The 144,179-nt window shown below is 39.1% G+C and overlaps 4 protein-coding genes across 12 annotated transcripts; 2 read left to right on the top strand and 2 right to left on the bottom strand.

The window, feature by feature from the left end:
• Nucleotides 1–985: 985 nt before the first annotated feature.
• Nucleotides 986–43,365, top strand: LOC148835919 (nectin-1-like). 6 transcript variants are annotated; one of them, XM_088913005.1, is made up of 7 exons: nt 986–1,190; nt 17,218–17,311; nt 30,261–30,593; nt 32,998–33,297; nt 36,451–36,559; nt 37,632–37,780; nt 41,110–43,365. In XM_088913005.1, the coding sequence occupies exons 2-7, from the start codon at nt 17,260–17,262 to the stop codon at nt 41,226–41,228; spliced, it is 1,062 nt and encodes a 353-aa protein (XP_088769131.1). In that variant the 5' UTR covers nt 986–1,190; nt 17,218–17,259; the 3' UTR covers nt 41,229–43,365. The 6 variants fall into 6 exon arrangements, with proteins under 6 accessions (XP_088769131.1, XP_088769134.1, XP_088769135.1 ...); XM_088913008.1 differs by having other exon boundaries at nt 37,632–37,707; XM_088913004.1 differs by lacking the exon at nt 986–1,190 and adding an exon at nt 10,415–10,640.
• A 2,617-nt stretch (nt 43,366–45,982) lies between these two features.
• On the top strand, nt 45,983–74,725 carry LOC148835920 (nectin-1-like). 4 transcript variants are annotated; one of them, XM_088912999.1, is made up of 7 exons: nt 45,983–47,374; nt 51,769–51,862; nt 67,659–67,985; nt 69,827–70,126; nt 70,478–70,580; nt 71,140–71,285; nt 72,433–74,725. In XM_088912999.1, exons 2-7 carry the CDS (start codon nt 51,802–51,804, stop codon nt 72,582–72,584), a joined length of 1,089 nt encoding a protein of 362 aa, XP_088769125.1. In that variant the 5' UTR covers nt 45,983–47,374; nt 51,769–51,801; the 3' UTR covers nt 72,585–74,725. The 4 variants fall into 4 exon arrangements, with proteins under 4 accessions (XP_088769125.1, XP_088769126.1, XP_088769129.1 ...); XM_088913000.1 differs by having other exon boundaries at nt 51,773–51,862; XM_088913003.1 differs by having other exon boundaries at nt 51,773–51,862; nt 72,871–74,725.
• Nucleotides 74,726–81,091: 6,366 nt separating this feature from the next.
• LOC148835921 (uncharacterized) lies at nt 81,092–90,802 on the bottom strand. Its single transcript, XM_088913018.1, has 6 exons — nt 90,424–90,802; nt 89,869–89,944; nt 88,954–89,262; nt 83,953–84,064; nt 83,273–83,318; nt 81,092–82,208 (listed from the first exon to the last, which is right to left on the bottom strand). Exons 1-6 carry the CDS (start codon nt 90,427–90,429, stop codon nt 82,104–82,106), a joined length of 654 nt encoding a protein of 217 aa, XP_088769144.1. The 5' UTR covers nt 90,430–90,802; the 3' UTR covers nt 81,092–82,103.
• A 43,088-nt stretch (nt 90,803–133,890) lies between these two features.
• Nucleotides 133,891–134,997, bottom strand: LOC148835922 (gap junction alpha-8 protein-like). The gene has a single exon (XM_088913017.1). The coding sequence runs from the start codon at nt 134,995–134,997 to the stop codon at nt 133,891–133,893; it is 1,107 nt and encodes a 368-aa protein (XP_088769143.1).
• Nucleotides 134,998–144,179: the final 9,182 nt, after the last annotated feature.

The following is a 144,179-nucleotide window of genomic DNA, read 5'->3' on the forward strand; positions in this document are numbered from 1 at the left end:
GGAGAGTAACCCCAGGACCACAAGTAATAAAGCGAATCACTCTCTGTAGAGAAATGTGCTGATAAAATTACAAAATAAATCAAAAACTGGTATATTGCTGCACATAATCTCACACAAATTACATATAGACTACTAGACGCAAAACACTGCGGAATCCTTCGGTATGGGAAACAATTCTTGATGCGATTAAACACTCACTGGCGGTGAGAAGGAAAGGTACAGTACTGAAAAATAGTACAGCAATGTTACGGCACAAAAGATGATGGTTAAAAAGTTTATACCATATTGTAGCAATACCTAGCAGGCGAATTTGCTCTCGGATGATTGATCTGGTTAAATAAAAGCTTATTATTAGAAATGTAACAGACACAACTTCACTCACGAGACTTCTTTCCCCCTCCAGGGACTTTTTTAAAAAATTTTTATTAAACGTATAGAATTTACAAATACAAATACAAATACAAGAGGATCAGAATCATGTACAAGAGAAAAAAAACGCAACAGAAAAAAGCATTTAACTACCAGAGGTAATTAAGTAATTATGTGATCAAATTGTATTTTTTACATATATCATGTTTTCCTTGATTTAATATTTCTCAATTATTTATATAATTTAGTTTTTCAACATGCATGCGTTTCCTGTAAAAAATTAAACTCAGCACTCAGTTTTTTACAAAACATTTTTACAACATTTCGAGTACCTCTGGCATTTATGAAAAAGACATACACAATAGCAAATAACTAACTAAATAACTAAGATTGTCTAAATTATTGAGTTTTTCCAAAGAACCAGAACTGTAACAGTCCTTAATACATAACTACACAATTCCAAACTAACACTAAATAAACACTAGTATATACTGCTATAACAAATAAAACCAAACATAATCATTAACTGAGCAGTCACTGGGAGCGAAATCTCCTTCCCGTCCACAAAGGGACTTTTTTAAACCTTGTTTAGGTTGTCGAGTGACGTCAGGGGTCCAGCCCAGTTGAGGCCGTGGATGTTGTAAACAGGGGGACGTACTTTTGGGCAATGGAACCGCTAGCAGATTAGTAAACGAACGGTAAAAAATACGGATTCAAAGATGTTTCTCCGGGATTTTTTTGTTTACTCCCTCTACCTTGGAATGAAACGAGGAATCCGTCTATTTTTGTTCAAGCATAAAAAAACTGCAGAGGTTGAAACGGTGAGTGGTTCTAAGCGTAAGAGCGATGCTGCTGCTGTGCGTGGTGGTTAATTTCGTTGGCTCTGCGAGTTGTTAAATAGTATCATTAAGAGTATCTGCTGGAGAGCCTCGGCCGGTTTTTTAATTTTCTTTAATAAATTCACAACACGAGAACACTGCACACGCATTTTGCGTTATTAATCTAGATTGTGCCGCGTTTTAAATGGGATTTTTTGGGGGATTGGGGTGGGGGTTCCCCAGTGTACATTTAATAATCTAGTAGTTCAGGTGGGTAGCTGCGTCAGCATGCGTAGGCTGCAAAGGAACAAGTAATAGGTTTATTCCATGCTGAAAAAAGGGAGAAATAAAACAACGTTTCGGCCGTGAAGCCTTCTAGCTCACACCTGAAGAAGGCTTGTTTTATGTTTATGAAAATAAAGCCATAGCACAAATTGGCCTTATTTTCATAAGCAAGCCAACCAAATCATGAGTACCTGGTGGTATCTTACCTGAAAAACACACTCTTCCTCTGCTGAGCTGGGTGTCTCCTCCCGCCACAAGAGTGATCAGAGGACAGTGAAAACTACTGTTTGTTCAGTTTTGCATTAATAATCCATCCCTCCAACAAAAGAGACTTTGTTCTGGAAGTCTTATAAATGAGGCTTGTCGCTTCACCCTTGTATTCTGCTGTTGTCTGATGTCTTAATTTCTGGTATTTATAGTTCTATACTTCACTGTCCTCATGTTTCCAGAACAAGGATGAGCCTTTGTGAGACTGGATGGATGGAGTCTCCCCCTAACGTTCTTAAAGAACCCATTGTTATCTATATGAAGTTCATTTCGGTGTTCCTTAAAAAATAAAATTTAAGGCTGGTATGACATAGTTATAAATTAGATTAAATCAATTCTTTGCCACAGTGGTCGTCAGTTTAAATTTTGAAGATTCAAGCAAGTTGCTTTGCTTTAGACTATAATAATATCTACAGTCTTTCCATTAGCTGATTGAGAAATCTCTTTCATCAAGGAGAGATGCTGCTTCCTCTCTAAAGAATCCAATGCTGATCAAAAACAAAATTCAAAAATGTGTGTACAGCTGAGCTAGATGCACTGAATGGCTTCATCTTGCTTGTGACTGTTCTCACGGTCTTAAAACCAACATAAAACAACAACGCAATTAAAAAAGGTTTGGAATTTTACCATGTTCTTCATATTTAGATTCATTGATGGGTTAGTAAGGAATCTGGGTCTTTGTTGGCTTAGCTCCATTTTTTTTCATATTCACAATTTGCCAGGTAGGCCTCTGGCGAGTTTAAAGATTTTTGTACGTTCCTGTCTTTTTCACTGTCTAGGTATTCAGGTATTACTTAATGTGTGGAGTAACCAAAAACAACAATGTACAGAGTACGTTACAAAATGATAAATAATGACAGCCAGACCCAACCATCATGCAGTGCAGAGAGCAGTGGTGTTTTGTGTTCTGAGGAATTATGCAGTTACTGGAGCTGTTAATGATGTGCTCTGCTGTAGAGTAGAAGGTATTGTTAAGCCTAGTGATTCGTGCTTTAGTGTTGCGGTACCACTTGCACACAGTGGAGTATAGAACAGTTTGTGGCCGGGATGGTTGAGATCCTGCATAATGGTTTGGGCTTGATCATGACCGCGAATGGTGTGGATCTTGTTGATTTATGGTAAGTCTATGAATTGGCTTCATTACTCTGCTCTCCTACCCACTGAGAGCTGATGTGTAGTGAGCGTTCTGGCGCACTATGGCTGCCGTCGCATCATCCAGGTGGGGCTGCACATTGGTGGTGGTGGAGGGGAGTCTCCATTACCTGTAAAGCGCTTTGAGTGGAGTGTCCAGAAAAGCGCTATATAAATGTAAACAATTATTATTATTAAGTCACGTTCTATAATCCTCGGTGCTTTTGCTACAACCCTTTGTTGTAGAACGTCTTTGACTTATAAGAAGTATTACCATACTATACAGTGATGCAACTAGTCTGTGGTGCTGCGGTAGAAGTTCACGAGTTAACTGCTTCCCCATACCGCTTTTCTAGAGGCACCACAGAAAATAGAGACGCCGTTGTGCCTTTTTCAGACTGGCTTCCTTGAGACTAATCCAGATTGTCGTAGAACTGCAGTCTAAAGCAGTGGTTCTCAAACTTTTTGGACCAAGTACCACCCTTAATCCAACCAAAGCATCCAAGTACCACCTACAAGTCATCATCTCATAGGAACCCCAGAAATTCTCAGTGACCAACATGAGCGCGCGTGCACACACTCACACATACATATAATAAATATTATAATAATAAACTTTATTTGATATAGCGCCTTTAAAGGTGGCTTCTCAAAGTGTTTTACAGAAAAACAACATTAACAACAACTAATAAAAAAGCACCATTTCAGTGAGAGGGGTGAGCCTGTTTAGTTGAGCAAAGCAGATGTGAATTAATTTTTCGAGCCTTGATACAATTCACAACAGAGTCTAACAGATATTAAATCGTCAGGCATTTTCTTGACGGCAAAGGTCTCGCGGTGGATGTTGTAATGCGTACATTAATTTCTGGAGCAACCTCTCTAATTCGTGCAACTACACCGTTATGTCGGCTTGTCATTGCTCTAGCGCCGTCTGTACAAACTCAGACGCATTTTATCCAGTCGAGGCCATTCTCTCGATTAAATTCATTCAGAAGCTGAAATATGTGCTCTCCTGTAGTTCCTGTTGGTAGCAGCTTACAGAACAGAAAGTCCTCACGGGACATACCCTCAAACTCGTATCTAACGTAAACGAGCAAATTGGCCAAATCGACTACAGATTCATCTAATTGCAGTTAAAAACATCTGCTCATTTTAACGCGCTCTGTCAGCGTACTTTTGATATAATCCTTCATTTCAATAATTCTATGAATGACTGTGTCTTTCAGGGGGAGGGGGGCAGCAGGTCGAGCTGTTTAGCAGCTTTTTCTCTACACATAATACAGTATGTGTCAGCTCTTTTGCCAACGGTAAATAAGGTTCTTCAAAAATAGTGTAGCTTACTTGCTTTAGCAATCCGCAAGCTTGCATTTTTCCGCGTTTCTGTTTTTATTTCCGTATTTATTTAAAGTTTTTATTTCATGCGCATGGGAGCGAAACACAGAGACGCTCAGTGTATTTTTCTCAAATTAGAACAGTTCTTAAATATTTTTCTGTTATCACGCTTTCGTGTGCTCACAAGATAACCTGCGTTCGTAGCACGTATTTCTATGCATTCCTGTGTTCTCCCTATTTGCTGGAGATACAGTAGCTTTTTTAAATACAATTGGTCACTTGCATCCGTAGCACGCATTCCTATAGAGTGGTATAGAATTACAGAGTATCTCTTGTGTCCACTGAAGTATTAGCGCGTACTGTATCGTAGTACGTAGGCTGCGTATTCGACACGTTTAAAATACAAAATATGAAAACCCATCCCGATTTTTCAGCGCACACGACACAGTTCCAGGGTCATTTGGCGTACCACCTGGCGGCACTCCACGTACCACTGCCGGTACGCGTACCACAGTTTGAGAACCACTGGTCTAAAGAATTTGAAGCAGCTGACAGTTTCCATTGTTGTGCTTTCAATACTGATTGGCATGTGACTCCCTCAGGGTCTCCTGAAGTCTACAATGAGTTCTTGTTTTGTTGACATTCAGGGGCTAGCTTGTTGTCAGATGTTCTACCACGCTCCTATATCTCATCACTGTTGCTGATCAGCCCAATAACCGTGGCGTCAACAGCAAACTTAATAATGTGGTTCCTGCTATAAGTGACTGTACAGTTGTAGGTGAACAAACAGCACAGCCTAGGGCTGAGACAGCTTTGGGAAGCTCCAGTATTTAGGGTTACTGTAGAGGAGATATTGCCAATTTTCACCACCTGTGGTCTGTCTGCCCATCAGGAAATCCAGTAGTCCTGTAATATATAAATAGCATCCTAACATTGGTGCCCCTGCCTGTCTAAATGTTTGAGGACAGCATGTAGATGTATTTGAGCAGTATGCTAACTGAAGAGGGTTGAAGGAGTCTGAGATAGTGGAGTTTATACTGTATATGGCAATATATGAGAGCCACTAAGCGGTAATCATTCAAACATATTATTTTGATCTTCTTGGGCAGTGGCACAATTGTGGATTTTTGGAAGCATTCTGATATGACTGACAGATACAGAGATTAAAAATACCTGTAAACACAGGAAATAACTGACCTGCGCAGGTTTTAAAGACATGAGAGAAAACACTGTCTGGGCCAGCTGATTTTATGGTTTGTTGGGAGCCTTGATGTCGGACTTGGTGTTCTGTATACCTTCTACACCCACTTTGAGGCTCAGGTCATCTGTTAGATATTTCCAGTGGAGGAAATTTTGTTAACATTGCCTTTATAGTTCATGATAGTCTGCAACCTTTGCCACATGCAGCTTGAGTTGGTGCCCCCAAACTGTTTTTCTTATCTGTCCTTGTAATCCCGTTTTGCTAGCTTGATGGCTCTCTCCAGGTCATACCTTGAATTTTGTACAGTTCTGTGTCTCCTGATTGAAAGTTGATTGTGAATGTCTTTGTTCATCCATGATTTTGGGATATATCTGGATCTTCCTGGTAGGACTACATCTGTCCACACAGTAATTGATGTAGGATGTGACCACCTCTGTATACTTAAGGTCAGTGGAGGAATCTTGGAGTACACACCAATCAGTCATTTCAAAGCAGTCTGTGAGTTCCTGCTTGTTATCATCTTTACCTCAGGTGGTGCACTCTTTAGCTTCTGTTTGTAAACAGGAAGAAAAAGCACGGTGACGTGGTCAGACTTTCCAAAGCGTGGATGTGAGATGGAGTGGTATTCTCCTCTAAAGGTAGCGTAGCAGTGATCTGGTGTGTTATTGCAGCTTGTGGGAACAGAGATGTGCTGAAAGAACTTTAATTGTACTTTTTAAAGATTACAGTGCCTTGCCAAGATAGAGACAGCTTCTGTATGCATGTTTTCATATTTTCTGCTGATGCTGTACAGCTCACTTCAGCATTGGCAATCATACGAATATAATCAGCAGTCAGGGTGACATTTGATAGTGAGGTGTTCCGGATTAGAAGATTTGAGAATCTCTATATCAGTGCACCAAACCTATTAATCATAAAGCACCTCCTTTTTCCTCGCTGGTAATATCAGGTGTGTGATCCATTCTGTAAAGCGTGAATCCAGTGGCTTGTACAGCAGCACTGGTGATTTTGCTTCGGACAAGTTTCATTGAAACAGAAGACGCAGCAGTCTCTCGCGTCACAGGGTCACCTTGACCCAGAGCCTAACCCTGCATGCACTAGGCACAAGGCAGGAGCCACGCCCTGGACAGGACACCAGTCCATCACGGAGCACATGCACAAATCTTGCAGATGATGCCTGTCCATCATAGGGCACAAGGCAGGATGCACCCTTGCACAGAACATCAGTCCATCACAAGCTACAAGGTAGAATACTCAATGGACAGGACGTCAGTCCATTACAGGGCAGATGCATGCATCCTCTCAAACATGCATACGATTTGCAGAGCAATAAGGAAACCCAGTTAATGTGGACAGCATGTGTTTGTACTTTGGGGAGAAACAGAGAAGTACACAGAGACAACGCAAATAGTCTGGGGAAAAACATGCAAATTCCCCACACAAGACCTACAGTTCAGAATCAAAAGCTGGGACCAAGAGTTGTGAGGCAGCAGGTCTGATGACCACAAGTTAGATTTCAGAAGTTTCTGCTTTAGATAACTACTTTTGAATTCTAGTAAAGAGAAGTTCTTTTGTTGAACAACCTAGTTTCAAAATTCTTATTCCAAAAAAGAATGTAAAACAAGGCAAATTACTTTTTTTTAGACTAGGAAACTGCTGACCACTCCAGGAGTGTGGTTATACTAAGCTACACAAAGTTAACTTATTATCGTTCCATGCTTTCATATTTTAAAAGAGTCTGGCTGACAGTATTGTTGGTTATAGAGTGTTCATGGTGTGTTTAAGGAACGCAAAGTATTATACGCTTCTAATGAATAATTTAAACTAAATTATATTTAACAAATGTTAAATGTTATTTAAAGTATCACAAGTCCTGTATGCACAGTAGCAGTCTTTCAGTGAGGTCCTGGTTCTTTGCCCTTCAGTTCATTGATCGGTTTTATAACGGAAGATTACACATACATGTGGCAGTTAGTAAATAATGGATCTAGTTATCTCATCCAGCCATTTCTTGAAAGAAGTTAGGGTTCAGTTTTATCAGCATGATTGGAGTTCCTATTCCCTATTCCCATAATAGCAATAAGGATGGGGTGTGAATCAATAATAATAATTTAATAATAATTGCTTACACTTACTGTATAGACTACTAGACGCAAAACACTGCGGAATCCTTCGGTATGGGAAACAATTCTTGATGCGATTAAACACTCACTGGCGGTGAGAAGGAAAGGTACAGTACTGAAAAATAGTACAGCAATGTTACGGCACAAAAGATGATGGTTAAAAAGTTTATACCATATTGTAGCAATACCTAGCAGGCGAATTTGCTCTCGGATGATTGATCTGGTTAAATAAAAGCTTATTATTAGAAATGTAACAGACACAACTTCACTCACGAGACTTCTTTCCCCCTCCAGGGACTTTTTTTTAATTTTTATTAAACGTATAGAATTTACAAATACAAATACAACAAGAGGATCAGAATCATGTACAAGAGAAAAAAAAACGCAACAGAAAAAAGCATTTAACTACCAGAGGTAATTAAGTAATTATGTGATCAAATTGTGTTTTTTACATATATCATGTTTTCAACCTGGGGCCACAGCTGGTTCCTGGTGCTCCTGTCCGCGGCGGACAGGTCCTCTGCAAACCTCAGTTTGTTTTCATTCAAATACTCATTCCCCCTCGCCACTCGCCACAGCATGTCCCTCGCCATCCTCGCGGTGAACTGTATTATAATCGATCTGGGACGCACTTGCCCAGACATGTTCGCTCTCCCGAGCCTGTGAACAGAGTCAATAGCTGATATCACGTCCTCCTGGTCCGGCAGGGTCCTTTTACAGATACCCTTCACTGTTGCAACAATGTCCTAATTGCGTTCCTCCTTAACTCCAAGTAATTTTAAATTCCATCGTCGACGGTATCTTTCTGCATCGTTCACTTTCAATTCAATTTCTTAATTTCATTCTCTCTGACCTGATATTGTTTTAAACTAGAAGGACTGTAGAGCACAACCTCTGATTATAACATACATTTTCTTTATTATTACCACACTTTCTCACTGATATGCAATATCCTATGATTACCACTGATGCATTAGCAGCATTATGCATCTTGTTAAACATCAAGACAGCCCCAATGACTATATGCGACTGCTGTTTGTTGATTTCAGCTCTGCTTTTAATACACTGCAGCCACATCTTTTTATTAACAAGCTGAAGTAGATGTGTGTTAATCCTAATATCATTTCTAACAAACTGTACACTGTATGTCATAGTCAATACTCTCTCTGAGTTACGATTTCTTAGTGCGGGTGCCCCTCAGGGCTGTGTGAATTTACAAATTCTATTCACACTACATGCAAATGAATGTACTGTACAAGTAGTAGTCAAGACAACTATAATTTTTGCACCTACTTTTCAGCATTTACATGTTTCCGCTTGGTCAGCTTTTAAAATCACATGGCCTCAGCTATCTCCAGTATGTTCACAATTCGGCGGACAGAATTTTGACCAGGTCTAGTGAAAGTGATCACATTACTCCTATCCTGGAGTCCTTGCACTGGCTTCCTGTCACGTTTCGTGTTGACTTAAAAATCTTCGTGCTCATCTATAAGGCTCTCCATGGCTTGTCACCTCAGTACCTGTCTCTACTACTATTATCCTACTCCCCACCTCACAACCTTTGCTCTTCTAATTCTGGTCTCCTTTCTGTCCCCCAAGTCTGTCTACACTGTATGGTCTTCTCCTGTTATGCCCCAGAGCTCTGGAACTCTCTGCCCAAGGATATCAGAGAGTCACCTTCTCTAAACTCCTTCAAATCCAGACTCAAAACCTTCTTCTTTAGAAGAGCCTTTACTTAACTGGCTCCATTCTTTACTCCTCTGCTCAGTACCCCATTGTGTATTCTAGTTGTGAATGTTGTTTTTTTCATTGTTGTTGTTATCATTCTGTAATGATACTTTGAGAAGCCACCTTTAAAGGTGCTATATAAAATAAGTTAATTATTATTAAATATTCATTAGATAATATGATTCCTACTATATGGACACTAGAGTATTTTAAATAAAATATTAAGTGGAAGTGGTCTACAGTTTCTGTGGTCATTTCTTTCTAAATGCAATGAAACACAGGGTGAGCATGTCAGCTTGTGGCTCAAAGTGTTGGGTTGATTTAAAATTTAATTTCACAAACACCTCATTGAAAAGATGGAAACATATGAAGCACACTGTTTCTTTATTATTTAACCTGTAACTCCGAACCCGTTAGCTCCTACTTTCACCATGGCCTGTTACCCTGAGCAACTCTTATTCCCGTTTAGCCCTCCACCAATCAACATGCAGTTTCACAGCTGATGCATACAAATATTTACAATAAGTACAGGAAGGGAGTGGGTGTTATGCTAGAGAACTTGAAAGCATTTTATTTTGTGGAAACAAAAAGTGTTTGTTCGAGTGTCACATCGTCGTCCTGGGTTGTTAATTTCTACACTATACGTGTACAAGAAACAAGACACTTATCAGTACAGGAGATCAGTACTGGAAGACGGATGGATGAATTAATTCAATATTTGCTGAGTATCACTGTGACAGAGGGCTCCCTGTCACCGGCCACGGGCAGTGCTTTACATAGTACAGGCGTTGAAACAACACGATAATCATTCTGTTAACCTGAACTACCGCTATAACCTATAACCTGCCTAACACTAACAGCTGACTAGTCGCCAGGGTGCACACACGGCAAAAATCCCCTTTCTGTTGCCTCTCTGGTCTGTGGCTGTTTATCGTGACTGCAACCATGTATCGGTGTTTTTCCAGCCATTGGCTCACATTTAATAATACTATACATTAAATGTTTTTTTTTATCTTAGTCTCTATCTACAGCAGAGTAAGCAGCACTTTCATTGAAGAGGAACAAGTAATAGGTTTACCCCTACGCTAAAAAAACAGAAGCGAGAAAACGCTTCGGCTGTGAAGCCTTCTTCAGCCAATAGGAAACCACTTCGTATGTTTACAGTGTTACTCGCTTCACGCAGCTGTGCGGCCGTCATGTTGTATTGCGTAGGTATCTTGTGAGTGCCTAATCGAATTGCTGTAAGATTAGAAAGCGAATTGTGTAAAATAAGAAGGATTCAAAGATGTTTTTCCGGGAATTTTTGTTTAGTCATTCCACTTTGAAATGAAACGAAGAATAAGCTTCCTTCTGTTCTGGCGTCCAAAGACTGCAGAGAGAGAAGGGGTGAGTGCTCGAGAGCGTGCTGACTGGCTCTGCGAGTTGTTATAATATAAAACGGGCGTCACTAGGAGTAAATGCTGGAGAGCCTCGTCCTGTTTTTAATGAACATGAATAATTTTCCAGCATGAGAATTCAAAATGTATATGCAATGCGTATTTTTCACTGTTAACCTAGATTAGACAACGTAGGCAACGACTGTGACCCGTTTTAAATGGGATTTTTTGGGGGGGATTTCTTCCATGCACATTTAATCCAAATATTTAATCCAAATCCAAATATGTAGGTACATCACTTGTTTGAAAGAACGCATCGTGTCCTCCCAGAATGTTTCTAGTGTTTATGATAGGGTTTTTCACTTCAAATGTGATTGACAAATTCCCTTCAGCAGCTCTTTCTTTTGCAGCTGTGGATTATGACCAAACGAAAGCATGAAAGCACATGAACAGTACAAAAGACTGCTCATCATTTACACGTAATCGGCATTAAAAGGCATTGTTTTCCTTCCTTTTCAAAGTTCAAGTTGATTACAACATAGCTGAGGTCGATAAATAATCAAATGTAATAAATAAGTGAAAATAATTATGATTTATAGAACTTTTTTAAATAAAAAATTTCCTTCTGCCCAGCCTTACTGATCTCTTCTCCCTTGTTATTGTGTACACTTTTTATTTCTTGATTTCATATTTATTTCTGCAATTCATTTCTACAAAGGTTTCAATATGGTAATTTGTAAATGATGATTTGCTAAAATTTGGGAGTAAAGGAGATCCTGTTTATTATTATTTATTGTTATTAATGATCATTTTTATTACTTTCAATTTTAAAATACCTTATTTTTGTTAAATGTGTAACCTGTGTTAATGTTATAATTTATTATGTGTTAAAAGCTGGTTAATAAAAGTTTTCTAGTTATATAATTAATTTCTAAGTTCTAACTAGTAAAATAAGGTTGGTGTGGGAGCTGATAATAGTAGTGTATGTGCACTCTTGTAGTTTTTGTATTATTATTGTTGTTGATTGATGTAACAATAAGGTAACTAGGGATTTTCTACTACAAAGAGTAGTTTTAAAATAAAGTTCAAGTAGGGAGCTGTGTCAGCATGTGGAGGCTGCAAAGGAACAAGTAAAGGTTTATTCCATCCTGGAAAGAGAAGAGAAGAAAAGAGACAATTTGTTGGCTGTGAAGCCCTCTTTGGGTGTGTGTTTTTTTCTTCTCTTCTCTGGCTGGAATGCAGGATGGGATAACATTTTCTCTTCTTTGGAGAACCAGCAAATCCACTTTAAATCTGCACAGTTTATCAGCACTTCTATTACACTCTCAGAGTTCATGCAGTACATGGCTAGAGAAACTTGCACCCAGTAGATGGGCAAGACTAACTGAAGCTTAAAAAATATTTAATGAGGTTTGGTAGACACTGAGATGCCCTTAAATTGTTTATTTATTCACAGAAAGATTTCTTAGGGCTTATGTTTTTATTAGTTACTATTTTTATAAAGCTTATATTTTGTTCAAAGCTGTGAGTTCGGGTACAGGTGAAAAAGTGCTTTTATTACAGTGCACAGAGCATACAAACATAAAATAAAAAAAGACATAAAAAGTCTAACTCCAGAGCAGTGACTAAACTCTTTTAGGGCCCAACCAATGAATGATCCAGGCAGCTATTCTGCTTACTGATATAAATATTGTTTACTCTCACTCCCTATAGCAGTCAGTTGGTCTTTCCAAGTCGATGTTATGCATTATACAGCATCTGTTCACACCTGGAGCACCTGGAGCCTGTCCTTCCTGATTTTTAAAAGTCACCTGGCTTGTTGTGTTTGTCTGACTGATAAGGTTGGCAGCAGGTTGTAGTTCAACACACACAGACTGTTCAAGATAAGGACCTCCATTTGCCCCTTTCATTGCCCTTCTATATGTGCTTAATTCTAAACTGAGTGGGATGAAATTGCTTCATAAGTGAAAAAAGAAATCCTCTCTGTGTGAATTGAAGCTTGTAAGTTCAGTTTTAATGTGTTTGGCTTGTTTTATGTTTATGAAAATAAAGCCATAGCACAAATTGGCCTTATTTTCATAAACAAGCCAACCAAATCATGAGTACCTGGTGGTATCTTACCTGAAAAACATACTCTTCCTCTGCTGAGCTGGGTGTCTCCTCCCACCACAAGAGTGATCAGAGGACAGTGAAGACTACTGTTTGTTCAGTTTTGCATTAATAATCCATCACTCCAACAAAAGAGACTTTGTTCTGGAAGTCTTATAAATGAGGCTTGTCGCTTCACCCTTGACATATGGGTGACATAGTTATAAATTAGATTAAATCGATTCTTTGCCACAGTGGTCCTCAGTTTAAATTTTGAGGATTCAAGCAAGTTGCTTTGCTTTAGACTATAATAATATCTGCAGTCTTTCCATTAGCTGATTGAGAAATCTCTTTCATCAAGGAGAGATGCTTCTTCCTCTCTAAAGCATCCAACACTGATCAAAAACAAAATTCCAAAATGTGTGTACAGCTGAGCTAGATGCACTGAATGGCTTCATCTTGCTTGTGACTGTTCTTATGGCCTTAAAACCAACATAAAACAACAACGCAATTAAAAAAGGTTTGGAATTTTACCATGTTCTTCATATTTAGATTCGTTGATGGGTTAGTAAGGAATCTGGATTTTTGGAAGCATTCTGATATGACTGACAGATACAGAGATTAAAAATACCTGTAAATACAGGAAATAACTGACCTGCGCAGGTTTTAAAGACATGAGAGAAAACACTGTCTGGGCCAGCTGATTTTATGGTTTGTTGGGAGCCTTGATGTCGGACTTGGTGTTCTGTATACCTTCTACACCCACTTTGAGGCTCAGGTCATCTGTTAGATATTTCCAGTGGAGGAAATTTTGTTAACATTGCCTTTATAGTTCATGATAGTCTGCAACCTTTGCAACATGCAGCTTGAGTTGGTGCCCCCAAACTGTTTTTCTTATCTGTCCTTGTAATCCTGTTTTGCTAGCTTGATGGCTCTCTCCAGGTCATACCTTGAATTTTGTACAGTTCTGTGTCTCCTGATTGAAAGTTGATTGTGAATGTCTTTGTTCATCCATGATTTTGGGATATATCTGGATCTTCCTGGTAGGACTACATCTGTCCACACAGTAATTGATGTAGGATGTGACCACCTCTGTATACTTAAGGTCAGTGGAGGAATCTTGGAGTACACACCAATCAGTCATTTCAAAGCAGTCTGTGAGTTCCTGCTTGTTATCATCTTTACCTCAGGTGGTGCACTCTTTAGCTTCTGTTTGTAAACAGGAAGAAGGAGCACGGTGACGTGGTCAGACTTTCCAAAGCGTGGATGTGAGATGGAGTGGTATTCTCCTCTAAAGGTAGCGTAGCAGTGATCTGGTGTGTTATTGCAGCTTGTGGGAACAGAGATTTGCTGAAAGAACTTTAATTGTACTTTTTAAAGATTACAGTGCCTTGCCAAGATAGAGACAGCTTCTGTGTGCATGTTTTCATATTTTCTGCTGATGCTGTACAGCTCACTTCAGCATTGGCAATCATACGAATATAATCAGCAGTCAGGGTGACATTTGATAGTGAGGTGTTCCAGATTAGAAGATTTGAGAATCTCTATATCAGTGCACCAAACCTATTAATCATAAAGCACCTCCTTTTTCCTCGCTGGTAATATCAGGTGTGTGATCCATTCTGTAAAGCGTGAATCCAGTGGCTTGTACAGCAGCACTGGTAATTTTGCTTCGGACAAGTTTCAGTGAAACAGAAGACGCAGCAGTCTCTCACGTCACAGGGTCACCTTGACCCAGAGCCTAACCCTGCATGCACTAGGCACAAGGCAGGAGCCACGCCCTGGACAGGACACCAGTCCATCATGGAGCACATGCACAAATCTTGCTTGCACCCTTGCACAGAACATCAGTCCATCACAAGCTACAAGGCAGAATACTCAATGGACAGGACGTCAGTCCATTACAGGGCAGATGTATGCATCCTCTCAAACATGCATACGATTTGCAGAGCAATTAGGAAACCCAGTTAATGTGGACAGCATGTGTTTGTACTTTGGGGAAAAACAGAGAAGTACACAGAGAACGCAAATAGTCTGGGGAAAAACATGCAAATTCCCCACACAAGACCCACAGCTCAGAATCAAAAGCTGGGACCAAGAGTTGTGAGGCAGCAGGTCTGATGACCACAAGTTAGATTTCAGAAGTTTCTGCTTTAGATAACTACTTTTGAATTCTAGTAAAGAGAAGTTCTTTTGTTGAACAAACTAGTTTCAAAATTCTTATTCCAAAAAAGAATGTAAAACAAGGCAAATTACTTTTTTTTAGACTAGGAAACTGCTGACCACTCCAGGAGTGTGGTTATACTAAGCTACACAAAGTTAACTTATTATCTTTCCATGCTTTCATATTTTAAAAGAGTCTGGCTGACAGTATTGTTGGTTATAGACTGTTCATGGTGTGTTTAAGGAACGCAAAGTATTATACGCTTCTAATGAATAATTTAAACTAAATTATATTTAACAAATGTTAAATGTTATTTAAAGTATCACAAGTCCTGTATGCACAGTAGCAGTCTTTCAGTGAGGTCCTGGTTCTTTGCCCTTCAGTTCATTGATCGGTTTTATAACGGAAGATTACACATACATGTGGCAGTTAGTAAATAATGGATCTAGTTATCTCATCCAGCCATTTCTTGAAAGAAGTTAGGGTTCAGTTTTATCAGCATGATTGGAGTTCCTATTCCCTATTCCCATAATAGCAATAAGGATGGGGTGTGAATCAATAATAATAATAATAATATAATAATAATAATAATTGCTTACACTTATATAGCGCTTTTCTGGACACTCCACTCAAAGCGCTTTACAGGTAATGGGGACTCTCCTCCACCACCACCAATGTGCAGCCCCCCCTGGATGATGCAACGGCAGCCATAGTGCGCCAGAACGCTCACCACACATCAGCTCTCAGTGGGGAGGAGAGCAGAGTAATGAAGCCAATTCATAGATGGGGATTATTAGGAAGCCATGATTAGTAAGGGCCAATGGGAAATTTGGCCAGGACGCCAGGGTTACACCCCTACTCTTTTCGAGAAACACCCTGGGATTTTTAATGACCACAGAGAGTCAGGACCTCAGTTTTATGTCTCATCAGAAGGACGGCTCCTGTTTACAGTATAGTGTCCCCATCACTATACTGGGGCATGAGGACCCACATGGACCGCAGGGTGAGCGCCCCCTGCTGGCCCCACTAACAGCTCTTCTAGCAGCAACCTTAGTTTTTCCCGGGAGGTCTCCCATCCAGGTATTGACCAGGCTCACACCTGCTTAGCTTCAGTGTTGTTCAGCCAGTTGTGAGTTGCAGGGTGATATGGCTGCTGGAATCATACTCAGGTCTTCAGCTTGGCAGGTGAGAATTCTACCACTGAACCACCAGTACAGCTGTGTTTTCCATCTCTGCTTAAATGTTCCACCATGCATGGTATTTACTTGACAAATATTATGTGGCAAAGTGGAATGAACAATCCAGACACCACCCAGACAAGGAGGATCTGCAAAGCTGTGCAATAAGATCATTATATACAAGGATGAAAGGAAATAACCACAAGCAAAGACTGTAGAGCATGAGAAAAAGTCTTGTGTGTAACACCAAAATTATTACTTGAGCAATGTTTTCTCATTTTTCTCATGTTTTCGAAATCATCACAGGCAACAGCTCTCTACTTGCCAGGCATTCTAAATTTAATTTTGCTCCATGAACTAAGACCTACATTTTCTTCTCTGATTTTAAATTGCTTGGATTGAAAAAGGGGGATCTGTGACCTGATTTCAAAATACATTGTTAAAAAGTAGCTCCAAACCTGTAAAGCATCTTCTCCTGAAAATCTGAATTTGAGCTATGGATTTTGTTCTTGCGTGAAATAAGGCATTTTTTTTTATTTCAAGCTTTGACAAGTCTTTTGCTGCATAAAACAAGGTGGCTACACTAATAAGTTTGAGTAACTGCTAACTGTAGTTCCTTATCATACTGTATGTTTTGTAACATTGCTTTACGTCTGCAGAATTTATGCTTTGCTTCTGCAGAATTTCATGACACTGTCATCTGCTTGAAAGCTATGAAACTTAGCATTTTTTACTTTTTCTTCCGGATTTCAGAACCACTCCTTGTGGGGAATTGCGGGGAAATGTGGGGAATAAGTTGTGATGTCCTCAAATCAGACAGGAGGACCCATTTTGAAACAGCTTAAAAAGCCTAAACTGCTCTTAAAATCTCTTCCCAGGTCATGGTTTATGTAATATTGCTTACTATTCCTTAAAAGCATTGTAGTTTTTCCTATACTGTGTGTGTCCACCTGAAGAAGGCTCCTCAGCCGAAACATTTGTATTTCTTTTCTTCTCTTTTCAGCATGTAATAAGCCTTTACTTGTTCCTTTGCAGCCTAAGCGTGCTAATGCAGTTACCTACTGTACTTGAACTATCTTTTTTATTAGCTTTGTTCCATCAAAGTCCTGTCAAAAAACATAGTTTTTTTTAAAAAATTGGCATTTTTTTGTCTGCAGGCATTTTCTGGAAAATGTTTGTTGTCCCAGTCTTGTTAAGCTATGGAGAGAGCCGCCTTTTGGATCTTGTTTCTACTACACATTCCCGTGGAAGGTAAGGAATTTTCATTACACAGAGGGGTGCTCTTTTCCCCTAACCATTTTGCAGAAGGGAGAAATTTAGAACATACAGTAATTATGTTGTCCTTTATTCAGACCGTGAAGCAGAAGAAAATGAATAATTGTTCATCAGGGCAATATTTCTTGTTCTTGGCCATCAATTTCCCTACGGGATTAATAAAGTATTATCTATCTATTTATCTATCTATGAATGCTGTGTTTCAGTAGAGTTTACCTGACACTGAGAGTATGACTTTCACATTGCTTGAAAAGTAATCATGAAAACGTTATCGTTTTTTGAAGTGCATATCAGTTGTCTAGATGGGAATCCGTCCTGTTTAAACTAATGTGTAGTAGGTCTTATTTAAGTCCATTTTAAAGTAGATTTATCTTGATAGGCAGAAGGAGTGACACTTTTATCCAAAAGAAAGTGTATGAAAGAATGATAGAGGCAATGTAAACTATGTTGCGAAAAGCATCTCATGTGATGTTATCTCTTTGGTGTATTGAGCTCATACAGTAAACCCTGGGAAATCCAGTCACACAGAAATAGAGAATATTAATGACTTTGAATTGCAAATTATTAAACACCCATTTTCTCTGTAAGAGAGCCAGGTGATAATTTAATTCTATATTCCAGTGGTTCTCAAACTTTTTGGACCAAGTACCACCCCTAATCCAACCAAAGCATCCAAGTACCACCTACAAGTCATCATCTCATAGGAACCCCAGAAATTCTCAATGACCAACATGAGCGCGCGTGCACACACTCACACATACATATAATAAATATTATAATAATAAACTTTATTTGATATAGCGCCTTTAAAGGTGGCTTCTCAAAGTGTTTTACAGAAAAAAAAACATTAACAACAACTAATAAAAAAGCACCATTTCAGTGAGAGGGGTGAGCCTGTTTAGTTGAGCAAAGCAGATGTGAATTAATTTTTCGAGCCTTGATACAATTCACAACAGAGTCTAACAGATATTAAATCGTCAGGCATTTTCTTGACGGCAAAGGTCTCGCGGTGGATGTTGTAATGCGTACATTAATTTCTGGAGCAACCTCTCTAATTCCTGCAACTACACCGTTATGTCGGCTTGTCATTGCTCTAGCGCCGTCTGTACAAACTCAGACGCATTTTATCCAGTCGAGGCCATTCTCTTCGATAAATTCATTCAGAAGCTGAAATATGTGCTCTCCTGTAGTTCCTGTTGGTAGCGGTTTACAGAACAGAAAGTCTTCATGGGACATGCCCTCAAACTCGTATCTAACGTAAACGAGCAAATTGGCCAAATCGACTACAGACTCATCTAATTGCAGTGAAAAACATCTGTTCATCTTAACGCGCTCTATCAGTGTACTTTTGATATAATCCTTCATATCAATAATTCTATGAATGACTGTGTCTTTCAGGGGGAGGGGGGCAGCAGGTCGAGCTGTTTAGCAGCTTTTTCTCTACACATAATACGTGTCAGCTCTTTTGCCAACGGTAAATAAGGTTCTTCAAAAATAGTGTAGCTTACTTGCTTTAGCAATCCGCAAGCTTGTATTTTTCCGCGTTTCCGTTTTTTATTTCCGTATTCATTTAAAGTTTTTATTTCATGCGCATGGGAGCGAAACACAGAGACGTTCGGTGTATTTTTCTCAAATGAGAACAGTTCTTAAATATTTTTCTGTTATCACGCTTTCCTGTGCTCACAAGATTACCTGCGTTCGTAGCACGTATTTCTATGCATTCCTGTGTTTACAACGTTGGCATTGTTCCAAAACCACGCACATTCGCCTTTCTCCGTATTTGCTGGAGATACAGTAGCTTTTTTTTAAATACAATTGGTCACTTGCATCCGTAGCACGCATTCCTATAGAGTGGTATAGAATTACAGAGTATCTCTTGTGTCCACAGAGAACCACTGCTATATTCAGTGAATATTTTAAGCTCTGTAATTTGCCGTGTAAAAAGCTGAGCTGCTGACATGAAAAGAACACATGCCGTATTACATTCGTGTAGACCAGGAATGTAATACATTCTATCTAATTAAGATGCGATAGAAAATATAGAATGGGCAAGGCTTCATTTTAAAGGACAATGTTCTTTCCTGTAAGATCTTGTGAAGTCATGTCACATAACTCATTTGTGGCCGGGATTTGATCCATCGCTTCATGCAGGTCAGGAAGTAAAATAATTCCTTGTGCCTTAAGGCCAGTCATGTGACCCAGCATGTATGCAGTGTCTTAAAGTTCCATAGGGTTACATCACTACAACAGGCCTACCCCCAGATGAGCCCTGTTAGAGCTCTATAGAGCAACAGTTACTTTGTGAGTTTTAAAGATCAGTGTGTTTGTGCTTCACAGTTTACAAGTTGAAAATCTGAACTTGCAGCCTTACAGCAGTCACAGCATGCACTTCTGCAAGCATTTAAACAGCTTACTTTTCAGTACTATATTGCACACGAAAAAATGTTCAGTATTAAAACATTTTAATATAAATATATTGTCACACTCATGTTGTGGTGTGTAGAGATACTGTGAATGTTTACTGTTCTTAGTACATCATTGAGTGTTCAGTTTCTGTTATGAATTATAATTATGTTATAATTAATAGTGTTTCAAGTGGTTGAAGCCCCATCAGGGCTTCCATTTCAGTATTTTCAGAGTTGTGTGAAAATTATTGAGAAGTCCAGATGTCTTTGGTTTTCTTACAAAGGAGGTCAAACAGATTTGCAAAGCATCTGCTTGTGTGTCCAGATAGGAGTTTCTAAACACTGGACACCAGTCCCCCATAGCAAATGTTTGACTGGTATTGCAATTGAATTCAGGGGCTGCCTGACCTAATTAATCATGGGAAGGGTTGTGTTTTCTGTGCTGCAAAAGGAACTTGTAATATAAGCTAAGTTACTAAAAAGTAATGTTGTGAGCATTTTTATAGTTCACACATTTATTTCCCTATAATGTTTAGTCATTTAGCAGTCAGAAGTCACAGTTATTTTTTTTAGAATAATAACAAAGATTTTACTGCAGTTTAGTGAACCTAACCTCCTACAGGACCAGTATTCCAAATGCATATTTTGATTTACCAGGTTCAAAAATAGACTGTTAACTAGAGCATTCAAAGAAAAAAAGGCAGAAATATTTCAAAAAGGAAAAAATAACATAAGCACTATAAAAAGGGGTTAAATGGAAGATTATTTGTCCTATTGTACCATTTTTCCACACCATTGATGACATGAAGACTGATCAGTACAGTTTCATCGCTTGTATGAATATTGAGGAGCTGCAGTGGCCTTGATGCATGTTGTTTGTCAGATTTCTGAATCTGCAATCCAAAGGGTTGTGGTGCTCCCTTTTTTTTAACCTAGGTGGCAAAATGTTGAATCTTCTTTCTCAAAAGCTACAGTTTGTATTCTATTTCTGTTTTTTTTATTCTGAGGGGCTTTTTTATCCAGTTCTTAATGTATTTTTGTTTTTTATATATATTGTGCCTTGAAATGCAGATTCTTCAATGAAATTTTGATTCCAGCTGGATATTGCTTTTTTTCAGTTTTCTTTTGCTGAGATTGTGGGGAAAAATACTTCAAGTTGAAACAACAGTTGGCAATGTGTAGTGTTTACTGCAAGATCATTTTTTTGTCATTTTTATAATCAGATCTGTTTTATTTGTAATAAGGAAATTGGGAAATTTAGTTCGGTTACTTAAGGCTGCATGGTGAAACTGTGACTAACACACTGAAAAACACTTCATGGGTTTTGGGTTGTTTTAACCAAAGAATAAATGTTGGAGTTTCCGAGTATTTTAACACTTAAATACGTGTGGTGGATATAATAAAACTGAGGATATCTCATATTTCTGCTTTGCATATTATCTCAGCTAGTGAATTAGATGTAACAGAATTTAAACCATGATTCATATAAGAAAACGTACACAGTACAAACCTAAAGATCATAGGCAATCGAGTTTTTGTATTTGCTTTGGGCCAGGCCTGGTTATCCTTATATTAAAACCACAGTAACTATTGTTGATAACTGTTTCATAGATCTGGAAGTCCCTGGTTTTCCTAGTTCTCACTAGTGGTTTTGTTTTTATTGCAAGTTATTTAAACAGTGTCATAATAGTGTAAGGGTACTGTTAGGCTGGAGGCTTATGGGCCTAACCTCAGCTGAAAGACTATATGAAAATATTACATTACACATTCATGTTCTGTGCGCCAAGGAATCCATTCATCCTCCAACTCATCAAAGACCCCAAGGGAAATAGATGTAGTACTGTATATACCTGCCATAAGTACTGGGACAAGGAAGTCAGAATAGCTTTTTGTTCAAAAATTGAATGTGAGGCAAAAGTACAGAATGGGTATTTTTGTGTATTCTGTGTATTATTTCTGTGCATATATGATAATTAAAATAAAGTGGTTAAATGGGTGACAGCCAAGAACTGAGTTTGGGTAGCTCTGTCCTATTTAATGCTTAGAAACTATCCAAGTTTGGTCTTCATCATACAAGTTAGTGGAAAATGAAAAAGATTAGTTGACAGAAATTCAAATCTATTTCAAATTCTACTCATAAAAAGTAGTTTGCTACTTGTGAGCGTCAAATTTGTTAATTTCTAAATATTCCTTCCATCTACTGCCAGAGAGTCTTCAAAGTTAAAGTATCCCTGACCACTAATAACTCTGAACAAGTCACCCTGGCAAGAGTTCCCCTAGAGCACCCTGTTAAATTATCCAGAATGTTACAAAGAATCTAATATCATCTAAGGATATCATCCAGCTGTGGCTAATGTCAGTGGTCTTGCCTCAACCATCAGGAAAAGACTGAGAGGATAGCTCATGAGAGGATAAACAACAAGAAACCATTGCTCATATAAAAAGAGCATTGCCACAGGTCTCAAGTTCATCAAAGAGCACCAGGATGATCCACAAGACTATGGTGAGAATGTTCTCTGGACAGAAAAGTAAAAAAGTTTAATCTTTTGGCCACAATGAGAAACATTTTGTGTGGTAAAAACGAAACAGTTCCTTCCAACAGAAGAGCATTATCCTGACCGTCAAGTATGCTGGTAGGAATTTTATGTTTTTTACTGATTTTTACTGTTTCAGCACCTGGGTGGCTTGTAACTATTGATGGAACCATGAAATCAGTGTTGTATCAGTATATTCTGCATAAGAATGTCAGGCCACCTATTAATAATAATAGTAAGCTGTATTAAGACAATAGTCTTGAGTATAACAAGCAGATCTATAACACAATGGCTGAAGTAAAAATAGAGCATTTTTAATTGGTCGAGTCTGGACATGTTATGGAAGACCTGTTTTTACTAACTTGAAGCAGCTCTGTAAAGTAAGGAACATCTTGAAAACTGATGACAGAGACTGATAAATGGAATGTGGTGGACCAGTGAGCAGAGTGGTTTCGTGTGACTGGTAGGGGCCTTGCAGAAAAGCTCGGGAAAGTGTAGGCTTAGGAGGCTGTGTTATAAATGCGTGGGGTGCTGGTATCTGGGACTGAAGAATGGTTGAAAATGTGGAGCCTCAAGGGAGGATAGTGGAAAAGAGTTTGGCCAGGGCAGGGAGTTAGCTGGGTGTGGCAACACCACTGGAATTCAGTTTGGAGGTGCAAGAGAGTGCAAGAGAGTAAATAGCACAGCTGAAGATGACAGGAATTGTCTCTGGCAAAAGTGGGCACTTAAGTGCCTGACACTGAGCTGAGGGAGAAGTGTGTAAAATTAAGGTTTGATCACTTCCTCAACTTTCATTTAAAACTCCACTTCTCCTTTCGGAATCTACCTCAAAGATGTACTTCAGGAAGCTTGAGTGCACATTTTCAGACTATAAAAAAATTAAAAATAACATTATTAAAAATATTCATTGATCATTCAGTACCCGAAAAGTTCTGAGCTGTGTGAGGATAATTTTTTTCTTATACCTTCACACATTAAAAAGTGTCTGCACCTGAAACTTTAGCCTTTCATTTATTAGGTTCCTTGTTAGTCATTTTTTTGTGAAACAGTGCAGCTTAATGTCCAGTCAGTGCAATAAATTTAATTGTGCTGTGGTGCTCTTTGTACCAGCATGGTTGGCTTCACGAGAGCAATGATGAGGATAAAAAAGTCCAAACAGGAAGCACTGCAGACCTTCAGCACCTGCGATCTTCCCTTCTTCCTAAACCCGTCTTTGTATGTAAACATTTTTTTTCTGTTTTGTTGTCGGCAAACAGCTGCGCAGCTGTTGGTGTTTTAATAGAGGTGTTTCAGGGAGAAAATAATGATTTGTACTGTAGGTAGCACAAAAATGGTCATGAATTCCAAATCCAGAGTCTGAGTGGGTGTTGTGCTAGGCAGAGCCAGGAAACAAAACTGATTCTGCCATTCTCACCAATTTCAGAGGCTGTTTAATTTGTTTATTTAAAACAGATAAAAAACTGTTGAAATTGGTTACAGGCACTGATGGCTTTAGGCCTAGAATTGTTAATGTCTTATGAACATCTTCAAGCAAACCATTGCTAGAATTGTCTTCAAGCACTGTTTACTACAATCTCTGTGTAGATTCCAGTCTCGGGATAAATGCTTAGTAAGTTATAATCAGAAGTGACTAAATGATAGTTTGTGTCAAATTAGAGAGTATTACAAAAACAACCCTATAGTTGTGTTTTTCTTAAATATAGCTTTCTCTATACAGGAGCCTATTCCATTGTGTGAACACAAAAATGTGATTTTCTATGCAGAGCAGAGGCCTGAATAATTTAATGTTGACACATTTTAATTTTTTTAAATTTTAATAATATATTTTAACAGTGTGTGTTTTGTAAAATATACTGATGGAAAAAAGCAATGCAACATTTTCTGGAATGAGAATACTATAGTTATAGCTTATGTACTTTCATGAAAAGTTGTCAATTTGTTTTAAGCCTCTGACCAGCAATACAGCTGGTGCAGTGAGGCATTGCAACTTGCCAATCACACGAAAGCTCGTTAGGTGCGCTTTTAACCAATGAGATCCAGATGAAACAATGCCTGATCGGGTCTCCCTTAAAAAGGCCTTAATTCAAAGCTTAGGTCTCTAAGAAAAAGGCCACACTTAGTCAGTTTTCTGTGCATAATGCCTTCTCTGTAGTACTGAATGTCACCAGAAGCAAGGGAGAGAGCCATTGGCATGCTGCAAGCAGGCATGTCATGTGCCAGTGTTGCCAGACACTATGGAGTAAGCCACTCCACTGTGTCCCGACTGCAGAGAAGGTTTCATTAGACCAGCAGGACAGATGACTGTCCAAGATCCAGTCGCTCTCAAGTGACCACACCAGAGCAGGACCGACACATCCGACTGGTCTATCTGACAGATCGTTTCAGATCTGTCACCCGTACTGCTGCTGAAACTGCTGGTAGACACAGTGCCCGCATCAGTGACGGGACTGTGAGGCTCCATGCTGCTGGCCTTAGAGCAAGGCGACCTGTCAGAGGCCCTTTCCTCACACCTCCTAGACGTCACACCCGACTGGCTTGGGCCACACAGAGGCTGCAATGGACTCGTCAGCAGTGGCATCAGGTCCTCTTCACGGATGAGTCACTCTTCAGCCTGTTCCATGCAGACAGGAGGGCCAGAGTGTGGAGGAGGAGGTGTTGCGTTTCTTTTTTCCATCAGTATATATTGCCTTCTCTGTAGTACTGAATAATTTGTTAATGAGCACTTAAGGCTTCTGTGAACCAGGTGCTGTAACCACAAAAATCTGAAAATGGACTGGAAATTTAAAAAAGGAGTACTTGTGTATAATACAAGAGAAAATATACTGAAATAGCTATAAGAACAGTTATTTTTCTAAATGGCAGTTTTTATGGAGAAAATAGATTTTTGAGTATACAGAGAAAAAAACAGCCCCCTTTTTTACTTTCTACCTTCTTGAAAAACAACCTGCTTAGTAAATAGAATTCCCTGGATGGTCATGAACCAGAGGTAAACTAGCCAGCTGAAAGGTAAGCACAAAATAAATGTTCTTACTGTGTCTCTTGCAGAAAATGCCCAGTTCTTTACACTGGTGAGGCAGGAAGGAGACTGGGAAGGATCATTTCAGAGTTGTAAGGATAAAAGATCTCTCCAAACTGATAGTTCCTCATGTCACCTCTAATGCCAAGATCGTACTGATCTGTCCACCTGTGTCCTCACAAGAGGGGTTTCAGAAAGACATCCGAAACCAAAATTATCCTGAAACTAGGATCAAACCTTCCCCCTCTCTACTGCTAAATCCTCTAGTCTATTCAATTGCAGGTTTTGACTTCATACCTCTCCTCCTGTTCTCCCTGAGTGTCAATGCTCCTTCTCCCCTGCTCCGTGCCCTTTCTTAACTACCCTGTCTTTTGTTTCCCCATGCCTTAATTATCTCCTATTTCCCCTCTCTCCCTCACACCTGAAGAAGGTTCCACAGCTGAAGTGTGTTCTCTTTTCTCTTCCTTTCAGCAAAGATTAAACCTTAACCTGTTCTTTTGCAGTCTGTGTATGGTGATACAGCTACCTACTTGAACCTCTTCACCAAAATAAAGATGTTTATTTATGAACCCATGTTAATTATTTGCGAGATATTTTCTAAGATCTTGTACAGTTTGTTCTGAATCTTATCTAGGAAGTGATCAATTTTCAGTAATCAGATTCCTACAAGCTGTACTGTACCACGCTGATTGCTCAGGTGCTTTCTGTAAGAAGTGACCTTAATTTACATATAAGCAGGCAGAAAATAATATTTTTGTTTTTCAAGTTACAAGTGGTGTATGCAGGCTGAAGAGCAGCACAAAAACACCAAAACCCACATTAGGTCTAAAAGAAAATGTTCCCAGGAATCCCGTTAAGGTCATGTATTTGATAAAAATGTCAGATGTTGTATTTGGTTGTAGTTAAAGTAAATCTTGAGCTGCACAAGTGTTTTGTGATTAAACTTAAGAAGCCAGATACAGTTTTGGATGAAAAAAGCAGGTGTGTTGTGCATGTTTAGGATTTTTTTTGTCATGAGAGGTTCTTTATCCAACATAAAAACAAGCATAATAAGAAAGGCTAACTGGATTTCAGAAGCTCTCGCTCTCTTAGTGATTTGTAATACTATTATGCTGAAATGGAAAAGGTGCGTCAGGGCCTAAATGTGCTACTTATCAAGGTGAGGTAGGCGCTCTTCCCATGGTGCTGTGGTTCATGTAGTCATGGCAACACGCCTGGCTTCCGTTTGTTTTCTATCATAGAAAGATTTCTTCCTCGCAGACGTGGGTGCCAGGCAGCTCCAGCACAGTAGATGGTAAACCACATGGAAATATACTGAGTGCCCTATCCCCTTCCTCCTCCAACCCATAATTTTTTTTGCGACCTTAGGAACAGCATATAGAGGCCATCTGTGGCAAACTGACTTTAAACGATGCCCTGTATTATTTTGTCGATCTTCAGTTTGTGCTACACAACTTCACACTCACTCCCTTCACATTCAAATTAAACTAAATAAGACCTTTCATGCTGCATGGTAAAGTCTGTGTTTGCGTGGGATAATTAAGAATTAAGAATTCAGGCTAATGTCTAGCACCACGGAAGGTGAACGGCAGTTCTGTTCAGGTTAAGTGAACATGATGTGGTGAAAAGCCCCAGCAAAACAAGATAGAACAAGAATAGTTGTCATTAGAGAAGGGCATTTGGACCACCTACAGTTGCTTGTTTGGTAATTAGTAGCAAACAGATTTGAGGGTCTCCTCCAGCCTTTTCTTGGGGAAAAAAATAGGGTATCACCAAAGACAACATGGCTTTGTGATATGTTCTACACTTCTGCATCCCTTGATATTGATCTGTCATATCCTGTCTGCGTGAGAGTATAACCTCATTCCGTTAAGAGTTTTGTTAAAGGTGCTTCTTTTTCACTTTTGTTCAATTCTCACTTTTCTGGAGTTCCGAACAACTTTCCATTCTGTATTGTGTTGCTATTATGAGTTGCAGAGAGATTATTTTCTTTCTGGGCTGTCCAAGTGTTCCCACGAGAGAGAGAATTCGATGCCTGGCAAAAAGAAATTGGAAAAGAGCTGTGGATCACGTGAAGGTCATGAAACCACAGCCCAGACGTTTCTTTTGCAGCTTTTGTTTCAGTCTTAGTCTCTCCTTTGCCTGATAAACTGGTAAGGATTTTGTTAGAGGTAATGCTGGTGTGAGGACTGCAGTAACTAAAACATTAGTTTTGCAAAAAAAAATCCGGTTTAAGAAAACATTTAAATAATTTTAGCATAGCCATCATAAATTACATTTCATGCATTTCACTAGTGAAGTTTGCACAGAGCCTGACGTGCTGTTGGGGTTCTGTGCAGTTTTGGTACTTTCCTGCGTGCTAAAAGTGTTGATTTCACTTTCCATTGCCATGTTTCTCAGTATAACAGGGGAATTTTAGTTAATGTAGGCAATTTGTGAGTTTAATGCTAGTTTTCAGAAAACATGCATCACTTATCAAAGTTCATGAATAATTTGCCTATTACCCTGTGAAGATTTTAAATGTCTTTCAATAATATAAGTATTTTTTAATTTAGTAATTTTTCTAATTACAAACAATGCAGATGTTAGAGATGTATTTGTATCTTAATTATATTGAAAACAAAACATTAAGGTTTTTAAATATTTTGTCAGTTTTTGAAGTTTCTGCAAAGCAAAGATAAGTTGGCAAAATATGCTTTATCTCCTACCCCTCCTTCCAATTAGAGCAGTACTGAGGCATTATCTGCATGGCCATTTGCTTGTGCTTAATTTTTATCTGTTAGCAGTGTGAAAGCAGAACTTTGTATATTGTATTCCATAGAAGGACTTTATTGTTTTTTAACTGCCAAAGCCACAAGATAATATTTTATGTTCCCTTGACAATTGTTACTTGACATTAACAATTCAATACATTGCCTGAAACATTGCAGAATGTCTTTCTACGCCACTGTTTTTCCCACAAACTGTGGTGTTGAGTCTCTGGACAAGAAAAAAAGTCATGGGTCATGATCCTATTGTTAATGTATAGACCCCTAAATAAAAAAAATGAAACAAAATTAAATCTTTCCACTAGTTTATTGCAAGTTACTATGAATAAAAACAGTTTCCTGACCAGCTGTGCTGTCTGCACTGGGTTGGGTGTGTTAGTTTGTGTGTGCCATCGACATACTCTTTCCAAATTATGCGCTTGTTCTCGGAATTTCATTAGATAACACTTGTGTTATACCGGATCGTTGAATATTTAACCACCTGTTCCCACCGATAATGCAGTAAATTAGTTCTACGCCAGTCTGCCCACAACAGAGATAAAATGCTCCACCACCCTCTGGATCGCAGTCCCACTACAGAGCTCTGCTTCAAAGCAGCCACAGTCCAGGTTTTTTTATAAGTCACCTGTTTGTGAAGATTATGAAGTCAATCAGGTTTGGGTCCAAAATTATATCTAATATAATTTAACAAGTCACCTGCTTAGCTGATCACCATGAAGTGGTTTCAAAGTTTTCAGAAACTAGTGACCTAGTGACCAGTAATGACCTAAAACCCTGGTGGCTGACGCTTTTCCAGGATCAGAGATGGAGACCCTTACTCTATTCTGACAAAGATGCTTACCAGAATGCCTCTCTCCTACCATCTAATTCATGTCTGGACTTTTCCCAGCATCTCAGATGTGCTCAGTTAAGCAGACCTGAATATAATTAGAACTGTAATTGTGCAGTTTGTCACAACAAGCACAGTTATGGCCATTTTGAATAACATATAATATATAATAACTTTCAGTACAACTTTTGTATAATTATGATTTTTGAGAAACCTTACAACAGTACTAGGCCAGCAAAGTGAAATGGATATTTGTGCTTCACAATCAAGCAATTTCTATTTGAGATTTTTATGAGTATGAGTCTGAGATCAGATTGGAACAAAACTAAGCAGACCTCACTAAACCTTTTGTGCAGTTATTTGAAATGCTTTATCAAGACTTTGCAGTTGCCACCTTGGAATTCTTAACTATTTTGGGGGTGTTGTGTCTCCAGTTTGTTTTAAACGTGTAAAGTGCAGTTCAGTTGGATTAATTGACTTGGCCATTCTGATATTTTCGTGATAAACTTCTTGCTTGCACTAGTCATGTGTTTAAGCTCATTTTCACACTAGATGGTTCAGTACCGCCCAATAAGTATGGAAGCATTTTCTTGGTTGTTTGCAGTTTTAGTGAAGGCTGTTTCAAGGTTTTCCTTGACTACTTTGATCATTTTGCTGTTCTTATCTGCAGATGTTTTCCTCAGTAGGTGTACCAGTGGTTTGTTTCTTCCAGATTGTTGATTTTGGGTATGCCCAATCTCTTTTGCTAAGGTTCTGCTTTTTTCTTTTCTTTCAACTTTAAAATTGCCTGCCTTTTTTTTACAGAAAGATCTTTGGTTTTCATTTTGATTTTCAAATCCACTGAGCTCTGATGTCAAAGGGTTTGAAGTTCACAGTTCTTTTATGAGCCTAATTTCCCAGACAAAAAACATCTCGCTAACAAGTAGCACTGAACCAATTTTCCAAATATGCGTGTTTCTGTAAAAAAGGATGAACACTATCATTTTTTCAATTGACTGAAGAAGGTAGAACAGGTTCTGACAAGAGGAGGCAGCAATTAATTGATTTTATTCTAAATAAAATACTTAGGAGCTAAACTTACCAGTCATGTTTTTTCTTCATGGGTAGTGTTTGATGAATTCAGCTAACATCACAGTTTAATTTGTTGGTCCCAATATTTTGGCAAAGGTATTGAAATGATCAGTTTACCTGAAATTGTCAGAGTTTAATAGGACAAATCTTTAACAGATTTGTTAAACATCCTGTTATCCTGCCAGCTTAAAGCTGTGGCCCAAGTGAGTCTAGAAAACAAAATCTCTCCGTGATCCCTAACGTGTTTTTACAAATATATAATTGTATATTTTTTACTGTATTGTACTGTTTTGTTTCCACAGGAATACAAGTCATAGATGGAGAGAAAACAGCCGCATTGGGAGAAAATGTCACTTTAACCTGTCGAATAATCGACACTGAAGAAAAACTCACACGGATATCTTGGCAGAGAAAAACAGCTTCAGATCTAATTAACTTTTTCATATACACTGACAAAGGCCCCCGTGCCATGAATGAGTTTGGAAGAAGAGTCCGGTTTGTGGGAAATTATACATTCTTGGATGGATCTATTCAGCTTTCAAATGTATCGCTTTCTGATGAAGGTATCTACATCTGCATTTTCACAATATTTCCATCTGGACCGTACAAACACGAGATTCCACTTACAGTCATGGGTAAGTCTGTAGTTTTTGTTCTTTTAATATATTTGTTTTATTTTTGTATATTACTAATCTGCTTAAGATTTGTATGAACAGGTACAATATGTTAAGTTCTATCTTAAATGATGAAAGCTTTATGGTAATATCTATGCATATATCCAAAGTATAGATCAGGGTCTATATACAGGCCAGGTGGGCTGTCTGGCACTGCTGAATTTTACTACAATGGTAGTATGTGTTCACAATTTTAGTTGGAAATTGTCATGCATTAGGGTTTTGGATCCTTTAGAACTGTGTCAGTAAGACCTAAAAAACTCAGGGTTTCCTCACAGGCAAATACTGTCCCTTGGTTACTTACCGCTTGATTTTCAAAGTGAAAAAAGACTTATTGCCTCAATATTGCAAAATAATAAACAGCGCCTCACTAGCAAAAATATTCCAATGATGTTTGTGTACGTACGGAATATCGCAAAGAGCAGCGCGTTTCAAGCACAAAGTTGTTCCACAGGCATCATCATGGGCTGCTTCTGTTTTTGATTAATCAAATCAAATGCAATGTATAATCAAATTAGTTCCTGTGGCCAAATGATGTCTTGTTCAGGATAATATTGTTCCATTATAATAAAATAATTAGTTTGCAAGCTAGTTCAGTAGTCTAGCTTATATATCTAGATGGTGGTGGTTACTACTAAGCTTCTTAGACTAAGCTTCTTCCTGCAAGAAGCCTGCCTGTATATTCCTGTGACATGGTGGACCTTAGATAAGTTTGGATCAATTTCAGTTTGCTAAACGAGCGTTCAGCACTGGCGACGGCAACTGGAATTATTCAAAACACTTGACATGCTATCACTGTGTTTGGAAAGGGTTTCTAATTGTCTTTTCTGTTCTTTGCGTTTCTCGCTACCCGACTTACATTTCTGGAACGCTTACATGTTGCACAGTAACTAACATAACTTAGCTAAATGTAAGCTTGTCTCTTGCTCAGTCTTGCAGGGGAACAGATCCAAAACACTTTTTGGAATGAACGCGCCAATGACCAATTGACCATCATTGTGTTTTATTTTAAAATATGCCAGACTAATGTTGCTATTTGATAATACACCGTGTTCCGCACCCCTGACTATGGAAGCCCGTTTCCGCCAGGGAGTAAAAAAAAACGCACTATGGTATCTCAGAATTGCGACTTAGTATCTCAGAATTCCAACTTAGTATCTCAGAATTCCGACTTTATATCTCGTAATTGCGACTTTATATCTCACATATGCGACTTCGAAATAGCCCGTATTTCATTGTCTGTCCTTTTGCTATTGTAACGGATTCGGGTTCTAGGGCTTGTGCCCTCGCCGCTCCCACCCTAGTTCGTGCCTCACTGCATTGGCTCGAACCCAGGTCTTGCCAGCTGAGCTAAAGAAGACCTTCTTTTTTAAGTAAAAAAGGACATACAATGGAAATATGTAAAAAGTATAAGTTTCAGCTTTTAGAATTGTGAATTCCTCTGGATGTGAAGTGTCTATTTCTGTATCTTATTTCATATTCTGTCTCCGTTTTTGTATTTCTGGTGTTTAAATAAAAACTTTTTTAAAAAGCCCACCATGCACTATTCCATCCGGGTTATAATTATAAAAGCTGAAACTTATACTTTTTACATATTTCCATTATATGTCCTTTTTTACTTAAAAAAGAAGGTCTTTAGCTCAGGTGGCAAGACCTGGGTTCAAGCCCTTGCAGTGAGGCACGAACTAGGGTGGGAGCGGCGGGGGCACACGCCCTAGATACCGAATCCATTACAATAGCAAAAGGACAAACAGTGAAATATGGGCTATTTCGAAGTCGCAAATGTGAGCTATAGAGCCAGAATTCTGAGTTGCTAAGTTGCAATTCTGAGATACCATAGCGCGTTTTTTTTACTTCCTGGCGGAAACGGGCTTCCATACCTGACATATGAACTCTCGTTCGTTTATTTTACGGATGGTCTTTTCTTAAAAAAAAGCTGCCATTTTAATGACATTCGCAATGGGCCCCCCTTAGATCTGGGCCCAGGTGCAGTTGAACCCATTGCACCCCCGTAGCGCCGACCCTGGGTTGCACAATACCTTTCTGTACTTCACCTGCTTCACCGTCACCAAACAGAATACATACATTTTGAGTGTAACAAGGTTCAGTGAATGAAAACTATGATCCTGTACTGTGGTATTAGTTTGTTCATGTACAGTATACAGTATGTCGTTAATACCAATATCCAGTTTCTAATTAAGACTTGAAGATACTTAGATAATGCATAAATTAGAAACTATTCTGAAAGAGGTGCATCATTCACATGGAAATAAAAATAAAACTCACTAAATATTTCTGTCAAATGAAAAAGACCGTGTTGAATGAAGTTTGGTATTTTCCTGACGTGTGTTACATACCCTGCCAGTTCCTCCTTCGGTCACCGTGTCGTCGGGGGTGGAAGAGAGCAGCGTCAGGAGCACGGTGGCGACCTGCACGGTGGCGAACGCCGAGCCGAAGAGCCAGGTGTCGTGGAGAGCCGCTTTCCCCCACGAAGGCGTCGAGGACGTGAACATCACCAAGAACAAGAACGGCACGATAACCATCAGGAGCCACCTCTGGGCTGTGCCCACCAGGTCCCTGAACCAGGAGGAGGTGCAGTGTGTCGTCAGGCACCCGGCACTGGAGACGGACTTGGTCGTCGTCTCTCACAGGCTGGACGTGCGCTGTGAGTTCTGCCCTCCTTCCTCTTCCAGGCAGACCTGTAGACTGGTCGCCCTGTGGCTGTGTGGTTTGGAAGTCCTGTACTCTGTAGCTGCTTGCAGGTTGTGTTTTTGTGTCCTAGTCCACTTGCTAAAAGATACAGACACAACCACCAAAAAGTGACTGTGTGTTCTTGTCTTCTGAGTTGGCTATCATGACGCTTTGAAAGACAACTTCATATTTAGACTCTACACAATCACTTTCTAAGGCAACCTTAAATCACTTTGGGTGCAAATGTCACAAAATCAATATATTAGTCTCTGTCTGTGGGTAATTAATTTGGTTTAACTTGACTTCTTTGACAGTAAATATCTCTCTCTCATAATTTCCTTCAAATAGTACTTCATTTTCAGCCACAACTCATTAAATGATGGTACAGACTGGCCACGAATACCAAGGAGTTTTCAAGATAAATTGGGGATGAAGTGGTTGAGAGGCACACAGCTCAGGACAAAGGTTATTTATCCTACTGAGTGCAGTGAAGTTAGTCATTAAGAAATTTGATGTGTGCCATACTACCTAGACAGGCCACTCTTGCAAAATGAGCAGAGGGGTATCAGGAAACCGGTTAGTGAAGTCAACAGTGTTTTTGAAACATTTGCAAGTTGTGTCCGAAAGGGCAGGCAATGTTCATAATTCGACAGTATCCTGGTCCCTGCACATAGCTGGTCAGTATGGATGAGAGGTGAAAAAGAAAATGCACCTTCAATCTCATAAAGGTTAGGCTGAATATATACGACAGATGGTTTTATGGTCAGGCAAGATAAAATAGCTCTAAATGCAAATCCCTAAATTGGGCTTACGCTAAAGAGACCACATCACCCAGTCAGCACCATCTCAGCTGTCAAGCTTGGAGGTGCCAGCATTATGTTGTAGGAGACAAAATTACACAAAATGTTTCTGTAAACTTCAGAAGTCCTTCTGCTGCTGCCATCATTAGTTGTGTCATCAATAGAGACGAGTGAGCCAGGCCTTGATATTCTCTCCACCAGGCCTCACAGATGAGCTGGTTCTATAGATCACGGTAGATCACATTAGATCAGGTTGCGGTTCCTTTGTTTCTCCATACTGTAACCTCTCCAGCACTTTGGTAGAGGTTTATCTTGGTCTGCGCTGCCTATAAAACTTTGTTGGCTAGGCTAGTATTTGCAGTTCCAATGCATGGTGGAGTTTATGTCATGTTCTGGGCATGCATGGTCACCTCTCTCACTTCCATGTCTTTCACTTGAGTGTGTAAAACTTTACAGAAGTATTTTGACTGAAGCAAATTAGCCTTTAGACTGTTTTTTACAGAGCATAATTTAAACATTAGCACAGTATTTCTTTTATGTAATTCAGCAATGTGTCTTATTGATTTATATCACTCTTCTATATCTAAAAGCTGTGATATCTGAAGTGTGATAAATAGTAAATTAGCTTCAATTTAAGACCTGAACCAGGCTCCTGCTATGTTCTGCTGCAGAGATATAACAAATGTTTAAGGGGGAGGAAATTCCAGGCGGACATTGGCTAAATGTGTCACTGGGAATAAGAGGTACTACAGTAGTGTTGGTTGAGTAAACCATTTGTCAACTATACTTTCCTTATGTACTATATAATTTCTAAAGTAGCAGTAGAAGTGATTAATGACTAAAATTACAGGGTTGCAGTTCTAAGCTCTGCAGTTGTACAGACCCGTATGCACTTCTCAAGGAAATGAAACCAGAAATCATCTGCCTTGTTCTTTACCGAAGCTACAGCAAACCTCATTTGAAGATGTATACTGACTATAAAAAGAAATGTATTGATTTATGTATGCAGCCAGGTTTTTAGAAAAGGTATTACATTTTTGGATATTGATTACATTTTGAGGCATTATTCTAAGTAATTAATCATTCATGAATGTGATGCACGTGAGTTATTTTATCTGTTGCATAAGCTCTAAACTATCTGAGTGAGGAAATTGTTTTGGCACAAGTGATGATTAGGTGATTTAATCTTATCAATGTCAAGCCTGGTGAAATTCAAGGAAAACACAGAATGGAACCAATGTGATCTGCTTATCAAGAGCACATTGTCTTCATGCCCTCAGTGTGTTGGAGATGGGACTTAGCTGTTGCACTGTTGTCAGCAGTCTGGGTGTTCACAACCAGCGATTTCTAACCTGATGGGATGTTGGAGCCAAACACAGTCCATCAATGATAGGCCACCATCTGGGAGGCCACAGGTCAGAGACACTTCACCCAGATCGATGGAGAGGTCCAAGTCCAAACAAGTCCCAGCATAGAGTGGTCAGTCCTGTACCCCTGGAGTGCTGGTGTTTCTGCAGGATTTCTAGGTCCCTCTAAAGCACCAGCACTCGGAGCTGGGAGAAGCTTTTAAATTGGTCCCATCAAGCCAGTAATGAGTGGATTGAGCTCAATAAGAGCTGACCTGGAATGAAAGCCTGCAGCCGTTAGATCAAGGTGGGGAAATGGGGTTTTTGGAACTGCAAATTCCTTATTCTTATAGAGCTTGACATTAGAAACTAGGACTGTTGAGTTGTTTATAAAATCAAAAGTATTTGTAGACACTTACTGGTTAGGGGGTTTCCATTTTCTAAGTGTTTATTACAGGGTGTGCTTTGTCAGAATAGAAAAGCATGTTTACAAAATCGTTTCTGTTTTTGTTTGTGGTGATGATAGGTTTGTGAATATTTTATAAGTTCCTTTTTCTATTTTGCAACTGTCAAGTGTTTTTACTTGACTTGACTTTTATCTTTCTGTAACCACAACTACAATCAGCCTAGGAGCGAAGCTATATTTGGACTGATATCATCTGGCTAATCAGATACAGTACCACTAGCTGTGAATGTGATCATGTGCTATTTTTATTTATTGGCCGAAGGTCTTCAATGTGGAGTGTTACAGCTAAATTGGGAGAAGCATGCAACAGTTAGAAGTGGGACTATAATTTTAGCAGCTCACTGCTTTGTATCTACTTAACAGAGTTTTACTTGGCTAATATTGTGAAATGTCTTTATTCGTGTCACTTTGATGAATGTGAGCACGTGAGTAGTTAGAAATATTCTTGTGAGCTTGGTATTTTCTCAGAACAATAAAGTTAGTTTCTCTGTAATTACTGTGTTTTTGTTTTTCAGACTCCCCGCAGTCAGTAAACATAATACCAGAGCAGACTTCGTCCAGCAATCCAGTCTTCCTTTGTCAGGCTGATGCTAACCCTGTCCCAACCAGCTATTCGTGGAATAGGTATGTGTCTCAATTATAGTATTTATTCCTTAATTTTTTAAAATTGGCATATTCATTCAGTCTCACTTTTATATTTAATACGGCAGTCTCTGCCTGAAATTGAATAACCACTAGAATTCAACAAGACCCCTAGGGCTCTCAAGTGGTTTTTTGGGCCCTGTAGTCTAGAAGTGGTTCACATCTGGACACTTCTGGACTTCCCAGGCGTGCAGCAGCCCCTGTGGCCTTTGTGCGGATGTGTGGACTTGCAGTGTTGTCAGTGAGAACTGCATCACTCCTCAGCCCAGCGCACTCACACTGCTGTTAGCACTGACTGAGCCCCACACCTGCATGCCCCCAGTAACTCTCATATCTGCTGGTCTAAAAGACCAGTGAGATTACCCAGCAGCCATCAGTTCCAGGGGTTGACGTCACTGTTACAGGCTCAAGTACCAAATAAGCCCTGTGACATATGTAGGTCATCTTCTCTACTAATGTGCTTGAATAAAGGCTGGATAAGTTACTGACTGCTCAAGTCAGGATGCATACTCTAGAAAAATAGCTATTAATATTAGGATAAAGCTTTTCAGAATTATCGGTCTCTTTGGGGTAGCACAGTGGCATGGAAGTCAGTGCTGCCACCTCACAGCTTGTGGGTCCTTGGGTCTTGATTCTGGCAAAGGGAAGCCTGTCTCTGTTCTCCAGGTGCTTCGGTTTCTTCCCACAGCCCAGAATCACAGATTGATGAACTGCTTTTTAACATTGTAGCACCGAGGACGGTCACTTTCTGACTGAAATGTTTGCATTTTTTCACTATGTACTTTTAAATATCTGAACATTTGTCAATTGTTAATAAACAATAATGGTTAACACTTGAGTGTTAATGTAGATTGATGCTCAGGCTGGCAGCCATTGTGAGGCTTATTTTACATTGAATACTTTAAACCTAGACTTCATTTCAGGAAACCACATGTTCACTGTGCAGACTCGATAGTTAAAACAGTTTCCTAGAATTTGTGTTTTTCTGTCTCATTTCCAGAACCGTTAACAAGGTCACACTAAGGACAGTAATGTTGTCTGTGTTTTGTTTTAGAACAACCCAGGCCTTTTCCAGTGACAAAATCACCATCAGTGGGAACAGACTGCAGTTGCTGGATGAGAGCCCCGATGTAAATGGGTTATACGTTTGTGAAGTGTCAAACCAGTATGGAAAAGCATCAGGGACACTGTATATACATATAGGTATATAATACAGAATTTACATACGGTTTTCTGTTCTCAAACGTATACTGGACATAGAAAGTAACTTCTCACTTACACCAGCAGTGATCAGTGTAGCACCATGCTGTCGCCAGTCATTAGTTGCCACCCATTACTACAAACGAGTAGACCAGACCCTTACTGTTGGACCTCCCATTGGCCTTGGTGTTGTGTCATGACCCTTGCTCCATCATTTCCAGTCTGTGTTTGTCTGAATGCTCACCCCATCCAGCATTGATAACGCACTTATTCCAGCAGACCACTTACCATCAGAGCATAAGAACAGTTACAAACGACAGACCGTTCAGCCCATCTAGCCCATGTGGTAGTGAAGTAAAGGCAGTGTTGCTGGGACATTTGTTGTACAGCAAAATGTAACAAAAACATACCAACAACAAAAAATTCCATACAGTGATGTTTCAGGAGATCAGTTATATTCTTTGCTAGTGAGAATTTGATGAAAGGTTTGCGTTAGGGGCACAGAGGGATCTTCTAGATGGGAGGAGTGTAAATTCCTCTTTCCTATTATGTAAAATAAGGAAAAAAAGTCTGTTGGCTTTTTTTCTACATGTTGTCACAACAATTGTCCCCTTAGTTTTTGTCCATGACAAGTCCTAGGTACTCATAGTCATTGACTCTGTTTCTTTGATTGTAATATATATTTAGTTGTAGCTTGGTGTTAATTGAGATTGTATCACCATAATGTAAACAGACTCCTCTCAGTGAGGTAGAAACCACCAGTCCTGGGCTGCATTCAGGAGGCGCTTTGTCCAGGGCTCTGAGGCAGGAGGTCACCATCTTTTCATGTTTTTTTGGAAACAGAACTGTTAAAGCTGTTTAAAAACAGCATGTAATTTCAGGACAATACCATTGAGTAAAATCCCTGTATTTCTTGATGTCCAGGCAGTGTTAAAATCTGCTCTGTGCCCAAGCATCTGATTGGAGAGAGTTAGTAGAGATCTGTGCACTAGCTGGTACTGTACTGTTCAAGCAGAGGCAGGTGGACCAAAGCTGGGGGCCACTTGATTCTTTCAGTAGAAAGGAAGAAGGTCTGTGGTGGAGTACTCAGCTTGACCCGAAGTGGGAAGAGGTTAGAAAGGGGAACCATGTCACGTGTGGTCAGCCTTGGAGGAACATGTTGAGGTTAAAAAAAAAGAGATACTTTGCACCGGGTGTTGAAAATTTGCTTTCTTCACACGTTTTCTTACAGCAGTGAAATTAATCTTTGCTCTTATATGCGTGTTATGTCACATTACAAAATTGGCCTCAGTGTTATTTTTTAGTTTTAAAAATTTTCAAAACTAAAAAAGGATTTATTTTTCCTTCGTTTGAATTAAAGCTGTGTGGATGATTGGATTTCATATTGAGCTGTTATGATTAGAAACAACTGCATGACAGCTTACTGGAGCCAGACATACAGTACATTAAAAATGACAGGAGGTCAGTCTACTCTTAAAAAAGTATGAGGCTGCCTTTGATTTAGGTCAGTGATGGTATTCATGGTTAGAATAGACATAACCACAAATCAGCTTAATAGTACATGAGAGAGGCGATGTTAGTTTGAGAAAAATATGCATCTGATGACCTTAGTTGCCTCTAATTTTTATCACTAATGCCAATTAGCATTGCACAATAATTGTGTAGCTATTTAATAAGAAGCTTATGGGCTGGGGAGTTCAAAATTTCAGAATCACTGTTAACTGCCCTGGAAGCTGCTGGGTTTTTGTACAATAAAACAATTCTTAATATGTAGGCTCTTTCTGCATTTGTTTCAATGCATCTTCCTATGCTCAGCTTCTCTTCAGATTTAATTTCAAAGAGCCGTATTATCATGACAGATATACATTCCTGTTCGCAGAAACAATTGACGGAACATTTACAGGCATTCAAGTTTGGTACTTTATAGCCATAACAGCTAGTTGCATGGAATTTGGTTTGGTAAGCTCAAAATACAAATAAACGACATAAAGCCGATAATAGACAGCATCCACCCAACACATCTTTCCATTCCATTCTAGTCACACACCAGTAATAAAATAAATAACGGTGAGAGAATAACATTGAGCCCTGCAAAGATTTCTAAGTTAAAGTGCAGAGTTTATGCATCTCACAGCCCCCGAGCAGGTGCTGTTACAGAACCTGGTAGTCCTTGTCTTGACAGACCTAAGCCGCTTACCAGTGGGGAGGAAAGTAATCAGGTTGTGCAGGGTGGGAAGGGTCAGTAAGGATCTTTAGATCTTTGCATTTCAGTCAAGAGAGGGAGTGTTAGCCACAGAGGGAAGGTGGCATTCTAAAGGCAGGGTGGAAGCTCTGTCTAGCTTCTTCTTGTCCTGGGCAGAAGTGTTGCCGTACCACAGAGTGAGGAAGAAGATCAAAACAGTCTCAGTGACATCTGTAAAAGAGGGTCATTCCTTCCTGTGACACTCCAAACATCTTTAAGTGTCTCAGAAAGAACAGCCTCTGGTGAGCTTTCTTGACTATAATGGATGTGTTGACCTTCCATTTTAGAGTGCTGGAAATGGTGGTGCCCAGGAACTTAAAATTCACCACCACATCTAACCTGAAGCTCCTTTGTTCCACCTTTCGTTTTGCTGACATTCAGTTCCAGGTTGTTTAGGCCCTATGAGAGTAGCATCATCAGTGAACTTGAACATTTTGACTGCATCCGAATGCGAATAATAGTCATTTCTGTACAAAGAGTAAAGGAGAGGTGATAAGACAGTGAGAATCTCCTGTGCTCAGGGCGAAGGGCTTAACAGGTGGTGTCTTTCAGCTGCTGTTTCTTACACAGTAAAAAAGAGGATTACAGCATGGGCAATGTATACTTCAAAGCAGAAACCCTCCTACTTGTTTCTGCAAGATTTATTGATACACACCCTGCTAAAGCCTGTCTCTTTGCTGTGGACAACAATGGGAACCATAGTGGGAACTTAAAAAAACAAAACAAAATCCTTGAAAAGGAAACATGTAGCAGGAATGCAAAACCTGCTTGAGGTTTCCCAACTATCCTTTGTTATGTTTCCTGACATTTGTAAAGTGTATTTCAAACTGAGAACAGGAGGTACTTCTTTACCCAAGGGGTTATGGGAGTGTGGAGCAAACTTCCCAGCCATGCTGTTGAAACTGATGCTATGGCTTCTTTCAATAAATTTCCCAATGGGGTTAATGAGCCAAGAGGCCTTCTCTGTTTTGTAATTTAGGTTCCCTCTTCTTTTTTCTTATGTTAACAATAGATTTATCCCCATGAAAACAGACAAATCTAGTAGAGCAGTCTGCTAGCAGATATTAAATATCCCTCTGTTCATTTTCAGCAAAGACTTCAAGAACATCACCTGGGGTACTCATTGCAGGAATTGTGTTAATCCTTGCAGCAGCAGGTTTATTAATATTTACTTGGTACAAACGCAGACAGCAAGAGAAGGAAAGGTAACCGCTTTATACTGATTATATTTTATATTTTTATATTCCATAACTGTAGATGCATACCATAAGAAATAAAAGAATACCGATTTCTTGTACACTTTACTTGTTTACACAATATTACAATGATTCTTGTACACAACACAAGTATTGAATGTAAATGTCTATTAAAAAGTTTTCTTTCTCTTCCCATGTTGATATTACTGGTCTTGGACTTGTTTCTCTTGTAGAAGAGAGGTAAGTGTTGCTCTTTTTGCACCCTTCTTCATGTAACTGAGTCTGTATTCGTTTACACTATAGCTAGCAGTTTTAGAACAGGAGTCTCCTACTGATCATGTGCTAAATGCTGAGTGACCCACGTCTTGGCCTCAGTGGCTGCTACTACAAATCAGAAAGGTTCCTCCCCAGTTACTCATGTGGAAGGATAGCTTGTACATACAGCCATGTGTTGCATAAACCAGTTATCACTTTCCAGTGCTCTGTGTGACAGAGGCTACAGTATGTGCACCTTATGAGTGCCTTAATGTCTCCAATTTATTGCATAGAGACTCTCTGTGAAACACTCTCCACTTGTGCCCGCTTTATGTTATTTGATTGATGCTAGTGCTGAACTACTGTAGGTGTACGTACAGTAGGTGTCACTTTGGAAAAACCCATCCTCTGTTTATTTCTTTTTCAGTCTCGTTTCTTAGATGGGAATGAAGGAGATGCCAGAACGCCAATGTCCTTATCATCAAACCAAGATTCTGCAGTTCCAAGAGATCCACAGGATGATCAGATCTGCTGATCTGTCACAAGGAAGAAGGACTTTAATAACAGTGTGAAAAAGTCATATGAAGAGGGAACTTACTTGATAAGCAATACATTCAATGTTGAACTTTGTGTGCATTAAATGGCAGTGGAGCCTAATGTTGTCATTTTTATTGTAGTGGTGTAGGAGATATGGGGAGGAGTTTGGGTTTAAGTGTGAGAAAGTTAGCTAAAATGTTTGCTGTTACATAGAAACCAGTTGTGAAGAGGTCTATTTGGAGGTGATATCTCAAAGTGGTTTTACCAGTGTAAAAGTTAGAGAAAAGCATGATGTCATTTTTGTTTATAGATGCAAGAAGACACTAATTTATTAATTTCACTATCACTACTTCTCGCATTAAGTATTAATGACTGAATATTGTTTTTATTTTAAAAAGTCATCCATTTCAGACTTTTCAAATTGCGACAGTATCCCCATGTCTGCTGGGTTTTGTTCTAGCTGAGTTCAAGTTTCCCTAATAATTTCTTGGTTGTTTCCATTTAATTGTTTTGATTTTTTCCGAGTTTGTAATCCAGGTTCTTGGTGTAGAAACATTTGAATTTTTTATGTAAAAATAGTTGGTTTTTGTCCTTTTAATCGAGGTTTCAAAGTAAGAGTATGGAAGGAACTCGATCGATCTTTTTGCATACTTGCAATGGTACTGCAGCCATTGAGCCCCAATGCTGATCTGAGAAAGTAAGCAAAGGTAGGTTGTTGCTGGGCCAGAGCTTGGTCAGTACTGAAGAGCCAGGTTGCTTTCTTAAATGATGCTGGTGGACCCACAGGGGGTTTTCCCACTGGATGAGAATCGCCAGGCCATTGCCCCAGTAAATTGACCAGGGGCACCGAGCTGCAGGAGATGATGTAATAGGTACGAGTGACAATAGGGATCCTATTACTTGGTCACTAAAGATCTTATTGCAGTGTGATTGAGAGTAGGGCTGCTATCCCCAGTTTCCTGCACAAGGAAATCAAGAAACAGTTTAAACAGCTGCGTTAAAGCTGTCTAAATCGGTAAAGTTCATACAACTTTTAATACAGGAGTTTTGCTTGAAGATAGAATTGTTTTTTCTCTTTTGGTTGGCTACTATACTAATTGTTTGGAATTTCTTTTGCTGAAATCTTTATATCATTCCCCCCTGCCTTCTCTCTTTTAAATGTTGTGTGAAATGTAGATTTAGGTTGTTTTTTGTGATCTAGGTCAAAAGGTACGCAACTTCCATTTTGAAACCCTGTACATTATGTTTGCACTAATGTAATGTACAGTGTTATACAATTTCTTGTAATTAAATGGACCAGAAGTACTTTGTGTTATGCTTTAGCTTTATGGGGAATAATAAATCTATTTATTCCTGTGTGTTTTATGTTTTCATAAATTAAACCTGATTATGCTAACTTTTTAATCTTTCTAATATGCAACAACCTTTTACTTACAGTAAGTCAGTATTGGAAACTCACCAGGTGTCTGCGTCATGTACAGTTGTGAGAAAAAGTTTGTGAACCATTAGGAATCATATGGATTTCTGCACTAATAGCTCCTAAAATGTGATCTGATCTTCATCTAAGTCATAATAATAGTCTTATTTAACAAACAACACACACATCATTTTACATTGCCATATCTTTATTGAACAAATGGTTTAAACAATCAAGGTCATTTATGGAAAACACTGAAAATGTGAGGCGGCTCACAGTGAAAATGTCTTTTGTTGATGCTTCTTTTCCAGAGGCTAAGTGCATGTCGGCAGGTATTTTTTCAAAATAATTTTTCATTCTCCACTCTTAAGTTTGATTAAATTGAATTTCATCTCCTCTATCCCTGCACGATAGTAGTGACTCAATCGTGTTCATTCATGTCGAGCAAGCTCGACTCAAAACGGGCATAGTAAACTAAGGAAAACTTGCCAATACCTCTCTCTTTATTCCAAGCTTTGTACTAAATACATCTTATTTGTCCCAGTGCAAACATGAGTGTACAAGGAAAATAACGCATTCATTCAAAGTAAACTAAATAAGGTAAAGTTAGCAATACCTCAAACCTTTTGTACCGTTAAATACGTATACTATTAAATATTCCATGTACAAAATACACCGCAGGTAAACGAGTATTCATCAGTCGAAATGGGGTGACAAAATGAAAGCTTTGTGTCAAAAACTTTGTACAGTACCTAGAATACATACTACATAGTGTGAATCTAAAGTAACCTAATGACATTTTGTTTTTAAATAAAAAAATATGAGTTTTAAAACTTAAGAAACGTTCAATTTTACTAACACCTCAAAAATTTATATAATAACTTATTCTCAATGGCAACTTCTCTCTCCTTTGATAGGCTAGAGCATGAAACGTCACCATTCCGCAAAGAACTGGGGGTGATTCTCTTTAGAGGAGTCTGCTTTGATGAGGACTTCATCAAAGGTCTCGCTTTGTAGTTGCTTGTGAGCACCCTTGTCAAACACAAAATGAGAAATGGGACACCCTAAACCCTTGCAGATTGGAGCGGGAATGCTCTTATGAAGGGTGCAAGTCCACAAGTTCGGTTATTGGGACACGGCCATAGTTACACACATGATATTTAAAGCCTGACTTCCCAGTCATCTCTACTTTGTCTTGGCAAGTCACTTCTTTAGCCTCGCTGTTCCTGACTTCCCTCTGTGCTCTTGTCCTCTCCCAGGCTACAGACATTGCTCATGTTTTGACTTGGCTTTGGATTTTCCCTGTGCTCACTTCAGGGTGTCCCCATCACTATACTGGGGCATTAGGACCCACATGGACGGCAGGGTGAGCGCCCCCTGCTGGCCCCACTAACACCTCTTCCAGCCTTAGTTTTTCCCAGAAGGTCTCTCATCCAGGTCCTGACCAGGCTCACACCTGCTGAGCTTCAGTGGGTTGCCAGTTGTGAGTTCTAGAGTGATATGGCTGCTGGCCAGTAAGAATAGTGTATATTATTACTGATATGGCCAGAAAAGTATCAGCTTTGTGGTGTCATGATATTCATTCCTGATATTGTAGTGATATGGATGCGTGTGGGGTGTACTTGTTTCTTTCGACCTTCCACCTTCCTCATCCATGGGGTCAGGTAGTTGTCTGTTACACCAAGATTAAAGCCACAATATCAATAAAATGTCTCCATAATTGCATTACTGGGGTCAGTCTGTATGTTTTGAGAATTAATTCATGCAATTTTGGGACAAAAGATTCATATCGTACTAGTTCTATTTACCATCAGTGTCAGTGCAACCAGATAGTGCAAGCCCAAAGTCAAAGGAAACGGTGCCATTGGATCCTTAATGACCACAGGTAGTCAGGACCTTAGTTTAATGTCTCTTTTCAAGGACGGCACCTTCCAGCACTCAGTGTCTCGAATGCTGAGATATTGGTTTGGAAATTCAGGCCCAGAGGGAAGAGAGGCATTTACTGGTCTACCCTTACCTCATGCATGCTTTTATTCTAATAGGCGTTCAAGCATAATACAGACAGGGTCCAGACTTGCTTATCTCTTGCCATACAATGCATCAGGTCAGATTACGAGATAGTATGCTCCTTCCCCATGAACAGAGCTCATTTTTCATGCTCTGGGAGAAAAATGAAGGGAAACTAGAATGAGTAGCAACATGTCCATCACGGTAGAGTCTCTGAAGCATGAGACAGTCTTCAACTGTTGACTTTCATTTATTTTTTAACAAAACCAGTTACAATGTGAATCTATCACATTAAATACTCTGTAACTGTTTTTTAGTGGGATGCACATACAGTAGGAATGTACTGTATACAGTCCTATCAGTTTATTTTTATTATTGTAATTATGTCTAATATAGTAGGTGACCTACCCCAAATCTGATTTACCATGAATCATGACTTTCTACAAGAATCCACGTACTGTATTTAAAAGGTTAATATTGTAGGTGAATGGATTTTATTTTGTGTTGAATAGAAGGTTGACACAACGTCAATGTACTGGCAATGTAATTACTGGCAGCATAAACAATAAGAATTTTAGACAACAACAGAATTCAACAATACAGTAATCTTTTGAACTGTCTGTCCCATATTTGTTCCAAAAAATAATATTTGGCAATTACCTGCTAGTGAAGAGTTCCATCCATTTGATTTCCCAGAATGCACTTCCTTCCGAGCATGAAACATCATGTAAACATTTTCCCTCCAGAGCAATAGAATGTAAAAGGGGCTGTGACTTGGCCAGCCAAAAGAAAAATCATTCCAACTAGTTTAGCAGCTTCTGGTTTCTCTCCGTTTTGCTCTGCATGAATTCCTGCACATGAAGTCTGAACAGAACAGCAAGTATTCACACATGCTGGGCTAGAGCACCAGGCTAGCGCCATGCCATTTATGCCCACTGTTTTGCCCTTCTCACCATATACAGACAGGGGAGGTAGACATTTTACTTACTTTTACCATGGGGGTGATAGTGAATGCTAATCTCTCAGAGACCAGGATGCACCTGTTGATGATCAAAGGCAATAAAGCCCTGTAATCTTGCAATCTATTGTTCTGGCTGCTTCCTTCTCCATTTGCTGGTACTCTCTAAGCCAAGGGACCAGCAAGAGTCTGCTACCACTACAGTACAGTATGTTGCAGGTGACCTGTATTTCTCCCATTCCAAAGAGGGGATGTCCAGATGAATCAACTTGAGCTCAGGCCTGTGTATGTGTCTCGATGGACCAGTGTCCCATCCAAGGTATAGTCCTGCCTTGGGAATAGGCTCTGGATGGTCACTGCCCCCATACATGGGTGATCAAAACAAACATTGTGTATAACTGCAACTTCTCTAGGAATAACAACTCCCAATAATTAAAGGATTGAAAGGGTTATGGAGTGTTTAGTCAAAACCTGGCTTAACCCACTTGGCTGAGGGCTAACCTCCTGGCCATAGGAGGAGTGATTGCGAATTACTGACAGCTGAGTCAATAGTCCAACATCCACAATGGCATTGGCACATAATGTCAATAGGCATACTGGTTTCCTTCTGTGTTTTCCTGTCTTGATTTTGACCGGTTTAAATAATCTCCTCATTTGTACCAGCGATTAATAAAGTGATTTAGTGCTTACATAAAAGTAAAAAATCACAGAACATCATAACAGTCATGAATGATCATTCACTGAAAACATAATTCAATTCAGCCTGCCTAAAATGGAACAAGCTATGCCCAGTTGTCTGCACAAAACAATCACAAAAGAAAAAATACAGAGTAATTACTTTATCTGACATGTGCTTCCTGCTTCTCTATCGCCTGCAAGCATCTGCATGTATTAACGGTCCTTTCAAGTCTGGACTTTGCATCTGCGTGTTGATGTAACTGCATTCATTCATTCCATCTGCCAGTTGTTAACGCTTCAGTAGCAGGTAAGATTTGTTTATTTTTTGTTTAATTTTTAGAAAATTGTCTATTTTTAAAAGGCAGTTTTAAATAGAATTGTGAATTTTTTTCTGCGTTCTATCTCGGGGAACTCAACATCTATGTAACTACTGTATATAAATATCTCCTAAATGTAAATCTTTGATCTCCTTGTGATGATAAATGTGTCTTCTCCATGTGTTCCAACAAAGTTTTGATTGTGTACTACAATCAGAAGACTACACATGTAAGGAATGAGAAGGTAAAGTTGATTGCACTTCGGCATGAGACACGGTTTTATACAGTTTAGCCCCTGGGGATAAAACAAATTTGTTTACAGGTGAAGTCTTTTAATCATGGCTGCATTTCTGTGGAGTATGTGGTGAAGCATTTAAGTTAATCTTTGTACATAAATATACAGAACACATTGCTGGTGTCAGATATAAAACACTCAATGTGTTTTCCTGGATCTCAGTCTAAATACAGATGGGCGACTATCATCTCGGTGGTTTTTTTGGTGCTTTTTAGCCATTTTAACCCAGTTGTTTACATTCCAGAAAAATAGCAGCAAGAATTCAGGACAGTGCTTATAATATAGGTGTGGGGTGGCAGTTTTTGATTCTTAAATATCATAAATTCCGATTGGCTAAATTTCATGCATTAGAACAATTTCATTGTATTAGAGCAAAACCTTGGCCGAGGTATGCATGGCTACTTCTGGAACTGCATTTTACATAATAAAAGAATATAACATTGATGTCAGAACACCCCAGGAATAGACAAGAACTTAAAGTGGCTGCAGCAGTAGTTAGGCAAGAATTCTTTTCACGTCTTCTGTCTCAGTTTTCCCCAGTTTGTATTTATATGTTTACTACCTGCATACAATATCCTGCTCTTATCTACATTAAACATAATTTGTCAGGTTTTTACCCAGTGGTGTTTTTTTTCCAAGTCTTTCTGAATTTCATTTGCTTTTTCTCCAATGTTTGTTAAACATCCTAAATTGGCATCATCCACAAACCTGACTAGTTTAGTAACTATACCACAATCTAAAGCATAGATATAAATTAATCCTAACACAGATGCATGTGATACTCCACAAAGTACATCACCCCAGTTTGAATATTCATCCCCTATCTGTGCTCTCTGTTTCCTATTACATATCCATTTTTTAATTCAAACACCCTAGCTTTCCATCTACCTGAAATAGAATATAATTTCCAGATACATTTAACTTGAACTTACAGTGCCTTGCGAAAGTATTCGGCCCCCTTGAACTTTTCAACCTTTTGCCACATTTCAGGCTTCAAACATAAAGATATAATTTTTTTATTTTATGTGAAGAATCACCAACAAGTGGGACACAATTGTGAAGTGGAACGAAATCTATTGGATTTTTGAAACTTTTTTAACTAATAAAAAAATGAAAAGTGGGGCGTGCAAAATTATTCGGCCCCCTTGCGTTAATACTTTGTAGAGCCACCTTTTGCTGCGATTACAGCTGCAAGTCGCTTGGGGTATGTCTCTATCAGTTTTGCACATCGAGAGACTGAAATTCTTGCCCATTCTTCCTTGCAAAACAGCTCGAGCTCAGTGAGGTTGGATGGAGAGCGTTTGTGAACAGCAGTTTTCAGCTCTTTCCACAGATTCTCGATTGGATTCAGGTCTGGACTTTGACTTGGCCATTCAAACACCTGGATACGTTTATTTGTGAACCATTCCTTTGTAGATTTTGCTGTATGTTTGGGATCATTGTCTTGTTGGAAGATAAATCTCCGTCCCAGTCTCAGGTCTTTTGCAGACTCCAACAGGTTTTCATCCAGAATGGTCCTGTATTTGGCTGCATCCATCTTCCCCTCAATTGTAACCATCTTCCCTGTCCCTGCTGAAGAAAAGCAGGCCCAAACCATGATGCTGCCACCACCATGTTTGACAGTGGGGATGGTGTGTTGAGGGTGATGAGCTGTGTTGCTTTTACGCCAAACATATCGTTTTGCATTGTGGCCAAAAAGTTCGATTTTGGTTTCATCTGACCAGAGCACCTTCTTCCACATGTTTGGGGTGTCTCCCAGGTGGCTTGTGGCAAACTTTAGACGAGACTTTTTATGGATATCTTTGAGAAATGGCTTTCTTCTTGCCACTCTTCCATAAAGGCCAGATTTGTGCAGTGTAAGACTGATTGTTGTCCTATGGACAGACTCTCCCACCTCAGCTGTAGTTCTCTGCAGTTCATCCAGAGTGATCATGGGCCTCTTGGCTGCATCTCTGATCAGTCTTCTCCTTGTCTGAGCTGAAAGTTTAGAGGGACGGCCAGGTCTTGGTAGATTTGCAGTGGTCTGATACTCCTTCCATTTCAAGATGATCGCTTGCACAGTGCTCCTTGGGATGTTTGAAGCTTGGGAAATCTTTTTGTATCCAAATCCGGCTTTAAACTTCTCCACAACAGTATTACGGACCTGCCTGGTGTGTTCCTTGGTCTTCATGATGCTCTCTGCGCTTTCAACAGAACCTTGAGACTATCACAGAGCAGGTGCATTTATACAGAGACTTGATTACACACAGGTGGATTCTATTTATCACCATCAGTCATTTAGGACAACATTGGATCATTCAGAGATCCTCGCTGAACTTCTGGAGTGAGTTTGCTGCACTGAAAGTAAAGGGGCCGAATAATTTTGCACGCCCCACTTTTCATTTTTTTATTAGTTAAAAAAGTTTCAAAAATCCAATAGATTTCGTTCCACTTCACAATTGTGTCCCACTTGTTGGTGATTCTTCACATAAAATAAAAAATTTATATCTTTATGTTTGAAGCCTGAAATGTGGCAAAAGGTTGAAAAGTTCAAGGGGGCCGAATACTTTCGCAAGGCACTGTATATGGATTGGTATGTAAAGGTTTTTGGAATTGAATAGATACTGTTTTAGGCAAATGTTTGGGCGTCCCTGGCCAAATTACATTTTGTTGATTTTCTAACTGAAAAGCGGTTAACACAAAAAAAAAAGAAGTTAAACTTGACATATTTCTGCAAATTATAATGCACAGTTACTATTTGCTGAATTTAACGGATTGAAAAAAAAATAGTATATGAGGCATGTGCAAAAGTTTGGGCACCCTATCAGTCAGTACTGTCAGGGGAGCCGGTCCTGACTCCCGTGTAGTGCATAGTTTAGGACCCTGTGCAGACTGTATAATCCGGAAGTGACAGGAAAAGTGGATTTCATTTTCACATTGGTGGTGGTGGAGGGGAGTCCCCATTACCTGAAAAGTGCTTTGAGTGGAGTGTCCAGAAAAGTGCTATATAAGTGTAAGCAATTATCATTATTAATTATTTTTCAGCTTTTCTTTTCCAGGATTTGTTAAAATTTAGTAGAATCCATTCTTCCCTCTACCCACACAATATTTCCAGTGCCACTGGCTGCCACACAACCCCAAAGCATAAAAGATCCACCCCCATGGTTCACAGTTGGCAAGGTGCTCTTTTCTTCAAATGCTTCTCCTTTTTTTTCTCCAAACATACCTTTGGTGATTGTAGCCAAAGAGTTCAATTTTCGCTTCATCAGACCACAGCACTTGGTTCCAAAATGCCTCTGGCTTATCTAAGTGTTGTGTTGCATACTTCAGACATTGACTTTTGTGATGAGATTTCAGGTAAGGTTTCCTTCTGATGACTCTTCCATGCAGATCATGTTGGACCGGTGCACCACTACTCCTGTGCCAGCTAAATCTTCCTGCAGGTCCTTTGCAGTGATATGGGGGTTTTGCTTTGCATTCCTGACCGGTCTACAAGCAGTTCTATCTGAGATTTTTTTTGTTTTCTCCAGATCTCGTCTTGACTTAAACAGCTCCCCTTAACTTCCATTTCTTAATGACAGTTTGGAAGGTGGAAATTGCAAGGAGGAAGCATTTAGATATCTTTTTATAGCCTTCCTCTGCTTTGTAGGAGTCAACCATCTTTATTTTCTGATCCTCAGTCATCTGCTTAGAGGAGCCCATGGTTGTTGAGTGTAAGCACAGTACCCTGAGAGCTTCGAAGAGTCAGAGAATTTATTAAGGTCTGGAATTGTCATCACCTGACTTAGATTAAGGCCTAACAAGTCAATTAAGTTCTGAGACCTTACAAAAAAATAACACTAGTAGATCAATTGGGAGGGTGCCCAAAGTTTTGCACATGCCACGTTTAATGTTTTAATTTTTTCAATCTCTTAAATTTCACAAATAAACAGTAACTGTGCATTAATATTTGCAGAAATATGTCAAGTTTAAGTTTGTTCGCTGCAGAGGTTGTGTTAACTTCTTTACTCTTTGAAAATCAACAAAACATGTAATTTGGCCAGGGGTGCCCAAACTTTTGCATAAAACTGTATGTCTGACTAGTCTGCACTTGTTTTCCTCCATTGGTAGACAGGTCTACATACATTGTCTGACTCAGCGAAGATGAAAATCCTTCCGATCCTTGCTTGTGTTACTCTGTGTCTTCAGATTTCACCTCTGTCAGGTAAGCACCTGGGGAAATGCTGAGCAAGTTGTGTGTGCTGGTGTATTGGGGGGTAACAAACCATATTACAGAATCTTTATAAAAGCAACTCATTCTAACTACAATAATTTACCATTTCTAATCGGTCAGATGTTTTGAAAACATTAAGGATAACTGAAAAGGTTGTGCCTGGGAATTGTGGAAAAACATCCTGTTTTCCTAAATGCATGAGCTGTGTTTCCCGATCTTCAAACACCCAAAAAACCCTTAATAAAAAGAATGGAAGCTTAAATGGAAATAAACACGTTTTTGATAGCAACATTTTTGCTACATTGCAAATATACAGTAACTTTACTACAGGAACAATGACATAAAGCTTTTTTAATGTGTCATTGTGAAATGTTTCAATCCATGTTTGTGAATTTTGCCATGTACTATTCCACAAAATAAATAAAGAAAAGTCAGGAGTTGTGTTTCTGATACCAACCAAATGAAAAAAATTATTTGGACTGTTAACTCCACATAAAATAAATGACTTGCATGTTGTCACGATCGCTACTCCTCCTCTTAAGGGCGCTCCAGCCCTTCCTCGTTCTACCTCATTTCCCACACCTGTGCCTTATTCCAGCCCCTCTTTAGTTCCACCTTAAAAGCCAGACGCAGACGTCAGCCGAGGTTCCTCATTGAATCGCATTTCGTGAGAGCCCGGGGTCCTGCTGCGTTTGGCTCCATTATAATTTCTAATAATAATTGCTTACACTTATATAGCGCTTTTCTGGACACTCCACTCAAAGTGCTTTACAGGTAATGGGGACTCCCCTCCACCACCACCAATGTGCAGCATCCACCTGGATGATGCGATGGCAGCCATAGTGCGCCAGAACGCTCACCATACATCAGCTATCAGTGGGGAGGAGAGCAGAGTAATGAAGCCAATTCATAGAGGGGGATTGTTAGGAGGCCATGATTGATAAAGGCCAATGGGACATTTGGCCAGGACACCAGGGTTACACCCCTACTCTTTTCGAGAAACGCCCTGGGATTTTTAATGACCACAGAGAGTCAGGACCTCGGTTTTACGTCTCATCCGAAGGACGGCGCCTGTTTACAGTATAGTGTCCCCATCACTACACTGGGGCATTAGGACCCACATGAGCCGCAGGGTGAGCGCCCCCTGCTGGCCCCAAAAGCTGGTTATGCTTTTAACTTTCTGTTCCTAATTCCCCTCGCCGGTTCCGACCGGTTCCTGTTCCCTATTCCCCCCGGATGGATCACCTGGCCATGAACTTTTGTTTCTGTTCCTGATTACCCGTTTGGATTTCCCATTTGGATTGTTCGCCCCGGACTCACTTCCCCTGGACACCTGCACTCCTTGGACACGCCCCCTGTCTCCATCCCTTCTCCTGCATGTTTTTATTCCTACTGTGTCTTCACCAACTGGATCGTGTCATCTGCATAGGGCCCGGAAAGAACCGGATCGTGACACATGTCTCTACAAATGTGCTTTACAAAGGGTCTGCTTTATAATTTCATAACCCAGAGGAGATATAACTTACAAGTCCAGTAACTTAATGAACATGGTGTCAAAACAGGCCTGAAAATGAACTTACAGAAAGCTAAAATGATTTTTAACCAATGCTCAATTCTCAAGGAAACTGCTGTAAATGATGCTTAGCTAAAATTGATCAAAGATTATTTTCAACAGTTAGGATCTTTGACAGATGACCTGTAGTACAAATAATATAAGGCAAAAGGAGAAATAGATTATAGTTCTTTTGAAGATTCATTATGATTGTTAGGGGAATTATATCTTTGTGTCTTAAAAGTAACTTTTTATTGTTTATATGCTGCTTGTGTTAACATGTTGATGCACAATAATGGATGAAAGATTTGTACACAGGAACTACACGTCACACAGAAACAAATGGAAAAATACAGGAACTTGTGTGGGTTAAAGCACAAATGAAAGGAGGTGAAATTATTATCAGAGTCAAGACTGGACAAGAAGAACAAGTCATTGTTGTAATTCAGGGAATTGCTGAACTGGAACCCAGAATGCCCTTTTTTAGTTATTTCTAATAGCAAGAGGATATTATTCAGTCATACAATACCCAGATAGATGAGGAGTGATGTTTATGGAATTATCTTGGCCTTCTTTTAGTAGGAGATTGATAGAGGCTCATAATAATGATGAAAGGACAGCTACAGAGTAGGAATGTACTGTACTACACATGCTGATACCAGACTGATCAGAGCTTGTCCTCTTCTATTTGTGTTGGCAGGAGAACACTTAAGGATCAAGTAAAGGTTTATTTCTTGCTGAATAGAGAAGAAAGGAAATACATTGCTGTGTTTTTTATTCGCTTTTCAGAATGGAATAAACCTTTACTTGTTCTTTTGCAGCCTACGCATGCTGATGCAGCTTCTTACTTGAACTGCTTCAGAACACTTAAGGATGGTTACTTTCTGACATCTGAGTGCAGAAATAAGCAATTAAAAAGTATTTAAGAAAATCCTTCAATTAAGAGTTTCAGTAACCCTCAGTAACGAGGCAGTGAGGGAGTTAGTGCTGCTGCTTCTTATTTCCAAGGACTTGAGTCTAATCCTAGTCTCAGGCTTCTGTCTCTGTAGAATCAGCATGCTTCCATTTATTTCCTCCAGATGCTCTGGTTTCTTCCAAGTGCTATCCTGTAGGTTTAAAAAGGGTAAAGCAGGGTTCACTCCCCTTTACAGTTACAATTGTATTATCGGATTGAGAAGCACCGTGCTGTTCTCCTGATTTATAGATGAGGCTGGTGACAAACAAGCGGGCTAAAGACCAAGTTGGGGTGAGAAGGTTTTTATACCAGAACTGTTCCTGGTTTCACATTTCCTCGCAAGGTTAGGGGGAACTTGTCACAGGAATGATACAAAAAGATACAAAACGAAGCCAACCTTGTGACAGTCCCCCATGTGTCCATTAAAAAGGTGCAAGAAGCAATCCACACTGCCTTCTTGAGAGCCATGCAAGTACTGAAGAATGTAAGAGGTTTAATGAGAGGAGCCCCGATCTGCCATAGAATGCCAGTCACTGAGCTGCTCTAACTACTGTGGGTAGTTCATTCCAGCACTGAGGAGTGAGGCTGGGGAATGGCCTGGCTCTGGAAGTGAGAACAGAAGGAAGGGAAGTGTGGAAGATGAGGTGGAAGAGAAGGAGCAGAGAAACTGGGAGTCCTTATCATGAGGTGTAAAGAGTGATAAGAGATTGAAGAATGATAGGATCAGAGTGCTTGAACCAAAAGTAGACAAGGGTTTTGAATTGGGTGTTTTCGGCAGTAGTGAGCCAGTAGCAAGACTGGAGTAACATGATAGTTTGTAAGAAGCAAGTAAGTATTGGGGGCGAATTAGAGTTTAAGGACTTTGAGAGGTGAGAGGACCAAGAGACTGGATATAGAGAGAGAGCAGTAGGAGGCCCAGGATGGAGCCTTGAGGGACACCAGTGGAAAAAGAATGAGGGGAGGACAGTTGTGATATGTACAGGGGAGTAAGAAGAGAAGGATGAGAGTAGGACCGGAATCTCAGAGTTTAGCAGGTGTTGACAGAAGTATAATGAAGAATTAGGTCAAAGGAGAGGAAAGTAGCACAAGCTGAGGTAAGAATATCAGAGAAAAAACACAAAACATTTTTTCTGAGACTGTACACTTCTTTAAAAGGGTAAATGTATTTCATGTGTGGGTGACACATAAAACTGTTTCTGAAAATATTGCAGTTTGATCTAGTCTTTTTGTTCTCTTTTTGTATACAGTCCTAGTATAGACTTATCCTCTGGGTAGGTATTCAAAACTACTTTCTCAAATTTCAGATGAAGTTTATTACAAAGCTATCAAGGCCTGGGAAGGTAAGTCTCTTTGCAAAGACTTTCAAATAACAATGAGGAAACTAGTGGGAAACTAATACTACTTGCATAGTTAGTTTTTAAAATAGAATGTGTCATCATTTAAATGCTTTCTGTATGATTAAGTGATGAGAGATATACTGTACATTTCCCTGCCTGGATTAGATTATCATATTTCTTCCAAAAATAATAAAGAATAAGAGAGAAACATTTAATTGTTACCTTAAAATACTACAGTTAAGATTAGTTGGGTATCATTTCTCATGGGAAAAAAAACACAAAAAAGTTTTTTCTCGCTTTCCTGTTTTTCCTTGACTTCCAAGCAATACAAGGACACTGTCGACATGCGTCCTGTGACTGAGACTTGGATAAGGCGTACACCCACAGAGTTGTGTGATGTTTTTATTTGTTAGCTCAGATATTATCATCACCTGGAGATGCCCACCTCTCACATACCAGTAACTTTGCCACAGCCTGACGTGTGGCATTAGTAGACTGTGAAAGGTACTGGAGTGGCAGTTGTTTAGTGGTCTTTGGCTCAGGACAAATGGGAACCTGAATCTTAATCAGTATTACGGACACATCTCTCTGCACCAAGCCAAGCTAACATGAATCCTGTTAATCAAAAAGGCTGGCTTACTGGATCCACTGGAAATTCAATGACCAGCAGCGATTATATATCCTTGTAGTGACATTGTGCCAGTTACATTGCTTGTACATTTACTTTTGTCATTTATCAGACCTTTTATGGAACAAGTCTTTGAATCCAATTCTGAATTTGCCAGTAATGTTTCAGTTTAAAGTCTTTCATTTTTGTTTGTGGTTGTTTGTTTTTGGCAAAAAGACTAGTGTTGAACTTGTTCTAAATATAAACATACAGTACTGTACCTACAACATCTGAGATTTCCCAAATCCAGGTAAAAACGTCTTATTTAATAATTATCATATAATCACCTAAAAATGCTATTTATTGCATGTTGATGTGATTTGTTAATTTAATTAGGAAATGAAAATGTGAAATGAATCTCAGAAATGGGATCAATGGGGCCATAAGAGACTTAGGATTAATTGTCATTTGTCTATATTTCTATACAAATTGTCTAAAAAAACTTTTTATAGTTTTGTTGAACCATATGCTTTCCATGGTACATTAATGTGCATATCAACGAAGCCATGCAGTCCTCAATAGACTTACCTGAATCTTGGAATTACATAAATACTCACAAAATATTTATGTCTGTATATATTACATAAATATCATGGAATTGTTTAATCAACTCACCTGTGATGGCTTTGTATGAATACATTTATTTTTTCAGGTGAATATCCTCAGTGACCTATCTATGCCTATGTTTAGGGATACCTGTATGATGCCAAATTCTTATATTATCCAATCCACTTTGTAATATCCAATTATTAATTGCAATTTTGCAACTCCTAAACTATATGTGGTCAAAATACCCTTATACAAATAGACATAATACAGTAGCCCTGTGATGAGACATTGAGGAGCATTACACTAGGTAAAGATTTTGTTTAATATCAGTTACAGAGCAAGAGAGCATTCAGAAGGTTTATTTTCTTACAGATGAAACAGCATGAAAGTCAAGTACACTTATCTACAAGTGGCATTATAAATGTTTAATTAATAATGGACATCTGAAACACTTTTGATGGCTACTATAGTGCTTGGAAGTTTTGGATGGTATGTCATTTTACTCCTCCCTGTTAAGAGTATTGACGTGGACAAAACTCAGTCTGTACTGCATTGTGGGAGTGTGGTTTATCACTGAGGACCTGAATGAGTCCCAGCTAGCTCAAGCCAGAGCTATACAGAGGAAACTGCTGTACGTGGAAGTGCATTTTAAACTGAGAACAGTAGGCATTTCTTTATACAAAGGTTTGTGGGAGTACATACTCCATTTTGTATAGCACTTTAAGGCTTAAAATAGCCTTAAAAGTGTTTGAGAATGTAACCATAAGCAAAGAAAATCAAACCCTATACCTGCACAAAATGTGTGGAATATATAGTGTAAATAAAGCAAAACAAAGATTTTTTATTCAGGAGGGAAGTTGGAGAAATAACTGATGATTCTACAAAGATTAATTAAAAAATGTTTACCTTAAAAGAAAAAAAAGTGTGGCATTATTTTGGGGGTTTAAAGTAAAACTGTAGCAGTTTTACACTTCCACTCATATTTTTATCTTATCTGTTTTAGACATGCAGGTTGAAAAACCAGTTTCAGGCACTGAGCTGCTTTGAATTTTAACTGTCACCCTATGTTTACAAATACATTAAATGTAGCAGGTTCAACTGCCTTGTACTTTTCACAGACAAAACAAATCAAGGACATTTTTAATTTCAGTTTTTCTGAGTATAATTATACTGTTTATTTTTTTTATATATATACCATTTAAATCAATAATTTGAAACTGTTTTTACCAGTTCTAGAAGGATTTGTTTGAAACTGTCCAAATTTCTCACTAAAGGAATTTGTCGATCAAGAAAATGCACACCACACACCCTGTATTATTTAAACAGCCCAGATAAAAAGTTAATAGGAAAGCTTACACTGTATAGAGCACACAGAGCCAGTCGAGCCTTAGTACTCAATTCAGGAGACAGCACTGAGATAGCTCAGTGAGATAGGCAGAAGTCCCTCCTTGAAACTACACAAAATGATTTTGTATTCTATTCTTTGAGTTAACCATATGAAAATACTTATCCTTTATTTGAATAGATAAGTCAGCTAAGAGCACATCCTCCAAAATCCCAGGGTGTTTCTCGAAAAGAATAGGGGTGTAACCCCGGCGTCCTGCCCAAATTTCCCGTTGGCCCTTACCAGTCATGGCCTTCTAATAATCCCCCTCTATGAATTGGCTTCATTATTCTGCTCTCCTCCCCACTGATAGCTGATGTGTGGTGAGCGTACTGGTGCACTATGGCAGGATGTGTCAGTGTCAACATTAATCAGCAGTTAATGGAAATTACCCTCAGATACAAAGAAGCAGACAGTTGGGATAGGGAGCACATGGGAAGAATCTCTGGTAGGATGGTAGAAGATGTGGTTTAAGAGGATATTTTGTATTTCACATTACTCATACGTGAAAGATTGTGGGTCCAGATCTCAGGTGGGACACTGTTATTGTATTTTTCAGCAAGGTCCTTCAGTCAGAGGCTCCAGTACAATGCCATCCTGTACACATTGGTAATATTATAAGTCTCACTGTATAAGTCACTCACAAGCATCAACGCAATGAGTTTGAATAAAATATAACCAAGACGTTCTAGTAAGCTGGAAGATACAAGTTTCCACTTATGCCCTTTTGAAAAGGATTACAAAAGAGCACTACACTGTTAAAATAAAATGAAAGAGTGAATAAAAATATAATTAAAAGCAAAAAAAGACATTGCATATAGTCCTCAAAGCTCTATCTCTGAGAACTGCTACTCAGCAGGAATGAAGTTTGCTATTTACAGGAGTCTCAAAATGTAAGAGATTAGGACCAAAAGCTGAACCCAAACACATGAGTCTGCAAATGCTTGTCTCCACTCTGATCTTGTAGAACCTGTCCTCCCTAAGTCAGTCTCTCACTCCTTCCTCTGAGTTGCTGTGCAGTGGGTACAGTATGTGGGTGCTGAAGGTTCCTGTGTGTCTCCCAGGTGGGTCTGTTGGTACAGAATAGGTGCTGTGTGTCTCCCAGATGGGTCTGCACTTGGAAGTCAATCCCCTCCTGTATTTAAAATGATAACAAGCGCTGTATAAATTCAATGAATATTATAAATATTATTAATTATTAGAAGTAATAAGGAACAAAATGAGCATGATATAGAGTACAAGTGATAAATCTTATCACAAAATGTTATAAGACATAATATTTGCATAAAACAGCTTTAGAAGTCTTTCTGTCAGCAACAGAGTTACTGCTTTTTTCATGTAAATTGTCTGTAATTGTTGTGTTAATAGTTTCTGCCTTGGCTACACTGTAATTCATCAGTCATGCCAACAAGGGTCTTTTGTTACCTGCAGGTAGTAAAAACGATACTGTTCATGTAAAATTGCAGACACTGAAGACAAACAAATGACCGTTAAAGAACATCTGCTGCCTTACAGGAACTTCTGAACTCTGCAGATAACAGAGCAGGTGCTCTGCTCATAGCGGAACAAACAAACTGTAAAGGCAATGTGGCAGATGTCACTGACAATATACAGTAGATAAGATAATATGACTTTATTGGCCATATACAATTTCTTGCAGTAGGAATTTGTCTTTTCACTTACCCCAGCTTGCTCTCCATGAGACACATAGACAGGGAAAGAAGCTTGGGGTCAGAGCACAGGGTCAGCCATTGTACAACATCCCTGGAGCAGTTGGGGTTAAGGGCCCTGCTCAGGGGCCCAACAGAGTAGGATTCCTCTGCCAGCCACAGGATTTGAACCAGCAACCTGCCAGCCACAGGCACAGATCCTAAACCACAGAGCCACTGCTCCACCCCGGATCTGGGTAACCCGTCACTGGGCTGATCAGTCCGTTGGTGAAAAAATAAGCAGTAAATTAAAAAATAGGTTCATGTGTGTAAATAGGCTTCACTTACACTGCACACATCTGTGGAATGAGGAATTTTTTGAAACAGAAAACAAACAGAAAGCAAATCAAAAGTGTAATTATAGTGATTACTTATGTGTAAATACCAAGCTAATTATAGATAAATATTGTACTAAAAATATTGATGTAATATCACATATCAGGTAATTAGCTTCATCACAAAACGTGTACTTGTAGTCTACAAAGCTAGGATTATGATTGCATGACGGGACTTGAACAAATACACAGTATGTGCTATTTTTATGTGTACGAAGTGTAACCTCAGGGCAAGAATTCTCATGTGCATTTATGGGAAAGTGGTTCTCCAGGCAGGAATTGGGACTTTATAAATAACAAGAGTCTGAAATTTTTGTGCAGTGAATGTGCTCTTGAATCTTAAAATTCAAAGCTGCTTGTTTTTCACTCCCATGCTGGATTCAATCTTTTTTTTCTTCTCAGATGTGTTTCAGGAACTGGACTCCAGAGAAAAACAGTGTCAGCCCAAGGGAATATTCAGGGCTGCAGAACACCCTTCTGTTTGTTCTGTGTGTTTTTTTAAACGTTGGCTTTAAATTGTTGGTGTTAAAGTTATTTGTATAAAGTTCTTTCTCTTAACTGCACTTAATAATTCGCTTTTAACCAAGGCAGCGTGCAGTAAAACAAAGTAGCAGGAGGAATTCAGCTTAAAACATTCCAAAAAAGATAAAAAATAGAATAACATCTACAGTATCATACAGATATTAAATAATAAAAGGTACCAGCAGCCTGCCCTCTAGAATTTGGGTGTACAGTGTCCCAAGCTTTCATCTTCACCCAAGGGGCTATGAGAGATCAGAGAGATTTCCTTTACAAAGGAGGGGGTGAAAGGTGATACTCCAATGAGAGCTGTCAGAGGATAAGAGTCAGTCAGGCTCCCAGGGATGGGCTTGGGGGTACTGGGAGATTCCCAAGGGTCCTGGAGCACATCAGCAGCTGTCCTGCCCACACACCCTCAGCCACACAAAACCCAGTGGCTGAGGGGTGGATGTAAGGCATTGGGTTTAAACACGAGGGCCAAGTTCTTCCTGATGCAATGTCCTTGGAGTGGAGTGGTGAGTGCCAATTCCATGTGGCAGCTGTTTTCGTGTGGAGGTCATTTATGCATGGGAATTGGATATGTTTATGACGGGACTAAAACAGTTGCCTCAAACACAGACCTTCATTATGTGATAGAGAGAAAACCATGGAAATGAGCCACCGAGAGCTGGGGTAATTAATCAAGTTACTGCAGATTATTTAATACTGTATTCAGATTAATACTCTCTTTGGTTTTGCAATACTTTAATTCAGTGCACATGCCTGCTATGTCTGCCCCATGATCATGCAAATGTGTACGCTATTCCTAAAAGAAATATGTAGAGGTCAATTCCTCTGTTGAAAAGTAGAAAGAAATAAAAAGTCATGACAGTTTGGGCTGTTGAGCCTTCAAAGAAAAGGAAACACTTTCAATCTGTAGATCTGGAGGTGGCAGTTAGTGTGGTTCCCCTGTTGCATAATAAAATCCTATGGAAAATAAATAGCAAGCCAGTTGCTTTACAGTAAGGCATTGTTAAAATACTGTCTTACAACAGTTTGTTTGATACGTCTGGTGCTATGGTGTGGTACAAATGGTTTTGTGCCGTTGAAGTGGTATCATTTAAATAATAAGAAGAAATGTTTGTAGAATTGCTTGCAGGACATGGTCACTGCTTGTACTTTAGTGGTGGGATGAAAAGTACAATAAAGTACAATACAATGTATTTGTACTGTACATTGTATTGTACTTTTCATCCCACCACTAAAGTACAGGCAGTGACCATGTCCTCCATCAGCAGTCCTCTGCTCAGTAGCTCAGGTACAGAAGTGAGAAATTACTTGAATTAATTAAATTAAGGGGGAACATTAAGATGGTCAGAAATGTTGAAGCCAAGAGTGGAATTTAGACAGGACACATGGGTTACCACCACTACTCTAGCAAAGAGTATGATGGGATCTTTAATGACCAATTATTCAGGACTTTGGTTAAAGGTGGTACCTCCTACAGCACAGTGCCCTCCTATGACCATACCGAGGCCTTGGTTTGGGATTTCTGGTCCACCTGCTGGTCCACCAGCACCACTTAGAGCAGCAAAACATTTTTTCCTCTAGGTCTCTCATTCCAATACTGATCAAGCCTACTTATATTCTACCATCTGATAAGATCAGGCTACAAGGCAGTAATGCCACTAATGTATTGCCTCTCTCAATGTTCAGTCCTTGTGCCTTCAGTCTTGAGCATTTTCACAAGCAGTGACATCATCATAACGTTTGGGATAAAACTGCTAGGTGGTAATGCTCTTGTCTATTTTACCTGCATGATCCAGCACATCAGTCGTTTTCATTATAATTTGCGTTATTCAGATTCTTGTTAAGAGCCTGGGCTGGAGTCTACTGAGTGTAAAAGTAATACAAGTCGCATACAGTACTCATGCACAAGGTTCGAGAAGTTCAGAATTCGCTCTGCTTATTCTGCACTTTATAGTTCAGCACTGAAAAACAAAGCCAGGTATTATGTCTTGCAAGTTCACCTGCACGATAAACACAGTAAGAAGACAACACATAATGCCTTTTAGAAATAAAACCCTTAGGCCTAGTGGATGTATTGTTTACTTTTTTGAGTCTTCATATCTGCAGCTGCCAATTTTAACCTTAGATGCACACTAACCTGCAGTAGGAGGTTAAGTGCTGCAGTGAATGGATAATTCCACTAATAATTCCCTGATGAATGTTTGTTGAAATAGACACAATGTTACAGCATGAACTACAAATACAAGGAAGCTGTTCTAAATGCAGTACTCTTTTTACACAATTTATTTACAATCATTGTTATTCCAGGTACCAGAAGCTGAGATTCAAAGATATTTTCCGCACAGCAAGACATTGCGTGATTAAGGAGTGCCATGTGACAGGTGGATGTGTAGTTACCTTTGTGGAATTAGGGGAATGGGCCAGATTATTCCTGTCTAGCTAACCAAAATATTAACAATCCTAACGGCCAGAGTTGCAGATAAGATAAAGGCACTGTAATTGAGTTAGCAAACAAAAAGCTCTAACTGAAATCCTGGAGTAGTTTCCTAGAAGTGTCCTAACTTTTTTATGTGGCTCTCAGGCATTAAGAACTTCAATCTGAAAGGTCTGGTTAAAACCCAGTCACTATTGCAAAATCCACCAATATCTGTTAAATAAACAATCCTGCTCTGAATTTTATTTTAGTAAGGTGGACTCTTTTCTGCTATGAGGTGCCATTTAGGCCATTATTCAAACTTTACCTCTCATACACACACACATTCCTCTCACATACACACAAAATGTTCTCACACTCTCCATTTTACCTTTCACATTCATATAAAATGCTCTCACTCTCAATTTTACCTCACACACAAAACGCTCTTACATGCACTAGTTTTACCTCGCACATACACACAAAACACTCCTTCACAATGTGAACATGAGAGGCAAAACTAGTGAATGTGAGTGCATTTTATGTGTATGTGAGAGCAATTTGTGTGTGTATGAGAGGTAAAGTTTGAATTATGGCCTGTTTCCTTTCACAAAACTATCAAATATTCTCACAAAAAATAAAGTGATGGCATGCCATCTGTGTATTGTGAAATGCATTAAAACAAAATCCCATTTGACCTTCTGCATATCCTGTATACTAAGAACTCCTGGATATGTGCTGCATAGCAACAACTCACAATATTGCATGGGTTTGACATTTTGATGTTTCTAGCTTAGATGCAGGGGAATTACTGCAGTTAAACAATATTTTTATAAACTGTGAAACTGCTTAAGTTTTAAACTAGGCTACTAACATGCCTGAGTACATGAAAGGTAAATTGTTCCCATGCAAATTAATAACCATTGCCCAATGTGCTGTAAATTAATAACCAGCCCATGACTGATACCACTTCTGCAAATGAAATACCTGTATTCTGGGAAAATGTGAGATCAAACACTACACTCTTTGTGTTAATGTTACCTCAGCATCTCAGAATGCCTGGTAAAACATTTCTCCAGGTATGGAGATTAGCATGATGCGAGGCCAAAAAATGTTTAAGAAATACATTTTTTATGTAGAAAAAACAGATGAATTGTATTTTTATTAAGTTTAACGCATCAAAGATCTTATGGTTTTTACAACCCAGCCTGATGGGTGGTAGGATAAACAGACAGCAAGGCCACCTTAATGAAAATCATGAGCTTGCGAAAGTGAGTTTCTCCTGAGAGTAATTTCCGGCCTCTATAATCCTGAAGGCTGAGAAGGAGAAGCTCGGTTCTGCTTGAGAACCGGCGCCAGAGCCCACCGAGACAAGCCACAGGCTGAAACAAACCTGCAGGGAGTAACACAGGAATGTTCTGTACCAGCTCACACATGCAAGCCCAGAGACAGACAAGGCTGATCAACAGGGGGGTTACTTATTGAGACATTCCTGGAAACATTTCACCCTTTTATAGTCTGCCAGGGTCTGTTTAATGTGGAAATACCCAACTCTGACATCTGAGCTATAAAATGAAACCCTGGGCTGTGCCAGAGCTATCACAGAACGATGTCTATTGCAAGTACAGTATATGCCAGACCTTCCTTTGTCAGTTTGTCAGGTGGCCCTCGAACTGCAGACCACCATTTAAGCACAAAGGTATTTCTGCTTTATGAGCTTATCACAATTGACAGTGGTAGCTTTTTTACTGGAAGGGAAATGTGAAGTCTAAAATTAGGCCTTAGTGGGTAACATAAATCTTGCAAAAACCAGTAAATCCGTTTATCCACGTTGACATCTGTTTTGTGAAAGCACGCAAAACCACTCTTGTGGGAAATTCTTCATCAGAGGAGGAGGACAGTCTTGTGCAGAATCCATTTATTATTGAGGCTCAATAAGTACAGTAATGCGTGTTTGGTCTGTGTTACGACCAATGACTGAGATCTGCGCCAGGTCTTGTAGTAGACCCTATGCGATGCGGTAAGAGCTGGAGAAAACAGGAGGCGTGGTAAAAGGAAACACACAGGGGTTTAATAGTGTACAAAATAATAGTGACAGTCCGTGAGACAGTGAATGGGGGAGACAAAGAACGCCATCCAAATCCAACCAGGTCCGAAGGCAGGTCAGGGCAGAGTCCTGGAGTCCAGCAGCGAGTAATTCATCCTGGGACGCGACAAGGTTAAAATCCCCAGGAAAGGGGAAAACACGAACAGACAAAACATGGAGGTCCAAGGGTGATGGGGCGAGATCCTCCAGAGCCCGGGCTCAGGAAGCGGGAGGGGTCGGGGATGAGGCCTATGCCCTCAGGAGACAGACGTAGGGTTTCCTGGTGCTAGGCAGGCCTGGCAACATCCTTACCCTAATGATGAGCCCGAGGACTGGAGGAGCTAGTCTTTAAATAATACACATAAGAAGGTACACCTGGGGAGCTTAGCAACAATCACAGGAACAATAACGGGAGTAGTGAAGTGCCCTCTAGGGAGGGATGTCAGGCGTGACAGTCTGCCCCAAAACCCGACAAACATCAAAAGTTTCTTAGCTTTTATAAACAGGCTCAGAGAGGAGATGGTATGTTTGTCCTGTTTTATAATCTGTTTATGAGTGAATGTCCTGTCCTTCCATATGTGCCAAAGGTTGCACATGACCTGTATATTCTGTCTTACTATACTTTTTGATAAAGGCTAAATTAACAGATCCCAGAAATTACCCTAATACCTTCCACAATGTGGTTCAGCAGTAATATTGTAGAGGTGGATATGTGGATATATACACAATACTGTATATTTCCCACTTCAACCACAGTGACATTTAAGGCTGGCAGAGCTAGCATTAACATTACCCTCAACTGGATCTCAATATAAATCTATTGAAATACAAAAAAACAGTAAATTGTAATGTAAATATCCATATATTTCCAAATCAAAAGAATAATCAAAGCAAAATTAGAAAAGTACCTGCTATACAAATTGTGAGATTTTCATATGCCCAAAGAGTGTGTTGATTACACTGTATTTATATTTACTGCAAATACACATGTAGGCTCCATGTTCAATTACTTCATACTCTGTTGCCAGTGTCTTGCTCTCTTTCTGCTCTCTCTCACATTTACAAGTCACAACAGCACAGGTCATCTGCGTTAAAATCACCAAGCCCATGGATTAGGTATGCCCAATTGGTACTCTGTCATCCTAAGAAAGACAGTAGTTAATTTAAATGCAAATAGCAGTATTACACATGTATCTTTGCTTTTCTTTATCAAAATTACACCTCATTTCTGAGCATGTAGCTTACCAACTCAGTAATGCAACTGTTGAGGTAATCTTTTTTTTTCAAATCAGAATCATTGCATTTATTTTGTTGACACATTTAATGAGGTATGTGTCATGTTTAGATTAGCGGTCTTGAATCTGGCTCTGGAAAGCCCCCGTTTTATACAGTAGGTTACCCTAAATCTGCTGCTTATTTAGACTAGGTACACTTCAAAGTTATTGAGCAATTATATAATTTAAGTAATCTGTTCAAATAAGGGATATTTCTGCTTTTTGAAGGCTGAAACATGTCAATCAATTAATTTAATAAATCGCCTATTTAATAGATCACAGTTAAACTAACTGTTTAGTTGATCACAGTAAAAATCAAAGTCTTTACAAACTGATGATTAATTGCTTACTTTTAAGTGCTTTGAATCAGCAGGATTGTGGTTCTTCCTCACCAAGGTTGTAAGTGTGTTACCTGTATATATACAGTATAAAACATTCCACTTAATCCCCACAGGTTTTCTTTCTTATACTTTCCTACCCTTTTTCTCTAGCAGGCTGCTTTATTTGTGGTTAGCCATTGGTCAAGTAATGGTAAGAGGAGGTTGTTAAAGTCTTACAGAGGAGATGCTGCCGATCAAAGAAGGTTGGGGTTCTGAACTCCTGATTGGAAGGTTCTGGGTTCAAATCCCAGGTGAGACACTGCTGTTGCACCCATGGCATTTCACCCAGATTGTTTCAGTACCTGCTGTTATTTAAGATAGAGTATGAGCTGAAATAAATCATCATCAGCCTTCTCAGTCTCTTTTCTGATCACCTGTCCTGTGAGAATATTCCTTATATCCATTGCATGTATTTCATTCTGTACTGAATTGTAGATGCTGGACTACATACACAATGACCCCAGCTATCTGATAACCCTTTGCCTTGAAAACTGATTCATTTTTCAGTGATGTTTCCCTGCAGCACTTACAAAGTACCAACAAGGAAGTCCAAGGTAAATGTGTGTGAAATTGACAAAGTGTCTAATTGATGGATTACCTCTTCCTTTTACTTTCCAGGAGTGAGGTTCATAAGCAACACCAGTTTTGTGAGCACAGCTGGTGAGGATGCTTATCTTGGGTGTGTAGTGGAGGACCCTTCAGGAGACCTGTCGCAGATTAGCTGGCAGAGAACAGCAGATGTGAATTTCGTCGTCTACAGACCTGACAGAGGACCCATTCCTGTCAACGAATTGGGAAAAAGAGTCATATTTGAAAGGAAAGGACAGTGGGATGGCTCCATTATCCTGCAAAATGTGTCCCCCTCAGATGAAGGCACATATACTTGCATCTTCACCATATTTCCCAGTGGCCCATTTCATCGCTTAGTGAGACTCACGGTTAATGGTAATGTAACAAAAACAGTTCTTTCATACCCTATGCTGAAGGCACGATCCAGGGAAAAGTGAGGTAACATGGGGAAAAGATCATGCAGGATACAGGGATGAAAACAGGGGGGGTGTCCTTGGTGCGCTGGTGTTCAGGGAAGGTGTGGCCGAGGCAAACAATCCGGGAGAAAATCCAAAGGGGAATCCAAACGAAAGCAAAAGTCCAAAACCGGGCGGTCCATCCAAGACAAACAAGATTTAAAAACGGGAACCGGATCGGAACCGGTGTAAGACAGGAACAGGAACAGAGAATAAAACCTTAACGGGACCAGGCGCTTCCAGGTCCAGGACTCACACGATATGGAGATCAAATGCAGAGCCCTGAATAAAGTGAGCAACTGGATTTTAAGGAGAACTGAAAGGGGGTTAGAACAGGGAGCAGGTGCAGGATATGAGTGGAAAACAAGGAAGGGCTGGAGTGTCCTTAAGACCCGTTGTGATAAACCAAGAGGTGGGAAAAGTCTCTTTAGAAAGCATCATACTAAATCCAGACCCATCTCAATGTAGGTTCCAATGAAAAAGCCTAGAAGGATTATTTTCTTAGAAGCAAGTCTTAAAATGGCACATCTTTTTAAAATTAAGGTCTTCGAAGTAGTAAGTGGTGAATAGGTAGGCAGGCATCCTGACTTTCAGTTCTCACTATCTGGACTAGCTCTGCTACAGTACTGATTCCAAAAGTATTGGAAGAAAGTTCAGATGAACATCCCTGTGTTGACATCATAACACCAGTTGCATTCGTTTATATGATCCTTAAATGGGCAAAACTGAAGGGCCTGGCCCAGTTGCCTAGTTTGTTCATTTTCAAAAATGTTTTTGTCTGTGTACATCTCTCATTTCCTCCAATGTATTTTAGTGTCCTCAGACTAGCAATGTGTGCAGACAGGTATTCTGTAGACCCTGGGTTATGTTTCTCTGCTTATCCAACATGGCGCCGGAGAGTGGCAACGTGTTGCATGTTGCTCCTCGTCTGTATGTCTTGACCCTCTTGACCCAGAGCAGAGCCAGCGAATGCAGTAGAGGCGGTAGACGGTGAGGACTTCAAGCGAGAGTGAAGCACCGTGGCTACCGGACTCCACTCCCCAGTGTCCTGCTGGCCAACGAGATGGACAAACTAAGGGGAAGGTTAAACCATCAGCGGGACATCAAGAATTGCTGCATTCTCTGTCTCACTGACCCTCAATACACCTGACTCAGCCAGCCTGTAATATTTTTTCTGTTATCTATCACACTTCCCTGTGCTGATCAGATTGGCAGTGTTCCAAAATCACACACATCGTCCTCCTCTCTATTTGCCAAAGATAACTTCTTCTAACACAATTGGTTACTTAGTTTCGTAGCCCGCATTTCTATATAACAGTATAGAATCACACAGTAGAGTCCAGTTTAAACCAGTTCTGTGTGTCCACCTTACCAACTACTGCAGCTTCTGCAGAAAAAGTATGTACAAAGTTCACAGAGACCATCTCAACAGTGTCTATTCTGCATAGTTATGTCATGGACAGGCACCAAGAAGAGAACAATTTATTTAAATATGACTGTCTCATATTAGCTGGTCAGGTGACTGAGGATGAGATCTCATTCCCCACAGCCTTCTGGGGAATGTAGTTCAGACAATAATCTCCATATTGTCTGAACCTACTACCCTCTCACATTGTGTGGAGTTAAGAATCTTATTATAGATTGCATGTCACCACTGAATCCTATGTACAAATAGCACAAATGATATGCACAAATGGAAAAACTGTCAGACAGTGGTTGTAGGTCAGAAAGGTAACCCAGCAGTACACTCTCTCTTTCTAGTTAAGCCTGCGATCACGGTATTTACAGAAGACCCAATTGAAGAAGGTGAAACGGAAAGTCGCATAGCAACCTGCAGGGCAGAGAATGGCAAGCCGGCTGCTAAAATCAGTTGGCGAACTCCCTTTCCTACGCTTGGAAGCATGGAAAGCTCATCGATGCACGAGGACCTTACCATTACCATCGAGAGCCAGCTGCGAGCCATCCCAGCACGCTCGATGCATCGCCAGGAGGTGCAATGCATGGTGGAGCACCTGTCTTTGGCCCAGCCAGAAGTGGTCTCTTCCAGGCTCACCGTGCAGTGTAAGGAGTCACGCATGCTCCACTCCACTCCACTCCTTGCACCTGCCACGCGTTCACTTTCGGGGTCCCTAGCCTGCTCATGATGGGTAAATACATGTCTTTGGCTCAGGGCAGATGACCTCCAAAGGGCTCTGTGGAAAAAGAAAGCTGCTGTGATCATAGTGACCTTTCACCTGTGGCATCACAGCGACAAAGAGACACCGCTGTCTGCTGTCACCTTGCATTGTATTCTGTGAGCTGTGGCTACAGCCCATCAGACTGTTTATGATATCTGGGACCACTGGTTTTGAATACTAGAGAGTGTAAATCTCCATGTGGTGCTTCTTTAATGAGGTTTTGTTTGGTTTTCAGATCCCCCTTCTGTTGTTGTGACAAAAATAGACACACCAACTAAGCTCGCCTTCCAGTGTGAAGCAGATGCTAACCCCCCCGTGGACAGATATGAGTGGAAAAGGTATGTCTTGCGTCTGTGGCACTTGACAACAGTACCAAGAATGAACTGCACTTCAAACCAGTGCATAGTGCAATACCCTCCACTATAAGGGCAGGCATAAAGAAGAGCAAAAATCTTTGTTTTCAGTGTTCTGGTTTTGTGTGTATTTAGTGGATTCCTGTTTAATTGCACAGCTAAACAAAATGAGAAACAGAAAGAACCAAATTGCTGACTTCTTCTGAATTACTGCTGAGCAGGTTTAGTTCCTGTGTGAGAGTTTCTGGTTGTGCTGTGCTAGTGATGTCCTGTTTTTATTGCAAGAGCGTTGTAACAGAAAACATGCAGGCTGATTTACTTTTGCGAACATATTCAATCAGAATTCCATCTGTGACAGAACCCTGCTGTACATTAGCCTGAGGTATAAAAACCTGCCCTAGGTCTCGGGTGCTGCTATTCAAGCAGCCAGACATGGTAGAGTTGTAGCATTTCTTACTGAGCGGTGTCACATGGGTTCTGTTCACTAACACTCAGCAGTTCTGAAAGAGAAGTCCCTTCTGTGAACCCTCTTTGCTGTTTGTAGGGAGAACGAGGTCCACCCAGACGGGGCAGCTGTGACTGAAGCTCAGCTGGAGTTCTCTGTCATCACCCCTGACCTCAGTGGCTTCTACTACTGTAGAGCGAGTACCCCTAATGCCACAGCAACAGGAGTGCTTTATCTCCAAATCGGTAATGCATTCTTTTTTATTTAAGAAAGGGACCACCTTTTCGTTATTTAGAAGTTCACAATATTTCATCAACATTTTTAGTTTTTGAACGGAATATAGTTTTGTTTGATTGTTTTTCTAATTATTTAAAGTGCAGAAGTTCAACAATCAAGGCCAGTATTGCATGTTGTACTTATTTTCCTAACCTTATTTACCATTTATTTGTATACCTCAGATTTAAATAGGCAATTGCTTGTAAAAACAGATTGAGCTGAGTGAGGTGAAGATGCACACCTGCATATTTGCTGTGTCATGCTGGTTCTGAAAACACCTGACTCAACTGATGTCTTGAGAGAAAACATTGCTTGTGTTGACTGAATAACTACCGGAATGTTCACAAGTGAAACAGCTACTAACACTTTTCTGACAGATTTAATACACTTAAGGTTACTTATATGGTAATAAGTAAACATCCAAAAACTACATTCCCTTTAAAAGATAAGCTTTGATTATCAATGCAATTTTGTTTCATATTGTTGATCTTACAAGCTAAAAAAAATACTATATAATATTAAATTAGCATATACGGTATTTTAAAGTACAGAATCCCCTTGGTTTAATGGACTTATGGGGGGGCGTCTGTTATTGCGGAATGGCTGTAAAATCTCAAATGATGTTTTTTCAGCAGAAACTATTACGTGACAAAAAAAATCATATAATATATATCAGATATGCTTTTTGGATCTTTTGACTTATTTTTAACATTTAAAATCAACATAGTCTTCAACACGACCAGCAACATACTGTAGTCAATAAAAATTATTATTTTTATCGTAAGTATACAAGTTCTTTCTTTCATGTTTCATAGACATACTGTAAATTAACTAAAGCATACAAAACACAAACAACATCCATTGTAAGCAACTGACCTACCCCTATAGGATATCTCTGATATTCCTGAATCTTAAATCTATGTAGTCCTTATGTTTACGTTGCTTTGTTAGATGTGCATTTCTCCATTACTGCGGGCAAAGTCTGGTGCTTCTGACTTCACAGACAATCCTGTTCAGATTTTATCCATTAGATCCAAAGCCTGTTAAACTGAGGATTTCACAGTTTATGGTTTTACACATTGACTAACAATCTTTCATTTTTCTATTTCATTTTAGGAATTTCAACTAATTATATGGCTGTGTTCACTCTTGCTGTTATACTGCTCCTTTCAGTAATCATCACATTGGTTTTTTTTCACACAAAAGTAAGAGAGTTGTCTGTTACTAACAGTGTTAACTACTGTAGACTTCCACTAGGGTCTAACTAGGGTCCTCCACAGAGATACTGCACATGTTCCATTTACACATGGGTCAGACTTCTCCTGCATGGTCACACGTTTCCACCATGTTGAATATGTATCCTCTCCAGCTGCCTGGGGGAACTCGATTCAGTAAGTGGAACATTTGCTGTGAACTGTTATGTGATATAATTACAACCTAATACTGAGAATTGTGCCAAATAATTTGCTCTATGTTTTAATCTTTTTTTAACCTTCATTGATGCCTGTATTTCTTTGATGTTACAGTTGACGCTTGCTTTCTGATATTTTACAGCAAAGGAATTGAGAACAGAAAATCCTCAAAGTAACAGGAAAACACAGGTTTATTTTTTTACTTCACTCTCAAATGTGCATGTCTGCACATTAAAAATCTGACTTTAAATAATCAATTCTTAAATTGTTATTGAGAGCTGACATATTTTTGATTTTCTTTAAAATCTGCTGCATTCTGTGTAGCAGTGTTCTTAGAATAACTGTTAATTCCTGTTCAAAGTAAGTTCTTTTTTTCAGAGATAAGTAAGATGCATATTCTAAGTCACCCTAACAAGAAGTCCCGATGCAGCTTATTTTTTGTGGCAACAGTGCAGGTTTATTAACTTTTTCTGTGTCTCTTGTGTATTCTTATTTTTTTTAATAACTCTATTGCCCCTTGTATAATACAAGCGTACACTTAGTATTATAACTGTAAGTGTACATGCAATAAGTATAGGCACAGACGTTGCTTCTTAAGAGATATCCATACCCCGAGATAACAAGTAATCACTCTTGACCAGAACTGCAGAGAAGCTCATAATCAACTTGCTGACATTCCATTTAGAGTTAGTTTGTAAACTGAAAGAAAACTGAGGAAGAAAAAATAGGGTTCTGTCTGAACTTTTGACTTATTTGGCCATTATATAAAATCTTGAATTACAGAGAGAGCCATAAAATGTATTTCTTATCTAATGGAGTCAGTGACCCATTAAAAAAACAGACCCAAGATCATTAAGGTAATAATTCCAGGCAGAAAATGGTTAGGTTTTCAAGCGGCTCCTTTCTCCCCATTATGAATCAACAGTTCCTACTGTACTTTTGGATAAACTTTCACACAAACAATTAATGCTTTTTTGAAAAGCTCATACTACCAGTACTTGTATTCTGATACTAATGTGACTTGTATTCTGCAGCTAATGTGACTTTTTTTCTAGCTTTTCTTCCAGATCCAGTCTTCTCTTCGTATTTTTAGACCTCTTTTAATATGAATCTTCCACAACAGCTTAGCTGCCTCTTTATTGATCATATGGGCCTTGAATTCAGAGCAGACAGCCTTGAGCCTCAGTGGAATTCTGTTACCACATTAGCCTGCCTGGAGGGAGGGCAGCCCATGGCCTTGGATCCCCAGAGATTTTCCCTTCAGAAGGGTTTTTTTCTCTCCTCCGTGCCATTGGGTCACGTGGTGCAAAATAAGGCCAAAACATGCGCTTTGTTTTTCTCTGCAGTCCCTCTCACAAATGAAAAGAGACTCAACAGGCCATCTTGTGGTTAAGGTGATTTAGGCCATACTACAGTTACAGTATCACCCTGCACATGTTTCTTTTATTATTTAGTACAGACAAAGTATTTTAAAAACAAGGACATAAGAAAGGTTACAGATGAGAAGAGTGGAGATGGCCCTTTGTGCAGATTTTGTTGCTAGTAGTTTATTAAATCCTAGATTCTTCAAATGCTCTTTCTGATGCAGATATGTAGTTTGCTGAAGCGGATTCCCTGCCTGTCTACCTTTAATGGACACCCAGGAGAGATCCTTAATTACCTCCTAGCAACCCAACCTGCTACAGGTGCAAATGGCCTCTGCTCATTTTCATCCTTTTTTATGTCCCTTACACCCTTGAGTCTTTGTGACACTTGTGCTATTCAGCTGGAAATGTTGGTTATCTGCCCAGGAGGGCTGCAGGGTTGTGGGCTGTGGCTGTGGAATGGCCTATATGCAAAACTGGCTAAGGCTCATGGCAGAATGGACGCTGATTAAACAGATCCATATTCCTGCTGATTGTGCTTTATTTGATCTCATCAGCATCCTTTCTTCTTGCAACGATCTGTTTTGATTTGGCTTAATTGGCTAACTTCAAATAAAATGATTTAATCCAGTATATTGTCTCAGAGTTTTATTCAATTACTGTAACGGCACAATGCTCCTGATGTTCTAGAATGCTACATTAGAATTGACGTGAACTGGAATTCTGGGATTGAGGTTACAATTCTAGGGAATAATATTTGTCTAATCCTAGAGTACTTCTCATAGTCCAGCTAAAGGTGCATCTCTGTCTCTGTTTTTCCCTGCTGGCAGTGGGAGCACAGCCTGTCCTCGCTGGGCAGCCAGATGTCTGTGACACATAGTTTCTATGGCGGGATTGTGGTCACTGAGCCTGTGCTTTGTTTCTCTGTTTTGTTTCTCTCTTTGCTATTTCTTACCCGGTCAAATATTCATCTTGTGTGTATTGTCTGTTTAGTTTCCAGTAGCATTCCAGTTTATGTTGTGTTTGCGTGTGTGTATCCCAGTTTGTGAGTTATTGTTGTTGTTTGATCTGTGCTGTGATGTGGGTGACTCTGATTTGACAGCATTGCTATCCTGAGACTGGCTGGTTTTGGTCTGGCTCAGGACAGCAGGCTTCAGGACCAGCTGGGTTAGGGGGCTCTTCTCTGGGCTCAGCTCATGGCCCAGCAGGGCCTTGTGGTCACTGCTTTTTAGATTTAGCCAATTCTTTATTGCTTTCTTCTGCATGTTGATCAGCAGCTGTTTGGATTTTTTCTCTGCACACGAAGGATGTTTTTATACAACTCCCGGTGCAGAGTTTCTATAGGATGTTTTTACCATTTTTTAGAATCCTGGTCTGTGAGTGGACACCACAGTTCACTTGTACATAGGGTAATGGGTTGGATGATGCATTCAAATATCTGAAGGCAGATTCCTGTGGGAGGGTTGAAAAGCCTCATTCTTATTACCTAGAAAGCCCTGAGTGACTTCTCCCTCGCTGAATACACTGGGGGCTTTGATACTTTCTCTCCATTGGGGGTTTCAGTTCTGAAGTTCGGTTTGTTAAATCTGGTGTTTCCCAGGGCTTGATACTGGACCCAGCCACATACCATTCAGCATGTGCAGACATGTTCAGACTTGGTCAGCTTTTATGATCACTTCGTGTGAATTATCATTTCTGTGCTGATGATACTCAAATCAACATACAGTACATACTGAACCTGCACTGTCTAATTACATTTCTTACATAAAAAAACGTGGATGGCTAAAAAAGTCCTTAAATTAAACTGCAACAATATTGAAGTTATGCTTTTTGGCACTACCATCAGTTAATCATATCAATTAAGTCAATGCAGTAAGCCTATATATGGATAACACTGTACTTGAATTTCAATTCTAAATTTAATAGTTGGGTGTTATATTTGACTCAGGCTTGACGTTTGACTCACATGTGCAAAATACAGGGTTAGTCAAAATGTTGTTGACAAGTATAAATGCCAATTATTTTGATCATCCTCTGAATTTGTCTACATTCTATGGGTGACAGGGCCTTCCCGTGCTACACCCCCAAGGATATCAGAGAGTCAGCTCCCTGAACGCTTTCAAATCCAGACTCAAAACCTTCTGATTCAGAAAGGCTTTTACTTAATCAGTAATGCCCCTTGCATCTTGTTCTGCATTCCAAGCTCTTGTTTTTAATTGTGAAGTAACTTTCTAAGACATTATCAAATAAAGTTTTTTTCTATTATTATTGAAAAGACTTACCCCAATAACAGTGACAGAATGCAAAACCAACGGTCTCAAAACCTATACACTTTTTCTTAGTCAACATCAACGGACGTTTTTATGGTCGGATATTACATACATTGGAACTTAAGAAATCATTACATCACGCCAGGTTTGTCTCTTACACATTCCACAAGTGCCACGTCTGATTATAGAAGGCATTAGCATTAAGCTGTAAAGAAAAGACTGTCCGTTTTCTATTCATCTGACTAAACTGACATGGCATATTTTAGGTGTTCACAGTGACATGCTGTACTGTGGTTCTTTTGCTTATCATGCATTTAAGGTGACATTATGAAAAGTTTTTTCTCAAGGGCAGAACAACTTTCTATTTTGATCTGACTTGATAATTCAGTTTTTAATTGATCATATTATTGCATACACTTCAAAATATAATATGTATTCAAAGCTGAGATGGCAGTTCTGGCTCACAGCTTAATCGCGGTTTTGGTTTGAACCAAGATCGTTTCCTCCTATTGAAGCTTTCCAGGGACAATATGAGAATTTTGCGGAGTATGTTAAAAGACTAAAAAAGTTCAAGTATGTGCGGAGACTGTTAAAAGACTAAAAAAGTGCTTTAAATCACATCACAGTTCATGCAAATGTTTGTGGGTGTGAAATGTTGAATTTCATTTAAAAATAATTAGGATGATTAAGAAAACAGAGAACCTTTTAATAAAAAACACCGAAAACTTCAATAATAATCCTCTGGTTCTAGCGTTCTAGGAAATGAGTTTAAGTAGTTTATATTTTCTCGTCTGTTGAGCAATTCATCTCTACTAATTTGCAAAGAAAATGAGCTGTTTAGTTTTTTAATGTCTCCGCCTCAAACCTACAGAGCTACTGTTAAAGTTGCCACCTGTAAACACTGTATTGCAACGCATTACACTGTTCTTTAGTGATGCAAAAAAGGTTTGCCTGTAGCCAAACGATTTAAATGAATAGAAAATGATTAAACGTCAGACACAGCACTTTGTCTTTTTTCTGTACTGATTTTCTACGTGTAGTGGTAACCCCACTAAAATAAAATAAAACATCTTAACTAAAGTGTGCGGCAAGAAAGGTCACACACGTAACAGGAAGTGTTTACATTAGTATTCACATATTCCGTCATGGACAGCTTGGTCCCTTGACTGATTTTGTGTTACGTTTTCCACAACGTTGTGTTTCTTTTCTTCTCTTTTCAGCATGGAATAAACCTACAGTACACACACAACGTAATTTGTACGTTTCGTTTTAAAAACTTCCCATAATCCCTTTTTGAAGTACGGGAAGTCAGATGGACATACAGTACATAAGAGTTTCGACATGATTCGCAAGGCAATAGCGTGAGACTCGTGTGCCTCGACCGGGTTCTGTGGCTTGCTGCTGTTTCGAAAGTGTGTCAATGGCCCCATCTACTGACCAATTCTAGGTCTCTTAACTTTTATTGAGTAAAAAACTAAACAGAAGTTTATTTTACTGACCATCCCTGCGTCTGACACCCAACTAGAGCCGTAGCAATTCCGCCAGAGAAAAGGAATTGGCTATAGCATCATTCCTATAATGAAAACCAGCCGTTGTATGTAAATCTCTCATTAGCACTCTGGTCTGTTTCAGGCCCGGCCCTAGCTTTCTGGGGCCCCTCCAGATCACGATTTACACATACACTACTATTATCAGCTCCCACCCAAATGTACTTTCACTACTTAGAACAATTACATGAATTTTATAACTAGAAAACGTATAAACCAGTTCTGAGAACACATAAATAAGTTTCAAAGAAGAACAAGAAGCACACATTTTACAACTTGATTGGCGTGCCTCTGTTTTGAGATCGTTTACGTTTCTTTTGTGCGCTTCAGAAACATTACGTACTCGATTATGAGTGGTCTTTTTTTTTTACTACTTTGCTTCCATTAGGATAATTCACAGCAGCAACAGAAAGAGCCGCTGTAGGGAATTTCTCACTCATATTTGAATGTTCAGATTCAAAAAATATTGTGTTGCACATCGAGGGGGCCATAGGCAGTCGCCCAGTTCGCCTGTGCCCAGGGCCCGGGCCGTATCGAATTCAGTATGCCACGGCAATCTGTATCCCCTTTCAAAGTGAGCATGTGCACTAGAAATTAGAGGTATGATTTGTCTGCCTGCTCTTGCACACATTTCGTATTTTCTGTAGCAAACGAGCAATTCTAAATTTCAGGTTTACGTAAGTATTACAATTATTTGCATGTCCCGAACAAAAAAAAAGGATTGCTTAAGTAAGCCACTCTCACTCGTATGATAACCCATGATCCACTTCTCCGCAGTGAGCGAGGGTGGGATCCGGTATTCCCTGCAAATTTCGCGGGTCCTGAGACACACTCACGCTCTGATTTCCAGTCCACATGCGCACTTGGAAAGGGGATACAGATGTCCAAGGCATACTGAATCCGATACGGCACCAGCCCTGTTCTGTTTTAGACATATACTGTACGAATATGTACGAATACGTATTTTCCTTATCCTCGGGTAGGGATATTGAGCTTCGTGTGCAGGAATATCACCCATCTTTTCTACGTTCCTTTGAAGAAATTGATATATGTTTCTTAATTAATTGTGCAAAATGTGTTAATTGTAACACTGAACAATTATTCGCTTTTTAATGACAAAAACGACGATACAAAAAGATTTAAAACCGTAAGCTTATGTCCCGTGTTATTGTTGTTTTATTCAGTTATGCATTTAAAATATTGTGAGTAATACACTAGAGAATTCTCCGTATCAGTTTGTAGCTTACGCTAATATACATTTCTTCGTTTTCTGATTGGTTATACGGGATAATGTGACTGGGACTAATACTTTTTGGGTGCTTAATGATCAGTAATTACTGACAGGATACCGAGTCATCTCTGTATCACTCTCTTGCATGCAGTACATTTGAATTTGATTTTAACATTGAAGACACATGCTATTGTAACGCTTACGGCCGACAGGTACTGTGTAAGAGCCGGCGTACCAGAGCAGGTGACGTCACCGCCCTTCCCTGTGATAGCAGGACTACAGCTACTGGGCTGTAGGGAGATCTCTCTTTAGCTCACGGGGCTAGGTCGCTGCAGGGAGACGCGGAAGTCTCGGGTTCGAGCCCCGGACAGTGTAGGGCCGACCAGATGCGGCAAGGGCGCCCGCCTGAGCCCCCGTTGCGTTACACTATTAATATCGAAAGCTTGTGGATGGAGCCTGTACAGTAGTCCAATTATGGTCCTAGCTGACTACTTTTAGTCCTATTGGGCACTCTAAATCACTCATGTCTAAAGAACACCTGTTAGGAACTTAATTGATCAGTTAAGGAAGTAATTTATTCTGCTAAGGGAACTCTGATTCTCAGGTGTCAATTATAATGAACTTTCGGATTTGGCACGCAGTATTAGTTACAATACAAACGAGTACAGCTGCTGCGGGTCTGACCTTGAACATGTATCATACTATAGGCGCTTTTATTTCCGTTGATAAATGATAAAGATTCATACGGAGATCCTTCGTGTATAATCGAACCATTATTTCGGTTTTATGTATAGTTACCTTTGTTTCTGCGGTAGTCTTGTGCGCTACAATTTCTCCGTTTGAAGTTGAGAGTAAGAAATACAGTATGTCGAATAATAACTGACAAACGCGTGTACTACATGTAAATAGTACCAAAAAGCGCCAGCTAATGTTCAATACCGTTAGCAATTTTTATTTTTAAACAGAAATATCGATCAAAGGTGATAGTACATGGGAGATTATTTCATCTACAGGTACAATATATATGTTTGTAGTTCTTAAAGGTGGGTTTAGACTTCTGTTACAGATATTTTTAGGTCATTTCGGTTTATCACTGTTAATCTGACCCAGTCCAGAGCCAGTACTGTCACTGTGGTGTGTGCGGTCCAAGACAACCTTGGTATCGCCTGGGTGAGCCGCCTGCTCTGTCTCCGAGACTTTCGGCACCGATATTATTGGACCACAGTCGCAGGACAAAGAAGGGACGGTGTTCCGAATAACTGTGATACTCATTTTTAAAAAGCTGTCGGTAAGTTTTTTTTCCTTTAACGTACCCTTACATTTGCCTACGCATCTTCTTCACTAGACCTCCAAATCTCCAATACCCTGCTTTCCCGTGAGAACCAAAAGTGTAGACTTTCATCACAATAAAATACAACAAACCTATTCAATTGAGACCCTGATGTGACAGAACACATTTAAGACTTACAGACCATTTAAATACTTCTGTACTTATTACACTATGAAGAGTTGGTTTAAGTTAGTCCCGTACTTCAGCAACCTCTAGAGGGCAGCAGCTGTTACTTTGGGTTTGTAGCAATTGAGAACAGGTTTAGTACGGTGCTGCGGGCTAATTCCAGCAGACAAATTCGTTGCGATTGGTTGTAAATAGGCGCTCTAGTTGAACACGGATCTGCGTGCTAACCAGGGGTTGAACTCCAGTTAGTACGGTGCTTTAACTTCCTTGCAATTTAATCCAAGGGTTTAAGGGCATCCAGAGTTTTAGAACTAGATTCCAAAGTGACTCTAAATTACCTGAACAAAAAAAAATGCTTAATTGGTTCCAATTAAATTGTTCGAAATATTTAGAAATCGACGATGTACAGTACTTGTACGATGTCAAAGCTGCTGGAATGGGGTTCTCAACAACATGGATGGCAATACTTAATAGCAAGCAAGATGTTGTTACCAGGTGCAAAGAAATTTTCATTTTATTTCATATGAATTACATTGGTTTTTTTTTAAACAAAAGTCTAATCAGAAACCCTTTTTATTATATTGCACGTGCATAATACACATTGCACTTGGAACTAACATGGCAGTAGACAAGTAAAAACTGACACAGATGTGTCATGCATAAGGATGTTAAAACTACTGTTACATAAATAGTCATAGTTTATGTTTTAAAAATAACATTTTATGTAGCCAGGTTAAGTACATGCAAGTAAACGTAATACTTTTTCTGAAGATCTTTAATCTACATAGAGAACTAGTTAAACTTGCAAATGATGATTAAAGTCTAATGCCCCTCTATGAGCTTTGCAGAGACATTTATCTCTTTTACCAAAACTGGTTTAGTATTCTTCCAAACTGGTTTAGTATTCTTCCAAACCTGTTTGACTTCGAAACAGGTTAGAAGAGACACTTGCAGTTGATCCTTGGTTTCATCCTTCCATTAAGGGGTAAGGATTGAGCCCAGTCCAGAACAATAAAGACACTGGGCATGAACAGGTACTGGATTTATGGTGCACGCAGCCAGCAGGGCTTTGGAAGGTGGGAGGACATTCATGCAAACATGGAGAACCATGCAGACTCCACACAGCCCAGCACCTCAGTCTGGAATTGAAGCTGGGACCAAGGAGCTGTGAGGTAGTAGCACTTTCCACCATGTTGTTGTGCTGCCTAGCACTCGATTTAAATTAAGCCTCACAGGAAGCAAATGAGCTCGATTTGCTTGTATTTATATTGTCACTTTGCATTTGTGGTTACCTCAGTTTTTCCAAAGCCTACTTTACAGATCTATGATCTATTTCACAACACCAGCCACGAGAATGTACAGTATGTATAAATGCTAAAAATACAAACTGGAAAAGAAAACTGGGTTTAGGTATCTCAATGTAAGGCCTGTGTGAGACTGCCATCCAATAACATTTTTAGTTCTCCCAGATCCCTGCTGCATCTAAACTAAGAATCATGCATTTCATTTACGAGGAGCATGTTTCTTTACATCCTTTTTGCTGCTGTGCCAGATATAGATCGGACTTGAGCATCAGACAATTTGCATAAATTTCTTCATTCTTCCTTTGCATCTGCAAAAACAAAGAATTAAAATGATTAAACATGCCAAAACATTTAGATACAGAGCACATCTAGAGCCAGTTTAGGAAGGAAAACATCAAAGCAAAAACAGGACTTTTCTAGTTCAGTAATATACTTAATACAGTAATATGTCATTAATCTCAGCTGTTATTTGTCCAGTGCTACTTTTACAGTTTATAACGGAATTACACCTTATCCTACAACAACGCTCAGGCAGCTCTGTGAATGTGCCCCAGCCCCATTCATTAGTGCTGCGTTTGTGCCAGTCAGTGCCATTGAAAGCAGCCTTTGTACTGCTTTCCATCCCGAGATATAGCGCTTTCTTTTTCCAGTAATCCCGTGACCATGCACGGTGAATGTGACCTGTAGTAACAGTCTGGACAGTTCAGGTACTGGATACAGGGATTACAATATTTGCAGTTTTGTTTATCTATTTCTCCAGGGTACGGTAGTTGATTTTGCATTTAATATCAGGAGAATTAAATTTGTCTCTAGCACCATACTGTAATCACGAATATTGCCGTTTTAACCTTAAAAATCCAACATCAGCAAACAATTGCATTTTCTTATAAAAAAGCCTTAACAAGCACGTCTTAATACTTTGTAGATGTGTCGATATTTTTGTAAATCTGAGGAGGTAATCGGTTTTTCATCGTGTCCATTTTAAATACATAGGCGACTCAAAGGACAATTAAAGATTCGACCCATCTTTCGAACAACGTAAAGGTATAATTAACACAACAATGGTCTTTAAATGCAGGAAGGTGCTATCTATTTTATGTAAAGCAAACACGTAAAAACAAAACTTTCCAGGAAACTGATTTTTTTAGTGGGAACTAAGTAATAAGTTGACCTAAGTAGTTCATAACACATCTGCAAACCCACATTGGAAACTACCTTATCACGTTGAAATGTTCAACGCTACTGGGTTTTTGAACTGGGCAGCACAGGGATGCACTCACATTTACATTCAGACAAGGTTTGGACTGAATTCTGATGCGGCAGTAACTATTTTCAGTGGAAAAAAAGCTTGCGAGACTGTAATGTAACTTACCTTTCTTTTGATGGGACGTGCTTCATTTCCCCTTGTGCTCTGACGTCTAAATTATTGCAACAACAGAAAAGACAAGCACAAACAGTTCAGTTCAGTTTTTGTCATATGCACGAGTCCAGTTAAATGCTTATGCTCCAATACAAAGACATTAAAGGAATCTCCAAGTTAAATAACATTCAACTAAAAAAAAATCAGTGTGAGCCAGTGGTAAGGGTAGATTTCCGTAATCCGACAGCTTGTGGGAAGAAATTGTCTCTGATCACAGATTGATCAGGGTTGTTTTTCTTGAGATTTGACTTGATTAACTTACCCTTAAGAGCTAACTGCTAAAGCTGGTGTAGAGCAGTGAAACAGGGCACTGTTCCTCTAAAAGGAAGGCTATGGGTTCAAATCCCAGCTGAGAGACTGCTGTTGTATCATTGAGTGAGGTGTTCAACTGAACTGTTCCAGTAAAATACCCATCTGTATAAATGGGCTCAATTTAAGTTGCTTTGGATAAAAAGGCAGATAAATATTGTCAATCTCAGGAACATGAAACAAGGATTTAGTGTTTTTGATCTGAACACGTATCCCTGCAATTAACTCTTGCCTTCACACTGAGGCAACAAGCATGAAACAATTAAGACAGACAAGTCTAAGCAACACTTGCTTTTATAATTTTTGTGACTAATTTAACTTACCGACTGCATCTTTTCTTACAGAGAATGATCGCTATAGCCCCAAAGAGAACAAATGAAGTGGAACCAACCACATAGATGATGATCATGTTTGGTACTTGAGTCTCCAAGTGACCTAAAACACATCATAATTTATTATTTTATAAGAGTACTCAAAAACAGTCTTCTGCACTGAAATTTTATCGACTAGGAGGAAATCCAGAAATCTGACAGTCAGTGTGACTCTTATTTAACTCTAAAGAAAGTGCTGCTCTTTGAATTTCATTTCAGAATTCTTTATAAAATAATAGCTCACCCTAATCCTAACTTAAATCATAGCTCTAAACCTGAAACATAATATATAGTATGCACTTTGACAAATGTCATAAACACTTGCATTGCTTTTGTGATTTTGAATGGTAATCATAAATGAATGTTGATATAACATGTTTAATGTTGTTATAACTTGACGGTGGTCTGTAAGGAAGTATTTAACCAGTTACACAAAACTTAATTGAAAAGGGGAGTGTCCCATACTGACTTTGGTACCAAATATAGATGTATTTAAAGCATCGAGTGACAAAAGTAGCAGATTAAAGTCATTCGCAACAACATGGTAACAAGAATCCTGTTTTAGTTTCTCACTGAGTTATTTGTATGTGGTGTGCAAAGGGCATCAGTGCTTTTAATTACTTATATAGTGGTCTCATCCATCACGTATCCACTTCTAACCAGTTATTGGCTCCTCTCAAAATCATGTTTATAATTCCCTTATGCATATTCAATGTCCAGATCTTTTCAGCTTCTGTTTTCCATTAAAAGTTATCCCCATTTTACACTCCTCCACAGCCTCTATAATCCCAGAATTTCCATGGGTTTGTATTCACTCTCATGTATCAAGCCTTTTATTTCCTTTTATTTACTATGGAGGAGCACAATGCAATTCTGAAGGCTATAACACACTAGGAGTCTAATTGCAGCTTTGAATCCAGCCTGAAAACCTAGTTTTTAAAGTCCTGGTATTCCTTCTATTTGAAGGAATTGTTTGTATTGTTGTTTACATTGGCTGTTTGCTCCATTAAACAATTCAATGCAGCATTTAATTTCAGCTATTAACTTGAATTCCACCCCAATGCTTTCGGTCAAACCTGTCACATCGGTATTGGAAAGAATGGAACGTACGTTACAAACAGTGGCTTTAGATTCTTACTTGACAAAAGACCCTTTATTCTAACTTCACCTGAACTTTGCAGAACCTGATAGCATCTCCCTCCTGCACTATTTTTTGAAAAAAGAAAGAAACAATGAGCTTCAGTATAAGCACATTGTATCCTGCAGTGTTTTAGTGAAGTGAAGGTGCAGGTGGCCTGCAAGCTTAATAGGAGCAATGCAGCCAGTGATATGCAGTTACTGCTACCAGTGTTAACCACAGGATTCTGTTGATGTGAGCTGAGGCTAAACAGTGACTCTTAAAATAACCTTCTTGCACTGCAAGTGCAACGTGGTCCTGGGGAAAGAGGGCAAACAATTATTTATTGATTTATAAGCTCTTTCATCCCTGTCATGCTATAAATTCCCTTCAGAAGTTCTTATGTGTTTGAGGCTAAAATGGGGGGGACTATGTATACAAAGGGCTGTGATTCCTATATGGTTCACCCAATATAGACATAAATACCCTCGAATGAAAGCTGACATTCTGCACTTTAACCTCATTGTTTCATTTCAAATCCAATGTGCTGGAGTACAGTGTTAAAACAACAAAAAATGTGTCACTGTCCAAATACTTACACACTGCACTATACAGTATATGTGGTACACCATTTCAGGATATGGAAACAATTATTAGAACTATGCCATAGTGTAAATGGAAATATGGTCCTAGGAATAGTTAATTTTCTAAATATATTTTCATACAAAAGATAATGCTGCTCTCAGTCCAAAGAAGAGCAAGATACAATCTGGGCCTTAAAGGAATATTCTACACTGACAGACTGAAGGAACTCAACCTTTTCAGTCCTGAACAGAGTATAATACAAGGAAACCAAATGCCAAAAATATTCCCAAACATCAAAAGCACTTGATGACATCAACCCAGTGGACTTCTTCAGAATCAAGGGAGAAACGCCAACCCAATGGCACAAAGAATTTAAAAAAAAAACAAAACCAGGAGGCACTTCTGTACACAAAGGATACTGGGTGTCTGGAACAAGCTGCTCTGCCATGTTTTTGAAGCTAATACCCTGGTCTCTTTCAGGCAGTGGTTGATGAGATTCTCTTATCAATATCATACAAGCAACTAAGCAGGCTAGATGTGCCAAGTGGCCCTCATGTGTGTAAGCGTTCTTATGTTTTTAAAAAATATCGTAAGATATGCAAAATATTTCCCGTGTCTCTCCTTGGCCATCACAAACGGACACATAATCCCTGTAAAGACTGAAAGACCCCAGTCTTTCTACCCAAGCTCTGTAAGTTAGGACAATTGACACTTAGGGTAATGTTTTAATAAGGACATTTGCTTTCCTATCACTTAGCAGAAAATGTGAGGTGATTTTATGTTCCTGTTGGTGCCTTACAAGACTTGAAGATGTGATCCATGCTGGCTGTTGCTTGATGCTTTGAATGTCTATCCCATCCCACGTTCCTACACTAAACCGTTTTTTTAACTGCATATGTGTGCACAAACAAGAGTGTATCCCTACGCTGAAAAAGCATAAGAACAAATGAAGAGAAGAGCTCAAAGGAAGACGTCCTTTGACCTCCATTAAAAAAGTCGCCATTCCTGAAACTGTACCCAGGCGGTCAAACAGAGCAGAAACAAGAAAAGAACAGAAGTGCAAGAACACGAGCAACAGGACATATAAGAATGATTTGAAAGGAAAGGCAAAGAGCTACCCATCACTGCTGTAGTGGTTTTGACACTAAAGTGGGACAAAGACCCTGAATACCGCCAGCATTGTCTAGCGAGAAATGCGGGGGTGGGGGGCACCCACTGTAGATCAGAACCAGACAGAAACGGAAGCGATCTTCAAGAGAAATGGAAGCATGTTTAAAAAAAACAAACATCTTTCAGTTTTTAGGACAATATTTTGTTCAGTACACAACCACCTCCACACAAGCTGCTACTACAATACATCAGCATTTAAAATCTAACAGTTTCCAAACCCCCCATAAAACATGAAATACGAGGGCCATGCTTAAAAAGCTCAAATACAACTTTAGCCACTTCGAAACTAATAAATTAAGATCAAAGGCAACACAAACCCTCATGAAAAGTTGTCAGAAATTGGCCATGTCAGTGGTTTATGAGTGGGCAGGATACCCACCATTTGCTGTCAGTGGAAAATAATCATCAAAGTTTTTAGGAACCATGCAGGATCTTTTTTTGTTTCATTCAAACCTCAATGCTATGCTAATGTCATATTTTCCTCTAGGTAAAATCCCGCCTGCTGAATTCTGAACATACTGAATCTTGTGAGCAACATTTTGTAACACCAGTCAGCTTTGCAGTGGTCTATTCACAAGAACACAGGATGCCTTTTCTGCTTTGGCCTGGGAAAGGCAAGAGCATACATGAGCAATGTAAGAGAAAGAAACCTCTGTAATATCACAAATACGCACTTCTAAAACAAGTCTAAGTACCAACACTAACAATGGCTTCTCAATCATTAACTTGGCTGGATTTAATTTCTGTCAATGGACACCTTGTCTTGAATAAGACACCAGTGAACAGGCAACAAAGTTTGTGAAAAGTAATTGTGTACACCTGCCAAAACCTTATCAAGGTACTACATGAAAGATAAAAGTGAAGACTCAGACCATTGGGAACCCAGTGCAGTGCACTGATGTGGTTAAAGAGAATCTTAATACACAGAAATGGTGGACACCTAATTCATACAGAGCTCCTCCACAAACACATTATCGGACTGATCAGCTGTTCATTGCCTTGGATAAAGAATGAACAGACACTTATTTAATCAGATCATTTTTGTTTTCTAAAGTTCACTGGTTGAAATGCGTATGCAACAGAAATTGGTTTAAAACCTGTTCAGTCTTAGGGATAAGAGCAAAAGCACATAAGAAAGGTTACAAACAAGAGGAGGTAAGGTAATTGTTGTTATTATTATAATTATTAGGTAAGCTAAAAATGAGGAAATTAGGTATAGATAACCAAATAGATTGTGGGATCTAGGTTTGGTACCTACCAAAACATTCTGCAAGCTTTTACTGTAATGTTATTGTAGTGTGAATAGTGGGATAATTGAGTCTAATAACAGCGTCTGTCTAGCTTAGAGAAGCTTTGTACAAAAGGGAAGAGACAAAATAAAATTGGGTTCAGTAATCAACAGGTTATGCACGCTTCCAGCTGTGTTAATGTTGTGTGCTATGTTAGTACACTCTATTTGCATTTGTGCATTTGGACAGTATTAATGAAATAGTTATAAATAACCACAGTGAGGTGTGTGTGTGTGGGGGGGGGTTGGCACTGCTGTTTCACAGCTCCAGAGTCCGGAGTATGCTTTTCATCATGGTTTTTTTTTCTGGGACCTCTGGTTTCCTCCCACCTTTCAGTGATGTGCTTACAGAGAGAGTTCACTTTACACATGACCTTCATTGCCTTTCACAGGGAGAGCCATGTTACTTTCAGCTGGTGAGGCTGCAATACATGAGGCAGTGTGGTCAAGGTGTAACTATCTACTATCTGATTAGATAGAGCGCTAATGCTTCTGTTTTATACTGTATCTTAAAGAAATATACTCTAGAACCATGTTGCTGAACCACCACGTTCCCTGAATCAATGCTTACCAGACCCTTAATAGACTCATTGCAGACCTTACAGTCAGAGCCAGAGAGACACAGTAAGAATGGATGAATTCAATGTTTTTTTTCTTCCATTGTTTTGTTGAATGTTTTTAGTCAAAAACAGATTTTGGGGGGACCTAAGGGAGCTGGTCCCTGTTACCAGAAAGGTTCAGCAGCACTGCCCTAGAAATACAGTAATTAAATGAAAAAAGATACCCACCATACCTTGGACAAGAAGTTCCCAGAATTCCTCCCAGATCCCTGTCATTGTCGTGGTTTCGCACGAATAGTTCCCAGCATCTGAGGTGACCACATCCTGAATCTGCACACCATACAGCTTGTCTTGACTTGGCTGAAATCTTAATGTAGTATTCTCTTTGTAAAAGGGTGGAATCCCAGGTCTGTAACTGACAAGGAGATGCCCGTCTTTCTTCCAGGTGACTTGTGACAAATAACTCAGGGATTCATTCTTACAGTGCAGAGACACTGTTGTGCCAGCGATGGCTGTGATATCTCTTCTGGCTACTCTTATACCTGTGGAGACAAAAGTCCTCTGGGTTACAATATTTAGCCATGAACTTGGGTAAACAAAGCTGACCTTTAGGGACCTGCGTGTCTGGTAATGAGCTGAAACGCTCTGAATAAGGGATAGCAAAAAGGGCTCTGGACCTAACTGGAAGGTTAGGCATTCGAATCCCAGGTGGAGAATACTTGTGCTCTTAAACATACAAACTTGATTCTTATTGCTTCTGTAAAATATCCTGCTGTACAACTGGGTACACCTTTACGTCACTTAATACGAGCATCAGATACATTAACGAACAAGCAAAATTGTTTTATTATGGTTAGGTTAATGTATGTGTTCAATATTGTTTTAACAGACTTGTGAGCAGGTTTACTTTCTATAGCAAACTTATACCACAATCTATACTAATATTAATACAACTTATATGTTATTAAATATTTATCGCCAGATACTGTAGATAAATCTTATAATTATCCTCACATAAATAGGTATTTTATAGTTTTACAAATATTTTATACAATAATAAAAATATTTTTTGCTGTCGGGACGTATTTAAGCCACACATTCAGACAAATGGCTGGTAAGCAAAACAACAAAAAGTTCAGTTTCTTTACCTGAATAAACTTCACAGATGCTGAACGCTAGTAGAATGATTTCATACACAACTTCACAAACGGACCTCATAGTCCTCTTGAAAATGTAGGTTTTTTGACACAGACAAAAAAGATCACAAGTGATTAATAACCTAAAGCTGAATGGTATAAAACTGGAATTATATTTGATAGTTTCTAATTAACATTGCAAACATTACTCTTAATTGTATTGCAAACAGACTAATTTCAATCAAAACATTTGTGTGTTTAAGCACTCACTTATCACTTTTATGTGAGGCAACAGGCTATTTGCTTATATGATGAAAACAATGCCACTTAAATGTTACTAAAATCAATAAATGGTTTTACATTTGACTTCTATATATTAATCTATAAAAGGTTTTACTATAAAATTACTTAGTAATTCACATAACAACTGACATTCACTTGTACCTAAAGTAATCGGTAAGACGTGACAGAAGTGAAAGTAAAAAGCATCACAGTATACTTTCTCTAACTGTAGTAAATCATAATCGTAACAAAGGTCTCTTTAAAGAAAGATTTCTCGTAGCTTACCTGCATGGAAAAATCCTTTGCCTTCAATTAATAACAGAAGGACTAACTTCAGTTTATTCTAAGAATAAATCTGATTGTAAGTGGTGAGAATAAATTAATATAATGAACATTTCATATATTAGTACATTTTTTATTCTGTTACGAAACATCAGCTACAGAGCAGAGAGCTGTCCTGCTGCTAAATAAATTCTTGAGCACAGATAGTCCAGAATGGCATCATGTTTTTCAGTATGTTTTTAAATTCTAATCACCTCTAGAACCTCCTGAACAGTAAAAAAAAAAACAGATATGCTGGGAGAACTGACCATACAATAAACACAAAGGCAAGCTGACAGACAAACTTTACAGGAAGTTCTTCACTCAAAGACTCCAGGTATGTAAATGTCAAATCTCTGAACTCAGAATAAAAAGGGGTGTGTTCTTCAAGTGAATATCATCACAAGGTTTATGCTAGGTTCTCTGCTGCCTCATATTTCTCATATATCAGGAGGCTATTTCACTAAATTTCCCTCTTTGTAGTTGTGCACTCTTCTTTCTCTGCTCCATAACTTTTTTTAAAAAATATTTAATAAGTTTGTATAATATTTTTGTTGTAGCATTCACTGACAGCTTTGTGATATTAGATAGAGAACACAAACAGCATTCCCCAAAAGTCTGAAGTGAAATTGCACAGAGCTGGGGACATCGGCTGTAGTATTATATGACAGCTGCACTCCACGCCTCCACTATCATTCCCCCATTGATATCATATCCATTAATCCTGGCAATGAAAATAATAGGCTTTGTTGAATTTTAATGGAGCAGGCTTGTAGATAAGTGTGATATAATGTTCTTATAATATAATGGGATTGTAATGCAGCCTCCCTTATTTGGCAACAGTTCTGATAATGTCAAGCTCTTAACCATGCTAGCACCCTAATTCCTGAAACTCTCTAACAGCTAATGCCACTGCTCACCTTCACATTTTAAGTGCAATTAAAAAAAGAGTTTGCACTCTTAAAATGAATGTGTATTATTTTAATTTTAAATGACTGTTTTCTTAACATTTTAACTGACAAACCAGTGTGAATAAGAACAGAAATGGCAAGAATGTGTTTTTCAGATGAAAATGTTTTGCTGGACCTAAATTAGTCTTGGCAACAGAGCACTCAAGAAAGCAACAGTGAGAGAGAATTATATGCTAAAACAAAATGTTCACACTGTTGGTGAGGATGAGCAATCTGGAGCTTCTAGAAAACAAACATCCAAGGTTGGTTGCTGAAGGTCATCTCTTGACTGCAGCTAAATAACACTGGTTTGTCTTCTGAACTAGAACCACTGCTTATCTTAAACACCCCTCCACGTCACTGAACCACTAACCACAGTCAAAGTTGTTCTTGTGCATGTTAAATAAAGATGCACATTCCCCACTCTACCATCTGTAGACCCTTGCAAAAGGATTCAGACTCTTGCATAAGTTATTGCATTTTGTTGCTTTAAAATTTGTAGTCATGACTCTGTGAAGTAACAATTAATAATTGTTATATTCACAACCTACCCCACAAATTCAAAGAAAAAAACAAATAACAATAATAATAATAATAATAATAATAATAATAATAATAATTATTATTATTATTATTATTATTTACACTTATATAGCACTATTCAACACTCCAATCAAAGTGCTTTACTGGCGATGGGTACTCCCTTCCACCTAACCAAATGATGCGATAGCAGCCATAGTGAACCAGTACGCTCACCACACATCAGCTATCAGTGTGGAAGAGAAGAGAGTGAAGAAGCCAGTTCATAGATGGGGATTATTAGAAGGCCATGATTGGTAAAGGCCAGTGTGAAATCTGGCCAGGATGCCAGGGTATCACACCTACTCTTTTCAGGAAAAGACCAGGGATTTGTAATGACCACAGAGTCAGGACCTCAGTTTTATGTGTCATCTAAAGAACAGTGCCTTTTTACAGTATAGTGTCCCCATCACTATACTGGGGCATCAGGACCCACACAAACTGCAGGGTGAGCATCCCTTATTGATCCCACTAACTCCTCTTCCAGCAGCAACCTTAGCTTTCCCAGGAGGTCTCCCATCAAGGTACTGGCCATACTCACACCTGCTGAGCTTCAGTGGGTTGCCAGTTGTGAGCTGTAGGGTGATATGGCTGCTGGCAGGGATGCCACTGTTAGGCCAATGACAACTTTGAAAGCACTACAAAGATCAGAGATTGGAGAAAATGTCCACGAGTTAACAATATCCCACTCACTCCACAAAGGGGGTTTGTATGGAACTAAAAAAAGCCATCTCAATCCCACATAAGGTTTATTACAAAGCAAAAGATATTGTGATTAGACAAGACAACATTGGAATTTTTTGGTGTACTGTAAATGCAAGCTGCTACATCTTATTACGTTATAGTTCTGCTACTTATCAGTAGCTGCTTATCAAGGGAGGACTGATGGGGAAAATAGGTGTGGAAAAATATCAACAAATCCTAGAGGAAAATCTGATTCAGTCTGCTAAAGTCTTAAAACTGGGGAGAAAATTCACCTTTGAGCAGGTCAATGATCAAAAGCACACAGCAAAAACTACACTGGAGTGGTTTAAGAATAAGAAAACAAATGTCCTTTTGTGGCATTTGAACCCTGTTGTGGAAAGCTTTGAAAACGTCTGTCTATAAATGATCCCAAAGCATATAAAAATAAATATTCCAGTTCTTTGTCTTTGGTTTGTGTTGACATTTACAGTAACCTATCTTACCCTTACAAATATTCAGCCTGCATATCACATTTTATATTAAAACAACATAGGGTCTGAATATTTTTGCAAGGCACTGTATATCTACTGTATAATGAGCTAGATACAGAAACTGATATCTTTTTAAATAAGCAACTAAGTTAGAAAATGTATTCATTTTTCTATTTTCTGTTCTAAGTTCGACATTGCACACCTTTGCAATTCTACTGCAACACTGCACTGTTGCAGAGAAGTAGCTTAAAAGAAGTGAAAATTGCTGGCTGGGCAATTTGTTCCATATTCCCATAAGCCTTAATGGAAAGTCTTAAATTGCACCCACTTTACAAAATGAAAAACTGAGTTACTGAGTTTCAGTTTGTCTGATGGTGAGTACAGTTCTTACCCCTGGAGAATAATGTAGTATTCAGGACACTACAAAACATGACTTCTTTCTAGACAGAAGTTCCAATTTTTTTAGAAAAATAAAATATAACAAGAAAGCAGAACTCCACAAATGTTTACAAACTGAGGAAGCAGCACTACAGCTTGATTCATTCTCTTTTGTGGATTTTACCTGTATATAAAAGCAATATAAAATCACATTTCTTGACAGGAATGTTATCTGTTAGACAGATACAAACGATACATGTTGTGTATTGAGGCAGGGATAGGCAGTGACTTACTTCTGTAACACTCTGTACACAAGTTAATTTCGTTAACTGTACTTTAGCACCCTAGTAGCAATCATAGCGAAACCCAGTGACATAGGCTAATAATACTACAATATGGACAGTTAAATCTAATAACTGTGGCAGTCGAGCAGTTTTCCTGTTAAAAGGGAACTGCATGCTATTTTTACATTTCAGGGGATGGTAATGATGAGTGCATTTTAAACCACGATGAAACTACCAAGTACACTGTAAAGTGTACAACACCTGATTCACATCAAAAAGTAACGGAATTTCAACGTATGTAGCGCCGTCATTGTCTGTGATTCAGAACGAGGCAACAAAACGTCCCATGACGCGAAAGTGGCGCTATTAGATTGTAAACATGCTTAAACCATGCAAATCTTGCTGCTACAGTATATTAATAGTAAATATTTTAATTAAACCAGACATTTTAACTATTGCAAAGAGCAACCTGACAACCAACTAAAATACATTAATAATAATTAACAATAATTAACATGTTTTTCAGTCCCTTACGGCAACTAGTAAGCAGGAAGGGACGCTTTTAAGTCACAATTCAGAAAACTGCTCTTGCCGGTGGCGAGACCAGCGGTTTCTCATCTGCCTGCGACAACATACAGTAGCAACCATGCTGTACTTGCACAAAGTTCACGATTTTACATTTAACCTCGAATTTGTAAAATTTTGTGACATCGATAATTAATTTATTTTGTTACCAAGATTTAAAAACCTGTCTGAGAAATTGGTACTGCAATTCCCCTTTAAGATGGTGCAGGGTGATTCTCAGCATCCCACAGATATCTCCAGAAACATCTGATCTCTGGCGTCCTCTACTGGACAAACCATTGTTTTGTACACAAAATTCTTGTAGTGTATAGAAGCAGATTAAACATCTGAGGATCATACTGTACTCTTCTACTATATATCATGTGTTTTACACTCCCAGTCTCCACTGGAGACACTTCACAATCAGGCTCCTAAATGTGTGAAGGCCGGTTCTCTGAAGTAGGAGTAAAATCTGCTAGTGGTATATGTCGATTCAAGACTATGAATTACTGTTCCTGGAAAAATGAGACATCACTTTTGTGTTGTAACTAGAATAGAATTGAAAAGCCTCTTTGTGAAGCAGGGCAATGAGCTGGAAATGTAGTGTTTATTCAACAAAACAATATCACAACCCAAATAGAGGATCAGGTCATCTGCTTGGGTATATTTTGGCTAGGAAAGGTAATTAAAAACACTGCCTAGCTACTGACGGATAGTTGCACATTGCAACACTTCGAAATCTCTTCAGCCACTCCAAAGACCATCGCCCAAAATGAGGATGATCTAAACATAATATTAGTGAATGCAAGAGTTGTTTGGAATTGATTTATAGAATGAGGTATTCTTTGAAACTGGTATTTGAAAGAAGATTTTCTAAAAATGACCAAATCAAGTAAAAGTATTCCTTTGGTTCACAAAATGTGTGGTCTTGCCCTAGTAACATGTATTTTTTAATACTTATAAAAGAAATGGTAATGGGGTGATATTTATAGCTGTGATTACAGGTTTATTTAATGTAAACCAGTACAATTAACACTTACACCACACTACCAACCTTGTAAATAGCTGCTGTCCATTAATTTCCTTTTTTTTCTTCCTTTTGACATTATAGGCAATTAGAGCAACCATACATATCCTTTGTTGATCAGTCCTTCCTTAAATCTGTTCTAACGTTTACCCTGATCTGCTGGTGTGGCAGGCTGAATCTGAGAGGCAAGAACAAACTGGGCAGCCTTGTGAAAATATGTCAGAAGGTCACTGGGGCTGCCTCCAGCCCTCTCCTCCATCTATCATTCATGTGTGTTTTGCATAAAGAAAAATCCATCTGTGATGATCCTTCACACTCCTTGTTTAATGATTTTCATTTGCTCCCAACAGACCGCCAAAACCAATAGATTTAAGTTCTCATTCATACCTGTAGCCATAACGTTACTTAACACTTGATTTTCTATGCAAATATGTATGTATATTGTTGTTGTTTATTGTTTAAGGTTTATTTGCTATTTTTGATTGTTTTAAATCCCTCTTTATAGAGCACACACATTATATGATATTATGAGAACTGGTACTTTTGGTAAGGTTAATATTTGGGAAATTTTGGTTTCTAGGACTGAACAATTATGCTGGATCTTCTTTGGTGTTTATTAAGCATGTTAAGCATCTCAATGTACCTTACAGTATATTTAATACCAGCAGACACTGAACAGTTAAATTACAAATATAGTGAAAGTGAGAGCATGAGCTTAGTGTTTCATTATACACAATATCAACACAACATGCATGTCCTGTTCACAGTCAGTCACCAGCATGAGCATCACAGATACTGCAACAACGGTGTCTTTCATGTAGGAACAAATTGGAGTTTATCCGTTTCAGGCAGAACAGCTTTAGCTAGTAGCTTGTCCATAATCCAGCACTCAGCACTCGTTGTTTCCATTTTCTGTCACATTTTCTCCTTAATAGAACCACCACCAACAACACTGCACCCAGACTGCTCCAGTGTCCCAGTCCACTGGGGTCCTGTTGTCTGCTGAGAAGTTCTCCAAGCAGCTGCCACAGAGGCTCTTCCTGCTGGGTTCCGGCTCCCTCAGGTCCGGGGTGCACTCTGCTGTCTATACTGAGAACCCTGCTACCTCCTGGAACGTCTTTACAGCAGCAAATACACTGACAATACTTCACATGGCCATTACACAGCATTACACAAACACACAGGGGATAAGATGAGCAAGCATGTTCTTCTTTAGAGTAGAAGTGAGTCTTTAGGGTTGTGCTCACAGCAGGGTGAAACATAAGCTTCAAGCATGTTGCTAAAAGTATTGACACAGTAAAAACACGAAGCACAGTTAACACAAAGCTTGCTCAAGCCATGAAGGCAGGAATTGTCAAAGTTAAGTCGCCATATATGATGCAATATATACATTAGCAAATGTTAAAATTAGTAGTGTTAAGAGAAATATAAAGAAAAGTATGATCAGGAAAAATGAAGAAGGAGTGCAGTCTTCTTGATCAGAGAGGTTCTGCAGGATAAAACACAGGCATTAGTACAGTAGCAGCAGATAAGGAGCACAGGCTTCCATGACATTTGTAAGTCAACTTCATTTAAATTACTAATTTGGATATACTTAAGTCCAGTCCTTGGAGAAATCCCCAAAAGTACTATACTGTAAATAATTGCAATTGATCAGCAGACAAGGGACACACATTGGAAGAGTCCCAGTCCCACCGGTGACAGTGAGTTAAAGAAACAGAAATATAGCTTTACTCTGTTGATTGGACAGATGATATACACTGTACATCCAGACAAATCGGGAAAGTTTGTATTCTGTAAGCTAAGGCTTTCGTATAACTATTAATTGGACAGTAGACCATTTTTCCTTCCGGAAATAATTTTCCACAACAACAATTTTCAGTAAGTCATCTTCCCATAAAGTCTTAACAAGTTCATACTTAAAGCCTAGTCCTTGAAAAATCCCAAATGACAATTCAAATAATGAAAGTTAACATTGTAATTTAGGCTTAAAAGAAGTATTAGTAGAGTAGCAATTAAAATAATCATCTTAGTGATATCTTACCATTATATTCTCTCTTATTAATTAGACTCTTATTAATTAAAATCTTACTGACCTACACAGTCAAATACAATGCACAGGGTTATTTACAAATGCATCTACTTTAAGTAGTCAAACAAAAACACACCTGCAAATTAGGCAATCATATCAACTTATTAACATTATCTTGGACGTTCTTTACTTAATACTTACAGTCGTGTTTTGTGAGATGATAAGGTCCTCCAAGTCAGATTCTTCCATTTTTAATCCAGTAACCAAAAGCTCTTCCAAAAATAAAAACAATACTGTTAGTAAAAGAGACTTTGAAGAGAACAAATCTTCAATTAAAATAATTACTCTTAGAGCAGAAAGGACTGCTGCAACAGATTAAATATCTTTACCTAAGCTGGCATGACCACAGTTTCCACAGGACACTTTGTGTATGAAGTTTGCCATACAGGAATATGAGGAGTTATATTTGTACTATAAATACTTTTCTGGGTATTCACTCTCATGTTATGGTGAACCACTTCTGCAATCATTGAAACTTATTTTGAAGGTAAAGTATAGAATTTCAGCTTTTGTTGCTGGGTATTCCTATGTATACTATGAATTGGCTTCATTACTCAGCTCTCCTCCCCACTGATAGCTGATGTGTGGTGAGCGTTCTGGCGCACTATGGCTGCCGTCGCATCATCCAGGTGGGGCTGCACGTTGGTGGTGGTGGAGGGGAGTCCCCATTACCTGTAAAGCGCTTTGAGTGGAGTGTCCAGAAAAGCGCTATATAAGTGTAAGTAATTATTATTATTATTATTATTATTATTATTATTATTATACATAATAACCATAACAATGTTAGAACAATGTCTTTTGTTGTTTTCAACCCCCACATTAGAGGTGAGCATAAGTATTATACAGTAGGTAGTTGCCTGCAGCCATATCAGCCTGCAACTCACAACTGGCAACCCACTGAAGCTCAGCAGGTGTGAGCCTGCCCAGTACCTGGATGGGAGACCTCCTGGGAAAAACTAAGGTTGCTGCTGGAAGAGGTGTTAGTGGGGCCAGTAGGTGATGCTGCAGGAGTGCATAGAACCCTGCAGGCTGCATGAGTTCTAATGCCCCAGTAACGTGATGGGGACACTATACTGTAAAAAGGCGCCATCCTTCAGATGAAATGTAAAACAAAGGTCCTGACTATCTGTGGTGATTAAAAATCCTAGGATGTTTCTCAAAAAGAGTAGGGGTGCCACCCTGGTGTCCTGGCCAAATTTCCCATTGGACTTTACCAGTCATGGCCTCCTAATAATGTCTATATATGAATTGGCTTCATCACTCTGTTCTCCTCCCTACTGATAGCTGATGTGTGGTGAGCATAAGATTGATGCAAGCCCTTTTTGTGGAGTGACTGGGATATCGTTTCTCCCATCTTTTTAAACACAATTTTTTTAAAGACTGATTATACTTAACATTTGATTGTTGTGCCATAATACTGACACTGTGACAGTCCTGCTTGATCGGGTATGGAAGATGTTGTTAGAAGCAGAAGTGAAAAATAGCCTCACCATTTGATTTAAGGGGGAATTTTAGGAAAACCAGATTGCAAAGAGTAAACTATAAAGTTTAAAGAGAGACCTTTAGCCATGACACCAGGTTTAAGGTCATGGATGGTGACCCCTAAATATCAGAACTGATTTTAAAATTAGCTTTGTAGCCGATTACTCCATCTAGCAATCTTATTGGTGCTTAAAGAACCCCTTTTCCCCACATGAGTTTTTTTTTTAATCTGTCAGAACCACGTCTTGATCCACAGACCAGACCAGACAAGTCAATTCATATAATTACGCTTATGTGTGATTGATGTACTACAGTACATAAATATAGCCATCTCACATGAACCATGACACAACAGTTTGTAATACTGCTTACTTGACACATGCAAAACGTACTCATAGAATCAGCACAGAACCCTATGGACTCCAGTTACCAAAGCCCAAATGTACCAAAGGACCAGTACAGCATCTCTGTTATCTAAAACCAGCTCCAGATGGTGACTTGGTGCGCCTTTACCACTTACCTGAAGTTAGAGCACCTCTGTTTCTCACTGCCACACTCAATAGTGAGGGTCCAGTTGTTTCCCTGATCCCTTATAAGGGGAAACCTGTTTTCACACTGGTCAATCTAGTCTCCTGATAACTTTGTGTATGTGTTTTCCCTGTATCTGGAGGGTCTCTCTACAACCCTCTGTTGTCTTAACCCATATCCTGATACTCCAGATTCAGCTACATTGTTACAGAGCACTTTTACATGTATTTGAATGGGAATTTAGTGTCATTTTTATGAGTTTTCACCAACGAGCAGCAATTTTGGAACCAATTTTTGTGTTTGTGTACTGAGGGTTGAGCTAATATGTAAAACAAATAAATGTTTAGTTATAGAGTACATATATATTAAAGATGTAAAATAAACTAAACTTGCACAAAAAGCACACAATATAAAAAGGAGTTTACACATACTAAGGGAAGAAAAAAGGCTGAACTAGCAGATTCTGTAAACACAATGACTGCTTTATCCTGACTGACAGATTTTGCACAGTGACGTTCACCTGTTTCTGTTTCTATAGTACATGCACAATTTCTAATGAATGCAGTCATGAAATTATTTAAAACCTATTGTCCTAAGATATTATACAATTTTGTATTTTTAATAGGGAAATAGTTTACTATTTTTGATTGTTTTTAAACTTTTTACTTCTAGATCTCATGAGTACCATGATTGTATATCAAATATATACAGTATAATTGCAGCACACACGGAGTAATTAAACTACACAAAAAGTGAAATAGTGGAAGTGAGAGCACAGTGCTTCATTATATAAAACAAAAATACAAAGCCAAGTCTGAAAGTGTCCCTCTGCTCTGTCCTCTTGTTTACAGTCCGTAATCTCTTCCTACCAGCATGTGCATCACAGACACTGCTACAGTGGTGTCTTTCATGTAGAAACATGTAGGAATTTCCCAGTTTCAGGTAGAATATCTTTAGCTAGTAGCTTCTCCATAATCCAGCATTGGTTCTTGTATTTTCCATTTATTGTCACTTTTTCTCCTTAGAAACAGCATCAGAACTACCACTTGTCCCCCGAGAAGTTCTCCTCAAGCAGGTACTACAGAGACTGCCAAGAAAAGTAATTATATGGGCATTGTTGTAGGGGTCTATGGTGGCATGATGGTGTCAGATTGCATTTTGGCTGTTTGATACACACAGTGGAACATTTCCCCCACGTTAGCCAGAAACTGGCACATTGGTCCGCTGGCCAGTGATGTTTCTTCCTCGTCTCCTCGGCTGTTTCAGGTTGAACCCAGCCTCATCAATATAGATTGATGATCTCTTGGGGTTTCACGTGCATCAGGCTCACATATTCTCTAAAAAATTCAATTGAGTTATCAGAACTTGATTGCATTCCAGTATTTGAAGTAGAGCAAAACATACCAGTTACAGGAGGCCATGGAGTCTACATCACAGAGTGCAACAATTGTACAGTAATGCTATAGAATACAATAAAGTTTGTACGGAAACTTGTAGTAACATACAGTAATTGTACATATTGTTATCACAGCTCTCTCATTCTTTCAGTGTTTCTTTCAAATGGGACACAATATTGTTGTTTCATCCACATTCTGTTCCTTTCAAGTATCAGGTCAAGGGTTTCAAACAAACTGTCCTGATTGATTTCTTGAAATACAACACTGTCCTGAATAACTTGACTGTGGTCCTCAGAAAGCTAGATAGAATTGTTTGCTAGAACCTTGTTGAAAATGGCTGTTTCTTGCTCTGTAGTAAATAGTCATGCTCTACCATTACTTGCTGGTCATCTCTCAATTCTGCCAAAAGTGTTGGTGGTGGGGGGGAGGAGAGTTACAGTAGGCTACAGTATAGTGGTTTTTCAGTACTACTGTATTCAAGGTACTGTATACAGTGTACCTGTACCTGTATACCTTGAATTACCATAACTCCCAAGGTCCTGTGATACATGTACTGTAACACATTGGTACTGTGTCCTGTTTGCTTTACTGTAATGCACAGCATTTCACAATATACTACAGTAATCACTGGTGTGGCACCCTGTCTCATCCATCCGTAGTATCCGCTAACCTCCACATGAGGGCACCTACAAGCCATGAAACCATGATTTCATCCTCAGGTTTCTGACAGCCGCGTGGAAATGCAGCGAGAGCATCATTAGCTATAGGAATTCTAGAGTCAAATCGTAGTGTTTCACTTCCCTCTCGTGGATCTGGATTTTTTCTGACGAGGGTGTTTTTTAAAAATGAAAATAATTTTAATAATAACTAAAATCTGATCATTTTTTTACGACGGAGTGGTACACCAGTCTCTCACATCACGAGTGCGATGAAACTTGAAACAACGTTGAATTTTTCTTCTTAAAAATTAAAATAAACAGTCTGACCGTTTGAAGCTTTTGTTTTAGGAAAGCATTCATTTATTTCTAAAATCAGTGTTTCTAAATAAAATGTTCAAAAGAAAATTACCAAGCCAGTCTGAGGCGACCTGTATTATCACCAGTGTTTCAGCAGTGTTGGTTTCTTTGAAATGTTCAGTAATAATTAGTCAAGTATTATTGACTATAGGGCCTGAGAGTCACAAACCCAAACAAGGGAAGACCTTGAAACAGACTGGACAGATAAACTTAGAATTCACATACAGTATACTGTACATAAACGTTTCTTGCACACACGTATGAGTAAAAATTCATTTTATTTTTATTTTCAGTAATTTTCATCACACCGTTGCAATCCTGTCAACTGTTACCGTATTTGGCTTTTGATTAATTGTGTATATACTGTATACGGTAGTTATGTACTGTACATGTGTTTTCTCCCTTCTCTGTCTGAGAAAAACACAATGTAAATGAGTGAGAGACTTTTTTTTGTATGTAGTTTTCTGCTTAATAATCCTTCTGCTTGATTCCAAGTTCAGTTTGATAGAGAGTAGGCAAATACCTGTATAAAACAGCAGCCCTGTAAACTTGCATCCTCACTGCAAAAGGAAGGTGGCTGTGTTGTGGACACAGGTGTTACAGGTAAACTGAAAACCTATGGAAGTGAGTTTGATATCTCTTTCTTGCAGAGAATTAGGAGGTTGAAGAATAGTCAAGTTTACTCCTTATGGAGCTGCAGATCAGACGTGCTCAGACTGTAGTTTATGGCTTACGGAGTTTGATGTCTCCTGTGCTTTTTGTTAGAATCCTGCTTCTCTCTGTAACGCATTTCTTCTTTGTGACCATCTGGATAAATTATCTGTAAAACATTTTTTCTAAAGAGCTTTGGAAATGAAACTGAAAATAGAATGGTCCACTTCTGAAAACAGTGGACAAATATGGACAGGCTTTAAAGTATCAGGATTTGTTTGTAGCAATTGCTAGCAATATTGAATATTTAATTTTGAGCTCCTTACCTCTAATCAAAATAAATATTATTATTCAGATATATAATAGATCCTGAGAGCCCCGCCGGCCAATATCCCAGTTAAGTGCAGGGGAGGGCGTTAAAAATGTTTTTTATTTAAACACCAGAAATACAAAAAGACAGAATATGAAAAAAGATACAGAAATAGACACTTGAGAGGAATTCACAATTATAAACGCTGAAACTTGTACTTTTTACATTTTTCAATTGTATGTCTTGCCTTTTGATTCTTTAAATTTTCAATAGAATTTAATTAAAAAAGGAATTATACTTTAAAAGCATTAATAGAAGGAGCAGTATTAGACCATTTACTTTTGTGGATGAAGTATTTCGCCAAAATAACAGATTAATAATAAGAACATACAGTATACTTTATACAAATCAGATCTAAATATAAAAATATAAAATATCAACATCTTTAAATGTAACATTGACCTTTAAATGTTATATAATAACATTTTGCAAATCTATCCAAAACAATTTTGAATATACTGTATGCAATTAACAAATAGATATAACAAATATTCCTTTTCATTATTACAAAATACACATAAGTCATCTTGTTCATGTTTAAATCTAGAAAGTGTCAGTTTAACAGGATACAATCTATGAACGATCTTAAATGAAATTTCTTTAACTTTTTGTAAGACAGTATCTATCAGCAATTGTCCAACCTAATTTCCAGTTTATATTCCTAAACATAGCATTCCAAAAGGAGACGCAAGAAGGTATAACGCGACCGTGGGCTTCTTTTGCCGGATGAGCAACCTGGTCTGGCGTTCATTGCTGGCCCCAGAAGTGACGTCAAAATTGTGAGATTTGAAGTCGAAATTGCGAGATATAAAGTCGTAAATACGATAAGTAAAGTCGGAATTACGAGATTTTAAGTCGCAATTGTGAGATATGAAATCGTAATTCTGAGATTTTACGTCGCAATTGCGAGATACAAACTCGGAATTCTGAGATCCAAAGTCGCAATTGCGAGATACCATAGCGCGTTTTTTTTACTCCCTGGCGGAAACGGGCTTCCATAAAATATGCAGTAATTAAACATTTAAAAAATACATATTGAATAATAAAAATAAACTCATTTGGGTGTTTCCGTGACATTATTTCAATACGGATTACGCAGGATTTTCTATGAGATATTTTCTATTTTCTACTGTACAGTACAGTACATTTAAAATAGGTAGATTCACATTCACTTTTGAGGACCCTGTTTTTAGGGAAGGCATATTTACTGTCTGCTAGTTATTCTGTTAGTGTAGGATGCAGGCTATTTACCTTGTTGTCCTGGTTAGGCATTATATACTGTAGGATTTCAGATTATAAAGTTAGCAGTCTGGGCTTTCTGGGTCTTTAGAACATAGGCCTCTGAGAATAGTGTTATGTTTAATGTTGTATGTGTGTAACATTTTGTGTCATTTCATTTGTGATATTGTGAACTCAGGTGCCTCAGTTTATATTCACTGCTTGGCTGTGTCTGTGATCAAACTTTTGAGGGTTTTTAATTATTTTATTTTTTTATCCCACTCTATTTTCTATTTTCTTAACCCCCTATTTGTGACAGTTTAGTAATGTGACTGCGCTATTTTATTATTGCCAGGCATTGGCTTCCAAAGGCAGAAAACAAAAAATTGAACTTGGACTCAAAAAAAGAAACACGTAACATAGGGTGGGTCTCAAGCCAGTTACTGTACTATCGCTCTGATGTGGAGTTTTATGTTCAGGCTCTTTTGGGCGTTCACATTCTTTACAGAAAGCTCAAGTTCACATTCTTTCTCCCCGTGCAAATTGTATGCAATCCTTTTCCTCAGTCCCCTACTGTCCCATAGTTTGCCTGTTTAAGTATGAAAAAACATAGCTGCAGCTTGAACAATGCCTATAATGAATAGTATTGCTCTCCTTTATTATATTCTCCTTTTGTGTGTATAATTTAAGCTCTCTGTAATAATAGGGATATGGATTGTTTAATGTATTGTGTTATTATTTTATGGGTAATTGTTCATTTGTTTTGGAACATTCCAGGTCATCTAAAAGTATGGAGGTTTTTTGAAAGGAGATTATTCAGTTAGCAATTCAGTGTGCACTATACTGTGGAAGGGATATTGGAGATAATCTGCATAGGTTTATTTCTGGTGTGTTTTGTTTATTTATAGCTATTAAGACTGTGTGGTCTAAATTTTCATTTCTCTTTGAGATTCTCAAATCTATGTTCATACTAAACTTGATTATCCCAGCACTCTCTAATTGCATCTCTGACATGAGAACCTGGATGATTCACAATTTCCTTCATTTAAATTGTAACAAGTTTGAATTCATTCTTCTCATCACCTTCCACCAACTTTGTGAAGCTAATGCATTAATGTTAACTGCTGTTGGCACTATACTTGAATTTCAATCTAAATTGAAGAATTTGGGGGTGATATCTGATCCAGGCTTGATGTTTGATTTGCATGTGCAAACTATTGTAAAAACATAATTCATCCTTCTCAGAACTATCTCCTGACTTTGTCCTATATATGACCATGTCCTTGCAAACTGTGTTCGTCTAATTCTGGTCTCCGGCTTGTCTCCCAGGTTCGTTTACATCAGAAAATTATCTGCCATGAGCACATTCAAATCTAGGCTCAAAAAGGCTTTTATTTAATTGGTATGTCTACTCTTTTCTACTGCATTTTTAATCGTTTGTTCATCTGACTCTGGTCTCCTCTCTGTCTCCAGACTCGTCTATATACTATGGGTGATAGGACCTTCTCTTGCTACACCTTTGAGGATATCAGAGAGTTCAGTTCCTTGAGCACTTTCAAATCCAGGATAAAAAACCTCTTCTTCGGAAGGGCTTTTAATTAATTCACACCTAGCACGGCATTCAAAACCCTTCTGTTTATATTTTACTTTTATCTCCTATCATTAATTTTTTTCTCATACCTTAAAGTGCTGTGAGAAGCTTATTTGAAAAGTTTATTATTTGTCTTTTGTTACCAGTGTTTTCCCTATCCCTGTTTTTGTGAAGAGGTTTGATTTTCTTTTTCTCCCTGTATCATGTTCCCGAGAACATGATATTGCTGATGTAGGAGATGGGGGTTTTAATTTGCAATTAAAACCATCAGAAATAATCAGAAATTGTAACAGTCTTTACTTTGTAAAAACTTCTTTCTTATTAAAAAGATTTTAAAAAGCTAACCAGTAAAGAAAAATAGTTTATTGCCATATGTACATACATATTGGAATTCATATTTGTGCCAAACAGCACAACAGACAGAACCACACAATGTAGACACTACCATGTACTGTAGATAGTAATAAATAGTGATAGTATGTACATAAAAAGCCAACAACCAGAACAATAAAGATGTTGAATAGAAAAATAAATATGTGGTAGTGAAAAAAATACATGGTAGTCCAAATCAAAAGTGGGTAGTGCCATCCTAGTCGCATTTCAATAAGTAAACGATCAAATGTAAAATTTTCAGAATCCGTTTTCATTATATTTTTATAAAAATTAAATTTGTATTCAATTTTAATGCAGTGAAGAGTCAGGTTGAAGTATGTTTAAAAGGGTAAGAGCCTAAAGTTTTATCATCTAAAAGGATACATTTTGTCAGTGGACTAATCATTTCACTGATAATTCAGGTTTCATCTGTCAAAACAGCAGACATACTTGATATACAAACATACATGAGGGTCCAGAGAGGGCTTTATATTTCTTAATATGTAATGATGACTGTGAAGGTGAAACAAGGGTCAAGCTGTAGAGAACTATAAATGCAGGATCGATCACTGGGTCTTACAAAGAACTTGAAACAGTGCCCACAGTGCTGCACAACTTGCTGATTTGAAAGTGTGAATGTACAAGATTTTCTGTCCTATAATTGTAGCTCTTGCAATAAGACATTTGTTCTCTTCACTGTCCCTATTACTGATATTTCAGTTTTTATTCTCTGGAATATCTTTTTATTACTGGAGCAAAGCATGGATGCATGGACAATGGAGAATGTTAACATCTCACACAACACTACTGTAAGTATTAAATATGCTATACTTACTGTAAGTATAGAACCATAAATAAAAATAAATAAACATATTTTTAGCTATTCAGATTTGGTTAATGGTAGAAAAGCAAATTAATTTTAGATACAGTTTTCACGTGTTAGATATATAAAGTTATATAAAGTTTATTAATTTTAGTTTAATGTAATTTACTTTATATCTATAATGCTTGGTTTCTATATAATGTAAAATAACTAGCTGTAGTTCAGTCAGACTAATACCTGTTAAATATTTTACTACAGACATTTATTACTAATTCATTTTTATGAAATGGTAAAGTTAGGATTTCCTATCATATTTTTGTATGTCATTTGTGTTCTGTGATAAAAGTTACCAGTAGTGTATGTTATTCAGGTATGGTAAAATGATTGCCAGCACTAGTGCCTCACAGCCCTAAGGTCGTGGGTGTGATTCCAGCTTAAACAGGTCTGTGTTTAATCTTGCAGAACCCCTGGGATCAAGAAGATGACAATCCTTTTTTATTTTTCCAGATTATTCTCTTTGTTATATTGCTTTTATTTCTCATGATAGTATTACTTGATAAACACTTGCGTCAGAGTATCGAATGACTTAAAGTTGCACTCCCTGCTTTCATGTCTTGAGCAGGTTTTGTGTTTGCTGTGTTCTATATATTTACTGAGTTGATGCTTGTAATAACTTTTTGGCATCTTATTTTTCACCCTGCTATGAGGCTCCCCTTAAGATTCACTTCTTGAGTCTAAAGGAGAACATGCTTGCCCAGCTCACTCTCTGTTATTCTGTGTAATGGCCATGTGAAGTATTGTCAGTGTATTTGCTGCTGTAAAGACGTTCCAGGAGGTAGCAGGGTTCTCAGTATAGACAGCAGAGTGCACCCCGGACCTGAGGGAGCTAGAACCCAGCAGGAAGAGCCTCTGTGGCAGCTGCTTGGAGAACTTGTCAGCAGACAACAGGACCCCAGTGGACTGGAACACTGGAGCCTGGCAGTCTGGGTGCAGTGTTGTTGGTGGTGGTTCTATTAAGGAGAAAAGGTGACAGAAAATGGAAACAACAAGTGCCAAGTGCTGGATTATGGACAAGCTACTAGCTAAAGATATTCTGCTTGAACCTGGGAAATTCCAACTTGTTCCTATATGAAAGACACCATTGTTGCAGTGTCTGTGATGCTCATGCTGGTGACAGACTGTGAACAGGATACACAGAGGGAAAGCTTTGTTTTGTAATTGAGTGCAATAAAGAATGAAACTGTTCACTATGTGCTGCTATCATATATAGTGTAAAGTATATAGAAAGTAAATGTAAAGTACATTGAGATGCTAAATTGGCTTAATAAAAAGTGTTGTGTGAACTTCACTCTTCCTTGTTCCCCGTTAAGAGATTCAAAATAATTTTTTAAATTTAAATATATATTTAAAACATATCCATGTAAAATATGATCACTTGATTCTATCAAAACCATTCAATTAGTATGCTGACAAAGCAACTGGACAATGTCTTCTGTCTTCAGATAGAATGCCTCTCACTGGCAGCTAATCAGCTGTCTTGAGCTTGGAGGAGTCGGATGTCGCTCTGACTCAGATCCAGCTGTGTTCATTGATGAAATTGTGCTAACTGATAGAAATATAGCTGCGCTTCACTGAACAAAAACTGTCTGGACTGAGGAGTTGTTGTGCTATATCACTATACCTTGTTATTAGGACACACACAGACTGCAGGGTAAGCACCCCCTACTGATCCCACGAACACCTCTTTCAGCAGCAACCTTAGCTTTCTTAGTTGGTCTCCCTTGCAGGTACTGACCAGGCTCATGCCTGCTGAGCTTCAATGGATTGCTAGTTGTGCATTGCAGGGTGATGTAGCTGCTGACAAGCTATATATACAGTATATACTGTATAGCTATATATAGTTATATTAAGTCCAACTTAAAAAGGCCATGTTTATTAACTTCCTAACAAGTAGTACCTCACACATGCTGAAAAAAAGAAAAAAGAGAACACAATGTTTCGGCCGTGAAGCCTTCTTCAGGTGAAGAAGGCTCCATGGCCAAAACGTTGTGTTCTCTTTCTTCTTTTTTTCAGCATGGACTAAACCTATTAAATCCAGTCTACTACACAATGCATCAATTCTTCACCCATCTCCACCTTGCAGCTCACCTTGATTAATCCTCTTTGAATGGGGTTCAAGCCTTCCACCCTGCACCCAGGGGCCTGCCCCATAACCAAGCACTTTCACCCAAAACTATCCTACTCAAACATTTACAAAGCATCTATTATTGGATGTTGTTGTCAGCAGAATCTCCTTCTTGTATTGCAGTACTTTGAAAAAATTGATGTTAATATACAGTAAAACAAAGTATTAATTTATAACGTATATATTTTTTTCCTTTTTTTACAGAATGTGTAGGCCTAGTTGATAAATGTGTACTGTCACTTTTAGAAGATGTTTATCATTTATTAGTAAATCATCAACCCCGTGAGTTTTGTTAAAATTATTGCTGTAGTTACAGTATGAATAATGTTAAATGTACCATAAAGGAAACACACCATAATTTTACGTATTTGTCAGAGCAGAGCTGCTTCAGATCTGTCAAGAGCTGAGCCTGTATATTGTCAATGGCAGGACCAAAGGGGATCCTCTGGGAACATTGACTTACAGCGTGGCTCAAGGCAGTAATGTGGTGGACAAGTCTGTCACTGACTTTGACTCCTTCTATATTAGCGCTTTTCTGTCAGGCCATGAACTCCTCTTTTCAACCACTGTTGTACAGCACTGTACATCAAAAGAGCAGAGACTTTAAAGAGTTAAACAGATTACCTACTGTACAAACAGCCTAGACTAATACCATTGACCTCTAAATGCTCTTAGACGCTATTTTTATTTTCCTTAGACCCAAGGCATCTCTTGTAAAGAATACCGGTGTTATTCCAATGTCCTGGCGAAATTTCCCTCTGGACTTTACTAATCTTGGCCTCCTAATAATCCCCCTCTATAAATTGGCTTCATCACTCTGTTATCACAACCTTAAGAATAAAAAAATGCACACATAAACAGACAACTCTCCAAAAGCAAGGAGTTAATGGACCAAAAATGCTCCTGTGAAAATGGAAGAATTTAAATCAAGACCAGAAGAGCTGGTCATGCAAAATGAATCAGTGTGGAAAATCCGTTTTGAAAATGTCTTCCAAAGCTCCAAACTACAGAAGTATTAGACAAAAACAACATATACAAAAATGGAAAATTCTAAAATTGACTATATAAAAGACAGCCAAAATCCCTCAGACTCCCTGGTCACAGAACAGGAGCTATCAGATAAACTCTAGGCAGAACACAAAAGGCCTGTGACCTCGAAGGTGTCAACAATGAGATGCTGAGACACAGCTGCTTGGAGTTGGAGCGAGCCCTGCTTAAACTCTTGAACCCCATCCTGATAGTCTGGAATCAAGGACTGATCACCTATGTCTATAGAAGTGGAAACAAACTGGACCCTAAAAACTGCTGTGGCATCTGTGTGACAGTAACCTGGTGTAACAGGAGACAGGTAAGGGAGAATGGATCCTGTGCAGGACTCTGGAGAGAGAGAGAGAATACCAATCCAAATCGCTAGGAAAAAAAAGGAGACTACAGGAGAGCAACAATCTGAAACACAAGACTAAATCATAAACGAGGGGGCAGGCAAGAAGGTCTGATACCGAGTAGATTGTAGAAGTAAATAACGTGTACTTGGGAGCTTGAGGAGAATCCGCAATAGTGAGCGGGGAAGTGAGGAAAAAGGGGAACTGAAATAGTGACGGAGTGAACGGTGATAGGTACGTTACTTGCGGCGTGAGCATTTGTTAAACACAGTGCGCGTGAGAATGTGAGATGGGTCAGAGGCGCGTGTGGAATGCGTAACAGTACCCCTTCCCTCAGGAGCGGCTCCTGATGCCCTACTAGCCAAACTGTGATAGGTGCAAAAAAAGTCCAGAATGAGGTTTTGGTCCAGGATGTCAGCCTCTGAAACCCACGAACATTCTTCTGGACCGTAACCCTCCCAGTCAATCAGAAATTGGCGGGAGCCTCTATGCCATTGGGTGCCCAAGATCTTATTCACCATATAGGTGGGTGAGCCATCAATGAGTCAGGGGGAAGGTGGACGTGGTTGACGTTCAGAAAGTGGGGATTTGTGGTAAGGTTTTAGGAGGTACACATGGAAGGTGGGGTGAATCCTGAGGGTGGGCGGGAGGGCGAGGCGGTAAGAGATGGGTGTAACTCAGGAGTGTACTCGGAAGGGCCCTATGAAGCGAGCACCCAACTTACTGGAGGGTTGCTGGAAAGGAATGTTCTTGGAAGAAAGCCAGACAAATTGACCTCGTCGTAGTCAGGGGAAGGGTCGTCGGTGTCTATCGGCAGAGATCTTCTGTCTACTGGATGATCCCACTAATGCTGTCCTGGCCTCCTTCCATAATTCCGGGAGCGGGGAGAAATATGTCCAAATTGCGAGGATGTCGGTGTCAGGAATGGTGTCGGGGGAAGAGTGAGGGTCGATAGCCAAGTGAGCAAAGAAATGGAGACATGTCCATGGAGGAGGTGTAAAGCGAATTGTGGGTGGATTCGGCCCAGTGGAGAAGGAAGATCCAGTTATCATGGACAGTGGAGACATACAGTATGCTCTGAGAAAGGTTAGAAGGTCTTGGTTTATCCTCTCCGCCTGGCCTTTAGCTTCAGGTTGAGCGAAGAGGATGACCCCAGGATTTGACAGAATGCTTTCAAAATTTAGATAGGAACTGCGGATACCCATCAGAAACGATATCCTTCGGGATACTGTGGAGGCGGAAAACATGCAGGACAAAAAGATCAGCCATTTCCTGGACCAATGGGAGGGACGGAAGAGGGACAAAATGCATGGATTTAGAAAAGCGATTGATAACCACCATGATCACAGTTTTACCTTGGCTTCTGGGGAGATCTGTAAGGAAGTCAACAGAGAGATGAGACCAGGGGTGTGTGGGAATGGGGAGGGGTTGCAAGAGGCTTTTGCCGGGAGGTCTTGATTCTGGCACGGGTGGGGCATGCCAGCACATATTCCGTTACGTCAGACTTCAGAGAGGGCCACCAGAAGTCCCTGGAGATGAATTCAATGGATCGTCGTGCACGCGGATGGACGGCGAAGCGAGGGTCATGACCCCATTGAAGAACAGCCGAACACACAGAATCTGGAACGAATAGTCCATCTGGAGGGCACTGGGGGGGCACTGTGAGGTTCCGAAGTGCACGTCTCACCTGGTCTTCAATGTCCCAGCGCACGGCTGCAAGAAACCTGTCTGGTGGCATGATGGGCTCAGGGGAATCTTCGGACTCGGAGGGATCGTGAAGGTGGGAAAGGGCATCAGTTTTGACATTCTTGGAGCCTGGGGTATGGGTAATGAAAAAGTGGAATCTGGAGAAGAACAGAGCCCACCTAGCCTGTCGAGGTTGAGGCATTTAGCTGACTGCATGTAGGCCAAGTTTGTGTGGTGAGTGAGAATAGTAAAAGGATGTTGAGGCCCCTCTAGCCAGTGTCTCCACTCCTCCAGGGCGAGCTTGATGGCCAAGAGTTCCCTGTTGCCAACTTCGTAATTCATCTCTGCAGGGGACAGTCATCTTGAAAAGAAAGCACACAGATGGAGTATGCCCTTCAGTCTATAGCATTGAGATAAAATGGCACCAACTCCAAGGGCAGAGGCATCGACCTCGAGCACAAAGGGGAGGGCAGGATCTGGATGACAGAGAACTGCTGAAGAGAAGTGCTGCTTGAGACGAAGAAAAGCCCTGTCGGCTTCAGAGGTCCACTTACCCTGTCTAGGGCCTTTACGAGTCAGAGACGTGATGGGTGCCACAACTGAGCTAAAGTTTCGGATGAAACGGTGGTAAAAGTTAGCAAAGCCCAGGAACTGCTGCACTTGTTTCAAGTTCTTGGGTGTGGGCTAGTCCTGGATGGCGGAGATTTTTGCAGGGTCCATCTCAACCTCAAGAGAAGAGATTATATAGCCCAAAAATTGGATCCTGGCAGCATGAAAAGTGCACTTTTCCAATTTGGCAGACAGGTTGTTATCAATGAGTCGGGCGAGGACTTCACAGACATGAAGAATATGGTCATCTAAGTTGTGGGAAAAAATTAAAATATCATTCAGGTAGACCAGGACATATTTCTGAATGATGTCCCTGAAAATATCATTCATAAAACCCTGGAATATGGCAGGAGCATTAGGCATCACCTGGTAGTCGTAATGACCAAAAGTGGTGATGAAGGCCGTCTTCCACTCATTGCCCTCATGGATGCGGATAAGGTTGTAGGCACCCTGGAGATTGAGCTTGGTGAAGATGGTGGCTCCCTGAAGAGATTCCAATGCAGAGTTAATGAGGGGAAGGGGATACCGGTTCTTGATTGTGGTCTCATTAAGACCCCTATAGTCAATGCAGGGCCTTAGGGATCCGTCCTTCTTCTCAACAAAAAAAACTCCTGCACAGGCCAGAGAGGTAGAAGGACGAATTAAAACAGATTTTAAGGAGTCCTGGATGTAGGTTTCCAAGGCGTCTTTCCTTTGGGGAAAGAGGGTAGATTCCTACTCTTGGGCGCAGGGTTCCTGGTAGCAACTCGATGGGACAGTCAGAGGGACGATCTGGTGGCAAGGAGAGTGCGTTTTGTTTGCTGAAAGTGAGGCAAAGGTCAGAGTACATGGAAGGGATCTTGATGGCTTCATCCTGGGAGACGTGGGTGGAGGAAAATCTGAGAGGCAGCTGGCAGCACCGACGACGACAGTGGGGTCCCCAAGCCAGAAGTTCACCATCGACCAGGAAATGTGGGGGTTGTGACTTTGCAACCATTGTATCCTAGAACCAGAGGATGCGAAGGAGAGTGAAGAAGGAGGAATTGGATGCTCTCACTGTAGAGGACACCAATGCGAAGGGTAAGGGGTATCGTCTGCCATTCAACCAGAGCCAGAGGGGATCCATCAAGGGTGAGGAGGTGGATAGGGGGTGATACAGGGAGAAGTGGAATGTTCCAGGTAGTAGCGAGTCTACCTTGTTCTAGCCTCCTTCCAGCTTCCCTTAAAAGCCAGGTGCTGACGTTAATCCGGGCTCTGCATCTGATGTCCATATCGTGCAAGCCCGGGACCTGGTTGCACCTGGCTCCGTTATGTTTTTAAGTTTCTATGCATGTTCCTGTTCCCCTTGCCGGTTCCAACCCAGTTCCTGATTTTAATCTTTAGTTTTGGAGGGATCACCTAGCCATGGACTTTTGCTTGTGTTTTTGGAATTCGCCTATGGACTGATTACCTTTGGATTGTTTGCCTCGGCCACACCTCCCCCGTGCACCAGCGCACTTTGGACACGCCCCCTGTTTTCATCCCGGTATTCCTGCATGACTTTTCCCCAGTGTTTCCTCACTTTTTCGGATTGTGTCGTCCGCATAGGGTCCGGAAAGAACTGTTCGTTACACATGAGTTTCCTTCATGTGCGCTGGTCTCCTCTCACAGTCCAAGGACATACTGGTAGGTTAATTGGTTTCTGTGAAAATTTTCGCTGGTGTGAGTGTGTGCATGTTTGTGTCTATGTGTGCTTTAAGATGGACCGGTGTACCATCCAAGATGTATCATTACTTGGGCTTGCTGCTTGCTGGAATGGACTCTGGCTCCTGCATTACCTTATAACAGATGGATAAAAATGTTAGATAGTGGATGGATAGACTGTTTTACAAACTTTTTCAAAGTGGTAGGAGAAAAGTTCTATAATGCAATTAAAAAACAAAAAATTTGGAAAACCTGTACTAAGTGAAAATTGAAAACAAAATAATAACATTCTAACAGGCCTGCAGCCTTAGCCTGATACTGTTTAATAAACATCTGAACTAGCAGAGGTATTGAAATAGTTTGCAACACCTGACCTCACACTATGTACTGTACATTACACAGAAATTGAGTTCCTTCACTATGCTGATGACCTGATCCTGCTGTCTCCCACTAAACATAAATCAAACATAAAAGGGTCAACCAAATCACCACAAAAGTCAAACAACATTACCTTACCCACTGGGACAATTCATTCATTGTCTTAAAAGACAATATACACTAGCGAGTATCTGATCAAGGCAATAGGAAGGAGAAACAGATCCTGACAAAGTACCGGTTCAGTGACCGCAACCTGGCCATGGAAACTGGGTGACACAGGCAGGCATGGCTGTCCAGAGAAATCTGGCTATGAGGCAGTCATATGACTGTGCTCTAATCTACTTTGCCAGCAGCTATATCACCCTGCAACTCACAACTGGCAATCCACTAAAGCTCAGCAGGTGTGAAAAAGCTAAGGTTGCTGCTGGAAGAGGTGTTAGAGGGACCAGTAGGGAGTGCTCGCTCTGGGTGGGTCCTAATGTCCCTGTATAGTGATTGGGACTGATTTCTCATGCAGTGCAAAAATCATCAGAAGTTCAATGTTCCTACTGACAATCCCCAAAGATAATCACTTTATCGTAAAGTGCAGCATCCTGTAGAGATAGTAAAAGAGAACAGTGTCCAGTCTGTCATATTGTAAATATTTGTGTTTACAGTATTTTTTGTTATTGGTGCTTGTTATTAACAGAAATAAAATAGGACTGTTCAGGTTTTCTTAATATAAAAATCCAAACAGTAATGTCACTTTTTAACAAATAAAAAACAAAAGTACCTTAAGTACTTCACCACTGTTCCTTGTTTTTTTTGTTCACATCGTTTTGCCACTGAATTCTAGAATTCAGACCTGGTTCACTACCACTGTGCTGCCAGAATAGGTGCCAATGTCAGAATGGGAAAGTCAGAAATGTCTGATGAAAGACATCATGCAGTACTCTCCCCAATAAAAATACTGTATATTACAACATGCTGCTTTCAGGTTGATGCAAAAAATTGATAGCCATGTGCATTTAAAGCATAAGAAACATTAAAACAACACAAAAAGAGAATTCAAACACATGCACATAGGGAGGAGAAGAAGCCGAACAAGCAGGTTCTGTAAACAGTACTGCTCCTCTGTTCAATGGAGCACAACTGTACGTTTATCAATGAAAACACTTTCATCAATGAACATAAGCCATGTCTGAGTCATAGGGAACTCAGCTTAAGGCTGCTGACTGGATGCAGAGACATTGTGTCTGAAGACTGACAGGTGCAGGAGCAGTCTGGGCACCATTCGTTCTGAAGACACATTCCATTAGAGAAAAGGATGCAATTCTGGTATAGTTAGTAAACCATATTATACAGTATATAGTTACAAATGGGGTTATAAAAATAAAGGAAATCAGGAAATGACCAAGCAGATTAGTCAATAAATAAATTAAATTAAAATTAAAATAAATTAAATTATCATAACCCACACCTTGTAAAGATTTTGCCAAGAATATACACCGGTGTGTAAGTATACAGTAGTTAGAGGCACATGAATTCTTTGTTCTCCGGCACAGTTTGGGTGAAAAGAGTAATACTCTGTTACACTTGTTTAAACAGATATTTATTAACAATGACAGTGACACACACTGCACTATACCTAACATATACAACACAGAAGTTTCTATATTTACAAGTTTACAGACAAGGTGTTTTAATGTCCTACTTCTAGACTACCCAGGCTGCAACCAAGTATTTAACTCTTAAATTATGCCTAAAAAGGTCAAAGAAGGTATAAAGTGCCTCTTGACCTAAATAGAATACCACCTACGAAAATATTTGTGTTTACAGTATTTTACATCTCGATTACATCGATTACATCTCTCTCTAACCCAGATGCCAGAAAATGAACAGGAGCCTATCTCCCTATTCTAAAATGCACCCACTAAATAGGAGAGGCAATTTAAAACTGAGGGAACTCCCAAGTTCCCTAAAAGCTACAGAATAGAAAGCTCTCTTAACAAGGTTTAAATATTTAGCTCAAACTGGCCTTTTCGGATGATCTGGACAAGGACCAGTCCCCTAGCACGCCCTTTATGTTCAGTCTTCTCCTGTCTCTCCTCTCTGTTCCATGTTCTGGTCTCTCTTTCCCTCTCTCTTGTGCTTCCTCTTCGTATACGGCCTCATTCTGGACTGTTGATTGACACTTCATCGTTTACCCAAAACATAATTAACGTACTGTAGGTAAACCAAGGTAAATTTTATGATGTGCTTTGATCACAGCCCGGGGACCCCCTGCATCTCAGCAAACACCCCCTCTGTTTTGATGCTGGAAATATTTAAACTGCCAGGTGTTACACACTTTATCTAGATACATGTACCTAGACACCACCATGTCACCTACAGTATGTCAGCCTGTAACACTATGAATACACAGCCTGAGTTATTTAGCAGTGGTGACTGCAGTGGTGAATTCATCACAGTATTTTACAACAAATGTTTTATTTTATTATGCTAGAATTAAGAGGTTTTTTTACATGTTGATGTATTTAACAAAACAAGAAATTAATTGTCATTTATAATTAGCATAATCTGAAAATCCAAGGGAGAAACTAAAAATATTGAGTAAGTTAATAAAACTGTCTGCAGGGTGAGGAAACTGCACTACAGCTCTGCTTGTTCTTGTCATTTATCATTTATTTAAGGTTCCTCTCATGAGGGAAACAAATAAATATCTAATTACAGAACCATTGGCATTACTGGCAACAAGACACATGTAACAATAATATTTGTTATGGAGTTTCAGACCTTTCCTTCTAAGATCTTCTGATCTGATTCTCAGCCTGCCACAGAAACTTTCAGATGCTACCTCTGACTGGAACATTTATTTACTAATACACCACATTATCTGTGAGTAGAGTGATACTCAATTTGCTTTTTTTTTAAACTGAAGCATCACTTTCAATGTAAATAACTATTATACATTAAGCATGCATGCTGTATTAACTTATGTGACTCTGTCACCTCCATCCATCTCCACCTCAGAAGGTTTAGAATCTTTCTCGAAACAGGACAGGTTGTCTGATTTGTCATTAATTATGGCTCACCAAGAAAAGCTCAGAACAATGCAACAAACCCAACAAAAACCTTAGTAAACAAGAAGTGAACTTGCAAACTCCACTCCAGAGACAGGCACCCCAGTACGAAATCACAGCCAGGACCCTGCAGGTGGGAAGCAATAGTCCTGACCATCATCTCACCATAGCAGCCCAAACAACAAAAACTGATGGTAACTTTTATCACCGGACACAAACAAAGATCAAATACTAAGACATAAAATGTTCAACTAAATACGTTTTCTTAATTTTACCTTCATTTTGTCTCTTATTAACCACAATTTTTCAGCACTTTAAGGTTTAATACACAGCTTTAATACATCTGTGTAACATCAAATGTTACATAATGCATATGAATAAAAGTATTATTAATGCAAAGAAAAAAAACATTGAAAATGTCTTTAATGGTCTAATTTAAACATCTGCAAAATAAGCCATCATATGAATTCATTAATATAGTACTGGCAGTCTCCAGAGTCTTCACTCAGTACTTACAGAATTAATATTTGATTCCTGTGTTCCCAGGTTTCATAGTTTTATTCAGATGACCAATGTTCCACATTAATAAGCAAAAAATCAGCAATCTTCCAAACAACAAATGAAATTTCAGTTATAAAGTTTGTAAATAGAATGATTCACCTGTTAGAATACTTACAGATAAAGCTTCGCTATGGCACTATTAGTATGTCTGGACCATGCAAGAATATGAACAAAGATTCAGGCTTTTTGTGAGATCCTGCATGCATTCCTGTATTTATAGGTTCCCAGGTCATGAACCTGAGTTACTTAAGGTGCATCCAGACCTTTGTACAATCACTGATACAGAGATTGCAAGCAGATGCAATCCAAAATACTGTAAGTGAGAATCTGCCTCAAAGTAGCACAGGTTATCTGATTTATCATTTGTCAGTCTGTTTATTAATTTCATCAATCATCATTGTAATAATCAATTACAATGTCTTTAAAGATCTCTTGATTATTCAGTGTCTTTATTTTCGTTAACCAAATATGTTTAAATCTAATAGTTGTGTAAGGTTTTAGCCAGGGGAATAATTTGACCTCATCTGGAAAGCATACAGTACATCACATTTTTTAATTCTTAAAAGGTTTTTCATTGCCCTTAAGCATGGCTCCATGTGTTTAAGTGGGTATCTAATTTTTTTATTACCTGCTCCATCTATTAGTATTTTCTGTAAGACTGTTTTGCTACTCTTCTGCCTTTCATTAAACTAGCTTCACATCTTTTTGTTGTTCAATTAACCAATGCAATCTTTTAAGATATGTATATGATCATTTTTTGAAATATTTGAGCATATATAGTTGAGAAATATAGTTAGAGGCATGTGAATTCTTTGTTTGGGTGAAAAGAGTAATAATTCTGTCACTCTTGGTTAAACAAATAGGTATTAACAATGACAATAAACACACTATACTACATAAACATAAAACATACAGGGACATACATTTCCCTATGAACAGTACATATTTTTTTTTATTTTAGAGAACAAAACAAAACCATTTTACATATAACCCACCATTATTCAGCCTTACATCACAGGCAAAAATGGTCTATTCCTGTTTGTTCCCCTAGTATTTTACAATTATATAACTTTTAGACAAAACTATATACATTCAAAAGAAGGAAGATGTATACATTTATGAGTATGAAGAGGGAGGAGATCAGTTATTTTGTATCTCAACAAAATCCGACCTTTAAGGTTTAATGTACTGATCCCATCTAGACCAATATTTGTCAAATGTTTTCATTTGTAATTTTAGTGAAAATGTTATTTTTTCCATTATATATATTTCCTTTATTAATTCAATCCAATCATTCATTGTTGGTAAATCTGGGAGAAGCCACTTTCTTGTTATAGCTTTCTTCCCTGCTGATATAAGGATTCCAAACAAATATTCATCAGTTCCCCTCCAATCAAAATCCAGTTTACCAAAATATAAAGCCTCAAATGTAAAGGGTACATTCCTTTCAAATATAGTTTCCAGGGCCTTGGGTAACTCCTTCCAGAAAAGCCTTATTTTAGGGCAGTTCCAGAATATATGCCAATGATTACCTTGGTTTCCACAGTCTCCAACAGAGCTTTCCTCAGAATGGTGTGCCTTCTGACTTGGAGTAATGAAAAATCGAACAATGTTTTTTCCAGCAAAACTCTCTCCATAAATATGAGTTAGTACATCCCCATTGAAATTCACAAATTTTAAGCCACTCTTCATTCGAAATTCTAACTTCACTTTCCTTCACCCATTTATCTTTTATATACTCTGTAGAAAATGATTTCTTTTACCTAAAGCTTTTATATAATCTAGATATAATACCTTTACCTAATTCTATTTGTAGGCTTCTGTAACTATTTTCACTACCCCATCATTAACAATATCTAAATCTCCCCTTATAATCTCCTTATTAAAATAGTGGCACATTTGAAGATATCTATAAAAATCTGAATTCTCCAAATTGTATTTCTCCTTTAAATACTGAAAATGTTGTAACTGATTCTTATCTATTGTATTACAAAATGCAGTTATTCCTTTTGTGATCCAAATTTTAATTTATTATCCAATTTATTTGGTCTAAACTCTGTATCATAGGCGCATCTGGAGTATCTTTACTACCATCACCTAAATTATGCTCTTTTGTGATCTTATTCCATTTTCTTAGTTGAAACTTTATCGATGAATTGAATATTTTTTCAGTAATTTTGTCTAAATTCTTATTACCTAATAATGCCTGAATTGGGGGGCTATTTACAAGGGATAATCCAATATCTTTCCATCTGGCTTTCTGGATTCTGGATTACAAGAATTAATGAGAGGTTTAACTTGAGATGCATAATAATAATCCTTCAAATTTGGTAAAGCCATCCCCCCTTTATCTTTTGAAAGTTGCAAAGTTTTGAATTTAATTCTAGGTTTTCTCCCCTGCCAAATAAACCTAGAAATCATCTTATCCCATTCTGAAAATTGATTTGCAGAGACTTCGACAGGGAGAGCTTGAAATAGGAAGAGTAATCGGGGCAGTAGATTCATTTTTATAGATTCAGTTCTAGAACTGAAACTCATAAAGGGGATTAGGTTCCATTTCAATATATCTGCTTTAATTTTAGTTATAAGGGGTCCATAATTAATTGTTGCTAATACAGAAATAAAGTTTAGAAAATAGTAAATGATATCCTAGATATCTTATTGAAGTTTGGTCCCAAAGGTGGTATTTGCTTTTTAAAAAATCAGGAGGGATGTAATTAAAAGTTAGAATTTGTGCTTTTTGAGCATTTAGCTTATAGCCTGCCAGCAAGCTAAAGCTATTTAAGAGTTTCATTAGTTCTAGAAATGAACTAGTGGGATCCTCCAGATATAACAAAACGTCATCTGCGTACAGTGCTATCTTGTGCTCATTACCTTGTATAGAAATACCTTTTATTTTGCTATTTTGTCATATCCACTGGGCTAGTGGCTCTATATATAGAGCAAAAAGCAATGGAGATAAAGGGCAGCCTTGTCTAGTCCCTCATTCTAAATGTATTCTATCAGATAAATAACCATTTATTTTAATTCATGCTGTTGGTCCATCATACTGTATAAGGTTTGAATACCTTTGATAATATTTTCACAAAAACTAAACCTAACTAAGACCCTTTAGAGGTATTTCCAACTAACAGAGTCAAAAGCTTTCTCAGCATCTAGGCTCATCAAAGAAACTTCTAAATTATATTGTTGAATATGGTTCATGATATGCAATGTGTGTCGAATGTTATCATGGGTTTGTCTATCTTGAATAAACCCTGTTTTATCATAGTGTATCAAACAAGAGAGAATCTTTTTAATTCTTTCAGCCAGTATTGCTGTATAAATTTTATAATCCACATTAAGGAATGAGATTGGTCTGAACGATGCACAATCTAATCTATCTTTCCCCTCCTTAGGGATAACTGAGATGATAGCCTCTTTCCATGATGGTGGAATTTTTCCATCAATTAATGCCAAATTACAAGTAGAAAGAAGATTTGGTATTAATTCTGCTCGGAAGGTTTTATACCATTACGAATTAAAACCATCAGTTCCAGGTGATTTTTTAGCTCTGAGGCTCGTAATCACTGAATTCAATTCTTCTGGTGTTATCGTCGCTTTTAAAAATATTATTTTGATAATATTTATATTATCATATTTTATCATATTATCATAATATTTATAATATAATTATTATTATCTTCCGTAAGAGTTGGTAAACTGAGAGATTCAAAAAAGTATCCATCTTTTCTTCACTTTCTGAATTGGGTTGTGTATATAGTTTTCTGTAATAATTTGGTAAAGTGTTTTGGATTTCTTCCCATTTATTATAATACACCATTAAATTCTGGTGTCTTATTTTATATATTGTATTATCTGTCTGTTGTTTTTTAATTTTCTTGCCAACAGCTTTAGCTATTTTGACCCTGACTTGTAATATTTTTGACTAGTAAATATATATTTTTTTCAATTTCTTGTGTATATAATACATCTATTTTGTTTCTAATCTTCTTTATTTCTTGCACACGACAAATTCTTCTCACCTCCTCCATGCTTCATAATTCTGCATTGGTGGTTTGGGGTCTCCTTGTCCTGTGGCCGGGAGATCAGCCCTCAGCGAAACGGGTTAAGCCACAATTTCACTCTATGACGCTTTCATCTTGAGTTTTGTCATTCCTAATGAAAATATTTTCATGACTCAGATTGTATTTGAAAGAAAACAAAAGAGCACCCTTATGAAACAAATGTTTTTATTTTCTTTCAATATAAAAATAGAGAAAAAAAATGGTCAAAAAGAAATTTAGCAATGATATAATTTAATTAAAATTTCCTATTACTACTGTATACCCCTGCTACATGGACTACAGTTGTGCCAGAAGAGAGAAACCATACTGTACGTACAATTACTTACTCTACACTATTGAGATGCTGTAGGTGTAAAACATACTCTTAATCAATAGACAATTCCAGATTATGTTGGAATAAAATAAGAAATAACTGCAAAATATGATTAAATGGAGTAATGGAGTAGTGCTAGTGATTCCATATGAATTTAATTATGCTGGCTAGTGGCTTCACTTGTTGAACATCATGAGTCACATGATTTCTTATTAAGTTTAGAAGTTAGAAGTACTTATTTCCCCAAATTAACTTTTTGACTTAACTATTATACATCTCATTTAGCTCCTTCATGCCTCCCAGGTATTTCTGTTAATTCACTTGGCATTTTTCCTCCTGCAAAAGCAAATCCATCAGCATTTATTTAACTCAAAAGATATATTATTGAGCGTATTGAACCTAATTTAATTAATGAAAAGGTATTTCAGAAGAAAACGTTTATTTCTTAAAGAAAACTGTTACATGTGTCTTCACATCTGACATTTTGGAGGGTATTAACAGACACTCCACAATGAATTTTGCAGTATTCTTACTGTGGGAGAAAAAAAATAAATTACAGACTTTGGTATAAAAAATCTAAAAAATAAAAAATACAGCTTTTTATAGACCTTCATCTTATCTAAGTGAAAACACTTTTGTCAATAAAAGATTAGTTGAATTGAGTGCTTCTTTTTTGTGTGTTCTTGGAAAAATAATATCCTAAAACATGTCACAGCTGCATGTCTTTTGTATATCGTATTTTGTCCAAATCTGAAGAGCAGTGCTTGTGTCACAGAGGAAATGAAGGAGGACAATGTCTTGCTGTCTGTATTCACTTGAGTCCTGCACACAATGCCGAGTGTTTTTATTGGGTATGGTACAGTTTGTTTCTTTCTGTTTTGTGTCTGCTTCCCATGCTTTTAGGATCTTCCTGCAGCCCTGGTGCAGACACTATGGCAGACAGCAATCTTTACAAAATTGAGAGACAAACTGTTTGAGTACATGCCCATCAACTAATTGATTAACTATTATCGATACCCACAGAGTCGGAAGTGACACCTGAGGTGTTTGGGGGTGCTAACTACACCTGGAACACGGAGAAAGCCAGGGACAGAACAAGGAAAGACAAAACCCCATGTCACCTGACATTCTGCACACTGCCCTTTATTTTGCCACCTGTAAAACTGTTAAGTGGTGAAATCAGGTACAGAACTTGGAAATTATTCACAACTGTGGCAATTAGTTGATGGTATTTTTTCTTTCCAGCTGCTTGTTAATGATAAAAAATAATAACTTCACAAGAAATAATCGAATGATTGATTGCTTACCAAAATTGTTTTTTGCTAATGCACCATCATAGCTTTTTATTTGGGTTCTCTTCATTAAACAGGGAAGGTGCTGTTCATCAGTTACCCGAGCACGATTGAGATTAATCAATACTGTTAATTTCAGTCCATACTCCTCAGTTTGTTTCCAGAAGTGCCTCATTCCATCTTCAATTGATTTTTCAAAGCTCTTTAGAAAAAATAATAATTGAAAGATAATTAAACCCAGGCAGCCAGATGGCTACATAGACAAAATACATTACCAGGACAGAAGCAGGATGATAAGAACAGTACAATGACATTAAACACTATAAGGTATAAACCGCTTTCAGAGCATGTCTGATCTCTGATCTGTAGCTTCTTAATGAGTAAACTTAACTATTCTTCAAAACCGCTAATTTCCTGCATGAACAGGGGTAATACCTGAAATACTTGCTTTCACAACACATACAACATCCTTATAATCCTTACAAATATAGGTATTGTCCTCCTCTCTATAAAACCTAACTGAAAATTAAACAGAAGTCTAATTAAGCAAAAAAGCACATATACACAATAAAAACAAGTTACTCGCTAATTTACATTTGTGCTTTTCTCTGAGGAGAAAACTGAAAAACTGCATGTGCAAAACTACTGTCTATATTTACAACTGGCAGGGAATAAAAAAAAACGAGAGCTGGCTAAGGATTGCAACACTACTGAAAAATACTGAAACAGAAAAAATATGGTTTTGTTCATATGTGTGTGTAAGACAAAATCAAGAATATGATCATTCTAAAATATTTAGTCTGGGATTCCTCAGATCATGGAAAGGCAAAATGTTCCTTCAAATTATATCATAAGAAATTAGGTTTTTTGTTACAGACACATTATATCAAGGCTATTTTATTCAGTGCGGTGCAGGGGTCATAACACTGACAATTCCAGGTGTACTGTAGCACCCACTCACAAACAAGCTGACAAAGTCAAGTCACATATTTCTTCAATTACATGCAATGTTATGGAAATTGTAGCTGCAGACATTCAAGTTCTGTGTTCATTTGGATTGAGAAATGGTTAATGAATAGAAAATACTGGACAGTGTGGCATTAAGTGGGGCATGTTCAGTGTGGAAGTGGAGCCCTTGGCTAAGGGTGATGCGTTGCCTTGACAACCACAGCTGTTGCGGTTAATTTTGAATGAGCCACAGCTTTGGGAACTGTTTAAGAAAACACCAATTGCATTGGATTGCATTTAAATATTAAAATAAGTAGAATGCTTTAATCTCAGGGAAGTGAAACACAGACATGCATGCACTGACACCAGGGCCAGTTCTCTCTGAAGCTTCCAGTATGTCTCTGGACTGTGAGATGAAATCAGAGAACCCAGAGGAAACCCACATAAAAACAAGGAGAACAAAAACTCCACACAGACAGCACTCCAGAAATTGAGCCCAGCACCGCAGTTTTACTAAGCAGCTGAATATAGCCACAGGGGTGGTGATTGGACTGAATGCAAGCTCAAGAGACTGGAGAGTGGGGCAGACGCCCGTAGAGACCTAAGTGGTTGGGGCTCAGAGGACAGAGGTAAGGTGCAGTGAAATGAAGTGCTGATAGAATAATCGATTACTGGCCAGTGGGGCTTAGATAACCCTAGCCAGTCACTAATGAAAGCAAAAAGCCAAAGAAGCGACAGTCCGTAGCAAAGCCGAATGAACCCCAGGCGAAAAAATGAGAAAGGCTGCAAGGCAAGTTTCCAGCCATCAGAGAATCTGCCCACCACAGCCGGTCAGCTTCTGATCGCGGGGTGTCACTCAAAGCGGATTCCTATCACCAGGCTCTTGGGAAAAGAGCCACACAGGACAGCCTTCCTAAATAGCCCGAGGTGCAGGCAGGCAGATTTGTCAGGCCAAAGCGAAAGACAATTAACAAAAATAAAAAAGGAATACTGTCCAGCGGAGTGAAGATAGTGAGGCGAAAAAGAATAGGTGAGGCGCGATGTTCTTAGGAAATACCAGCTCTCTGAACCCCTGGTGAAAAAAGAAAAAGTTTCACAATTTAAACTGTTCAGCTTGGCTCTCTAACCAGAAACTCGGAGCCTCCAAGCACTGAGCACGGAGGTGTCGTTTAGAGCGAATTCCTATTACCGAGCTCCTGGAATCACAGCTGGGCTTCACCCCAAAGGCTTCACTGAGAGGAGAGGTCTCACCGAATACCGGGAAGGCAGGGGACCCGCCTTCAGTGGAGGGCTCAGGAGCTGGTGATTCACGGCGCACTCTCTTGGGGGGGGTCTGCTCCAAGCCAGGCCAGGCCAGGCCAGGTGTACACTGTCAGCTCCGTCTCCTGTGTTCATTGCTCCAAGTCTGGTTGACATTGGATACTCCCAACCTAGGGAGACGTCTGCAGGGAGTGGGTAACAAAGTGAACCCTCCTCAAGGCCCCTCTCATCTCCTGGAGCCCATGTTCAGCACAGCAGCAGCGGGGGGCTCCCAGTCCAGGCTAACGGGGTGTGGCTCTTTCTGCCATGGAGAGCATTCATAATGCCTGGCTCCCTAGGAAGCAAAGGAAGGGCTCTGCTGGAAGCTGAAAGGTGGCTAAGAAGGACAGAATAGAAAAAAAAAGAGTGACACAGGCAGCCTGAAGAGAGAGGCTGAGAAGAAGGAAAGAGCCCTGGAGAAGTGGAGAAAGGCTTCCCTGAAGAGAAGCCATAAAGGCAGGGCAGGGGTGAAGACAGCCGGAGGGATGGCCAGTGTACAGGACCCCCTACGGGACGGGAATGGGGCTGCTAGTCTGAGGGAGGATGACTGCACGGAGACAGCCCTGGGGTGCTGGACGACAAAGGCTACCCCCGACGTAAGCCGGATGATCAACAGATAAGAGGGGGCCAGTGGCATAGATTCCAGGGTAAAGGCCAGGAGCCGCCGTACAAACTGGAGTGTGGAACGGAGTGAAGAGTTGGAACTGGAGCTGCAGTAGCACGGCGGGCTATCTCAGGGGAGAAGGCCGAGGGCATTTGGCGAGGAGCCCTGGAGTTCAGAAGCCTGTACAGGAAGAGGAGAGTCTTGGCTCGTGGGGTGTTGCCCCCTTGGCTTCGGAGTGGACTCCTGTTGCCGAGCTCCATGAGAAGGGGGCTGCAGAGGTACAGTATGGTACTCCAGGGTGGAATGACTGCGCGTGAAAAGCCGCTGAAGCTTACAGCCCACGGGATGCGAGAGTAATGGAGAACGTAGAGGCAAGTACTACAAGAACGTAGAGAACAGTGGAGACTGGAAGGAACGACGACAAATCGATGCCTAAGTGGTGCCTCTGGGATACAGACTAATGGAATAATTGAAATCAGAATTGCTCGTTAGGTCGGATCACCCCAACCAGATCTGGTCAGAGCGGCAGCAAGCCCTGGAAAACCGTAAGCCCTCTTGAGAATGCGATGGTTTGCCATGGCAACTGTGAGTCAAGACATTCTGCGGGACTGCGGTCGTAACACCCAGCACTGCAAGAAGCAATGTTAACCCATGCACCATCATGCCAACCACATACCACAAAGTTCATTATCTACTAGAGAAATTACTTTTTGTGCAAAAGAGCAGCACAAGAGAAGTCCCTTCCATTTCTGCACAAGGAAGTAATCTAATCTACAGAATTTGCACCACTGTTAATCTAAAACGTTCGCAGCACCACGTGACCAGCAAAAGGAATCGGCCAGGTGATTTTCACAACCCGAATTTGTGTTCTTTACCTGTTTTGGTTGAGAAACGTATGTTCCATATAAATAATTATACATGTACATATATATTGGGGATATAGAGTTTATTGGGAAAAAAACTTCAGTTTTATTGAATAAATTTCAAATTAGAACAATTAATACAAAAATGAAAAATGGATTTAAATCAAAGTTATTTAAAATGCAAAAATGCATTCATATCAAGCCGTGTCATTTCTACGTGTCAGAGAAACGGCGAAAACAATACGCGATTAATTTGGGAATGCTTACTGACACGGCGTTGTACTTCATGTGTGCAAAAAAAAACAGAACATGGGCTCCTTTTGAGTGTGACGATATTCTACTGTTGTTAAAGTCAATGCTACTTTGCATGGGCCATATACGGTACAAAGCAACATACAGTATTAATACAGTAGGCGACTTTGTTCACAAATTAACTATTGTGTTTTAAACGAGATACTTTTCCTCGTGTGAACGCAATAGTTTTCTCGTATAAACGAGATACTTTTCTCTATAAACGAGATACTATCTCGCATAAACGAGTTTTTTTTTTTCCGGAGAAAAAAAACCCTGCGTTTATAAGAGGTAATACGGAAGCGCATTGTTTGATGACTGCGGAGTTTTTTTCTCGATGGCAGCAATGCGATTCCGTAAAATGGTATTGCGTTAAAACGCGATCATTCATTTGTGAACAATATTGCCTACTACTTTAATATTTTGCAATATATATGCAATCATAAAATAAAGTTGCATTGCCTTTAACAGAAAAACCTCATCACAAATAATCTAAAGGAGCTCGTGTACTGTCTTTTGTGTACATGAAGTTGAACACCCTGTCAGTGAGCATTCCTGGGTTAAACGCATGTCGTTTTCACCACTGTATTTATTTTTATGAATAGAAATACAGTACATTTGATTAAAAGCGTAATTTCTTCATCTCGTGATGTGAGAAAGAGGTGTTTATTTCATTAAAAAGACCTTCGTTATAAAAATCCAGATCCACTAGAGGGCAGTGAAACACTTTTTACGTTACTTAACCTTGTATGTGCTTTGTAAAAGAAATTCTCCACGATGTTGCAACCATGTCAAAAATAAACATAAAAAATAAAGGATTATGGTAGTGTAGCAGCTGGCCTGAATGTGTTTTTGTAACCACGGTGTTTTATAATTTGGAATTGGAGGCTTAATTACTCTATGCTTCCTTCAAAAGATTTTTCTTATCACTACCAGTGTTGTGTAAATTGTATGTCTAACTTTTAAAACTACAGTGGCTCAAAAGGTATCTGAATATGAATTAAATTTTGAGAATAATAATCTCACGATCACAATGCTGGCTTACTTGTAGCTTTCTCCTCTCAAAATGACATGAATGGCCAGAGTTGTGTTAATGATCTGCCACTCCTCTCAAAGAACGACCTGTGTTTGAGTGTTTCAGGGTCTAGTTCCCCGCAAATAAATTCACTTTTCCTCAAGGCAGTCACATACTGTACGTTTTTAAGACACAGGATAGATAAACACGGTGCAAGTAAACAGCTGATATTTTAGACATTACTAAAAAGTAATGCAGCTTTCTCTCCCTTAGTCAAAGAAACCTTAGCTGTTTTTACAGCTCAGCAAAATATAGCCAGACTTTCCTTTCCTAAAAGACTATACTTTTCTTAATATGCTAGATATTTTCCTGATTTCCTTGATCTGTGTTATGACACTTCTGATATGAAAGCACAAAACAGAAATATACCATTTGTGATGGAATTGGGGTTAGACGGGACACTGTAGTTGTGCTCTTGAGCAAGATACTTCACTTAGATTGTAAAGCACAACACACAAATCTTACTACTCATATTTTGAGACTGATGGTTTTCATTCAAACTGAGAACATGAATGCCCAGTTGGAACAACGGAACACAATTCACATGTCTTTAACTGATATAATGTTCAGCCCGCAGGAGTACAGTCTCTGGATCCTACCCTACAGGCCCCTAATACAGAATTATTTTACTCTGGTGGCCAATAAAACCTACAGCTGACGAAAAATAATCCTTGGTACAGCAGGACAATGTCATGTTGCTGTTGCTTACTGGAGCAGCAGTCCATGACTCCAATGCCTAATGATTTCATAACAACCTGAGCTGGTTACTTAACTCATAAATTGATTATTTTGTTGTTAGTTTTCTTCTGTTGCACTGGTAGGAGTTTTTAATCAACTACTAAGTAACTGGAAAGCTCCATGTTGTAGGGAGCTGTTAATCTTTTTAATCAACTCCAATTAATCAATTTAATTACTAGTGCAGTTAAGGGTTCAATGACGTGAGAATTTGCCGATTGGAAAAGCAGCATTTTTTCTGGAATGACAAGATTAAGGACAGGGAAAGTTTGGACTTATTGCGGAAGCCGGAGGCTAGCCGTGGAGAGACCGGCAGAACAGGAAGACCCTATGCGTAGCGGCAACTGGGAGCATACGCGGGGATTCGCTCCGGGCACCAGGTATCGGGCGGAGTCGGGGACAAGACATAAGCCCTCAGGTAGCAAAGGTGAGACGAACCTCTCAACAACCGATCCCACTGGCTAACAGGAGGAAAGACAGACCCGGAAATGTATAGCCCCAAACAACAAGGCACACCGGAAGGACAAGTAAAGCACAGGAACAATAGGAACAGGACAGAGAGGGAGCGCCCTCTAGATGTAGAAGGCGTGACAGGACTGGCTCCTTCCAAAGACTTTTAGATCAGAGCCGTCTAGTCCTGGTCCGGCGTGTCTGTGGGTTTTCATTCCAGATATTAAGGACCTGCATCAACTCGTAACTGGCCTTAACTGGACAAGTTTCTATTTCCAAGAGGAGGCCTTTGGGAGCAAAGCTGCAGTAAAATCAAGACAAAGAAGCACCTGTCCATGACACTCTTTTATTTTGTATAATCTTTATTACCTTTATTGGCTGCATTCACAGTTTTTCAAAGGAAGATACTTGCACACAACTATGATCAAAGAGGGCTACAGGTTAGTAAAAATCAGTTCTCGAGACATTGCTCTGATTAAAAAAAGTGTTCTAAAGAGTCTAACAACTTTTAGTGTGGGTTTCATGAGGCTTGATATCAAAATGCCTTTCATAGTACCATTCTTATGCCATTCTCTTGTCACATGATGCCTTTAAAAAAGTTAGATAAATCATAAATATAGCTAAAAAGATCAACCAAGTATAATCTCTTACCCTTCTACCCAATCTGTCACTTGTAGGATTCCTGGATTTTACAAATGTTAAGATTCAAGACTGACGGAGGGGGACTGAATTAGTAGAGGTTTTCACTGGCACATTCTTTGACTGGGCTGTGTTGAGGCAGTCTGCAGTTCTCTCAGTCTGCTCTGTGCTACAGAGCACTGCCATTACTTGTTCTGCAACCCTTATACTGCTGGGTGTTCATACCCTGAGAAGAGCTGTTGCAAAATCATTTGCTACTCATGTCTGTACCATGTGATTAACAGTGAGCTGTTGACATCGCTTCCTTCTTTTCAACTACAAACCCAATGGAGTTCACAGTTGAAGAAGTGCTCTTGTTCTCCCTTTAAATGTACAAGTCAGCTACTTACTTTTTAGACGTTTCAGCTCTGGGCTCTACCAAGTGCTGTACTGTAGACTAGACAACAGTTTATCCCAATATTTCCTACAGACAACATAAATATTCCCCAATAGCAAATGAGCACTGAAGGCAAGGCATCAGTGATTTAACAATAAATAATAATGCAGATATTTTCTTAAATAAATGACATTTTTCGATATAGACAGAATGAAATGATACATATCTGTGGATCCTTGGCCATGCTGACTGACAGGGGTGTTTTGTTTTGCTTTGTGTTAGCAGTAATATCAAAATTAACATTAAAATTGGTCATGGCACACAATTTAGTACAGCTGTTGAACACACAATCGACCATTTATGCAAGCTTACTTCTCTATTTGAAATGATTCAGGTCTTGGTTAATCAGGAAGCTAGCCCCTTTTCCTGGTTTAGTTATGGCTCTGAGATCAGCTGAAGACAGCAGACACAAATGACAGTGTTGCTTTTCTGCTGCACTTGAAATGTTCATTACTTTTTATGGGGTTTGCCTCTCTGAGCAGTCCACTGCATTAACTCAGGAAGACATTTTAGTGAGCATATATAACACAATTACATTTACTGTATGTCACCACTTTCCAGATACCGTCTGTTTTTCTCTTTGCTCAACTGTAAAAAATAAGGACACAGAACTTTAATTCTCCCAGAGAAATCTGTGATTTGTGATGGTCACACTGTCTAGGGAAACATTTAGGAAAATCATTTTCAAAGCGTTTGCAGGCAATAAGAAAGATTTGAAAAAAGCAGCAATATAACATTGTAACATATTTTGCATTTTTCCTCTCTTAGTACAGGTTTCCTTCCATTATGCAATGTTTTTTTCATTTAAAAATAGGCACTATGTATTTCAAATGTATTTCAGGCATTTGGACATGGTGAATGTGTTGTTTTATCTCATATTTCTTGAAATGAATAAGTTTGGATTGGATCAGAGTGCTCTATGGTAGCCCACTGTTGCAATTGCTATGTTATGGGAATATTCTGGAAAATAAGTGCAGCTGCTTTATTTAATATTTCTACACGGGAAAAGTTGGAGATGAAAGTTAAGGTGATGAGGAAAAGGAAACACAATCCCACCAGAGTCTCCATACACACCTTAGCAACACAGATGGAATTTGCAGTGTATGAAAAGCATTCTTGAAAAATGAAAAATGTGTTGTGTCTAATGTATCACTCGGTCAGTTCACCTTCATTTTAGTAAAAGAACTGTGAGGTACAGGAAGATATTTTTGCCGCTTTCCTTTAAAAAACATTTTAGAAATTAAATATCAGGTGTCCATTCTGGTGGCATTCTCATTTCCTAAAATTATCCAGTTGAAAACACTTGGAAGCATGTATTAAGTCACAGATAGCAGGAGTCTTTGATATGACATGTTTTGGCCGAGCAGATTCATTTCCAGTTATATATCTTTTAAGAAGTGGAAGTGCATTAAGTTAAAAGAATACAAATAGGTTGAACAAGCCATTAAAAGCATTTTAAAATATTTTTTTTACAGTAGGGAAAGGTGTTTTCTGTGATGAGGCTTTTTTATGGACTCTGGCTTTTCAGTGTTTTGTGCTGATTAAGCAGATTATTGACAGAATGACATGGTGTTTGTGGAGGGAGAAAAAAATAGATTCAGCTGGCAGTTGTTTCGAGATCCAATAGTTAGCAATATAAATGAGAAAAGGTCTATTCCGAGTGCAAAGATAGATAATATTATATAAATAGACACACACATATTTATCTAATATTTATATAATGTGTGTGTGTTGGTCACTTAACACTTGTATTCTTATAAACTATGACCAAAGCATGCTATTGTAATTTTAGTTTCCATAATTTAATAATGAAAATATGTAATATGGAATGATCTTCTCCTGTTTACAGTAGTACAGAAGGAGTACTCAATTTAATTTACTCGGCTGTAAACTGTTCAGTAAATGTAAAGGTGGAGTTAGAAATCCATGAGACATAAGCACTAGTTGTTTTGACTGTGAAACAGTAATCCCCTGCTTTTTCATCTTCTGTAAACACATTTTACTCACAACTAACTCAAAATGTAAACATCAGACATCTGTGATTTTTAAAAAAAAATCTTCTGATAGAAAAGGAGGCAATTTTAAAAACAGCACATTAGCTCTTAAATTAAAAACTGTTTGGGTCTTATTCTCTACCGCTGTCCTGACATTTTAGCTGACCCAATTTTATTCTTGTCAATGAAAGTGTTACCCAAAAAATGCTACTGAAGTAATCTTATTAAAAAGGATTCAAGTTTTCTTATGAGCTTGCGCTTTTCCCCTATTTTTTAAACGAGACTGATTTTGTGTTCTTCGAAAATACTGGACCTAGCTGGTGCTTGAATTCATTTTGGTAAATTGAGATCTGTTTTACAATGAACGTACTATCAATTTTCTCTGCCTGCTGCATTGTCAGGCTCATACTGTTAAATCATCTGACCTGGCCCTGCTGCTTGCTTTACTCAGTCTGCTCAGGGGTCGGGTGTCTTCTATTGTCTCAGTGGCTTCTGCGGGCGCCTCCTCTAGAACTTCCTCCTCTGGCTCTGTAGTCTGACCGTACGAGGGTAAAGTCTCATCGTAGACCTTTGAGATGTCTTCCAATGGGCCCACGTCGTTGACCTTCTCTTCGAAAGTTTCAAAAGGCGTGGGGAGGCCACTGGCTTCTACCCCCACTTCTGTGAGGGGGTAGAAGTGGGAGACTGGTTTCTCTTCCTCCAGCAGCTTGTACCCCTTGGCTTTCTGGATAGAGGAGACGGTGACGGAGTGCAAGGGTTTCTCGGCACCCAGGTCCCCCTGCAGCTGGGGAGGCTTCCTGAAGGCGAAGCGGATCTTCTTCAGGCCCAGATGACTGAGCTCCACAAAGTTGAGAAAGAGCGAGACGGAGGCCACCGCCAGCATGAAGACGATGAAGATGGTCTTTTCGGTGGGCCGGGAAACGAAGCAGTCGACTGTGTTGGGGCAGGGCCATCGCTTGCACTGGTACAGAGGGAGGATGCGGAAGCCGTAGAGGAAGTACTGGCCCACCACAAAGCCCACCTCGAAGATGGTTTTGAAGATGATGTGGCAGATGTAGGTCCTCAGCAGGGTGCCCTCCAGGCGGAACTTCTTGCTGCCCTTGGTGCTGGTCTCCTTGGTGGTCCTCACGCTGCCTTGGTCAGGAGCGAGAGGCAGCCTCTCCTCGTTCATCTCCGCCTCCTCCCTCTCCTTCCTCTTCTCTTCCATCCGGACGTGGTGCACGGCGTGGCCCACGTACACCAGCGAGGGCGTGGAGACGAAGATGATCTGGAGGACCCAGAGTCTGATGTGGGAGAGGGGGAAGGCTTCGTCGTAGCAGACATTCTCGCAACCGGGCTGCTGGGTGTTGCAAACGAAATCCGACTGTTCGTCTCCCCACACGAATTCAGCTGCCGTGCCAAGGATTAAAATCCGAAAAATGAAGAGCACGGTTAGCCATACCCTTCCTATCACAGTGGAATGTTCATTTACTTCTTCTAAAATGTTTCCCAAGAAGCTCCAGTCACCCATTTTCGATCTTCAGTCCTGTCAGGGGGATAAGAAGAACAAGATATTAAAAATGGCGTTACAGAAACTCAAATTCCTTTCTACGAACTCATTCAGATTCATTTACAACCAGAAAAATCATTCCAATAGATACCAATCATGACGTTGGAGTCCACAGAGCTACAGGACAACATTTGCTTCTGATGAATTTGTTTTTGATCTCGGCTACTTACTGCAAGGTTGAACCGAAAAACCACGCAGCCTGTGGTGGCCTTTCTATCTGAAAAAGTGGAAGAAAACAAACTTATCACAAATTATTTCCAGTAGTCGTTTAACACAGTAAAGCTAAAAACGGTGTTGACAGGAGCTCCCGTTAGTATCCAGCTGATATAGTGGTATAGTTTAGTGCTTTCAGTTGGGCAGCTTGCCACAGAAAAGGCTTCAGTGCAGTTGCGTTCCTTCTCTTGGCACTCTTGGTGGAAAGTGAACTTTTTTCTCTCTCTTTCCCACCTAAAGCCCTGGCCTTGTCGCACGACTGAGCAGACGTGACTGAATCGGGTCTGATGGTTAGTTTTTAGTTTCCTGCAATATTTAAGCTCAGAGCCAGACGGTCTTTATTCAGTGGGCGACGATTGGTGACGCAGAAAACAATAGGATCAACAAACAAATGGGCCTACAGTATATTGGATGGGGCTGGTAGAGGTAACATGAATATGTACACCTAACCATTCAGAGACTCAAGCGCCTTCAATGTGTGAAGCAGGAGGTTCCACCAGCTAAGCTAAAATGATCCTAGTGTGTTCAGAAACACACTTTTTAAATGACGGCCTAAGTATCTAATGTTGTACTAAAGTTGCCAATAATAGCAAAAGGCAAAACAAAAATAAGAGAGATGTGTGACTTTTATAGCCCGAACTCATTTTATGTGTTCATTTTCATGTTTCTTCCGTTCAAAAGTTTATTTACAGCCGAAGTCAGTTGCCTGTGTTGGTAATTTATGAAAGAACAAAGGAAGGATTAGACGTGTTGCTTACATTGTGTTTTGAGACAGAGAGAATTGTTTTTATTATTTCTCTGGCCACAAATGTACTAAACTAGTTGTCCAACTTTTATAACAGATGCCTACTGTCCTGTTAAGATCCCGACCACATGTGAGTTGAGTTTTACTGCATAAACTCAACTGTTGAACGATGAAAAAAATGTTTGCAGGTAGGGATTTTTTATTTTTATTATTATTATTATTATTATTATTATTATTAAGTCTTTACAAGCTAATTGTGTATTTTTCAATCTTATGGTACTGGAAGAATTCTGATTGAGTGATGTTGTTGAATGTTGTTTGAATGTACTTTTGTTATATTGTATTATTGTCGTATATGCTGTATTTTCTTGAGCTCTTGATGTGCAAGACAAATTCCCTTATGGGCAATAAAGGGTAATTCAATTAAATGCCTGATTATTTTTTCCTTTTTGAAATTTATCTTGAGACTGTTATTAATATTCAATGAAGAGATAGTGTGTGACATTACTGAGTTGGGACACCTTAATGCTTGTGAGTCACCGTATGTTAAGCTACATCAATTGAAGATAATCCTTTGCAATGCTAATGGTTTAGGCCATGGTCAAGTGCAATTGACCAAAGTTCTTGCAAACCCCAGTTAGGCTGAGAAGTCAATTTAGCCAGCAGCAATGTTTGTAATGCAAGCTTTTGAAAGTGTTGCCTTAAGTGACCATCTTGTTGATTCAAGCAAATCTAAAATAGGTGCCGTGAGTCTCTAAAATTTCAGCCACCTAATCTCAGCCTCAGACAGTACAGTAGATATTATGCAGTAGGCAGGCATAGTGAGTGGAGCTAGCTCATGTGTGATGTGCTCCATCTGATATGGAAAAATTCTATTCACAGCAAAATAAGTAATGTCATGTCATTTGCTAGACCGCTTTATACCATACGGTGTCGCAGGAAGCCGGAGCATTCCCAGCAAGCAACGAGCCAAAGGCAGGGTACACCCTGGACAGGGCACTTGTCCGTCGCAGGGCAAATGCATGCCAGTCATACTGTACATGGGGACAATTTTGAGACCACGGTAAAGGCCGAGGGGGGAAATTTGACCCGGACACTGGGATAACTCTCTACTCTTATTGAGAAATGCCCGGGGATCTTTAATGACCACTGAGAGTCAGGACCTCAGTCTCATCTGAATGACTGACAGCAAAATATATCACACACAAATCAAATTATTAAAAAATACTAAATCTTTTTTTCTTTTTCTTCGATTGTTAACAAAATTCAAGTGGAAAATGTATATTTAATTTGTGACGACGGGTCTTTAGTGCATGATCTGTTTTTTAATATATTTTACCCATTTACATTTGACTATTTTTGTATCACTTCTGTCAGGTGAGATAGATAAATATTTGCCAGTTTCTGTCACAATAAGACTGCTGAGTTGATCAGTCACAAACACCTGGCCATTTGTTTCCTGTCTTGTTTCCTGTCTTCGTTGACAGGTCTTCGTTGACAGGACATGGATTCTCGTTCTTATATAAAACTCACAAAGGAACAGTTAAAAACCTTTGAAAGTTTCCAGAGAGTCTGCTCTGCGAGACTCTGTACATGAAGAAAGCAAACTCACACGTAGCAGTTGATGAGAAAAGGGAGTGTTTAACACACTAATTTGGACAGTCAGATCATGAGATGTACTTCTGATATTTACTTTTACTGAATGTATTTTCAGAGATAAAGTAGGTATCTCCACTCTTGCTTGTGATTGCCGAGTTTATTTACTTTCCCTACTTATTTTTTCCTGCACCATGCTCACTTCTGTCTATCCCCAGCTTTGATTGTGTGACAATTGTTAAATAGCGAACCTCTATGAGTTGTACACATACTGTCTTTTTGGACAGTTAATTTACATTCATGGTTTTTAAGTAAGGCTTAGATGTGGTTCTAGGAAGCTCAGAGACAAGACTGTTCTTGAGAAGTGTCCAATCATGTTTGCACCTTCTCTTTACTTGCAAGGATATAGTCCACTGTGTATTTCTTATACCTTCTTAACCAAACATTTATTCAATGTCATGCATCGTGTGGCTAATTTTCTCTTCTGTGTGGGGCCAGCTGGACTCTTCACCATCTTGTTCTTTTCTTATCAGGGTGTTACTTAGCCGGACCATCAGGAACAAAGAAAACAGTCCCTTTTTTGGACCAGTTTTCCAGTGTAAGCAAACTTCTCATTTGACTGATTTACTGTAGAGTGGACAGTTTGTGCAAAGCAGAATATCTGGACCAAGAACCAGTATTCAAAGAGTATTTTAGCCTTTTCCAAGGGCTTAAATTATCCTTGCTACAATAATGACTATTAGACATGCCGCAGTGCTTGAGAAAACAGTGTTCCTGGAGTCTGTAGTGTCTCTCTGGAAGCTCTTATTCATTACAGCCACAATTGTTTTGTCACTTTTATTGACACACTTTTGGTGAAACATCAAGAGTGAAGTATGTGGATATAAGAAACAGACTTTTCCAGTCCGCCTGACTTTATTTGGAAACATGTCTGGTTTGAAAAATCAAACAGATGGATACTATGTGGAAGAGAATTTAAACCCAGAACAAGATACTCTTCTTTACCCAAAGGTTTGTGAGGTTTGTGAGAGAGAAGCTGATACCCTGGTTTCTTTCAAGAAACAGCTGGATGAGATCACTGGATCAATCAGCTGCTGATTAACAAATGAACTAGACAGGCCGAATGGTCTGCTCTGGTTTGTGACTTTTCTTATGTTCTTTCCATTGGCAATCACTTGCCTTTGAAAGAGGAATGGACAATGCTCATATCTGACCTCAGAAAACATGAGCAAAGCGGTAACATAAACCTTTGCAATAACATAAAAATAGAGAAAGAAAAATGTCAAACCTCTGAAAGGCAATGTTGAAAATGCTCGAAAAATGGCTGTACAGTTCAAATGAATATTGAAAGCATTTTATCACATTTCTTTGAAACCTCTGATATGTACATACACTTAATAAAAGGATCTAATCAATCCAAATACCAGTAAATGCACTGGTCTCAGAAAGTGAAGTATTTGTTATGAATTTTAAAAATGAAAGTGCTCTCTTGACTTTAATATATCAACTTAACTTTATTATCAACTTAACATCTACTGTATGTGTTGCTGAATTTGCACTCTTTCCGAATGCTGTTCCTCACTTCCTACACTTCCTTTTGGGATAAAATCATTCCAGACTGGTAAGTACACTTCACATAGTGCAGGTGTATGATTTCATATACGGGTATTTCAATATCCAAAATGATTTTTCCATTTCTAAATTGGGAAAAAAAGTGAAGTAATAAACTTCTTTTTAACCAGATCAATTAATTGGGAACAAATACTTATTTTCCAATAACAAGCCGTAGAGTTACCCATTCATACAGCAGGGCTCAGGTGTATAGTACAGAAGCAATGCTAATCTGGGATTCGAACCCACAACCTCCTGGTAACAAGTTCAGAATTCTAACCACTGCTTCCTCCAATAAAAAGTAGGTAGACATACTGTACTGAAGCATTAAACATGTGCATGTGAAATGTTAAGTATTGAATCATAGTATGGAATTATGTTATAAAAACAAGAAAGAAATGTGCAATGTTGCCTTAGTTTTCCATATATCAATTGGTTAATGAGAGGAGGACAAAATATGTAATTTATAAGAGGTGTAATTTAAGTATTACTCATGTAATACTGGTGTAATTCTGTTTACTTTGCCTTTATATACTTGAAAGGTGGAATCAGGAGTTTCTTTGGTCAGTTCTGCCCCTGCCTGCATTGTGAAATAGTTACTAATTAATATTCACTAACAATTCCCCTTTGATTATATATAATGTACATTTTACAGACAGCTTTACTTGAAATTGTCTGACAAGGAACAACAAAAATATAGGTTTTTTTTTAATTGGTCAGTTTGTATTGGATGCCAAATCCTGAAAACTTTAAGTGTTTTGAGACTGACCTACAGTACAGGGGTGTGCTCTATAGATACAGTTTTGCAAGTACCACCTTGTGAATTAAGGGTAGCTGCCTTAACGATTTCTCAGCTTTACAAGAAATTCTTTACATTAGCTTCAAAGCAGCTGTTGCAACGATAATAATTTTATCGCAATGATAAATTTCAAAAACTTTATTTTTACTTTACTTTATTGGCTGTGTGTGCATAAATCTGCACCAGTGGGTTTAGATGTGCATGGTTTTTTTTTTCCCAAGAACAAGGGACCTGTAGCTGGCAATGGCTGTACAGTATATACCCCAGAGGTTCTGACCCCTCCCTTTAAAAGTGGTGCTTGTTGACATAGCAGGAGGTACTGGCTTAGCCACATGCAGGGCTGTGAATGCCACTGGGATTTCTAACAAAGACATGATGTCACGTTGGAGCGCGCTGCAGCTATTGAAAAGGGGTGCTCAGGCGTGACGGTGAGATTGGGCCAATAAAGCAGCCCCTGACCCAGGCTAATCGGAGCACCGTTTCGAACAAAGTTATCTTGCACCAATCTGCCTACATGTGGCACGCCACACGTTTCCTGCTCTGCGCCGTTTAGCTGACGGACAAAAATTAAAAATAAAAACCCGTGCAATAAGATGATCGGACAATTCCTAACGGGCAAAGCTCGGCATGTCGCGGATGCGGCACACGCGGCCAGTTCAGAAGTGCCGAGGTCATCATTGCTCGGCTGGGAGTTCAGTCTCCAGCCCTCAGTAACATTGAGATATTATGCACGATGAATTTCTGCTGTGATTTTCCGACATTCCTTATGGACGTTTCATGGAGCTCGGCAGGCAAAATCAATTCAAAATGCAAATCTAAGGCTGAGGTTACAGTATGTTAGGTTGTTACATTGAGGAGATGAGTGATTTTGCTGTGCTTTTTTTATCAAAGAGTTTTTTCTTGAAATGTTCATCTTGAAATTAAAATATTCTCAGCTGTGTAGCTGTGTTTTGAAGAGGAAGTTTACCCACAGCCTTTCTAAATCTAATGATTTCGGCGGTCTCTCAGTTACTGGCAGTGAGAATATTAGCACATCCATTTACTCATTCGCATTTTCTAACCACTCCTTCTAATACAGGGCCACAGGAGAGCTAAAGCCTAGCCCAGCAAGCAACAGGTATAAGGCAGGATACACCCTGGATGGGACGTCAGTCCATCACCAGGCACAGACAGAGACAGAGAGTGTCAATTTTTCAGAAGCCAATTAACCTACTAGCATACTGTATATTTGGACTGTGGGAGCAAACAGGAGCATCTTGAGAAAACCAACGTGAACACAGGGAGAACATACTGTACAAATTTCACACAGATAGGAGGAATTGACTCAAGGGCTGCAGTGGACAAGACTATTAAAATACAGCATATAAATACAGCATGGCTCCATTAATTTTACTAGCTCCCAGCATGCGAAACTACAGCTAAGTCTGTTTCATTTATAAATTTCACAATTTATAAAAAATGCTTTCAATTCTTTAATTACTAAGACATGAAGCAGACAAAAAAACCCACTAAATAACAGAAACGCAAGCATGAGATAAAACAGAAGACACCACAAGGGAAGGGTAAAGTGTAATTCATCACTGAGAATCCTGTTGGGCAATATTGGTCTTATTTCTTCAAAAAATATTATTTATTTCCAGTTCAGCTGACAGTTCATGTTCCACTTCTTCCACAAGTGAAAGCACAGAAGTGATAGTACATCATTTCCTGATTTTTCTTTCACATTTACTAACACTATAAAAAAAAACATTTTCTTTCCTAACCATCCAATGTTCTCACTACACGATCCTGCTAGACCCATGACACTCTGCCACTCTGTATATCCCATAGCATCTGCTTTGCTTTCTGTTATTTAATCTCTGTGTCTGGCCCATTCAGATTCTCCCTCCTCTGTTTCAGTTGTACTTGATGTTTCAGCATCTTTCTATCCTGTTAAACAGATCCTCTTCTTTTGTTAGTTTTGGTACTGTGCTGCCTGGGCCTCTTCCTATCTCCCTGATCATTCCTGTCAGGTTTCATGGTGTGACTCTCTTTCTTCACCTTGTCTAACCTTTATGGGTGTTCCCCAGAGATCAGTACTTGGACCTCTTGTCATGTTCTCTCTACATTCCCTGGTTTTCCTGTGCTTTCTTACAAACTGACCATGTTCTCTTTTATAAAACATATTATTTTCTTACAAACTGCCTCTTAGCCATCTCAACTTGTGTGATTCTAATAGCTTTAGGACTTCTGAAGTCATGCCTACCCATTCCTTTCCCAGTACAATCCAGGCCCAGCCTTGCCTACTTTTTGAGATCTCACAAGATCAAGATTCCTGGTGGCAGTGCTTCTGTTTCAGAAAATCTTAAAATTAAAAATTCATCTGAGGTACTTTTTTCTTGTCAAGTACTAAAGCTAAAGTATGACCTTTTCTACAAGATAAACTGAAATGTGAATGGTTCATGTGTGGTGTTTTGTATTGGTTGCTTAATCTAAGTCTGCCTGGTATTTATAAGTGTCATGAATCTTCACCCCCTTGACTGGTGTGGAAAAGTGACATCAAAGTTTTAAAAAAACATCTTTAACAATTCTATGTCCTTCCACAAAATAAGTACTTAACCAGGTGCTTTTGTTTATTTTGTTATCACTGCATTTATTTTTATTGAATTCAAGCCATTATATATAAAGCAGAAACAATCATTGTAATCCCATTGGTGTTAAAATAACACTGATATGACTTTCCACTTGTCTGGCACTTTTCTCTGTGTACATTAACCACTTTCATTAGGGACAGTAGTATGTTGTAGAGACTAGTTTTATTCCCAAAAACTGTTTATTTCAAATTACAGAATTATACATGATTTTGTACACGTCTACATTGCTCTGCTCTGAGTATTGAGAGAACTTAAATTGAGAATTTATAGCCGGGAATTCCAGTAAACCTTCAAATGCAGATTCAGGATCTCTTTAATTTTAGCACTAGAAAACTCTACATACAGTATAGCACTATGCAGGTGGGGCTACACATCTGTGGTAGCTGAGAGTCCCCAGCACATGAAATAACAATAAAATATGACTTGTCCATACTAAGGGTTATCAAGAGTTTGGTTGGATGAATTTTTTATTTACTGTTGCAATAGAAATACTGCAGATGGACACCTGATATTAACAGTACACATGCAAAAAGACATTATCAATCACCAAAATAGTTTTACAAAGATCATTATCTTATAAAAATAGTATATACTGTACTATACTATGCACTATATAGTATATAATGTACTATAGTTACTATACTGTAACTATCACATTTTACATTGAATGGTCCGTATTAATCTCCATGTTAGTGAAATGCTTGTACAGTACATCTTTGACATGTTTTACTTTACCCTTCTGCATACCAGAGATACTAGCTAATAAATGAGGGTTTATTATTCAAGCAGATGATATTATTCAATCAGTTCAAATTAATATAATAAATAATATACATACTGAGTTACTGGGGAAAGTACAAAAATGAACGTTAATAATTGTTTCACAGATAATACTGTATATTTCAAAGATAAACTAATTCTGGAATAGGCCTATTTCTGGATGTATAAACCAAGGACTAAAACATCATCTAAGCATAGGCTGACTGAAGAGTTTGTGACTGAACTAGTAAACACTGTAATTAAATATAGTCTGAAACTAATGCCCAAGAAAGCAGTGGACATGATTTTGCAGTTGCTAGCTGTGACAGCTGTCAGGAAAATGGAGCACCCCAGCTGAGAGCTCTGATCCTCTGAGTCAGGTCTGGAACGTCAGGGCATAGCAAGATACTGTACCAGAAGCCATTGGAACTCCGGGTAGGAAGACAGTGGCAAACAAGTGGGAATTTCACAGGAAGCGACTCCAACGGAGTTCTGCACAAAATATTCTGTTTATGATAGTCCAAACAAAGCAAGCCGTTTTTGTTGGAGCCTGCTGTTTTTAAGTGTGTGTCTCGACGCCGAGGTGATAAAAATGAAGAGAGCATGCTGGTGTGAAAGACCTGGTTTGCTGGCCCACTGCTAGGGTGAATATTCAGCACAACAGCAGAATTCAGGGTCTAATTAAAGAGAAGGCAGCTGGCAAAGTTTTTGCGATGCATAAAGAGTGAAGTTAAGTATACTATAAGGGACAACTGAGAGTGAGGCACTGTGCTCATGCTTTTTGGAA

This window comes from Atractosteus spatula, chromosome 4 (genome assembly GCF_055471065.1).
Source record: "Atractosteus spatula isolate fAtrSpa1 chromosome 4, fAtrSpa1.hap1, whole genome shotgun sequence".
NCBI classification, from domain to species: Eukaryota; Metazoa; Chordata; class Actinopteri; order Semionotiformes; family Lepisosteidae; genus Atractosteus; species Atractosteus spatula.

Bases quoted from the DNA above. Each gene is read 5' to 3' on its own strand.
- LOC148835919 (XM_088913005.1), top strand. From the start codon at position 17,260: ATGGAGAGAGCCGCCTTTTGGATCTTGTTTCTACTACACATTCCCGTG. The intron at 30,594-32,997 runs GTAAGTCTGTAG...ATACCCTGCCAG, and splicing joins GATTCCACTTACAGTCATGG to TTCCTCCTTCGGTCACCGTG. The intron at 33,298-36,450 runs GTGAGTTCTGCC...TTTGTTTTTCAG, and splicing joins TCACAGGCTGGACGTGCGCT to ACTCCCCGCAGTCAGTAAAC.
- LOC148835920 (XM_088912999.1), top strand. From the start codon at position 51,802: ATGAAAATCCTTCCGATCCTTGCTTGTGTTACTCTGTGTCTTCAGATT. The intron at 51,863-67,658 runs GTAAGCACCTGG...TTTACTTTCCAG, and splicing joins TCAGATTTCACCTCTGTCAG to GAGTGAGGTTCATAAGCAAC. The intron at 70,127-70,477 runs GTAAGGAGTCAC...TTTGGTTTTCAG, and splicing joins TTCCAGGCTCACCGTGCAGT to ATCCCCCTTCTGTTGTTGTG.
- LOC148835921 (XM_088913018.1), bottom strand. The intron at 84,065-88,953 runs GTATGGTGGGTA...GATGTGTTTTAG, and splicing joins CTGGGAACTTCTTGTCCAAG to GTCACTTGGAGACTCAAGTA. The intron at 82,209-83,272 runs GTAAGTTACATT...TTGTTTTTGCAG, and splicing joins CACGTCCCATCAAAAGAAAG to ATGCAAAGGAAGAATGAAGA.
- LOC148835922 (XM_088913017.1), bottom strand. From the start codon at position 134,997: ATGGGTGACTGGAGCTTCTTGGGAAACATTTTAGAAGAAGTAAATGAA.